This window comes from Oncorhynchus mykiss, chromosome 2 (genome assembly GCF_013265735.2).
Source record: "Oncorhynchus mykiss isolate Arlee chromosome 2, USDA_OmykA_1.1, whole genome shotgun sequence".
NCBI lineage: Eukaryota > Metazoa > Chordata > Actinopteri > Salmoniformes > Salmonidae > Oncorhynchus > Oncorhynchus mykiss.
In genome coordinates, this window is record NC_048566.1 from 54204894 (window position 1) to 54349072 (window position 144179).

At 42.3% G+C, this 144179-nt stretch overlaps 4 protein-coding genes across 5 annotated transcripts; all 4 read right to left on the reverse strand.

Moving 5' to 3' along the window:
* Nucleotides 1-4164: 4164 nt before the first annotated feature.
* Nucleotides 4165-6063, reverse strand: chrm4b (cholinergic receptor, muscarinic 4b). The gene has a single exon (XM_021565432.2). It carries the CDS (start codon nucleotides 5554-5556, stop codon nucleotides 4165-4167), a length of 1392 nt encoding a protein of 463 aa, XP_021421107.2. The 5' UTR covers nucleotides 5557-6063.
* Nucleotides 6064-8708: 2645 nt separating this feature from the next.
* Nucleotides 8709-63501, reverse strand: ambra1b (autophagy/beclin-1 regulator 1b). 2 transcript variants are annotated; one of them, XM_036950722.1, is made up of 18 exons: nucleotides 63212-63501; nucleotides 60439-60691; nucleotides 59983-60041; nucleotides 59678-59861; nucleotides 59158-59330; nucleotides 52975-53041; nucleotides 51150-52822; nucleotides 49257-49343; nucleotides 47689-47874; nucleotides 43856-44037; nucleotides 43413-43523; nucleotides 42970-43158; nucleotides 42406-42560; nucleotides 41762-41901; nucleotides 36333-36440; nucleotides 35909-36102; nucleotides 31623-31754; nucleotides 8709-13302 (listed from the first exon to the last, which is right to left on the reverse strand). In XM_036950722.1, exons 2-18 carry the CDS (start codon nucleotides 60571-60573, stop codon nucleotides 12680-12682), a joined length of 4398 nt encoding a protein of 1465 aa, XP_036806617.1. In that variant the 5' UTR covers nucleotides 60574-60691; nucleotides 63212-63501; the 3' UTR covers nucleotides 8709-12679. The 2 variants fall into 2 exon arrangements, with proteins under 2 accessions (XP_036806617.1, XP_036806612.1); XM_036950717.1 differs by having other exon boundaries at nucleotides 63208-63501.
* Nucleotides 63502-76822: 13321 nt separating this feature from the next.
* nox5 (NADPH oxidase, EF-hand calcium binding domain 5) lies at nucleotides 76823-94053 on the reverse strand. The gene is made up of 16 exons (XM_021565440.2): nucleotides 90888-94053; nucleotides 90421-90571; nucleotides 89876-90086; nucleotides 89278-89518; nucleotides 88824-88977; nucleotides 84910-85082; nucleotides 82872-83054; nucleotides 82389-82521; nucleotides 81006-81148; nucleotides 80670-80861; nucleotides 79811-79855; nucleotides 79469-79593; nucleotides 79085-79169; nucleotides 78785-78884; nucleotides 78360-78526; nucleotides 76823-78072 (listed from the first exon to the last, which is right to left on the reverse strand). The coding sequence occupies exons 1-16, from the start codon at nucleotides 91005-91007 to the stop codon at nucleotides 77941-77943; spliced, it is 2355 nt and encodes a 784-aa protein (XP_021421115.1). The 5' UTR covers nucleotides 91008-94053; the 3' UTR covers nucleotides 76823-77940.
* Nucleotides 94054-98471: 4418 nt separating this feature from the next.
* On the reverse strand, nucleotides 98472-134942 carry coro2bb (coronin, actin binding protein, 2Bb). Its single transcript, XM_021565490.2, has 12 exons — nucleotides 134750-134942; nucleotides 124102-124302; nucleotides 110431-110547; nucleotides 108858-109007; nucleotides 107325-107489; nucleotides 102886-103002; nucleotides 102624-102728; nucleotides 102185-102281; nucleotides 101527-101639; nucleotides 100548-100638; nucleotides 100292-100425; nucleotides 98472-100042 (listed from the first exon to the last, which is right to left on the reverse strand). The coding sequence occupies exons 1-12, from the start codon at nucleotides 134762-134764 to the stop codon at nucleotides 99911-99913; spliced, it is 1437 nt and encodes a 478-aa protein (XP_021421165.2). The 5' UTR covers nucleotides 134765-134942; the 3' UTR covers nucleotides 98472-99910.
* Between the last annotated feature and the right edge of the window lie 9237 nt (nucleotides 134943-144179).

Genomic DNA, 144179 nt, shown 5'->3' on the forward strand with positions numbered 1-144179 from the left:
GTGCAGTGTGATTGCGATTGCATTGTCTGTGGACCTATTGGGGCGGTAAGCAAATTGGAGTGGGTCTTGGGTGTCAGGTAGGGTGGAGGTGATATGGTCCTTGACTAGTCTCTCAAAGCACTTCATGATGACGGAAGTGAGTGCTACTTCATTTAGTCATTTAGCTCCAGGCTGTAATCGCTGCCAAAGGTGTTTCAACAAAGTGCTGAGTAAAGAGTCTGAATATTTATGTAAATGTAATATTTACGCTATTAATTTGTTATACATTTGCTAAAATGTCTACAAACCTATTTTTGCTTTGTCATTATGCGGTATTGTGTGTAGATTGATAAGGAAAAACTGTAACTTAACAAAATGCGGAAAAAGTCAAGGGGTCTGAATACTTTTCGAATGCACTGTAAATCAGTTTTCAGAGTTGATAGGACATCCTTGGTTTTTTTTGTTACCCCCAATTTCGTGGTATCCAATTGTTAGTAATTACTATCTTGTCTCATCGCTACAACTCCCGTACGGGCTCGGGAGAGACGAAGGTCGAAAGCCATGCGTCCTCTGAAACACAACCCAACCAAGCCGCACTGGTTCTTACCACAGTGCGCATCCAACCCGGAAGCCAGCCGCACCAATGTGTCGGAGGAAACACCGTGCACCTGGCGACCTTGGTTAGTGTGCACTGCGCTCGGCCCACCACAGGAGTCGCTGGTGCGCGATGAGACAAAGATATCCCTACCAGTCAAACCCTCCCTAACCCGGATGACGCTAGGCCAATTGTGCGTCGACCCACGGACCTCCCGGTTGCGGCCGGCTGCGACAGAGCCTGGGCACAAACCCAGAGTGTCTGGTGGGACAGCTAGCGCTGCGATGCAGTGCCCTAGACCACTGCGCCACCCGGGATGCCACCATCCTTGGTTTTTAACAGAAAATGTAACTCAGCTTCTAGAGATAGTTGTAATAAAGGTATAGGTATGAAATTAAACGTCAAAACAAACAACAGTATGAACAAAATGCTAATATTTCTTCGATGATCATGAGTGTCATTGAGTATGTTCAAGGAGCTCGAAAATACCTATTTTAGAAGATTATGAGGAATAGGTTTTTAAGTGCGTATGTGTACTGTCTACAGTACATCTAAGAAACAAATATTGGAATTATATGGAATGCTAGAACTCCTCTGCTAAATGTATTTTTTAACTATAGAAATGACTGGCATTGCAACATAAGGTTTGTATAAAATAACAAGAATAAAATACTGTACTGTTGTTTCTATAAAATGTTTTTATGTTTTGTCTGAATACTGTACATAGACATCTTTAACTGTTTTTTGGTGTTTAATTATGGTAGTTTGTTGCATATTTTACGTATTATTATTATTACATATTGAAAAGTTCAGGTCAAAGGGGAATACATTTTAGGATTGTAGTGTGTAACTTTTCAATCCATTGTTTGAATGGTTGGATATGAGCTGCGTGTGACTTTCCAGCCACAAAACCTCTCATCATTCAGATTTGACTTTCAATCGTTTTTTTTTATATATTCCCTTGTACGTCACATTGCTTGAAGACTCATCTTAAAGTCGCCATCGTGTTTGATTTCATAGGTCTTTGAAAAGAGTTTTCGATGCCACAATTAATATTTTCATACCCCCATCCACCTCTGTCACCAGAGTCACCTTCATCTTAGTGGTATTTTTGCGTATTTTATTAGGATCCCCCATTAGCTGTTGCAAAAGCAACTCTTCCTGGGGTCCACACAAAACATAATACAGAATGACATAATACAGAACATCAATGGACAAGAAATCGAAAACCTGTAACAATTACCCTTGTTGCTTTTCCCATCCCTTTCTTTTCTGGACCTGGTGTTGACACCTCATCGTCTGATTCGTCCACACGTTTTCTCTTCTATCCATTTGCTGCAGGTGGCTCATCTTTAAATGGTTCAACTGTGGGGTTCACATGTTGTTATTTTTTTTTACGGCCTTTCAAATGTTTGCTGTTTGCCAGGTTCTGAACAAAGGGATGCAAGGTCCGGAACAGTAGCGTCATTCCTTGGTATCAATCCAATCCCTCTCTCAATCTCAAGGATAGATTTATCCATTCCACAACTGATAATGATTTTAGTCATGTCTACTCTTCTTTAAACTTTATGGAATTTATTTTAAAAGGTTAAGGGTTATCTTATGTATTTTTTTGTATACTGAACAAAAATATCAATGCAAAGTGTTGGTCCCATGTTTTATGAGATAAAATAAAAGATCCCAGAAATGTTCCTTACACACAGAAAGCTTATTTCTCTCAAATGTTTTGCACAAATTTGTTTACATCCCTTTTAGTGAGCTTTTCTGCTAAACCGAGATAATCCATACACCTGACAGGTGTGGCATATCAAGAAGCTGATTAAAACGGCATGTTCATTACACAGGTGCACCTTGTGCTGGGAACAATAAAAGGCCAAAATGTGCAGTTTTATCACACAACACAATGCCACAGATGTCACAATTGTTGAGGGAGCGTACAATTGGCATTCTAACTGCAGGAATGTCCACCAGAGCTGTTGCCAGAGAATTTAATGTTAATTTCTGTACCATAAACCGTCTCCAACGTCATTTTAGAGAATTTGGCATACGTCCAATCGGTCTCACAACCGCAGACCATCAGCCTAGGACCTCCACATCTGGTTTCCTGCAGTATCGTCTGAGACAGCTGATGAAACTGTGGGTTTGCACAACGGAAGATTGTCTGCACAAACTGTCAGAAACCATCACAGAGATACAGTTACGAGATCCTGAGGCCCATTGTCATGCCATTCATCTGCCACCATCACCTCATGTTTCAGAATGATGATGCATGGCCCCATATCGCAAGGATCTGTACACAATTCCTGGAAGCTGAAAATGTCCCATGGCCTGCATACTCACCAGACATGTCACCCATTGAGCATGTTTGGGATGGTGCCAGAGGGGTGTTTCCTCCCATCGTACCAGTCCCTCTCTGTGATGCCACCCACTACAGGTTTGAGACACTCAATGCAGAGTCTGGCTACTGCCTGTTTGTAGACATTGATGAGTGAATATCTGTCATCCGCCATCGATGACCACTAAGGGCGGAAGAGGACCTAGTGGTAAGGACTTGCGCTTCCTCATCCTCTTCTGCTGCCTGGAGGAGGAAGAGGACAGTGACAGGTCTCCCTCCCCTTTCCCTGAAAGAGTGGGCCAAAATTTGGCCCATGAGGTCTGGGTGGTAGTCTCCCCGCATGGCTTGCACATGTTAGAGGCCCAGGCAGATGACACACAGGTAGTGCGTGTCCTTGCCCCACATGGACATACAGGCCTTAAATCAGAGAGGTGCAGGGGAATGCCATAATCAACATCCATGTCTTCAGTGCCTGGGGAACAGTGGGTTAACTGCCAGGATTTGGATCCAAGCTCAGGATTTGATCCAGCAACCTTTCGTTTACTGGGCCAAACCACTAGGCTACCTGACGCCCCAAGTGACATCTCAAGGATGATCAAAGAAAATTGTATGCACCTGAGCTCAATTTGGAGTGTCATAGCAAAGGGGTGTGAACACTTATGTAAATGAGATATTTCTGTATTTAATTTTCTACAAATTTGCTAAAATATCTACAAACATGTTTTCACTTTGTCATTATGGGGTATTGGGTGTAGATCGGTTAGAAACTAAATCAAATGAATCCACTTTGAATTGAGACTGTAAGACAACTAAATGTGGAATAAGTCAAAGGGTATGAATGCTTTCTGATTGCAGCTGAGGTTGCTCGATCTGATGTTGGCCTACAGCACCGTTTGCAGTGATTTGAGTGAACATTCCATAATCTAGTATCAGTAATTCATGATTTTGTATTTTGTAAGAAATGGCAGTATGTCTTCATCACAATATTACATAATCACAAGCAAAAGCAAGAGGCATATAGAATTGTCAGCAGAAAGAGGAATGGCATTATTTGAACAACATTATACAGTTGTTACAAAGGATTGGCTTAGTACAGTTTAGGCTTTGGATGTCATACCTTTTAATGTGCTGCTTCGAAACATTTTGTTTTGATTTTTGATACTATTTTACATAGACAATTATCTTCATAGTCCATCAATCAAATGCATCTTCCTTAAATAATCAAATGTTCCATTACATATTATAATAGAGTAGCTCACATCATCCTCACTTCAACACCTGTGTTTCTGTACTGACACCTCAGTAGGTTCTTGAAGGTCTTTCTGAAGGTGACGTTACACAGTGCATAGCACGCTGGGTTGACTGTGCTGTTGATATAACACAGCCAGTAGCCCATGGTCCACGCTGTGTCTGGGACGCAGAAGTGACAGTAGGTGCCAATGATGGCCATGACGCTATAAGGAGTCCAGGTGAGAATGAAGGCCAGGAGAATAGCAAAAATAGTCTTGGTCACTTTCCTCTCCCTCGCTACAATCCTTCTCCTCTTCACCTGGGTCTTACTGAAGCTGGGAAATGGGGAAACCATTTTTCTGAGCTGACTAGTTGTATTGGAGCCATTAAGGATAGAGCTTGGCTGGGAGACCTTGGTAGCAGAGCTGTTCTTATCCCCTGTGAACGTGACCCTACTGTTGGACCATCTGCAGTCTTGGTTAATCTCACTAGGTAATTGGTCTAGAGAGGGGATAACATCTGAAGTGGGGATGACATTATTGTTGGCCTGCTCTGTAGAGTCTTTCAGGGCCTTGATAATCCCCTGCTTAGCGCAGATACTCGTCTCTGCTTCGATGGAAATGGCCAAGTCGCTCTTTGGCTCAGTGTCTGTCTGGGTTGAGACACAGCTCCTCTTCAGATGGCAGCTTTGTTTCGGTCGTCCACTAGAGGTCCTCGCTCTGCTACTATGCAGCTCTGCAGTGAGGCGACTGCGGCTGGCAAAGGAGATCCGGGTGTACAGGACAATCATGATGACCGCCGGCAGGTAGAATGCAGATAGTGTCATCCCCAGTGTAACCGAGGGTTTGGACAGGAGCTGGATGTAGCACTCCCCATCAGGGACGATCCGTTTGCCGACGAAGGACTGCCAGAAGAGGATGGCCGGGGCCCAAAGGAACAGAGACAGGAGCCAGGCTGCTGCGATCATCAGCCCAGCCAGTCTGGTGGTCCGCTTGGATGGGTAGGTCAATGGTCGGGTCACGCAGAAGTAGCGGTCGAAGCAGATGATCAGGAGGTTCATAACCGAAGCGTTGCTGACCACGTAGTCCAAGGCCAACCACAGGTCACAGATGACCGCACCCAGGGGCCAGTAGCCCTTGACGATATAGAGGGTGTAGAGGTTCATGGAGAGAAGACCGATGATGAGGTCAGCACACGCCAGGCTGAACAGGAAGTAGTTGTTGACTGTCTGGAGGTGGCGGTTGACTTTGATTGACAGCATCACCAGGACGTTGCCCAGGACGGTGATGAAGCTGAGCGAGCCGGTCACTATGACGATGAGGATCAGTTCAGCAGTGGTGTAACGGCAGCCTGGTCTCCCATAAGCTCCATAGGAGTGGTTGCCGTAGGGATGGACCCAGCTGACGTTGTCTTCCATATCAGATGAAGGCACTTGATGAAAACAAACAAATAAACAAAAAATTGAATACCTAAGGTTGCATTTGAAGATTTTTGATCAAATATCTCATCCGAAAAATGGTTACAATGTCCTCTATTCAATTTTAATTGCCCATCCAGAATTTTCACAAAGCAACACCTTTTGTGCTTGTAATTATTAGATGAATAATCAGGAATAGATTAGGGAATTGCATTGTAATAAACACTGCTATGTATTTTTATTCTATGGTCTATGTTGAGATATAAATATATAACCTATGCCTATCAAAAGCTAATGTGGAGAAATGTTTTATGCATTGCTAAAGGGGAATTCTAATGTAACTTTCCAAGTTGGATCAGGTGAAGTATGCTTGCCGAATGAAAAACAAACCTGTGCACTAGAAGTTGTCATACTGTTTGCATTCATGCGGGTTACATATTTTACAGGAATTAACTGATAAACTTACCCCTCAAATTAGAAGAAAGACTCAAAATCTTCAGTGTAATTTAAAGCAAAAGTCCAGTCCAAACAAAAATCACACAGAATAAAATTAAAAATTGGGCTGCCTGTAGTCCTACCGTCCCAGTCTGCAAGCATCTTCATAACAAATCCACAAGTGATTTACCCACAGCAATAGCATCTTCACGAACATCTGTATGGTCTACCAGCCCTATGGCTGATGTTCTCAATTAGGTTCACTCAAGTCTCCTTGCAGTAAAAGACTGGCAACACCTAGTAACGTCACAGATCTCTTGATATGTTTTCATGCAATAAGGATGGGCCTCCCCTCGAAGCCGGATTCATCTCTAGGTGTCTTGCTTTCAGGGAGTGTTTCCTGGTCACTGTTCATCTCTGCTTCTGTTTGCTCTAGGCCAGGTCACTGTACAAGCACTTTTTTGTGACAACTGCTGATTTAAAGGGCTTTACATTTAATTGATTGAATAACAGCACAGTATAGAGACTGTACAAATGTTTTCTGTTTCTTCAAGTGCAGCCTGTTTTATGAATTTCAGCACAACCTTCAATGGATAGTTACACAATATAGTCACTGCAAATGACATCACGGATGTATTTACTAATCAACGCAATGGTCCAAACCAAGTACCAGATCCCTGAATAACCCACGCCTTAGTGAAGTTTCCCATTTTCGTTTGCCTTTTTTCATTGTCAACATTACATAGGATCTTTGGTGTTCCCATATGTGGTATATAGCGCTTATTGGATTTGTACTATAATCTCAATACATCTTAAAAGAACAGAAAATCTTCATCACATCAGAACTCTAAAACATTTGAGACAATTGATAAGATGTTAGGGTAAGAGACAGCAGTCAAGACTATATCCCAAGTTAAGTCATACAGATAGATACTACAGTAGGTACTGCACCTTACCTGGTATCTTTTTCTTCACCGTTACTGACCTGAGGACTGTTAGAGAAACAGTATAGAGAAAACTTAGAGTCCATTCACTGGTCAGTGGTCATGAAAGAAAGAAGATAGATCCTAGAAACGTTCCATAAGCAACAAAAAAGCTTAATTTCTCTAATTTTGTGCACAAATTTGTTTACATCCCTGTGAGAATTTCTCCTTTGCCAAGATAACACACACACCTGACAGGTGTGCTATATCAAGAAGCTGATTAAACAGCATGATCATTACACAGGTGCACCTTGTGCTGGGGACACTAAAATGTGCAGTTTTGTCACACAACGCCACAGATATCAAGTTTTGAGGGAGTGTGCAATTGACATGCTGACCTCAGGAATGGCCACCAGAACTGTTGCCAGATAATTGAATGTTAATTTCTCTACCATAAGTTGCCTCCAATGTCATTTTAGAGAATTTGGCAGTACATCCAACCAGCCTCACAACCGCAGACCACGTGTATGGTGTTGTGTGGGTGAGCGGTTTGCTGATGTTAATGTTGTGAACAGAGTGCCCCATGGTGTCGGTGGGGTTATGGTAAAGGCAGCCATAAGCTACAGACAACAAACACAGCATTTTATTTATGGCAATTTAAAAGCACAGAGACACCGTTACAAGATCCTGAGGCCCATTGTCGTACCATTCATCCTCCACCATCGCCTCATGCTTCAGCATGATAATGCATGGTCCCATGTTGCAACGATCTGTACACAATTCCTGGAAGCTGAAAATGTCAGTTTTTCCTTGCCCTGCATACTCACCAGACATGTCACCCATTGAGCATGTTTTGGATGCTCTGGATCGACATGTACAACAGCGTGTTCCAGTTCCTGCCAATATCCAGCAATTTCACACAGCCATTGAATGGGAGTGGGACAACATTCCACAGGCCAATCAGCAGCCTGATCAACTGTATGCGAAAGAGATGTAGCGCTGCTCGAGGCAAATGGTGGTCACACCAGGTACTGACAGGTTTTCCTGATCCACACCCCTACCTTTCAGGTACAGTATCGGTGACCAACAAATTCATATCTGTATTCCTATTCATGCGAAATGGGCCTAATGAATTTTTCTATTGACTAATTTCCTTATATGAACTGTAACTCAGTAAAATCTTTGAAATTGTTGCATTTATATTTTTGTTCAGTATAAATACAAACAAGTCGAGGGACCATTGCAGACTGCATTCTTCCTTTTAGTTGGGAGGAATGCAATCTGTCACTTTAAAAAGGCATAAACTCCCTCAAGATCCAATGTGGTGTTCCGCAGGGAACGATTCTTTGACCTCCACTTCTAGTTGAAATGAATGCTCTGCCAAACACAAGTGGTACAGAGGGACCATTGCACTTGTTAAGCTTAAGATTAGCAGTATTTCCCCACTTATAAACATGTATCTCTGCAGTCTGGTGTATGAAAACTTGATTTGTTTGAAGAAACACTCGCAGCTAAAGGCAGTGCCATGTATCAAACGAGTTTATACTAATGCTATGTTAGATACACTTTAATTCCACAGAAAATCAAACCTCCTTGCCATATAAGAGATGTAGAATTATCGATTCACTTTAAGAATAGGATTTATTCACTGTGGGTAAAGCACACAATGAACCTATAGATGACACTGGTTACTTTAGGTATTCAATACCGCAGGTCATAGCTATAGAACTTACCTGTCATTTTTTCATTAAAATAAATAATACGATGTCCATCTCTTCACAGAACTGTTACATGTTTTGTCAACAAATCTCTTTAATTACATCACAGAAAAGTCAAAGCCAATGAAGTGAACAAACTTGATAGTTTGATATAGTTGTTTTTGTAATATTAGGCGAGACAGTTTACCTTTGTATACCATTGATTTGCACTGTTAAATGTGTAGTTGTGGACCTACAGCATGTGTATCATTCAGGGTGGGAGAAGTGGGAGAAGTGATGCGGTACAGCGCTCTTTCACACAAAACAGACACATGAACAGCCAACTTTTGTTTCTTCTTTTTAAATCTTCTCTAATCAAGTAAAGCCAGGAGGAGCATTCAAATAGTTCAACAGTTATTTTTCACCTGCCAGGCAATTTGACTTTCTTCTAATCAGTAAGACAGTTTTCATACATGCAACAAACAGCTTGCTTAGAGCCGCACACAGCAACAAAAAAAACAGGGCACTCTTCATTCGCTCCTTTCATTAGGTCCTGTACTCTCAATATGGCATTTTCAGCTAATGTTCATTAACCCCTTCTCCCCTCCCCCCAAGAAATCCAAATCCCACCAACTTAAACTATCAATATAAGAACCCTACAAAGCGATACAAAATGTGAATAGCTAAGCATTATGGGTCATTTTAAAAATAAAAGTTAAATGGGCCATTCTTTCTCTCGCCTTTAAGCACCCGACACGGTCATGGGGCTTTAGTGAAATGATATGCTGAGGACACTGCCTGTCACAATAGGCCAGATGTACCTCTGACGACATTACAGTACAAAACCATTAAAAATGAATGGTGATCAAGAATTCAAGTTCAAAATAAAAAAAATGACTGGTTCAGCAGGGGGACAGGTTGAGATTACAATCGAAAGCTCTCGACCCTGACGTACCAAACCACACCATTAGGGCAGAGTAACTAAGAGAGATTCTACATACATACAGACACACACAGAATAGCTCTTCTTCAATGCTTCTGAAGCGCTGGGTGTGTTGGTGCTGGGGTTTGACTGAAGACGCTCAGTGAAGACACTCCTCATTGACAGACAGCTATGGATAAGCCAATCCAGCTAGCCCCCTGCTCTCTCCCCCTCAGCGTCTTTGTGGGAAGGGGAGGGTCACTGTGCGTAATTCAAGTCAACAGTCAGGTTTGTTTTACTGAATCCTAAATGGTAACTACTCGTCTCTCACGGGGTCCCTGGAGCAACAGTGGCAAGTGCAGGCGACAGGGGGCTCTAGGTCTGGTCTGGTTCCGGGGGAAGGTCTCCATCACACTTTTAGGCCGGAGGGGTGGGGGTTTGTGGAGTGTGTGACCAGGGACCAGATAGTAAACAAGTCCTGACCCGAACCTCACCGCTCACCATACACACCTCGACACCAAACACAGTCACTCTAGTGCAACAGGAGAGGAATGACGGTGCTGAATGACGGTGCTGCTTTTCAGCATGACAAGCCAGGATGGCTGGCTAATGCTTCCCCAAACAGATGTGGGAGTTTGAGTTTGTTAGTCCTTCAATGCTGATTTGTCTGTATTTTGCTAGACTTTTGTACTGATGGCGTTCCCTTTTTTTGTCAGGAAACAATGCAGCATTATTGAAAACATGCAGTAGAATAGTACAGTATCAATAGTCAGAAATGATCGATTAGACATTAACATTACATCCACCATTTTGTATACATCCACCATATCCTGCTTGAACTTGAAGCAATAGGGGACTCTTAACTTTGAATCAGATGCTCTGTACACTTGGGGCCTGATGGGTAATATGGACAACAATTATTTTGAGGGGACCTCTCTGACGTAGTCAATCTACACTGAACAAAAATATAAACGCAACATGTAAAGTGTTGGTCCCATGTTTCATGAGGTGAACTAAATCCCAGAAATGTTCCATATGCACAAATATCATATTGCTCTCAAATGTTGTACACAAATGTGTTTATATCCATGTAAGTGACCATTTCTCCTTTGTCAAGATAATCTATCCACCTGACAGATGTGGCATATCAAGAAGCTGATTAAACAGCATGATCATTACACAGGTGCACCTTGAGCTGGGGACAATGAAAGTCCACTAAAATGTGCACTTGTCACACAACACAATGCCACAGATGTCTCAAGTTGAGGGAGTGTGCAATTGGCACGCTGACTAAAGGAATGTCAACCAAAACTGTTGCCAGAGAATCCAATGTTAATTTCTCTACCATAAGCTGTCGCCAATGTCGTTTTAGAGAATTTCGCAGTACGTCCAACCGGCCTCACAACCACGCCAGCTCAGGATCTTCACATTCAGCTTTTCCCCTGTGGGATCGTCTCAGGGGGTGGGGTACTGAGGAGTCTCTCTTTGTAATAAAGCCCTTTGGTGGGGAAAAACTCATTCTGATTGGCTGGGCCTAGCTGCCAAGTGGGTGGGCCTATGCCCTCCCAGGCCCACTCATGGCTGCGCCCCTGCACAGTCATGTGAAATCCATAGATTTGGGCCTAATTTATTTCAATTGACTGATTTCCTTATATGAACTGTAACTCAGTAAAATATTTGACATTTTTGTATGTTGCATTTATATTTTTGTTCCGTATATAATAAAAAATAAAAAACAGGCAGCTGAAGATTCTCTTGAAAGGCATGGCTTTAGTTATGCCACACGCGTCTCATGATTCATACAACAATAGGATTCTTTCCTCGCTATGCATTATCATCAAATTACAAATACACGTCCTACAACTTGGCAGCAAAAAAAAAGAAAGAAAGAAAAAAAGCTTCCAAATATAGCAAACGCACGCTATTTCACATCAAATCACATGGCACCAGAACGCTGCACACACTGGAGAAACTGTCTGTTTCTTGTTGTTGTTTACAATTACCCTTACATGGCACTTTGAATGGAGTAACCTTGTCTATCGGTCACACCTATGCAAAGAGAAAGGACTGAAAAAAAAATCTCAGCATCGGTACCCCGGTGCTGGCACAATTCAAGTAAAAGCCTTTCTGACATGGAATGATCATACAACTAAGGTCCATTTTAAGTGCAGTGTAAGTGCTCACCAATGCAGGGGGATCACAATGCCACTGATGGGTGCAGCATGGGGAGGGGGGGAGCTTATGTCCCTTATGTTCAGGGCTGGATACCCTGCCGAGTCTGAGCACCCATTCTTTGTGAGATAAGGCTTTGAGGAGAAGCGCACCAGCAAGACAGGGCCATACTGTTCCTTTATGCCGGGCGTACACTACACGACTTTCAACATCCAAACATCGCTGAGCCGCTCACATTGAACAACCGTCTTACCTGTAGTTTGTCTTGCCAACGTAGTGGTGCGCACACTAAACGATGTGGTACAAGACAAGATTCTTCACTTAGTCGTGAGGATTCTCGATACCACGCTGTCTGGCGAAAACAAGGTGATATGATTAGATTGTTAACGCTGCTAGAACGAGCTGTGGCTCAAAGCATCCTCAAAAGTTGATAGTCAGACATCCACGCTTGCCATAGAGTTGAAATATCTAGCCAATACATTTTGCTTGTGAACTTCATAGCGGTAACCATTTGACACTTTGGCTTTTAAGGCAAGTACAAACGCATACTAACTAGCTAGTAGTAGTCGTCGTCGCTCCTTTTCGAGAATCTACACATTATGGTTGATGTGATACATCATCTCACTGGCTTCTACTCTGGCGAGCTCACATTGCCCTTTGCCGATCACCGTTCTCAAAACGTGTCATTACATCTCACACTACAAGAGCATTACACATTGTGCCAATAAAATCAAACATGTTTGAAAATATTGGGACGTCTTGGACGGTTCGAGTTGGCAACAACATGGTGATTTTTGTCTCCGATCTCAAAAACTTGTCTGCGACAGCTAAATCGGGGGCCAAAAATCGTGTAGTGTACAACTCGGCTTTAGGGTTCGTGATACACCGTCTGTCGACCCAAAGCACTCACCCACTATCTCCTCTGAGGGATTCTCTCCCTCTCCTGGGCAATAAGGGCCAAGTCACACAGAACTCTACCTGCTGTAAGGGTCACCTGGATAACTATCTCTGTTGTTACTGCCGTTGTTGTTGTTGTTGTTGTTGTTGTTATTGTTGCCATTTCTGCCGGTGCCAGAGGGGTAAGAGCCGTGAGAGGAAGAAGAGGAGGAGAAGAGCAGGGAGGAAGAGGGGCCTGGCTCAGAATCGTCCATTCGGCCGGCTCCTTCAAACACGTTGTCGATGTCCATGGCCATTGAGAGACTGGCCCCCTCACCCTCTGAGGCTAGGCCAGGGGGTTGTGGTTGAGAGAGGGAGGGCAGACCCCACACCTGGCCTGGGCGAGGCTCTGAGGGAGCAGGGGGGTGCTCCAGGCTGAGACACAGGGAGTTGAGGGGGCAAGTGGAAGGGGAGGCTGTAGAGGGGCCAGGGTTGGCCAGAATAGGGTCACTGCTGCTAGGCCGCTTGGCTGCAGCACCCGCCCCAGTCTGGGAGCCGCGGTGGATGCGGTGGCTGACAATAATGTTGTTGCCAAACCCACCCATGGAAGCCATGGTGGTGCTCTGCTCCCGCTGGACCACCGCCGTCATTCCGCCCTCTGCGATGAGCCGGCGGATCCGCGCCAGGGCGTCCTCTCCCGGGGCGTACTCTGGGGCCTCACCTGGGACAGAGGGAGGGAGAGAACGAGAGAAGATTGAGCGATGATAATTCATGCTTTCAAGCTGCAGATTGTGTGGCACGTCACCAAAAAAACGATGTAATGTAATGAAAACTTAATTAGCCCCGGGGAGGAAGTTAATATGTCAGTCTGCTGTTATTCCTTGAAACCCCAGTGTTCAGTTCAGCTGGTTGGTGGAAGAGGGCGGTTATGAGGAAACCATCGAGGGCCATAGGAAATGACTCCAAGAGGGGAGAAATTAAATTATGCCTGACAAAATTAAATTTTGTCCCAGTTCCTAAACCCCTTTGACTCACTGTTGGACTGTCTGTCAAAGTGCGTACCTCTCTCACTCAGGGAGAGCGAGGTAGAGCTACGATTGTGAGATATGGCATATACATTTTATGTGATAAATTTGGGTCACCGGTTCACAATTTGATCTTTTCTGAGATCTCTGCCAACCAAGGAGGAAAGGAGCCAACCAAATCCCGCATCCCACTTTCAACGCAATTTGACATCATTCTACCTGGTGTGATCAGATCATTATGGAAAAATAGATCTACTAAAATGAGGGAAAGAGTGAGTCCACTTCATAGGATGACGCATATGGGCTAAAAGGCTAATTCATTTAACAAATGTTTCATTAGAATGTAACTTTCTTACAGTAGCTAGCGAACATATCCTACATTTCTGTTGCACATATAATAGAAACCTGTACCAAGGCTATCGATTTATGTGCACTTTCCAATTTTTTATTGGGGTAGATCAAATATGCTATTATTACATTTATTATTTGCCTACATTTGCAAAATCGGTAGACTAATGACAATTTCATAAAATGATGCAGGGAATTTCATTTGAAAGCCAGGGCCAAATTGCCTTCTCTCGAGTGAGCAAGACAATGTCTAATTTTATAAAATGAAAAATGTATTTTATATGTTTGCATCCAATATTCTTGCATCAAATACCCGACTCTGTGAAAGTTGTGTATTGATCGATTGATCACACACACACACACAAAGTTTGGGGTCACTTAGAAATGTCCTTGTTTTTAAAAGAAAAGCTAATTTTTTGTCCATTAAAATGACATCAAATTGATCAGAAATACAGTGTAGACATTATTAAATGACTATTGTAGCTGGAAAAGGCAGATTGTTTATGGAATCTCTACATAGGCGTACAGAGGACCATTATCAGCAACCATCACTCCGGTATTCCAATGGCACATTGTGTTAGATAATCCAAGTTTATCATTTTAAAAGGCTAATTGATCATTAGAAAACCCTTTTGCAATTATGTTAGCACAGCTGAAAACTGTTGTCCTGATTAAAGAAGCAATACATTTGGCCTTTAGACTAGTTGAGTATCTGGAGCATCAGCATTTATGGGTTCGATTAAAGGCTCAAAATGGCCAGAAACAAGCACTTTCTTCTGAAACTCATCAGTCTATTATTGTTCTGAGAAATGAAGGCTATTCCATGCGAGAAATTGCTAAGAAACTGAAGATCTCGTTTAACGCTGTGCACTACTCCCTTCACAGAACAGCTCAAACTGTCTCTAACCAGACTAGAAAGAGGAGTGGGAAGCCCCGGTGCACAATCTAGCAAGAGGACAAGTACATTAGAAGCAGACGCCTCACAAGTCCTCAACTGGCAGCTTCATTAAGTAGTACCCGCAAAACACCAGTCTCAACATCAACAATAAAGAGCCGTCTCCGGAATGCTGCCTTCTAGGCAGAGTTGCAAAGAAAATGCCATATATCAGACTGGCCAATAAAAAAAAAAGATTAAGATGGGCAAAATAATACAGACACTGGACAGAGGAACTCTGCCTAAAAGGCCAGCATCCCAGAGTCACCTCTTCACACACACACAACATATATATATTTTTATATATTTCCTTTATTACCCTCAAACCCACCACCAATTGGAGAAAACTCGTGAACAACAACACGTTAGGCCTGTAATTCCAGTTTATACATACATTTTATGGACACAGTCTATTTTAAAATAGTTATATTTTGTTTGTTTTTACTCCTGTCCTTCCCCTACCCTCAACCTCTCCCATCTATTTCTGATGTCCATCTGGTTTGATTTCTGTTTGCCATATCTTTCAAACTGTGCTCTTTCACAAAACGTTCTTAATCTATATACACTACCGGTCAAAAATGTTAGACCGTCTACTCATTCAAGGGTTTTTCTTAATTTTTTTACTATTTTATACATTTTAGAATAATATTGAAGAACTATGAAACAACATATATGGAATCATGTAGTAACCAAAAAAAGTGTTAAATCAAAATATATATATATATCAAAAAATAATATATTTTTCAAAGTAGCCATCCTTTGACTTGATGAAACCCTTGGCATACTCTCAACCAGCTTCACATGGAACGCTTTCCCAACAGTATTGAAGGAGTTCCCACGTGCTGAGCACTTGTTGGCTGCTTTTCCCTCACTCTGCGGTCCGACTCATCCCAAACCATCTCAATTTGGTTGAGGTCGGGGGATTGTGGAGGCCATGCCATCTGATGCAGCACTCCATCATTCTCTTCATTGGTCAAATAGCCCTTATATAGCCGGTAGGTGTTGGGTCATTGTCCTGTTAAAAAACAAATGATAGTCCCACTAAGCCCAAACCAGATGGGATGGCGTAACGCTGCAGAATGCTGTGGTAACCAGGCTGGTTAAGTGTGCCTTGAATTCTAAATAAATCAGTGTCACCAGCAAAGCACCCTCACACCATAACACCTCCTCCTCCATGCTTTACAGTGAGAAATACACATGCAGAGATCATCTGTTCACCCACACGCATCTCACAAAGACCAAAAAATCTCACATTTGCACTCATCAGACCAACGGACAAATTTCCACCAGTTTAATGTCCTCTTATTGGTGTCCTTTAGTAGGGGTTTCTTTGAAGAAATTTGACCATGAAGGTCTGATTAACACAGTCCACTCTGAATAGTTGATGTTGAGATATGTCTGTTACTTGACCTCAGTGAAGCATTTATTTGGGCAGTAATTTCTGAGGATGGTAACTAATGAACTTATCCTCTGCAGCAGAGGTAACTCTGGTCTTCCATTCCTGTGGTGGTCCTCATGAGAACCAGTTTCATCATAGCACTTGATGGTTTTTGTGACTGCACTTGAAGAAACAAACGTTTTTAAAATGTTCCTTATTGACTGACCTTCATGTCTTAAAGTAATGGACTGTCGTTTCTCTTTGCTTATTTGAGTTGTTCTTGCCATAATATGGACCTGGTCTTTGACCAAATAGGGATATCTTCTGTAAATTGTTTCAGGCTTGTATTCTGAAAAATGAGTGAGTAAGACGACTCTGAATGAGTGGACCCTAATGGGTCCCAGAGATTTTTCATGCGCACGACCGAGAGCGCGCCTTTCTTGTTTACCTTTTATATTGACAAAGCTATTGTCCGGTTGAAATCTGATCAAATATTTAGGCTAAAAACAACCTGAAGATTGATTATAAACATCGTTTGAAATGTTTCTACGAACTTTACGGATACTATTTGGATTTTTCGTCTGCCTGTTGTGACTGCGTTTGAGCCTGTGGATTACTGAACAAAACGTGCAAACAAAGCGGAGGTTTTTGGATATAAACAGGGACTTTATCGAACAAAACAAACATTTATTGAGTACATGGGAGTCTTGTGAGTGCAACCATATGAAAATCATCAAAGGTAAGTGATTCATTTTCTCTCTATTTCTGACTTGTGTAACTCCTCTATTTGGCTGGTAACTGTTTGTAATGATTTGTCTGCTGGGCGCTGTTCTCAGATAATCGCATGGTATGCTTTCACCGTAAAGCCTTTTTGAGATCTAATACCGTGGTTAACAAGAAGTTTATCTTTAAACCGATGTATAACACTTGTATGTTTTATGAATTTTTACAACAAGTATTTCTGTTTTTGAATTTAGCGCTCTGCAATTTCACTGGATGTTGGCCAGGTGGGACGAGTGAGGTTAATTGAAATGCATTCCAGGTGACTATCTCATGAAGCTGGTTGAAAGAATGCCAAGTGTACACAAAGCTGTCATCAAGGCAAAGGGTGGCTATTTGAAGAATCTCAAATATAAAATGTATTTAGATTTGTTTAATACTTTTTTGGTTACTACATGATTCCATGTGTTATTTCGTAGTTTTGAGGTCTTCACTATTATTCTACAATGTAGAAAATAATAAAAAGAAAACCATTGAAAACTTGACTGGTAGTGTATGTTTTACATGAGTTATCTTGTTAATAGTGGTTATTTGTCCCAACCTTTAGCTCCATTCAACCCCTCCCGTCTCTCTCTTATCACCATCCATATTGGATTTTTATTTGCCATATATTTTTTTAACTGTGCTGTTTCACAAAAAAACTATTTTCTCATTGTTTCTACAGATGGAAATTGAAAATATTTTTTTTGCTAATCGTATATTATTGATCGATTGACTATGGACTTCTCAGATCGCCCAGTAGTGCTATCTGCAGGGTTAGCTCCGGGAAAATATTGCAATTCAGCCATTCCTGGACCTGTGACCAAAAACAAGCGACATATGGACAGTACCAAAACAAATTAACTAATGATTCGGCCTCTTCGCAGCAAAATCTGCAGAGCTGTGAAGGTCCACCATATAAATAACATTATATTGGTTGCAAGAATTTTGTATAATAATTTAAAATGTAAAAATTCAAAGTTTTGAATCTGGCGTTGTTTTGCATATCAGTTCATAACTGATGGGGCGGCAGGGTAGCCTAGTGGTTAGAGCGTTGGGCTAGTAACCGGAAGGTTGCAAGTTCAAATCCCCGAGCTGACAAGGTACAAATCTGTCATTCTGCCCCTGAACAGGCAGTTAACCCACTAGGCTGTCATTGAAAATAAGAATTTCTTCTTAACTGACTTGCCTAGTTAAAAAAAAATAACTATGCACCATGGAATCAGTATGTTAAAATCCTCTTACCAACTATTTTGCAATCTATATGGCACGGCTGTCATTTTTTTGGTCCTTAAATGAAACTGGTATACTTTTTATTGTTCATCACAATTTTCATTAACCAATTATAGTCTTTAATGCAGCACCAACAAACATGCTGATGGATGTGATTTTGACGCCATTTCCGGTCACAACTTGCAGACTTGTTTACGTGCTGCTGTGCGTTTTGTTGCCAACCTTACTTTGCTACCTGACAACTTTACGTTTTTTACTTTTTAATTACCGTTTATATTTTTGTTTTTTCCCCTCGTTCAACTTTTTCACTCCGGACGCTTTATCTGGACATGGTTCGTCAGGACCTCCAACAGCCGAAGCTAAGTAGTAACATTAACATGATGCCTTCTAATTGCAGTCACTGTACTCCTAATATAGAGGAGAACGATCGCCTTACGGTGAGGATAGCTGTGCTACAAGCCCAGCTTCAGACGCAATCGTTAGGCAAGGGTAATTTCAGTGTAGGAAAGGATGAAACCGCGTCTGTGCCACCAGAAAGTACAGATAGTAACGTTAGTATAAATCCCCTCGCACGGTCCCCGCAGCCAGACAACTTTCTCACGGTTTCTGGAGGGAAATGCTGTAGGAATGCTCAACCGGTGTCGCTCATTCAGCCGACAGAAACTTTCAACTGGTTTTCCCCATTAAGCAACGAGTCGGAGTCAGAGGCCGAGCCTTCTCTTGTCTACTCCTCACGTTACGGGGTCTGAGACGCCGAAGCTTCCCACCATTAGCTCTGACAAATTGAAAACTCTGGTCATTGGCGACTCCATTACCCACAGTATTAGACTTAAAACGAAACATCCAGCGATCATACAATGTTTACCAGGGGAATCTGAAGATGGTGCAGGCTAAAGCTAAAACTGGCGAGTGTAGAGAGTATAGAGATATTGTTATCCACGTCGGCACCAACGATGTTAGGATGAAACAGTCAGATCACCAAGCGCAACATAGCTTTAGCGTGTACAGTGCCTTGCGAAAGTATTCGGCCCCCTTGAACTTTGCGACCTTTTGCCACATTTCAGGCTTCAAACATAAAGATATAAAACTGTATTTTTTTGTGAAGAATCAACAACAAGTGGGACACAATCATGAAGTGGAACGACATTTATTGGATATTTCAAACTTTTTTAACAAATCAAAAACTGAAAAATTGGGCGTGCAAAATTATTCAGCCCCTTTACTTTCAGTGCAGCAAACTCTCTCCAGAAGTTCAGTGAGGATCTCTGAATGATCCAATGTTGACCTAAATGACTAATGATGATAAATACAATCCACCTGTGTGTAATCAAGTCTCTGTATAAATGCACCTGCACTGTGATAGTCTCAGAGGTCCGTTAAAAGCGCAGAGAGCATCATGAAGAACAAGGAACACACCAGGCAGGTCCGAGATACTGTTGTGAAGAAGTTTAAAGCCGGATTTGGATACAAAAAGATTTCCCAAGCTTTAAACATCCCAAGGAGCACTGTGCAAGCGATAATATTGAAATGGAAGGAGTATCAGACCACTGCAAATCTACCAAGACCTGGCCGTCCCTCTAAACTTTCAGCTCATACAAGGAGAAGACTGATCAGAGATGCAGCCAAGAGGCCCATGATCACTCTGGATGAACTGCAGAGATCTACAGCTGAGGTGGGAGACTCTGTCCATAGGACAACAATCAGTCGTATATTGCACAAATCTGGCCTTTATGGAAGAGTGGCAAGAAGAAAGCCATTTCTTAAAGATATCCATAAAAAGTGTTGTTTAAAGTTTGCCACAAGCCACCTGGGAGACACACCAAACATGTGGAAGAAGGTGCTCTGGTCAGATGAAACCAAAATTGAACTTTTTGGCAACAATGCAAAACGTTATGTTTGGCGTAAAAGCAACACAGCTCATCACACTGAACACACCATCCCCACTGTCAAACATGGTGGTGGCAGCATCATGGTTTGGGCCTGCTTTTCTTCAGCAGGGACAGGGAAGATGGTTAAAATTTATGGGAAGATGGATGGAGCCAAATACAGGACCATTCTGGAAGAACCTGATGGAGTCTGCAAAAGACCTGAGACTGGGACGGAGATTTGTCGTCCAACAAGACAATGATCCAAAACATAAAGCAAAATCTTTATTTTCAAAAATAAATCTTTATGTTCAAAAATAAACATATCCAGGTGTTAGAATGGCCAAGTCAAAGTCCAGGCCTGAATCCAATCGAGAATCTGTGGAAAGAACTGAAAACTGCTGTTCACAAATGCTCTCCATCCAACCTCACTGAGCTCGAGCTGTTTTGCAAGGAGGAATGGGAAAAAATGTCAGTCTCTCGATGTGCAAAACTGATAGAGACATACCCCAAGCGACTTACAGCTGCAATCGCAGCAAAAGGTGGCGCTACAAAGTATTAACTTAAGGGGGCTGAATAATTTTGCACGCCCAATTTTTCAGTTTTTGATTTGTTAAAAAAGTTTGAAATATCCAATAAATGTCGTTCCACTTCATGATTGTGTCCCACTTGTTGTTGATTCTTCACAAAAAAATACAGTTTTATATCTTTATGTTTGAAGCCTGAAATGTGGCAAAAGGTCGCAAAGTTCAAGGGGGCCGAATACTTTCGCAAGGCACTGTAAATCAGCTAGAAAGATGTGTCGGCATCGAGTAATTGTCTCTGGTCCCCTCCCAGTTAGGGGGAGTGATGAGCTCTACAGCAGTCTCACAACTCAATCGCTGGTTGAAAACGGTTTTCTGCCCCTCCCAAAATATAGAATTTGTAGATAATTGGCCCTCTTTCTGGGACTCACCCACAAACAGGACGAAGCCTGACCTGCTGAGGAGTGACGGACTCCATCCTAGCTGGAGGGGTGCTCTCATCTTATCTACCAACATAGACAGGGCTCTAACTCCTCTAGCTCCACAATGAAATAGGGTGCAGGCCAGGCAGCAGGCTGTTAGCCAGCCTGCCAGCATAGTGGAGTCTGCCACTAGCACAGTCAGTGTAGTCAGCTCAGCTATCCCCATTGAGACCGTGTCTAGGTTGGCAATTAAAGTCAATGAACTAATCACTCATCATAATCTTGATGTGATTGGCCTGACTAAAACATGTCTTAAGCCTGATGAATTTACTGTGTTAAATGAGGCCTCACCTGCTGGCTACACTAGTGACCATATCCCCCGTGCATCCCGCAAAGGCGGAGGTGTTGCTAACATTTACAATAGCAAATTTAAATTAAAAAAAACGATGTTTTCGTCTTTTGAGATTCTAGTCATGAAATCTATGCAGCTTACTCAATCACTTTTTATAGCTACTGTTTATAGGCCTCCTGGGCCATATACAGCGTTCCTCATTGAGTTCCCTGAATTCCTATTGGACCTTGTAGTCATAGCAGATAATATTCTAATCTTTGGTGACTTTAATATTCACATGGAAATTTCTCATAAGAAACTAGCTCCCTGGTGTACAGAAAATACCCGAGCTCTGAAGCATGCTTCCAGAAAATTGGAACGGAAATGGCGCCACACCAAACTGGAAGTCTTCCGACTAGCTTGGAAAAACAGTACCGTGCAGTATCGAAGAGCCCTTACTGCTGCTCGATCATCCTATTTTTCCAACTCAATTGAGGAAAATAAGAACAATCCGAAATTCCTTTTTGATACTGTCGCAAAGCTAACTAAAAAGCAGCATTCTCCAAGAGAGGATGGCTTTCACTTCAGCAGTAATACATTCATGAACTTTTTTTGAGGAAAATATCATGATTATTAGAAAGCAAATTACGGACTCCTCTTTAAATCTGCGTATTCCTTCAAAGCTCAGTTGTCCTGAGTCTGCACAACACTGCCAGGACCTAGGATCAAGAGAGACACTCAAGTGTTTTAGTACTATATCTCTTGACACAATGATGAAAACAATAGTGGCCTCTAAACCTTCAAGCTGCATACTGGACCCTATTCCAACTAAACTACTGAAAGAGCTGCTTCCTGTGCTTGGCCCTCCTCTGTTGAACATAATAAACGGCTCTCTATCCACCGGATGTGTACCAAACTCACTAAAAGTGGCAGTAATAAAGCCTCTCGTGAAAAAGCCAAACCTTGACCCAGAAAATATAAAAAACTATCGGCCTATATCGAATCTTCCATTCCTCTCAAAAATGTTAGAAAAGGCTGTTGCGCAGCAACTCACTGCATTCCTGAAGACAAACAATGTATCATTCTGGTTTTAGAGCCCATCATAGCACAGGCTGCACTTGTGAAGGTGGTAAATGACCTTTTAATGGCATCAGACCATGTTAACTTTCACTGCTATGCGGATGATGCAAACGTTCTACTTTTAAACTCGGACAAAACAGAGATGCTTGTTCTAGGTCCCAAGAAACAAAGAGATCTTCTGTTGAATCTGACAATTAATCTTAATGGTTATACAGTCATCTCAAATAAAACTGAAGGACCTCGGCGTTACTCTGGACCCTGATCTCTCTTTTGAAGAACATATCAAGACTGTTTCAAGGACAGCTTTTTCCCATCTACATAACATTGCAAAAATCAGAAACTTTCTGTCCAAAAATGCAGAAAAATGTATCCATGCTTTTGTCACTTCTAGGTTAGACTACTGCAATGCTCTACTTTCCGGCTACCTGGATAAAGCACTAAATAAACTTCAGTTAGTGCTAAATACGGCTGCTAGAATCCAGACTAGAACCTAAAAATTTGATCATATTACTCCAGTGCTAGCCTCCCTACACTGGCTTCCTGTCAAGGCAAGGGCTGATTTCAAGGTTTTACTGCTAACCTTCAAAGCATTACATGGGCTTGCTCCTACCTATCAAACTTGGTCTCAACCTTTAAGTCTTTACTGAAGACTCATCTCTTCAGTGGGTCATATGATTGAGTGTAGTCTGGCCCAGGAGTATGAAGGTGAACGGAAAGGCTCTGGAGCAATGAACCTCCCTTGCTGTCTCTGCCTGGCCGGTTCCCCTCTTTCCACTGGGATTCTCTGCCTCTAACCCTATTACAGGGGCTGAGTCACTGGCTTACTAGGGCTCTTTCATACCGTCCCTAGGAGGGGTGCGTCACTTGAGTGGGTTGAGTCACTGATGTGATCTTCCTGTCTGGGTTGGCGCCCCCCCCCCTTGGGTTGTGCCGTGGCGGAGATCTTTGTGGGCTATACTCGGCCTTGTCTCAGGATGGTAAGTTGGTGGTTGAAGATATCCCTCTAGTGGTGTGGGGGCTGTGCTTTGGCAAAGTGGGTGGGGTTATATCCTTCCTGTTTGGCCCTGTCCGGGGGTGTCATCGGATGGGGCCACAGTGTCTCCTGACCCCTCCTGTCTCAGCCTCCAGTATTTATGCTGCAGTAGTTTGTGTCGGGGGGCTAGGGTCAGTTTGTTATATCTGGAGTACTTCTCCTGTCCTATCTGGTGTCCTGTGTGAATTTAAGTATGCTCTCTCTAATTCTCTCTTTCGTTCTCTCTCTCGGAGGATCTGAGCCCTAGGACCATGCCTCAGGACTACTTGACATGATGACTCCTTGCTGTCCCCAGTCCACCTGGCCGTGCTGCTGCTCCAGTTTCAACTGTTCTGCCTGTGATTATTATTACACCATGCTGGTCATTTATGAACATTTGAACATCTTGGCCATGTTCTGTTATAATCTCCACCCGGCACAGCCAGAAGAGGACTGGCCACCCCACATTGCCTGGTTTCTCTCTAGGTTTCTTCCTAGGTTTTGGCCTTTCTAGGGAGTTTTTCCTAGCCGCCGTGCTTCTACACCCGCATTGCTTGCTGTTTGGGGTTTTAGGCTGGGTTTCTGTACAGCACTTTGAGATATCAGCTGATGTACGAATGGCTATATAAATACATTTGATTTGATGTTCCATACTTTTCCCCCCTTCCACTTTTGTGGTAATGCTGCAGTTAGTTGGTTGTAATTTTGGGTAGAGCAGACATTTCCATATGTTTTTGTTAGCTGCATGAGTGACATAACTCCACCAGTCCTATTTATAAAATAATTTACGAAGATACCCTTTGTTTTTGTATTTTTCAAAAAAATAAACATATTTATTATATTTGAGGTTTACCACACTATTTGTTGTATTGTTTGTTCTGTCTTTTCTGGTGGATTAAATTACAATTGCTACCAAGCCATTTGTTTTAAAAATAGCGCTATTTGGGAGATGATTTCCTTTTGAAATAACTTAAAGTGAGAGGTTGTAATCTGAATAACATAGGGTTAGACATTCTTACTAATTTGCTAGAGAACCAGTTCATATTTAAGTATACATTTTGTATGACTGAAGCCTTTAGTGAGAGGTCTAATGCTATTACAGTTAATAATTTCTGCCCTCCGAATTCATATTCATTATATAAATAGGCCTGTTGATTTTTTCTTGCTTGCCGTTCTAAATAAAACATTTTTTTTTTCTCAATTTAAAAAACGATTTGCTAGGTATTGGCAAGACCATAAGTAAATAGGTAAACTGGGATATGACTAAAGAGTTAATCAAGTATTTACCTTTCCATGATAGTAAGATCTAATGTATTTCTATTGAAATGTATTGGAGTGAGATCATCTCTCTCTTTTGGGATATGTATACCGAGTATGTCCACATCCCAATCAGAAAAAGTTATTGGTAAACTACACAGTAATGTAAAAGTTGTATTTATTAGTGATCCAATACATAATATAGTAAGTACACTTCTCATAATTTGGTTGTAATCCAGAGAGTTTCGAAAAATTATTTTGATCCTCTATGAGGCTGTGGAGGGATCCAAGTTGTGGATTTAAAAGGAAAAATGAATCAGCGTACAATGACACCTTTGTTTTTAAGCCCCGTCTTTCTAATCTCTTGATATTGTTGGATCTGATTTTAATAACTAACATTTCGATGGCCATAATAAATAGATATGCCGATAGTAGACAACCTTGTTTTACTCCAACAGTTTAATACTTTAAGAAGTAGCCATTAATTACACCTAGGGTTACTGTACATGATTTTAACCCATTTTTAGAAGATATTCTAAAATATTTTAGAAGATATTCTCCAAAATTTAAATGTTTACATACACTAAGTTGACTGTGCCTTTAAACAGCTTGGAAAATTCCAGAAAATGGTGTAATGGTTTTAGAAGCTTCTGATAGGCTAATTGACATCATTTGAGGTGTACCTGTGGATGTATTTCAAGGCCTTACCTTCAAACTCAGGGCCTCTTTGCTTGACATCATGGGAAAATCAAAAGAAATCAGCCAAGATCTCATAAAACAAATTGTAGACCACAAGTAGAGGGGCCTTGAAATACATCCACAGGTACACCTCCAATTGACTCAAATGATGTCAATTAGCCTATCAGAAGCTGGAATTGTGATAAAGTGAATTACAAGTGAAATAATCTGTCTGTTAACAATAGTTGGAAAAAGGACTTGTGTCATGCACAAATGAGATGTCCTAACCAACTTGCCAAAACTATAGTTTGTTAACAAGACATTTGTGGAGTGGTTGAAAAACGAGTTTCAATGACTCCAACGTAAGTGTAAGTAAACTTCCGACTTCAACTGTATGAGTCTTTCTATCTGCAGTCGTACTTTATCAAAAGCCTTTGAGTCACCTATGAATAGCAGGTCTGGTTTCCCAGATTTTGCATACTGTTCTATTGTTTCCAGTACTTGCCATATTATCACCCATGTATCGTCCATTTAAAAAAAACCTGTTTGATTAGAATGAGTAATGTCCGACAATACCTTTTTAATTCTATGCGCTATACATTTTGCATCACAACACTGAAGGGTAAGGAGCCTCCAATTTTTTAAAAAATGGAAAGGATCTTTATATATCCCACTTGTATCCTGTTTCAGTAATAATGAAATCAGACCTTGTTGAGTGTCTGATAATCTACCATTTACATAAGAGTGGTTAAAACATGCTAATAACAGTCCTCTGAGTATATGAAAAAAGGTTTGGTATACCTCAACTGGTATGCCAACCAGCCCTGGAGTTTTCCCGGACTTAAAGGCTTTAATTGCATCTAGAAGTTCCTCCTCTGTAATTTGACCTTCACCTTTCTGTATGGCTGTTAACTTTACATTATTAATATGAAAACAAATCTTGGCATTTTTCCTATTTTGTTGCCTTACAACCTGGAATTAGGGGGGGGGGGGGGGGTTGAATCATTTGATTTACACATGTCTACCACTTTGAAGATGCAAAATATTTTTTATTGTGAAACAAACAAGAAATAAGACCAAAAAAACCTGAAAACTTGAGCATGCATAACTATTCACCCTCCCAAAGTCAATACGCTTGGGATATGTCTATAAGCTTGGCACAGCTAGCCACGGGGATTTTTGCCCATTCTTTAAGGAAAAACTGCTCCAGCTCCTTCAAGTTGGATGGGTTCTGCTGGTGTACAGAAATCTTTAAGTCATACCACAGATTCTCAATTGGATTGAGGTCTGGGCTTTGACTAGGCCATTCCAAGACATTTAAATGTTTCTTTCCCCTTAAACCACTTGAGGGTTGCTTTAGCAGTATGCTTAGGGTCATTGTCCTGCTGGAAGGTGAACCTCCATCCCAGTCTCAAATCTCTGGAAGACTGAAACAGGTTTCCCCTCAAGAATTTCACTGTATTTAGAGCCATCCATCATTCCTTCAATTCTGACCAGTTTCCCAGTCCCTGCCGATGGGAAAAACATCCCCATGATGCTGCCACCACACTTCACTGTGTTTTCGGGTTAATGAGAAGAGTTGTGTTTGTGCCATATAGTGTTTTCCTTGATAGCCAAAAAGCTCAATTTTAGTCTCATCTGACCAGAGTACCTTTTTCCATATGTTTGGGAATTCTCCCACATGCCTTTTGGCGAACACCAAACCTGTTTGCTAATTTTTTTCTTTAAGCAATGGCTTTTTTCTGGCCACTCTTCTGTAAAGCCCAGCTCTTTGGAGTGTACAGCTTAAAATGGTCCTACGGACAGATACTCCAATCTCCGCTGTGGAGCTTTGCCGCTCCTTCAGGGTTATCTTTGGTCTCTTTGTTGTCTCTCTGATTAATGCCCTCCTTGCCTGGTCCCTGAGTTTTGGTGGGCGGCCCTCTCTTGGCAGGTTTGTTGTGGTGCCATATTCTATCCACTTTGTCCCTGACCTGTTTGGAGAGCTCCTTGGTCTTCATGGTGCTGCTTGCTTGGTGGTGCCCCGTGCTTAGTGGTGTTGTAGACTCTGGGGCCTTTCAGAACAGGTGTATATATACACTGAGATCATGTAACAGATCATGTGACACTTAAATAAAGTCCACCTGTGTGCAATCTAACTAATTATGTGACTTCCGAAGGTAATTGGTTGCACCAGATCTTATTTAGGGGCTGCGTAGCAAAGGGGGTAAATACATATGCACGCACCACTTTTCCGTTTTTATAATTCTTTGAAGTCATTTTTAACATTTCACTTCACCAATTTGGACTATTTTGTGTATGTCCATTACATGAAATCCAAATAAAAATCCATTTAAATTACAGGTTGTAATGCAACAAAATTGGGGAAAAAACAGCAAAGCGGGATGAATACTTTTGCAAAGCACTACCATAAGGATCGGTTTGGACAATTTGCACATTCGAATCAAAATGACTTAATTAATTGAGTTTCTTTGCCCATGGGAGAAGTATATTTTACCCCCCGGTCCACACAACTTCATCTAAAATTGTTGAATTAGTTTCCTGTAAACAATAGATATTATTTTCCTTCTCTTGAGCCAGGTAAATATTATTAGTATTTTCTTATTATCTGTTAAGCCGTTACAATTATTTATTTATTATTATTTAAAAAACGGTTTTACCCATTTTTCTTCCCAATTTTGTGGTATCCAATTGATCGTTACAGCCTTGTCCCGTCGCTGCAACTCCCGTACGGACTCGGGAGAGGCGAAGATCGATAGCCGCGCGCCTCCGAAACACGACCCAGCCAAGCATGCCGCACTGCTTCTTGACACAATGCCCGCTCAACCCGGAAGCCAGCCGCACCAATGTGTCAGAGGAAACACCGTACACCTGGCGACCGTGTCAGCGTGCATGCACCTGGCCCACCACAGGAGTCGCTAGAGCACGATGGGACAAGGACATCCCGACTGGCCAAGCCCTCCCCTTACAATGCTGGGTCAATTGTGCGCTGCCCCATGGGTTTCCCTGTCGCGGCCGGCTGCGACAGAGCCTGGATTTGAACCAGGATCTCTAACGGCACAGCTAGTGCGTTAGACCACTGTGCCACTCAGGAGGCCCAAACCATTACAACTGGCTATACTTATTTCACCATAATGAGATGCAAGTTCCAAATCTATCATAATATATGTTAGTAAATTTACCATTAAAAAGTACCATAGTGATTGAGTGTCCATATAGCTGTACCATGATATTTGCATTGCTACTAAGTAACCCTCCAATTGTTCTCCAGTATTCCATCTGCTAAAGCCCCTCCCTATCCCAAGTTGGGTTGTCATCCCAATGACCGGCAGACCAACCCATCCACCCAGATCCCTAGGCCCCGTGAGAGGCCAGGACCCATCCTTCGAAAAAAGAGCACAGAACAGAAGCAGATCAACCGCTAAAAGTATTTCAAATTTTCTCACCTCAATTTGCTTTATGAATAGCTATTAAAAATATATAGTCAAATATCTTGCGTGTCTTAATTTCCGTCATTAACAATTAATATGCGTAATAATATCGGCAGTTCGTGCAAAATGATTGTTGTATTACATTTTTGTCAGGCAATTATTATTTTACAGGGATGCAAACTGGCGAGGGCCCAAAAAGTTGACTTTTTTGCACTGAAACATGCAAAAAAAATACAAAATATTCGCTGCTAGGGGGAATGCATGTTAACTCATTAAATATACAAAATAATATGATCTACATGATCAGTCTGTGTGTAAAATGAAAAGTGGTTTATGTGAACAGCTAAAGAATGTAAAGAAAGCAATCCAATGTTATTTGTTGCCTAGACTTTACTGCAAATGACACAAGCCTTGAGAAAAAACAAAACAATTCACTAATATTGCAGGTAGCCATGAGAGCATTTATAATAAGAACGCTTGTGACCACACACACGCATCTAAATATTGCACTTGGGGAAAAAACAGAGTAGAAATAGAATGAAACAAACAGGCATTCTATTTTTGCTTTATTATAGTGGCCACTATAGTAGACATCGATCAAGTCGATCAAGCACAAGGCTACATGTGTGCAAAAATAACATTCACTGTGCAAGAAAATGGAATAATCTCCCCTCACTCGCACAAGTGTTAATGTCAAGTTCAACGCAACAAAAGCAGTATATTTGGGCTACACTGCACATTATTACATTGTACACTTTCTGCCTGTGGACATCTGTTCTACAATGTGCCAGCAGAGCATGATACCCTTTGTTGGCATAATTGGTCTCTTTGAGGTAGAGAGTACACCTGGCATATCCCTTTTTATTCATCGTGGGTTCTTTCTCCATTATCGCCGGTCTTTTGTCACTCATTTCAAGGCTCTCCTTCAACTCCTTTATATCCTTACTGACTAATTCAAGTATGCCCAGTTTGTGATCTATCAACTTTAACAGATCCCTTTACACACTTACCAGACCCAGTGGTGAAAAGCTTAAATGGTTTGTGTTTTTTGGAGATTGAGCCTCCACGAAATTGTTTGAGTGTTGCTTCGTTTCGTAATTTTTGTCGATACATTTCTCTAGCCTTCTGAGTAGTTTTGTGTTATTATCCAGATTAAATGTTATTACCCATGAGTATATGAAGTGCTAATATTTAAGTCTAACTTACTGATATTGAATATTACGTTCTTATCTTAAGGCGACTTGCACCGCTGTGTTCAGTACGCCATCTGATACTATTTGTTGCACGAGCAGTAACTCCATGGTCTGATGATTCCTCCTTGCTTGGCAGAGATCTCAGAAAATATCCATATTGCAAACCCACGACCCAAATGTATCACGTAAAAAAAAGGTATATCTCACAATCGATTGGGCTTCCCGAATTAGTCTATTATTTTCAGAGTTGCACTATTCCACAAAGTTCTGACTAGCGCTCAGTGAGTGGAGTGGGGGGGGGGGGGGGGGGGTTAGGAACTTTGACACACACAAAAATGTGCCGTTATTCCCCATTTACATCAAGTTAACACCCCATCATGCTTAGGGTCATGTATAAAAATCCCAGTTGCACATTATTTTGGCTACCTTGGCTAGAACAGATCTCAGTGAAAGAGGGGTCTCGAAGAAGCATAGGGGGTTTAAAAGGGTGTGTGTCTCAGTCACTAGATCTCAACCCTATTGAACACTAATGGGAGATTCTGGAGCGGCACCTGAGAGTGTTTTCCACCACCATCAACAAAACACCAAATTATTGAATTTGTGGAAGAACAGTGCTGCACTCCCCCCCCCCCCAATAGAGTTCCAGACACTTGCAAACTCTATGCTAAGGTGCACTGAAGCTGTTCTGGGGGCTCGTGGCTGCCCAACGCCCTATAAAGACACTATATTGGCGTGTCATTTATTTTGGCAGTTACCTGTGATGGATTCTGGGTACTAACTCCTAAACTCAAAATAGGGTTAAATATCAGGTATCCTATTGAAATATTGGGTGCTTGGGTTTAGAAGGTCTACACCAGAAGTTAATGGTTATCTGTAGGAGGAAGGTATATAGTGTGTGCAATTAAGCTTGTAATGTACTGAGTGTAGGGAAAATGATCACACGTGGCAGGTATTGATAAGAGATCAGGTCACGTTAAGGGAGAAATAAAACTTATGGCCCGTTTCACCTAGTGTCCTGCCTAGCAGTAAAGACAAAATGTTTGTTCAGATGTGTAGGAGGAGACTCAACCTTGGAGGAAGGGTTAAATATCAGTGCTTGTGTGAAAAGGTTGTATCGATCCTCTGGGAAGAATAAACTTGGTTGAGCTTTCAAAGTGTCCGTTGAGTTTTTACTCTGGGAATTAGAACCTAACGCCTGTGTCTTTCACGGATTCTCTCCTCTGCAAAACAGACAGTTGAAACAGCCCTTCCTGACCATGTGCCGCCATTACAGCCATATAAAAACTAGAGGGCCTGGATGTCGCTTTGGGGGCCTTTGCACCCCGCCTGGAGATCATAGTAGGGGAAAACATGCTGTAAAACCATATAGAAGGTACAATAAGAGGCATTGTGACAGGGTTGGAGTCAATTCCATTTCAATTCAGGATGTACACTGAAATTCAAATTCCCTATGCTTTTCAATGAGTAACATTTCAAATTGGGTTTACTTTCTGAATTGGTTGGAATTGACCCCAACCCTGCTTTATGGCATTATAAAAACTGAGGGTAGTAGGTGGGACTGGGAGGATTACCGGTATTAGCGGTAGAGGTGCCGGCTTCTGTTGAGGCGTCCCCCAGGGTACTGTCCTCGATCTGGCTGGTTTGTGGCTGCTCGAGGCTCCCTTTGGCCTCACGGCTCGTGGACGGGAACTCTTGACGGACTTCTGAGATAGTGAGAGAGAACATTGATACATTTACATTTCCTAAAAAAAACTGCAACACTAAACTGCACAGTAAGTTAGATGAGACATACATTGGTTGAAGGTTAATATCTGTGTTAAATACAAAATAATACTTTACAGCTGACTCTTAATTGAATGTCAATGGGTCTTTGAGAACGATCGGATTGGATCTCAGTGTTTCTTTGTCACACAGGGAGCCAATGAGAAGTCGGCGGCAGGTAGCCTAGCGGTTAGAACATTGGGCCAGTAACCGAAAGGTTGCTAGTTCGAATCCCTAAGCCGACAAGGTGAAAAATCTGCCGATGTGCCCTGGAGCAAGGCAGGTTACCCTTATTGCTCCAGGGTTCCTGTTGGATGTATCTGAGGGAGATGGGATATGCAAAACAAACATTCCATACATGCGTATAATACACACTTGAAACAGACAAATATAGGCACCCACCAAATGATTATTATTAGAGCCTGACCGATATATTTTTGGGTCCGATACAGACTACGGAGAAAGTCAGAGTTCTAATTTAGCTAACTAGCTACTATTCTCATCATGGATGATAGACTGTCTTGCTTTTTGCAGATTGCATATTTCAGAAAATAAACAAAATAACTACACTAGCTAACATAATAGGCCCAGACAGTAACATATATATTTTTGTATCAAGGACGAGTGTTCACTTTGGCACCAGTCCAGTGTTAACACACAAGTAGAGCAGAATGCTAGCTAGCTAAGCTAACTGCCTTGCTGGCTAGATAACTAAGCTCACTACCCTGCTGCTGGCTTGCTCGTCATCTAACGTTAACTACGTGAGAATATGATGAGGACAAGGCTGCTTGCTTGGTGAAGCGTACTTCTGATTATTTACTTATTCAAATGCACTGCCTGTGGCAAGCTACTCACCGTCAAACCACCATGCATACTCTCGCTCATGTTGCGACATAAGGTTGAATGATGTTCAGGCAACGATTTAAACTTTCTTTTTTTTTATTACTGCAAACGGGCGGATTTATTTTATTTAACCCTTATTTTACCAGGTAAGTTGACTGAGAACACATTCTCATTTACAGCAAAGACTTGGGGAATAGTTACAGGGGAGAGGGGGGGTGAATGAGCCAATTGTAAGCTGGTAACTACATGCCTAGAATGATCAGAGATCAAATTACAGTCCATTTGGGAAAGTATTTAATTATTCCCCCCCCCATAACGAGCAAAAACAGCATAAAAAAAATGTTTTATGTCACATTTACATACAGTACCAGTCAAAAGTTGACAAACCTACTTATTCTAGGGTTTCTTAATTTTTTACTATTTTCTACATTGTAGAATAGTGAAGACTCACTAAACTATGAAATAACATTTCGAATCATGTAGTAACCAAAAATGTGTTAAACAAATTAACATTCATTTTACATTTGAGATTCTTCAAATAACCACCCTTTGCCTTGGTGACAGCGTCGCACACTCTTGGCATTCTCTCAACCAGCTTCATGAGGAATGCTTTTCCAACAGTCTTGGAGTTCCCGCACATGCTTGACTCCTACTCCGCGTCTCACAAAGACCCAGCGGTTGGAAGGAAAAATCTCAAATTTAGACTCAGACAAAAAGGATCGATTCCCACCGGTCTAATGTCCATTGCTCGTGTTTCTTGGCCCAAGCAAGTCTCTTGTTATTGGTCTCCTTTAGTAGTGGTTTCTTTGCAGAAATTCAACCATGAAGGCCTCATTCACAAAGTCTCCTCTGAACAGTTGATGTTGAGATGTGTCTGTTACTTGAACTCTGAAGCACTTGTTTGGGCTGCAATTTCTGAGGCTGGTAACTCTAATGAACTTATCCTCTGCAGCAGAGGTAACTATGGGTCTTCCATTCCTGTGGCGGTCCTAATGAGAGACAGTTTCATTATAGCGTTCAATGGTTTTTGTGACTGCGCTTTCAAAGTTCTTGAAATTTTCTGGATTTACAGACTTTCATGTCTTAAAGTAATGATGGATTGTCATTTCCCTTTGCTTATTTGAGCTGTTCTTGCCATAATATGGACTTGGTCTTTTATCAAATAGGGCCATCTTCTGTATACCGCCCCTGCCTTGTTACAACAGATTGGTTCAAATGCATTGAGGAAAGAAATTCCAGAAATTAAAAAGGCACACCTGAACTGCATTCCAGGTGACTACCTCGTGAAGCTGGTTGAGAGAATGCCAACAGTATGCAAAGCTGTCGAAGCAAAGGGTAGCTATTTGAAGAATCTCAAATATAAAATGTATTTTGATTTATTTAACACTTCTTTGGTTACTACAGGATTCCACATGGGTTATTTCATATTATTGATGTCTTCACTATTATTCAACAATGTAGAAAATAGTAAAAATAAAGAAAAACCCTTGAATGAGTAAGTGTATCCAAACTTTTGACTGGTACTGTAAGTATTCAGACCCTTCACTCAGTACTTTGTTGAAGCACCTTTGACAGCAATTACAGCCATGAGTCTTCATGGGTATGACGCGACAAGCTTGGCACACCTGTATTTGGGGATTTTCTCCCATTCTTCTCTGCAGATCCTCAAGTCCTGTCAGGTTGGATGGGGCGTGTTGCGGAACAGCTATTTTCAGGTCTCACCAGAGACAGAGATTTGCTTTGAAGCAACTCCTGCGTTGTCTTGGCTGTGTGCTTAAGGTCTCTGTCCTGTTGGAAGGTGAACCTTCGCCCCCAGTCTGAGGTCCTGAGTGCTCTGGAGCAGGTTTTCATCAAGGATCTCTCTGTACATCTTTCCCTCGAACCTGACTAGTCTCCCAGTCCCTGCCACTGAAAAACATCCTCACAGGATGATGCTGCCACTACCATGCTTCACTGTAGGAATGATGGCAGTTTTGCTCCAGACATGACGCTTGGCATTTGGCCAAAGAGTTCAATCATGGTTTCATCAGACCAGAGACGATAATCTTCAGGTGACTTTTGGCAAACTAAGCGGGCTGTCATGTGCCTTCTACTGAGGAGTTGCTTCTATCTGGCAACTCTACCATAAAGGCCTGATTGGTGGAGTGCTGCAGAGATGGTAGAACCTTCCAGAAGGACAACAATCTCCACAACTCTGGAGCTCTGTCAGAGTGACCATCTGTTTTTTGTCACCACCTTGACCAAGGCCCTTCTCCCCCAATTGCTCAGTTTGGCTGGGCAGCCAGCTCTAGGAAGAGTCTCGGTGGTTCCAAACTTCTTTCATTTAAGAATGATGGAGGCCACTGTGTTCTTGGGGACCTTCAATGCTGCAGACACATTTTGATACCCTTCCCCCAGATCTGTGCCTTGACACAATCCTGCCTTGGAGCTCTACAGACAATTCCTTTGACCTCATGGCTTGGTTTTTGCTCTGACATGCACTGTCAACCGTGGGACCTTATATAGACAGGCGTGTGTGCCTTTCCAAATAATGTCAAATCAATTGAATTTACCACAGGTGGACTCCAATCAAGTTGTAGAAACATCAAGGATGATCAATGGAAACAGGATATGCCTGAGCTCAATTTCAAGTCTCATAGCAAAAGGGACTGAATACTTATGTAAACAAGGCATTTGTATTTTTAATACATTTGCAAAGATATCTAAAAACCTGTTTTTAATGTCATTATGTAGTATTGTGTGTAGATTGATGAGGAACTACATTTTGGATTAAGGCTGTAACGTAACAAAATTAGGAAAAAGGCAATGGGTCTGAATACTTTCCGAATGCACTGTATTTGTTCATTCTAGGTATATAATATTGACGCTTTATCTGTGGAATGAAGACATACATGTACACTGCCGTTCAAAAGTTTGGGGTCACTTAGAAATGTCCTTGTTTTTGAAAGAAAAGCAAAAAAAATTGTCCATTAAAATAACATCAAATTGATCGGGAGTACAGTGTAGAAATTGTTAATGTTGTAAATGACTATTGTAGCTGGAAACGGCTACACTTTCCAGTCTACACTGTATTTCTGATTAATTGATGTCATTTTAATGGACAAAAGAATTAGCTTTTCTTTTACAAACAAGAACATCTCTAAGTGACCCCAAACTTTTGAGCAGGAGTGTATTTCTGGGAAAGGCTAATATCGGCCTATAATATCAGTCAACAGATTTATCGGTGGGGTCTAATTATTATTATGTCTCCTACCATAAGCAGCAGCGTGGGAGGTGCTGGGCCTGGGGAGGTCCCTCTCTGTCTGTGTCTCGGCATTCTGCAGCTGGACAATGGGTGTCTGAGTGCCCTGTGAGGTCACAGAGGGGGCGGGGTGTCGGGGCTGGAGGCCAATGGCGTTCATGAGACCCATGTCTCTGTCAAGTCTCCAGCTGGAACGACTGGGGGCCCTTGGAGAAGACAAACACCACAGAGAAGATGGGTATGACATGATTGGCTGGACACTCATAACAGTTTTGGGTTGTAAATTCTGGAACCTTCCCCAAATTCCCCAGTTTTAAAATTTGATGATTTCTGGAAAACCTGGGGATTTGGGATAAGTTTCCAAATTTTGCCACAGTTCAGGGAGAGGGGTAAGAGAAAGGTGTCAACATCTCCTTCTGGGTCCTAGATTCCTCACCCTGGTCGATCTGTACTGCGGGTTCTGCTGGTTCCACCACTGCTGTTAACTGTGAATATGGGCTCTGCGCTTGCTTCGGCCGGGCTCTCTCCATCACTACGGTAGAACCTAGAGAACAGACAACATTTATCATTGGCGACGATGTCGTCATAATTGGATCTCTCCATAATGCTTTCACCATCGCTTCCTATGACCTAAAAGAGCTTATGGACATGAATAATGAATCGCCTCTACCATCTGTTATGCACAATTGTGAATGTACAATTGCTGGAAAATAAACTGGACGAGCTCCGTTCGAGACTATCCTATCAATGGGACATTAAGAACTGTAATATACTCTGCTTCTCCGAGTCATGACTGAACAGGGACATGGATAACACAAATCTAGCTGTTTTTTGCCCAATGCATCGCCAGGACAGAACGTCAGAGTCCGCTAAGATCAGGGGTGGTGGGGTCTCTTTAACAACAGCTGGTGCGCAATCTCTAATATATAATCTCTAATAATCTCTATAATAGGAAGTCATGAAGTTCTGCTCACCCAAGTTAGAATCCCCAATGATAAACTGTAGACCATACTATTTACTAGGGCTGTCCCGGACCAAAAAAAAGAATCATAGTCAACCGAAAGTAGTCGCTTTGTTTATAAAAGGTGTAGCCTATTTTTCCATTTATAGACACACCCTGTGTTTTAATAACATCAACTATATATGCATTGAGCTAGTCTGAGCCAGAGATCAAGATACACACCCCCCCATCACAGATTGGGAGTGGGTCCAGGGCCTCTTTCAATGAGCAGGACGCTTATACGAAATCCAGCTACGCCCTCCAATTAACCATCAAACAGGCAAAGCTAAGATGAATCCTACAGTACCGGCTCTGACGCTTGTCGGATGTGGCAGGGCTTGCAAACTATCACGGATTGCGAAAGGGAAACCCAGCCGAGAGCTGCCCAGTGACGCGAGCCTACCAGACGAGCTAAATGCCGTCTATGTTCACTTTGAGGCAAGCAATACTGAACCATACGTGAGAGCACAAGCTGTTCTGGATGACTATGACCACGCTCACCGTAACCGATGTGAGTAAGACCTTTAAAACATTCACAAGGCCGCAGGGCCAGACTGATTACCAAGACGCGTACTCAAGAGCATGCGCTGACCAGCAGGCAAGTGTCTTCACTGGAATGTTCAACCTCTCTCTGACCCAGTCTGTAATACCTACATGTTTAAAGCAAACTCCCATAGTTATTGTGCCTAAAACACAAAGGTATCCCGTCTAAATGACTACTGCTCCGTAGCACTCACATTTGCAGCCATGAAATATTTTGAAATGGCTCACAACACCATCATCCCAAAAACCCTGGACCCACTCCCAATTCGCATACCGCCCCAACAGATCCGAACACAACCCCATTCACATCGATGAGTCTATAGTAGAGCGGGTCGAGAGCTTGAAGTTCCTCAGCGTCCTCATCACTAAGGATCTATCATGGTCCAAACACACCAACACAGTCATGTAGAGGGCACGAAAACACCTCTTCCTTCTCGGTAAGCTGAAAAGATTTGGCAAGGGCCCTTAGATCCTCAAAAGATTGACTAGATGCATTACCGCTTGGTATGGCAACTGCTCGGCATGCAACCGCAAGGCACTAGAGGGTAGTGCGTACGGCCCAGTAGATCACTGGGGAAGAACCCCCTGCCATCCAGGACCTCTATACCAGGCGGTGTCAGAGGAAGGCACAAAAAAATTGTCAAAGACTCCAGCCACCCAAGTCATAGTGTGTTCTCTCTTGTACCACATGGCAAGCAGCACCGGAGCGCCAAGTCTGTGACCAAAAAGCACCTGAACAGCTTCTATGCTGAAGCGATAAGACTGCTGAACTGTTAAATGGCTGCCAGGACAATTTACATTGACACAATTTATTATTTGTTTATCCATCCATCTTAATTGTTTTGCACTGATTGCCTTGCACTGGCTCGATGCCAGCGTTTCCCAAACTCGGTCGTTTGGACCCCGAGGGGTGCACGTTTTGTTTTTTGCCCTACACGACACAGCTGATTCAAATAATCAAGCTTTGATTATTTTAATCAGCTGTGTAGTACTACAGCAAAAACAAAAATGTGCACCCCTTGGGGCCCAAATGACGGAGCTTGGGAAACGCTGCTCTACGGCACACTCACTATACTCTAGCCACACACATACACACTTTACATAGTTCTTTCTGAAAGTGTTCAGACCCCTAGCTATGAGGTCGAAGGAATTATCCACAGAGCTCCGAGACAGGATTGTGTCGAGGAACAGATCTGGGGAAGGTTACCAAAAAATATGTCTGCAGCATTGAAGGTCCCAAAGAACACAGTGGCCTCCATCATTCTTCAATAGAAGACATTTGAAACCACCAAGACTCTTCCTAGAACTGGCCGCCCAGCCAAACAGCACAATATGGGGAGAAGGGCCTTGGTCAGGGAGGTGACCAAGAACCCAATGGTCACTGACAGAGCTCTAGAGTACGTCTGTGGAGATGGGAAAAACTTCCAGAAGGACAACCATCTCTACAGCACTCCACCAATCAGGCCTATATGGTATAATGGCCAGACGGAAGCCACTCCTCAGTAAAAGGCACATGACAGTCCACTTGGGAGTTTGCCAAAAGGCACCTGAAGACTCTCAGACCATGAGAAACAAGATTCTCTGGCCTGATGAAACCACTCTGTCCTGAATGCCAAGCGTCATGTCTGGAGAGAGCGTGGCAACATCCCTACGGTGAAGCATGGTGGTGGCAGCTTCATGCTGTGGGGATGTTTATCAGCGGCAGGGACTGGGAGACTAGTCAGGATCGAGGGAAAGATGAACGGAGCAAAGCACAGAGTGATCCTTGATGAAAACCTGCTCCAGAGCGCTCAGGGCCTTGGAAGGTGAATCGTCACCTCAGTCTAACAGGACAACAACGACCCTTAGCACACAGACAAGACAACACAGGAGTGGCTTCGGGACAAGTCTCTGAATGTCCTTGAGCGGCCCAGCCAGAGCCCGGACTTGAACCCGATTGAGCATCTCTGGAGAGACCTGAAAATAGCTGTGCAGCAATGCTCCGCATCCAACCTGACAGAGGTTGAGAGGATCTGCAGAGAAGAATAGGAGAAACTCCCCAAATACAGGTGTTCCAAGCTTGTAGCGTCATACACAAGAAGGCGTGAGGCTGTAAACACTGCCAAAGGTGCTTCAACATAGTACTAAGGATCTGAAAACCTGTAAATTTGATTTATTAAATGTAAAAAATATAAACATTTTTTAAATTAGCAATTATGTCTAAAAAAATTTTTTTGCTTTGTCATTATGGGGTATAGTGTGTAGACTGATGAGGAATAAAAGCAATTTAAATCAACTTCAGAATAAGACTATCGTAACAGTGGAAAAAGTCAAGGGGTAAGAATACTTTCCAAAGGCACTGTACACTGCTGCTACTGTGTTAATTATAAATCCTGATTGCCTAGTCACTTTAAAACCTTACCCACATGTACAGTACCAGTCAAAAGTTTGGACACCTACTCATTCAAGAGTTTTTCCAAATATTTAGTATATTGTAGAATAATAGTGAAGACATCACAACTATGAAATAACACATATGGTAACAGGTAGTAACAAAAAGTGTTCAATCAAAATATGTTATATTTGACATTCTTCAAAGTAGCCACCCATTGCTTTGATGACAGCTTTGCACATTCTTGGCCTTCGCTCAACCAGCTTCACAAATGCTTTTCCAACAGTCTTGGAGTTCCCACATGCTGAGCACTTCTTGGCTGCTAAGCCGTTCACTCTGCGGTCCAACTCATCCAAAAACCATCTAAATTGGTTTAAGGTCGGGGGATTATGAAGGCCAGGTCATCTGATGCAGTACTCCATCACTCTCCTTCGTGGTCAAATAGCCCTTACACAGCCTGAAGGGTGGGATGGGTCATTGTCCTGTTGAAAAACAAATGATCGGTGGGGCTAAGCGCAAACCAGATGGGATGGCATATCGCTGCAGAATGCTGTGGTAGCCATGCTGGTTAAGTGTGCTTTGTATTAAAAAAGAAATCAATAAAATCACGGACCGTATCACCAGCAAAGCACCCCCACACCACACCTCCATTCTTCACGGTGGAAACCACACATGCGGAAATCATCCATTCACCTACTCTGCGTCTCACGAAGACCCGCGGTTGGAACCAAAAATCTCCAATTTGGACTCCAATCAGACCAAAAAGGACAGATTTCCACCGGTCTAATGTCAATTGCTCGTGTTTCTTGGTGTCCTTTAGTAGTGTAGTTTCTAGTAGTTTCTTTGCGGCAATTTGACCATGAAGGCCTGATTCAGGCAGTCTCCTCTGAACAGTTGATGTTGAGATGTGTCGGTTACATGAACTCTTTGGAGCTTTTATTTGGGCTGCAATTTCTGAGGGTAGTAACTCTAATGAACTTGTCCTCTGCAGCAGAGGTAACTCTGGGTCTTCCTTTCCTGTGGCGGTCCTCATGAGTGCCAGTTTCATCATAGCGCTTGATGGTTTTTGCGACTGCACTTGAAGATGCTTTCAAAGTTCTTGAAATGTTCCGGATTGACTGACCTTCAAGTCTTAAAAGTATTTGAGCCGTTCTTGCCATAATATGGACTTGGTATTTTATCAAATAGGGCCATCTTCTGTATACCACCCCTACCTTGTCATAACACAACAACTGACTGGCTAAAACGCATTAAGAAGGAAATACATTCTACAAATTTGCTTTTAAACAAATTGAAATCGATTCCTGGTAACTACCTCATGAAGCTGGTTGAGAGAATGCTAAGAGTGTGCAAAGCTGTCAAGGCAAAGGGTGGCTACTAAGAAAACCCCTGGAATGAGTAGGTGTCCAAACTTTTGAGTGGTAGTGTACATACAGTATAATCTCGTACCCCTACACATTGACTCGGTACTGGAACTCCTTGTGTATAGCCTCGTTTTACTGTTTCCCAGTTTTTAAACAAATATTTTTCTTACTTTTTAACTCTGCACTGTTGGGAATGGGCTCTTAAGTAAGCATTTCACTGTAAAGTCTACACCTGTTGTATTCGACGCATGTGACCAATAACATTTTATTTTGATCTCCACTGAGGGATTCCTTCATGTAATCACAGACAATGACCTCATTACAGACCAATAATTGACCCGCTCCAATCCAGAGGCTTCCTGTTTACACTGGCTATTAGAATAATCGAATCAAGAGACCAATCAAATCCAATTCGCCGCCAGTGTTGGAGGTGGTGGTATGGAATACACTGAACTCATGATACCAGGAACACACCTTTGAACATAAAGTGTATATTGAGGACTACAAAAACAAACAAGTCACCAATGCACCACTCCGATATCAGGTATAAGATTTACAAAATGGTCAGACAGAGGAGCACTACTCACACGGGCCTGCAGATGACCAGGTCTCCTTTGTTGGTCCCGTAGGCAAGGCCCATCCCCGGGTCTGGAAGCCATCTGGCTGAATTGATGCTGACGTGCCGCCGCTGGTCCGGAGCCATGGGGTAGACCACGTTGAACACCATCTAGGGAACAATTGGAGAACCCAGACAAACAATCATAAACGTCCAACATCACTCCAGTGTCCCTGCACATTGTAAATACGGTATTGGAACGGACCTTGTATCCTTGTATCCTTACTTATTGTGTTCATACTTCGTATGTTTTTTTTTTTTAATTATCAGAATTACATTGTTATTGCATTGTTGGGTTTTGAGTTGGCAAGAAAATACATTTCACTGTACTTGTGACATTAAAACTTGAAACTAAACAAATGCACAATAAAGTGAACCCTTTGGGTATGGGTAAAAGCCATGTCAGCTAGTCGTGCTCCATAGACAAACGGGGAGGGATTACCTGGACTCATTTAATAATTTTCCAAAGGTTTCCATAATGACCACCACCCCAGTAGTATCAATCTGTGGTACTACCCTTCTCCCTCACTGTTGACCTTCACAAACATACGTTCACATGTAACCAGCGGGCTGGTCTTTTCCCTGCATTAGGGGGGGTCTCTCTGTCTGTCTCACCCTGATGGAGGTCTCTCCACCGTGGGGCTGTTGCAGCCGGAACACTTGCGCCACCATGTGGTCGGTGGAGGGATGCAGCAGGATCCTGCGGGAGGCCAAGCCCACCATCACGTAACAGCCCATGGGAGACAGGCTCACCGAGATGGCATTGGGACCTGTGGGAGGATGGAAGACAAACGTTAAGACTGACAAGGTTTGGCAAGACTCTCCTAGGATATTATTGTACTGTAGTTAAGGTTCACTATCTATAATATTCTGTTTAGTGCACCAATTTTACTAGATTCAATGTTTTAGATTCTCTAGTTCAGTTGTTTCCCAAACCTCTCCTCGACTACCTCCTACAGTTCGACTCATTTGATGTAGTCCACAACTAGCACAACCTTATTCAACGAATGAGATGATTAGGTTGACCAATTGAATCAAGTCTGCCATCACTGGATTACCTCAAATAAGTGGATTGGTCGGGGGCACTAAGAGGAGAGGTTTGGGAAACACTGCTATAGCTGTATCCTGGAGGTCAAGTCCCCGGTGGCAAGACGTCCTCTACTATGTGACAAGACATACCAAATCTTTTGGTGTAGAGCACCTCCCCCAGGTTGTGAGGTGCCAGGGAGTACACAGCCAGGATGCCCTCGTCAGGGAAGCCCCGCTGGCTGCTGGGTATGAACACGGCCAGGAGCTGCCCGTCCGCCGAGATGTCACAACTGGCGTCGTTGTAGATCTTACAATTTGGCACCAGCACATTCACAGAGGCTGGAGGGGTGGCAACAGACATACACAAACAGGCAAACGCGCACAATGTCAATAATACGGTCAACCTCTAAAGTAAACGCAATCAGAGCGGCAAATATAGCTGTTCAAACAATAGGAGAGCAGGGACCGGTTTAGGAGGATCTAAGGTTACAGAACTTTCAGACAGAAATGTATTGTGTAGAAATGATAAGATCGTCTGTCAGATAGAATAGGGAATTGTGTCGGCTTTGCAATGTTCTGAATGTTTTACATACCGTTGCTGATCTCAGGTAGATCGAACTTGGTGAAGTCCCACCACTGCAGCCGGTAGGTGGTGTTGGCTATGTTGCTGGCCACCGCCGACTGGCCGTCCCCGATTGAGGCACCTGAGAGAAATTTGGTCAGTGGATAGGCTAATGGATGTGAAATAGGAGTAGTGTCTACCACTATTGCAGATAACACAATACAATGGATAACATTGAGATGTATGAGAGCAATCAAGTAGTTAGTTGCCCACTTGAACTGTACTGGCTTGGATATTCTATTTTACACCTTGGTTCCACCAACAAAAAATGGATGGGTAAATCAGGCCAGCGAAATACAGCAGTAGCGTGAAAAGGGCATTGCAGCGCACTCCTTTTACAGTGATCATATCCATACAGGACAATTTAACCACACTAAGCAGAGTGTACTCTAGTGAGACAATCTTGGTTAGTACCTGCTAGGACCCTGTTGACAGAGGAGTGGGTGGCCAGGCCAGGCTGTCCCCTCTCGTGGAAGATTCCAGCGTAGGGCAGGTACTCAGGCAAAAGAAACCGCCGAGGAACGAATCGCCCCAGTGAAGGCGCAGACATCCTGGCGTTGCGTGGTGTTCGGTGCCTCGTCCTGTCTCCGTTGTCACTGTTAAAAAACACACACACACACACACACCAGTTATTGGGAGAAAACGAGGCTGTTGGGTGAAATGTGTGGTGAAGTTGAATGTTCAAAGTAGGATGACTGTACTCCAGGCCTGGGCAATTATTTTCCATGGAGGGCCACAGAATATATTTTTGCCATCACGGGCCAGAATCACATTACAGGATTACACATAATGTATATGACTGACAGATACATCTATCTGTGAATCATTATTAAACAATCAGCACCACAGAAAGAACTCTTGTTAACGGGTATGCACAAAAACACAAGAGAGAGAGGGAGCTCAACATTAAATTTAAACTTCTCAATCGGTGTGAGGAGCTGATGGGCATTGACTAGAGCAGTGAAGTCAGGTATAGTTTCTGACGTCGCTATGCGCAGAATTGCTGAGAGGTGAGAGTCAGTAAGAGATGATCTGTGCCTTGACTTGTTAGATTTCATCACAGAAAATGCCTGTTCACCTACATAGGTTGACCCAAACAGTACAAACATTGAGCATGACTCCTAATCTTTGGAGAGTTTTGTTCATAGAGATGCATAGAACCGTGTCAGTGACATTGGAGAACTATTCAAAACAGTTCCCCAATCACTGCATCAGACTGAAGATCGATAAGCTCAAGTTGCATGTCAGTGGGAGCGTTATCCACGTTGAAGGTGAAAGGAGAGGAAACCAACAGCATGTCATTTTCCGACACTTTGAAATCCTCAAAACGACGAGAAAACTCACCGTTCAAAGCGTGCAGCAGTGATGTATACTTCTCCCGCTGGTCATCTGATAGGGAACAGACTAGTAGTGTCGGAAGGTGGGTGAGATTGTTAGATTCTACTTGGCGGGTCAGGAGGAGTAATTTTCCCTTGAAGGCTTTGACAAGGCTGTACATCTGATTAGCAAAAAGGCCCTTCCCATGAATTCAGTTCATTCATGGGGGTCAATGATGTCCACGGTGAAGGCAAAAATCAGCCAACCATTCTCTGTCTTGCAGTTGAGGGAAATCCACATATTTTCATTTCATTTACAACAACTCTTGACTTCAGGTTCCACACCCTTTTAAGCACCTTCCCCAACCTCAGCCATCTCATGTTTGTGTGGAAGGGGAAACCTGCTTGACAGACTCTCTTCAGACAGTGAGACAAACTGCCTGTGGTTTAAGGATTTTGCTCTTATGAAGTTTACCACTTTAGTGACTGTATCCACAAGGCTCATTTTCAGAACACATTTAGAGTACCTCCTGGTGAATAATCCAATGCAGGAAAATCATTTTCTGATCTGGTTTCAGCTCAGCTACTTGACTGCACTGAAGCAAGCTCCTCTGTAATTTCAAAGTCTGGGATTATGTCTTGTAAAAATATCAACTGTGCCATGTCACACGCATCACTGCTCTCATCCAGGGCCAAGGAGAAATAGGTGAAATCCTTTACCTTGTCTTTCAACTGTTGTTCCATATTCTCTGTGATGTTCTCAACACGCCGCACCACTGTTCGTCTTGACAGGGAAACATTTTCAAAGAGCTCTTTCTTGTCGAGGCAAAGTATTGCTGCAAAGTCAATTAAACATTCTTTAATAAAGCGGTGGGAGTTAAATCACTACACAAAGGCGAGTATTCATTGGGCTTTTAATTTGAATAACAAATACAGAGTTCCTCTGTCCAGTGTGTGTTCTTTTGCCCATCTTAATCTTTTCTTTCTATTGGCCAGTCTGAGACATGGCTTTTTCTTTGCAACTCTGCCTAGAAGGCCAGCATCCCGGAGTCGCCTCTTCACTGTTGACGTTGAGACAGGTGTTTTGCGGGTACTACTTAATGAAGCTGCCAGTTGAGGACTCGTGAGGCGTCTGCTTCTCAAACTAGACACTAATGTACTTGTCCTCTTGCTCAGTTATGCACCAGGGCATCCCACTCTTTCTATTCTGGTTAGGGCCAGTATGCACTGTTCTGTGAAGGGAGTAGCACACAGCGCTGTACAAGATCTTCAATTTCTTGGCAATTTCTCACATGGAATAGTCTTCATTTCTCAGAACAAGAATAGACTGATGAGTTTCAGAAGAAAGGTCTTTGTTTCTGGCCATTTTGAGCCTGTAATCGAACCCACAAATGCTGATGATCCAGATACTCAACTAGTCTAAAGAAGGCCAGTTCTATTGCTTCTTTAAGCAGGGACAACAGTTTTCAGCTGTGATAACATAATTGCAAAAGGGTTTTCTAATGATCAATTAGCCTTTTAAAATGATAAACTTTGATTAGTTAACACAACGTGCCATTGGAACACAGGAGCGATGATTGTTGATAATGGGCTTCTGAAAGCCTATTTAGATATTCCATAAAAAAAAAAGAATCTTGTTATGAATATTTTTTTAAATCAGCCGCTTCCAGCTACAATAGTAATTTACAACATTAACAATGTCTACACTGTATTTCTGATCAATTTTAAAATCAACAAAAATGTTTTGCTTTTCTTTCAAAAACAAGGACATTTCTAAGTGACCCCAAACTTTTGAACGGTAGTGTATATATAGTGTAAGTCCACACACATCACACACCATTGGTTGTGTAGATCCACAAAAAAATGTTTTCTAAAAGGATGGCTTGGGACATCTCCTTATCCAATCCTCCACTTATCTCAACAGAAAAAAAACAAAAATTGGACAACCTCTACGGGATGGGTGTCCCTTAACCGGGACGGTTGTTGCTAACGTGCACTAATGTGACAAGAATGACGTACACAACAGCCAACTTTCCGGGACATAGACCTGGGCAAAAAGCTTAAATTCTTGTTAATTTAACTGCAGTGTCCAATTAACAGTAGCTATTACAGTGAAAAAAATACCATGCTATTGTTTGAGGAGAGCACTAAACATTTTTTTATTTTTATACATTCACCTCTGAAGGTAAATAATGTACTTTGTGCAATCTTGCTCTGATTTGTCATCCTGAGGGTCCCAGAGATAAAATGTAGCATTGTTTTGTTTGATAAAAAATGTATTTTATGTTCAAATGTAGGAACTTGGGTCTACAGTTTGACCGCACTGCTGTTTCTGGCTCCATACCCACCCCGCCCAGCCATCTAGATTTGTGAAAGTTAGTGTATAAGCTAATGATCCATCATGTATGACATTCCCTGGGAGAGTGTAAACTTTCATTTTTTATAACCATAGTATTTTTGTATGTTCTCTGTAGTTATGTACTTGAAAATGTATCTATTGACCAATTCGGCACATTTCGGCAAACTCCTTGCAGACTTGATACAAAATAATGTAACAGTAATGTCATTCTTCACTGGATCAGTCTGAAACGTTGCACACCCTGCTGTCATCTGGTGGTCAACATCTAAATTACACCTAGACTCCTATCCCAAAGTATGGCCTGTCCCTTGCATTTTTTTGTATTATCTTTTACCAGATCTAATATGTTATATTCTCCTACATTCATTTCACATTTCCACAAACTTGAAAGTGTTTCCTTTCAAAATGGTATCAAGAACATGCATATCCTTGCTTCAGGTCCTGAGCTACAGGCAGTTAGATATGGGTTTGTCATTTTAGGCGAAATTTTAAAAAAAGGGTAAGATCCGTAAGATTTTTTTAAGAGTAACTAATATCCCATTAAGGGGCCAGGATGGTTTGCACCAACTCACTCTAGCTCTTCAAAGTCCACATCGCTGTTCTCCATTGCGGCCGAGGGGTTGCCGGCCGGGCTGTCCGAAGAGGAGGAGAGGGTCCTCAGGCGGTTCTGCTGGTAGCGCAGCGAACGCTGGCGGATACTGTCCCGCCTCGACAGGTACTGGATCATTCTCTGCGCGTAGTACGCAGCCGGGGACAACCTGCAGGAGAAACAACGGCAGAGGGAGGAGTTCAATGGGGGGGGGGGGGGGGGTTTACAGCTCTAGGGTTCATACTATACTGAACAAAACGCAACATGAAACAATTTCAAAGATTTTACTGACTTACAATTCATATATGGAAATCAGTCAATTGAAATAAAATAACTAGGTCCTAATCTATGGATTTCACATGACTGGGAATACAGATATCTGTTGGACAGATACCTTAACATTTTTAAAAAAAAGGTAGGGACATGGATATGCAAACCAGTCAGTATCTGGTGTGACCACCATTTGCCTCATGCACCTCAACATCTCCTTCGCATAGAGTTGATCAGGCTGTTGATTGTGGCCTGTGGAATGTTGTCCTGTGTGAAGTTGCTGGATATTGGTGGGAACTGGAACACGCTGGCGTACACGTCGATCCAGAGCATCCCAAATATGCTCAAAGAGTGACATGTCTGAGTATGCAGGCCATAGAAGAACGGACATTTTCAGCTTCCAGGAATTGTGGTGATAGCGGCGAATGAATGGCACGGCAATGGGCCTCAGGAGCTTGTCAAGGTATCTCTGTGCATTAAAATTGCCAGCGATAAAAAGTAATTGTGTTAGTTGTCCATAGCTTATGCCTGCCCATACCATATAACACTATCACGGAGCACTCTGTTTACAACGTTGACATCAGCAAACCGCTCACCCATACGACGCCATACACGTGGGTTGTGAGGCCGGTTGGACATCCTGCTTATTCTCTAAAACAATGTTGGAGGCGGCTTATGGTAGAGAAATTAACATTCAATTCTTTGGCAACAGCTCTGGTAGACATTCCTGCAGTCAGCATGCCAATTACACGCTCCCTCAAAACTTGCAACATTGTGGCATTGTGTGACAAAACTGCACATTTCTGAGTGGCCTTTTATTGTCCCTAGCACAAGGTGCACCTGTGTAATGATCATGCCGTTTAAATCAGATTCTTGATATGCTACACCTGTCAAGTGGATGTATTATCTTAGCAAAGGAGAAATGCTCACTAACAGGGATGTAAACAAGATTTAAGAGAAATAAGGTTTGTGTGTACGGAAGATTTCTGGGATCTTTTATTTCAGCTCATGAAACCAACACTACTTGTTCCGTTTATATATTTTTCAGTGTAGGTTGGCAAAGTTACATGAACTTTCTCAGAAGTTTAAGAAATCCTCTAACTTGTATGTTCTGTTAAACCAGTGAACTTTTGGGAAAATATCTGGGATTTTCTCAACCTTACTTTAAACTGTCAACTTTGTTCGACAGAACCTCTAAGAAAACGGTGCACCTGGAGGGGTTTTATCCTGTCAAACACAGTACAAGTTCATTAGAGGTAAGATTGGTTTGGGGGCTGGTACCTGGCAGGGTCTGGGTAGATGGGGTGGTCTCTGGATCCTCCCATGTCGTAGCGGGAGAGAGAGAGGAGGGAGGACTCCAACAGCCTCCTGTGAACAAACACACCAAACAATGGATCAGCGTTTAAATCTCCTCTACAAAAGGGAGTCCATTTGTTTTAAACAACTATTTGGATAATATACAGTACCAGTCAAAAGTTAGGACATTCAAGGGTTTCTTTATTTTTTACTATTTTCTACATTGTAGAATAGTGAAGACATCCAAATAATAAAATAACACATACGAATAATGAAGTAACCAAAACAAAGTGTTAAAAATATATTTTATGAGATTCTTCAAAGCAGCCACCCTTAGCCTTGACAGATTTGCACACTCTTGGCATTCTCTCAACCAGTTTCATGAGGAATGCTTTCCAACAGTCTTGAAGGAGTTTCCACATATGCTGATCACTTGCTGGCTGCTTTTCCTTCACTTTGCGGTCCAAATCATCCCAAACCACCTCAATTGGGTTGAGGTCGGGTGATTGTGTAGGCCAGATCATCTGATACAGCACTACATCACTATCTTTCTTGGTCAAATAGCTCTTACACAGCCTGGAGGTGTGTTGGGTCATTTTCCTGTTGAAATACAAATGATAGTCCCACTAAACGCAAACCAGATGGGATGGCGTATCGCTGCAGAATGCTGTGGTAGCTTTGCAGGTTAAGTGTGCTTTGAACTCTAAATAAATCAAAGACAGTGTCGCCAGCAAAGCACCCCCACACCATCACACCTCCTCCTCCATGCTTCACAGTGGGAACTACACATGTAGAGATCATTGGTTCACCTACTCTGCGTCTCACAAAGACACGGAGGTTGGAACCCAAAATCTCAAATGTGGACTCGACAGACCAAAGGACAGATTTCCACCGGTCTAATGTCCATTGCTCGTGTTTCTTGGCTCAAGCAAGTCTCTTCTTATTGGTGTCCTTTAGTAGTGGTTTCTTAGCAGCAATTCGACCATGAAGGCCTGATTCACGCAGTCTCCTCAACAGTTGATGTTGAGATAGGTCTGTTTCTTGAACTCTGTTCAAGCATTTATTTGGGCTGCAATTTCTGAGTTAACTCTAATGAACTTATCCTTTGCAGCAGAGGTAACTGAGTTTTCCTTTCCTGTGGCGGTCCTCATGAGAGCCAGTTTCATCATAGCGCTTGATGGTTTTTGCGACTGCACTTGAAGGTGCTTTCAAAGTTCTTGAAATGTTCCGGATTGACTGACCTTCAAGTCTTAAAAGTATTTGAGCCGATCTTGCCATAATATGGACTTAGTATTTTATCAAATAGGGCCATCTTCTGTATACCACCCCTAACTTGTCATAACACAACTAATTGGCTCAAATGCATTAATGAAAGAATTAACAAGGCACACCTGTTAATTGTAATGCATTCCAGGTGACTACCTCATGAAGCAGGCTGAGAGAATACCAAGAGTGTTCAAAGCTGTCAAGGCAAAGGGTGGCTACTTTGAAGAATCTCAAAAATATAAACACTTTTTTGGTTACTACATGATTCCATATGTTATTTAAATAGTTTTCACTTATTATTCAACAATGTAGAAAACAGTAAAAATAAAGAATAACCTTGGAATGAGTAGGAAATACTGAGAAAAGCAGACCAGTAGTTACTTGCTGTAATGTTCTTAAGTCAGAGAAGATCACTAGCTAAAGTAAGCCGAGTTGTGTTCAGTAGATAAAACTGAAGAAAACGGTTTGAAACAGCGAGGAACGATCCAAGCTCGTTCAATAAGAAACGTTCATTTTAAAACATATTGCTACTGTGTGCACTACTGAGCACGACCCTGGACTGAGCAGAAAACACCACTGTAGATACTACCAAGGACTTTCTCATAACTCTACCTCCTCAGAGAGTCCTCGTCTGGGTTATCCACAGGCATTTCCTGGCTTAAGGCCTCTGGCGGTGCGTCGGCAACGGTGGAGCGGCTGGAGGCGGCCTGACGGTAGACGCGCTCCCACTGGCCCGTCTCCTGGTTGTACACCAGGCCCACCGTCTGCTCACCGGGCTGGGCAGTGGACGACGCAATGGTGGGGAAGGGCATGGCCGCACCATGAGGGCCTGGGGAGGGCTGCCGCTCGCTGGGTTCCGGGGGCTGGGTTACCCTCCTCTCCCTCTCTGGTGGCTGGGGTTGGGGCTCCCGCCTCTGTGGTGACACATGGGTCTCTTCATAGGCAGGGCTGGTCGGCTGCTGCCAGGGAGAGCTGGAGCCCTCCTGGGTGGAGACAGCGGAGGTGGATGAGGCTGGGCTGGTGCGCTCCCAGCGTTGGGAGTCGTGGTTGAAGGTGAGCAAGTTGTGGCAGGCCCGGCAGCGGTTCAGTTGGCCCCGAGAGGAGTGAGCCGCATTGGAGGGAGGGGGGTTGTTCTCGGCTGGGGTTGGTGGGAGTGGCTGGGGCTGATAGTGGGAGGAGGAAGGCCTGGGTCTCTCCGGGTCCATGTTGTTGTTGAGCAGCTCCTGCGTCTGCTCCTGGCCGCCCTCCCCTCCCCCAACGCCCCCCAGGGGCGACTCCAGGTCCTGCATGCGGTCAAACTCCATGAAGTAGCGGCTCAGGTTGCACTGGAGCACGTTGCGGAACGAGGTTGGGTTGCTGCGTGTGCCGTCCCAGAAAGGGTGGTGCCCGCTGCTGGTGCCCGCCCCTCCACCACCTCGCTGATTGGCCACGGGGCCAGAGCCCGGTTCAGAGCTTGACTGCGTGGGGAAACCCCGTCCCTCTGTGGCGGAAGTGTAGACAGGGGACTGGGAGGAGCCGTCCTGTTGCCGGAGCACTGACAGCAGGCTGACGGAGGACGAGCTGGTTCGGGGGGGCAGCATCCCACCCCCGACACCACCCATACCACCTACCCCGCTCACCCCACCTTCACTCCCTCCAGTTCTGCTCTCTGAGCCTCTCATGTTCAGCAGGCTGCGTGTCCAATCGGGTCCGGGCAGTGGGCGGGAGAGGGGTGGGTGGCTGGTGGGTGGTGGCTGAGGCTGCTGGCTCAGGGGCGGGCTGGCCACGTGGGCGGTAGGCACGGCACGGTGCAGGGAGCTGCCGGCGCTATAGTAGACCGTTGTGAAGGCAGAGGGCCGCTGTTGGGCCCCACTGGGCTCTGAAGGCTGTCGGGGCTCCGTACGGGCTGAGGAAAAGGTGGAGGCATGGGGGGCCGGCTGAGGGTGCTCAGGGAGGACCACAGGCCTGGAGGAGGGCCCCTCGCCCAGAGAGGGGCTGCGGTTGGCTGTGCAGCGGCTGCATAGGCACACCATGCCCAGGTGCTGGGTGCAGCCTGGGAAGGGCAGTCCACGGTCCTGAGAGGCTGGGTACTGGCCCAAAGGCATGCTGGGGGGCTCGCCGCTGCTCTCCCCGCCAGGGCGGGACGCATCCCCCCCGGCCTGCGCTCCCGAGGAGCGCGAGGAAAGGATGTGCAGGAAGTTGTGGAGGATGGGCGTGCGGCGTACAGGCTGGGAGGGCAGGAAGGAGCGCTGGCGGAAGTGGGGCATCTCTACGCTGTCCATGGGGACCTCTGAGTCATCATCATTCTACAGGACATAATATGTTAGATATGAGGGTAGACATGTTGAATGTTTTAGCGTACAGTCATGTTTAAAAGGCTTTGAGAAGATTTCATTTCTAGACAGAAAACTGTATACGGTATAGTGCAATTTTGTTGTGATAGGAGAAAAGAACTCACCTGCTGGTTGGAGGGGTTCACAGTAGCAGTCAGAAGATTGTGCCCCAAAGGATCAAATCTCACCAACCTAAAAGAGAAAACAGCAGAGCTTTCCATCAACTCAAATATATTATAATCATAGCAATATCATATTATAATGACACAACATTTACGCTACTGTGAAATTGTTCCATGTGAAAAATAAAAATAGTTTCAACAATATTTTTTCCTGAAATCCAAATTATAGGAGGAAGGGAGGACCATCCTACTCAGTGAAAGTATATATATATATATAAATAAATAAATAAATGTTATCGTTTAGGTAAACTAAACTAAATATATTCAAATCACCAAATACCAGATTTTTTTTTTTTTAACTGTTTTTTGGTCTAGCAGGACAGCCATTTTTTCCATTCTACTCTGGCACATTGACTTCAATACAAAACCTAGGAGGCTCGTGCTCCTCACCCCCTTCCATAGACCTACATGGTAATTATGACGACTTCCGGAGGACCTCAAACCAATCAAAGTTTAGCAGTATGACTAACATGTCCATCCAATCAAAGGATCAGTGAATTAAACTAGTACTAGGTGTGTGATTTTGAAGCTTAGTGAGTTGAGACAGTTTATAGTTGAGCGTTTTGGATTATTCCATTCAACTTTTGTGCATCTAGACCCGTCTTTTCAATGCGATCTTCATATTCTGATAGCAGAAGTTGCATTTAAGTCAAGTGTAGACTAGGTTTTCCAATGCCTCTCAAAGAAGGGCACTTATTGGTAAATGGGTAAAAATAAATTGAATATCCCTTTGAGCATGGTGAAGTTATTAACTACACTTTGGATGGTGAATTAATACACCTAGTCACTACAAAGATACAGGCGTCCTTCCTAACTCAGTTGCCGGAGAGGAAGGAAACCTCTCAGGGATTTCACCATGAGGCCAATGGTTACATTAAAACAGTAACAGAGTTTAATGGCTGTGATAGGAGAAATCTGAGGATGATCAACAATATTGTAGTTACTCCACAAGAATAAACTAAATGACAGTGTGAAAAGGAGGAAGCTTGTACATGGTCTACTTATTAGCTGCTCAACAAGACCTAGACTATCTGAATCAGATATGCTAAATTAGGGTTGAACTGAAAACCTACAGGACAGTAGATCTCCAGGAAGAGGGTTGGGCAGCCCTGTTGTACAGAATGCATCCTGTTTGCAATAAGCTACTAAAGTAAAACTGCCAAAAACCAAAAAAATAATGTCTTGAATACAAAGCGTTATGTTCATATTTTCAAGCACAGTCGCGGCTGCATCAGGTTATGGTAATGCTTGTTATGGTAATGCCTGTCATTAGCAAGGACTAAGGATATTTTTTGTATTATTATTTATACAAAAAGAAACAGAATAGTGCTAAGCACAGGCAATATACTAGAGGAAAACCTGGTTCAGTCAGACTACCAACAGCCTAGGACAGTAGGACAATAACCTAAAACACAAGACCAAATATACACAAGTTGCTTACCAAGACGACATTGAAAGTTCCTGAGTGGCCTAGTTACATTTTTTACTTAAATTGGGTTGAAAATCTATAGCAAGACTTGCAATGAGCAACAACTTAACAGACAAATGTGCAAGTATTGTATAATCCAGGTGTGCAAAGCTCTTACACACTTACCAAGAAAAACCTCACAGCTGTAATCTCCGCCAAAGGTGATAATAAAAATGTATTGACTAAGGGGTGAGAATACCTATGTAAAATTTGATCTGTATTTCATTTTTCAAATAAATGCACACATTTCTAAAAACCATGTTTTCACTGTCATTATGGGGTATTGTGTGCATTTGGGTAAAAAAAAAAGAAGAAAATAAATTGAATTCAGGCTGTAACAAAATGTGGAATAAGTCAAGGGGTATGAATACTATCTGAAGGCACTTTATATACATTGCATTCAGAAACTATTCCGACATTACGTTACAGCCTTATTCTAAAACGGCAAAAAAATAAAATCCTGTCAATCTACACACAATAACAAAGGCAAAAAAAGTCATATTTACGTGAGTATTCAGACCTTTCACTCAGTACATTGTTGAAGCACCTTTGACAGCGATTACAGCCTGGAGTTTTTTTTAGGTATAACGCTACAAGCTTGGCACACCAGTATTTGGGGAGTTTCTCTCATTCTTCTCTGCAGATCCTCTCAAGCTCAGTCAGATTGGATGGGAAGCGTTGCTGCACAGCTATTTTCAGGTCTCCAGAGATGTTAGATCGGGTTCAAGTCCAGGCTCTGGCTGGGCCACTCAAGGACATTGAGACTTATCCCGAAGCCACTCCTGCATTGTCTTGGCTGCGTGCTTAGGGTCGTTGTCCTGTTGGAAGGTCACAGTCTGAGATGCTGCCACCACGCTTCACCATAGGGATGGTGCAAGGTTTCATCCAGACGTGACGCTTGGCATTCAGGCCAAATAGTTCAATCTTGGTTTCATCAGACCAGAGAATCTTGTTTCTCATGGTCTGAGAGTTCTTTAGGTGCCTTTTGGCAAACTCCAGGAAGGCTGTCATGTGCCTTTTTACTGAGGACTGGCTTCTGTCTGGCCATCCTACCACAAAGGCCTGATTGGTGGAGTGCTGTAGAGATGGGAGAACCTTCCAGAAGGACAACCATCTCCACAGAAGAACTGGAGCTCTGTTAGAGCGACCATCAGGATCTTGCCCAGTTTGGCCAGGCGGCCAGCTCTAGGAAGAGTCTTGGTGGTTACAAACTTGTTCCATTGAAGAATGATGGAGGGCACTATGTTCTTGGGGACCTTTAATGCTGGGGACCTTCAATGTTCCTCGACACAATCGTGCCTCGGTGCTCTACGGACAATTCCTACAGACAATTCCAACTCATGGCTTGGTTTTTGCGCTGACATGCACTGTCAACCATGGGACCTTATATAAAACAGATGTGTACCGTTCCAAATCATGTCCAATCAATTGAATTTACCATAGGTGTACTCCAATCAAGTTGTAGAAACATCAAGGATGATCAATGGAAACAGGATGCACCAGAATATAATAGCAAAGGGTCTGAATGCTTATGTAATTAAAGGCATGCTGTACATTTGCAAACATGTCTAAAAAACACTTTCACCTTGTCATTATAGGGAATCGTGTGTAGATTGATCCATTTTAGAATAAGGCTGTAACGCAACAAAATATGGGTCTGAATACTTTCCGAATGCTCTGTATGTATATACAGTTGAAGTCGGTAGTTTACTTACACTTAGGTTGGAGTCATTAAAACTTGTTTTTCAACCACTCCACAAAAATGTTGTTAACAAACTATAATTTGGGCAAGTCGGTTAGGACATCTACTTTGTGCATGACACAAGTAATTCATCCAACAATTGTTTACAGACAGATTATTTCACTGTATCACAATTGCAGTGGGTAAGAAGTGTACATACACTAGGTTGACTGTGCCTTTAAACAGCTTGGGAAATTCCCGAAAATGATGTCATGGCTTTAGAAGCTTCTGATAGGCAAACTGACATCATTTGAGTCAATTGGAGGTGTACCTGTGGATGTATTTCAAGGCCTACCTTCAAACTCAGTGCCTCTTCGCTTGACATCATGGGAAAATCCAAATAAATCAGAAAAATACCTCCAGATCATCCTTGGGAGCAATTTCCAAATGCCTGAAGGTACCACGTTCATCTGTACAAACAGTAGTACCCAAGTATAAACACCATGGGACCACGCAGTCGTCATACCGCTAAGGAAGGAGACGCATTCTGTCTCCTAGAGATTAACGTACTTTGGTGCGAAAAGTGCAAATCAATCCCAGAACAACATCAAAGGACTTTGTGAAGACGCTGGAGGAAACAGGTACAAAATCATCTATATCCACAGTAAAGCGAGTCCTATATCGACAAAACCTGAAAGGCCACTCAGCAAGGAAGAAGCCACTGCTCCAAAACCGCCATAAAAAAAACAGACTACGGTTTGCAACTGCACATGGAGACAAAGATCATACTTTTTGGAGAAATGTCCTCTGATCTGATGAAACAAAAATAGAACTGTTTGGCCATAATGACCATCGTTATGCTTGCAAGCCGAAGAACACCATCCCAACCATGAAGCACAGAGGTGGCAGCATCATGTTGTGGGTGTGCTTTGCTGCAGGAGGGACTGGTGCACTTCACAAAATAGATGGCATCATGAGGCAGGAAAATGATGTGGATATATTGAAGCAACATCTCAAGACATCAGTCAGGAAGTTAAAGCTTGTTCGCAAATGGGTCTTCCAAATGGACAATAACCGCAAGCATACTTCCAAAGTTGTGGCAAAATGGCTTAAGGACAACAAAGTCAAAGTCAAGGAGTGGCCATCACAAAGCCCTGGTCTCAATCCTATAGAAGTTGTGTTGGCAGAACTGAAAAAGCATGTGCGAGCAAAGAGGCCTACAAACCTGACTCAGTTTGACTCAAGTTAAACCATTTAAAGGCAATGCTACCAAATACTAATTGAGTCTATGTAAACTTCTGACCCACTGGGAATGTGATGAAAGAAATAAAAGCTAAAATAAATTATTCTGACATTTCACATTCCTAAAACAGGGAATTTTTACTAGGATTAAAATGTCAGGAATTATGAAATATTGAGTTTAAATGTATTTGGCTAAGGTTTATGTAAACTTCCGACTTCAACTGTATCAGTGTTTCCGTTAGGAAAATGTGGCGCCAGACATTTGATCTGCAGCATGTTAATTTACTGGACCCATATGCATTGGGTGAGTAACCCGATTAGGGCGTCCACCCACGGTACTCAGAATGACAGCAAACATATAGATGATGGTAATTCATCTTAACAGCACATGCAACATCTTACCGAATTCTGATGCGCAGTTTTAAGATCTTACAATAACTTTCCGTTGTTTACTTTCTCAGCCAGCAAGAGATTAATAAACAGCAAAACCACTACCCTATGTCAATCTGCTTTCCCCAATAGTAGAAATGTTTACCTATTCTATTAATCAGCTTGTGGAATGATAGAACCCAAATTCATACAACCAGTATACGAAAAAAGTAAATAAAAATCAATGAGGCTGATGCAGCAGATCAGAAGGTTTAGATTAAAAATGTTGATAAACTATCTTCTTCACATTATATGCGCAGCAATGCGCATACGGCAGTAAGCTAAGCACGAATGTTTGTTCCATTATGCAATTTGCTGGAAAACGCTGTTGTCAAAAGCGCACTGCACATGCAAGAGGTTTCATGTGACCTTTAAAATGTCAATATTTTCATCTATGGAAGATCCGAAGATGCAACAATTAGCATGGGTTGCCAATATGACTAGGATTGTGCCTTTGGCTACTTGACAATGAAAGGAAGTTGAAATCCAATAGAACATGGAACAAACATGAGAGAAATAGGCTACTTGTTTCAATGACATTTGGAAGTCTTTATAAAAATAATTGCCTCAAAGTTTATAGAAATTGATTTTGGCTATAGGCTACTTTGAAGCAAGGTAAGACATGCCTCACAAAATAAGGTAAAACATTCCGGTTCCACACAATTAAGTATATATTTTCAAAATGCGTACTGCCTCCAGTTCACATTGCAAAGTGTGACGCGCTGAAGCCTACCGTTGCCTAATGCCTATGCACTTGAATGGCAAGCGCACTTCAATTACCAGTTGAGAAATAAAAATAGTAGCTCTTTAAATTGTGGCCATCAACTGTTTTTAACATGTGATTGCATTTAGAGTGGTGCGCAATGACTGGGCATATAAAAGCATGTTTCACTCCAGCAGCAACAGGAGCAGTAGCTGTCTGACAGATTTTCACTCAAACTAGGCTCTTTATCTGTATGCTGTACGCCTGTGATAAATAAGAATCATAAACGACCAAACGAAAACACACAAGCACCAATTTAATTATGCAAATGAACCTATAGAACAGAAAAGCATGACCGATCAAATGCATTTACATCGACCAACTGATATTTTTATCAATTAATAGGCTAAAAAGCATTATATTGCAATGGGCTTTTGTTATTCACCAGGACAATTGGCCGGCACCAATTTTATTTATTGGCTTTTTATTCTTTTTTTAAAATCACCCAAAAGCCAGCTATTACGGGCTAACTGAAACCCAGAGAGAGAGAGCAAAAGTATGTAGTATATATCCAGCCCTACATCAATCTCTATGGTCTCTCACCTGACTCTTTCAGTCTCGCTGCCGGTTTTGACCACGGCAAAGGGCTCGGGCCGGCTCCAGTCCCAGAAGTGGAGCTCGTTATTGGTGGCGATGAGGAGGAGCTGGGCAGTGGGGTGGAAGGCTAGCGAGGCAATGGCCACGTTGCTTTCCGTGAACCAGCTCTCACTGCCACCCTGCAGAAACAAACACAAGGGGATTTAATACAGAAAGAAACAAGTAGGATACGGAAACAGTGGATACAAACGCTTGCATGATCGTTATGGGATGCGGATTCCTGTCAAAGGGGTTTATCAACTAGACTACCAATAGAAAAGTTTCCTTATGATGCCTGGAGTTGGACAGTGCCCTGGGGGACACCTCGACATTTACTTCTGGCGAAGACTGTGCTGTGTATACAAGTCTTACAATCTAACATAGTAAAAGAATATACCTATGCAACTTGGCAAGCGGAGACCTGAAACTTGGGTCCTATTTTATTTTAATAGGGGTCTGTCTGTGTTTAAGAGAAGGCACCACTTACATGCAGGTCCCAGATGCGGACCTCTCCGTCAAGGCACCCGGAGGCCACCAGACCTGGGATCGTAGGGTGAAAGGTCACGCACCAGGGCGTACGGCGGTGGCCTACCAGCGAATGCAAGCACTTTCCAGTCTTCACCTCTGTGATGTAGATGTTGTGATTGACATGAGTGGAAGCCATGAGGGTCCTATCAAATTGGAGATAAGGGGGGTAGAGTAAATGTTACAGCTGCTATGCCGCTTAAGGAAGCCCAGCCTCAAATGCTCTCATGAATCCATTTGTGCGGCCGGGTCAGTTGAGTTCCTTACCGGTCTGGGCTGAAGGCCAACAGGAACGTCGAGCGAGGGCTGTCTGGCAGCTCCACTTTCTGTGTAAGGGCAACAAACATTGCTTAACGCCTTACATGGAGGTAGCACACGCATTATTAAATGCACTAATCATAGTATAATTACATATATTCAAAAATACATTTGTTTTTACTTAAGACTTGAGTGAAATTGTGATCCATCAACTGCATATTATTAGGTATTTTAAAGAACAACTCCCAAAATAGACTATAGATGATAAAGATAAGCACAGGGCATTGTTTCCATGGTGACGAGTTAAAGGCAATGGTATATTGTCCCAGATCAAAATGCCTACTGCAGCAGGTGGGCAGTGAAAGTAGTGAGAGATTGATAGCCTACTACTACTCCATATCTGTTGAAACCAAAGCAGTTTTGACTAATCCTTTGACTGGGATAGTGTGCTTCTTTGGCTTTTACCTGACTCTGCCATTTCATCCAGCGGACCTTCTCCTCCACCAGCTGCTGCAGCAGGCGCTTGGAGCCAAAGGCCTGTGAGCCACGCTCCCGGCTGGACAGGATCCGCACAGAGTTCCTCTGATGACGAGAGGCCATGGTGGTTCTCCTCCCGTACGGGGCTGGGGCCACACCACCACTCTGCCACAGGCCTCTCTGGCTGGTCTAGGGACAGTCACTTCTGCTGCCGCCACTTGCTCGCCATGCAGAGTCTAGGCTGGGAAGGAGAAAGAGACAATGGGAAGAGAGGGCCAAGGCCAGAAGATAGTAGTTTAGTTTTGGTTGACATAGGTTTTGCACATGGAAGTAGTTGATGATTGAACAATGTAGTCTGTCAAACTCATTTAAGATCATGAGGGTGTGCTGTGTTGGCCTAGACATTATATAATCTGACAGCTAGAAGCAGCACTACCAATGAGTGCTATAGAACTACACTGAACAAAAATATAAAATGTAGGACCTGCACAGCCAGCTTCTTCACCTGCGGGATTGTCTGAAACCTGCCACCTGGACAACTGATGAAACTGAGGAGTATTTTTGTTTGTAATAAAGCCCATTTATGGGGAAAAACTGATTCTGATTGGCTGGGCCTGGCTCCCCCATGGCTGCACCCTTGCCTAATCGTGAAATCCATATATTAGGGCCTAATGAATACATTTAAATTGACCGATTTCCTTATATGAACTAAAACTCAGTAAAGTCTTTGAAGTTGTTGCATGTTGTGTTTATATTTTTGTTAAGTACATTTAGGGGATCGGTACTAAAATATCCTGTGTCCTTAAATAAGAACATCCAAGCTTGCAGCTCTCTGGCTGGCCTACATGTGCAGCCAAAGTCAAGATCTCACATCTGGAAGGCTGCCAAAAATGTTGCACTCTTAAAATGTAGTCATATTTTGGTCACAAATTGGCAAAACACCACAGGCAATGCAAAACAGCACTGCTTTGCACCCTCTTAACAAGCCTTGTTTAACTTGGGCTTGGATAACCAAAGGCATTTTAAACGAGGGGAAAATTTCTCCAACACTGGAGCGGGCAATTTTCCAGTAAACAAAGATGACCAACAAGAGTCATATTAGGAACACACAATACTTGGCAGGCAGGTGCCACATTATTTTAAACCATGACGGGTGGGCCTAATTGCAATTCTAAGTAAGACAGACGTCCAAACCGGATCCAAACACGGATCATCACTGCGGTATGCAATTTTCATCAAGTTGCTTTCCAGAACGCCAATGAGTGGTGTTTCATAAGCTATCCCTGCGGCTTGACTTAGCTCTACATTACAATCTAAGAAGAAACTGAGTGTAAGTCTATGGTGCAGAGTCACAAAGAGACACTGAAAAGCCTGTATGTTGTCAAAAAGTACCCGAATACACAACACCACAAGCACATTATTACACAACTATGTTATTGCAACTCCAATGCTGTTATTCTAAGAATGCCAAGTGATAACAACCATGTCATATGCAGATAACTATTTATTGAATTAGCTGTGTAGTGGGCAAAAACGTGCACCCCTTGGGGTCCCCAAGAACAGGTTTGGGAAACGTTGATTAGGTTAACACTGAGTGCACAAAGCATTAGGAACACCTGCTCTTTCCATGACAGACTGACCAGGTGAACGCCATGATCCCTTATTGATGTCACCTGTTAAATCCACCTCAATCAGTGTAGACAGGTTAAAGGATTGTGTATCATTCAGAGGGTGAATAGACAAGACAAAATATTTAAATGCCTTTGAACGGGGTATAATAGTGTCTGCCAGGCGCACCGATGTGTGTGTCAAGAACTGCTGGATTTTTCAGGCTCAACAGTTTCCCGTGTGTATCAAGAATGGTCCACCACCCAAAGGACATCCAGCCAACTTGACAACTGTGGGAAGCATTGGAGTCAACATTCCTGTGGAACGCTTTCGACACATTGGGGCATGGACTCTACAACGAATTGCGTCTGTTCTGAGGGCAAAGGTGTTCCTCATGTTTTGTACACTCAGTGTATGTCCATATTCATAGACTGCTGAAATTAAGTCATACTAGGTGGCTGACAAACAGCTTGAGTTTACCATGCAATGTTACCTAGCTACGATAACTTCAAATAAGAAATAGGATTTTGGCAAACTGATTAATATAGCTAGTTAAAATCACTGCCTTAAGTAAATAACGTTAGCTTGATAGCTATACTCAAGAAAATGCGTCTGAAACAGCTACGACTAATCAGCTAACTAGTTAACATTAGCGAATTGGCAAGCTAGTTAACCAGCTAACGTTAGCCAAATAAACATGTAGCCAACATTAGCTACTAACGTTACTAGCAAATTTGAGCTATCTAGAAAACTAAGTAGCTAACGTTAACATTCGGTAGGCAAACCACCAAGAACCAACCAGAAACCCAGCTAATGGTACCGGCAAATGTTTTTTCATAGCTATAGTAACGTTGCCTAATTTGTCAGTGTAGCTACCCAACGAACCCCGATAGCTTGCTAGGTTATCCCGCTAAACTTGGTAACTAGCCAATAGAAAAAAACTTGCTATTAAGTTGGTTAATGTTAGTTATTTTGAAAATAGCTAATCCTTGCTGCCAGTCCCGGATACTGTATTAGCATAACTAGCGCGCTAACTAGCTACTGTATAGAACAAAGCCGACGATACAACGTTAGATATGAGACATAACAAAAAAACAAACTGCTTATATTCTGCAGAATCAGCTAACGACTGAGTCAAGAGGCCATTGCCTACCTTTCTTGTATTCTTGTTGAAATGTGTCATCATAGGCGTAGCTAACTGTTAGCGTAGCAAGCAAAAATGTACGACAAGTACGAGCTTGCTACACTTGTCTTAGCCTTGACACATTAATGAATTGACCAATATCAATCTATGATAATTGCGATTGAACACATTCATATCCTCTGATAAATCTATTTCATCATATTATCGTGGCATAGAGCAAATTCATTGTGCTAGCTATCCGTCTACTGCGTAGCTAGCTTCCCAGAGATGTGTGTCGTGAACAACATTTTAGCGTGAGCAACAATAATGGAATCGGTGGTTCGCCTTCAATATAAAAGTCTCCCATTGAAACTGATAAAAAGAATAGAGGAATCATGCCACAGTTGTACTAGATTAATCAGCTTTCCAGCCCTGCTCATGGGGAGCTACCATCCAGTAGGTTTTCACTCCATCCCTAACTAACCTAATTCAGCTCATCAACCAGCTAACTATAACAATCGGGTGCTCTAGATTAGGGTTGGAGCAAAAACCTACATGACAATAGCTCTCCAGCAACAGGGTTTAGAGAGCCCTAGACAAAATAATGATCTGTTGAATATGAACTATAATGGTCAAAAATATAAACGCAACATGAAACAATTTCAATGATTTTACTGAGTTACAGTTCATATAAGGAAATCAGTCAATTGAAATACATTTATTAGGCCTTAATCTATGGATTTCACATGACTGGGCATAGGCCCATCCAATTGGGTGCCAGGCCCACCCACTGGAGAGCCAGGCCCAGCCAATCAGAATGAGTTTTTCCCCATAAAAGGGCTTTATTACAGACAGAAATACTCCTCAGTTTTATCAGTTGTCCAGGTGGCTGGTTTCAGACAATCCCGCAGGTGAAGCTGGATGTGAAGATCCTGGGTTGGTGTGGTTACACATGGTCGGCAGTTGTGAGGCTGGTTGGGCATACTGCCAAATTCAAAAAAAATGACGTTGGAGGTGGCTTATGGTAGAGAAATGAGCATTAAATTCTCTGGCAACAGCTCTGGTGGACATTCCTGCAGTCAGAATGCCAATTGCACACTCCCTCAAACTTGAGACATCTGTGGCATTGTGTTGTATGACAAAACTGCACATTTGAGTGGTGGTTAATTGTCCCCAGCACAAGGTGTACCTGTGTAATGATCACGCTGTTTAATCAGCTTCTTAATATGCCACACTTGTCAGGTGGATGGATGATCTTGGCACATCTGTGGACACCATTTCACAGAAATACGCTTTTTGTGCATATGGGAAATTTCTGGGATCTTTTATTTAATCTCATGAAACATGGGACCAACACTTTACATGTTTCATTTATATATATTTTCAGTATAGATAAGCATCTGTTGAAATCGCACAATGGATGTATTAGACTTCAGAATTGCTTTGGTGGCATGGGCTACTCAGGCCTGGTGCTCTGGTCAGCTGATTGTTCCCCCGCACCTGCCCACAATTGCTAATAACCCACCCGTAACTGCCAGACTAGGCCCATATGTGTTAAAGTGACAATCTGAGGCCCACACCCGAACCTAACACCGCAAATATAGCAATGCGGTGTAGGCCACAGTCAGAGACAGTGGAATACTTTTTTGACAGGGGGTGCAGGATTCTTCTGCTGCTGCCTGATTTAGACATGTTTCTGCTTTATAATTTCCAACATTTTGGTAGGCTATTTGTTAGTCAACTTGTCCTTAATTAGATACATGCAGCTTCTCTTCTGTCATTAGGCTTATATGTTGCCCTAGAACAGTGTTTCCCACACTTTTTATAGTCCAGTTCAACCTCCAGCTGCGTACCCTCTCTAGCACCAGGGTCAGCGCACTCTCAAATGTTGTTTTTTGCCATCATTGTAAGCCTGCCACACACACACTATACAGTACATTTATTAAACATAAGAATGAGTGTGAGTTTTTGTCACTACCTGGCTTGTGGGAAGTGACAAAGAGCTCTTATAGGACCAGGACACAAATAATAATAATCAATAGTTTTGCTCTTTATTTAACCATCGTACATATATAACCTTTTTGTTCATTGAAAATTGTAAATAACTCACCACAGGTTACTGAGAAGGGTGTGCTTGAAAGGATGCACATAACTCTGCAATGTTGAGTTGTATTGGAGAGTCTCAGTCTTAAATCATTTTCTACACACAGTCTGTGCCTGTATTTAGTTTTCTTGCTAGTGAGGGCCGAGAATTCACTCTCACATAGGTACGTGGTTGCAAAGGGCATCAGTGTCTTAGCGTGATTTGCCAAGGCCGGATACTCTGAATGTAGCCCAATCCAGAAATTTGGGAGTGACTTCTGATTAAATAAAAATTTCACAGAACTGCTTGTTGCAATTTCATTGGGGCTCTGTTGTTCAGATATCGGTAAGTGGACTAGAGGCAAGACATGAAAGGGATAACGAATCCAGTTGTTTGTGTCATCCGTTTCAGGAAAGTACCTGCGTAATTGCGCACCCAACTCACTCATGTTCTTCGCTATATCACATTTGACATTGTCCGAAAGCTTGAGTTCATTTGCACACAAAAAATCATACAATGATGGAAAGACCTGTGTGTTGTCCTTGTTAATGCAGACAGAAAAGAGCTTCAACATCTTAACCATAGCCTCAATATAGTTGTGGAGAGTCCCTTGTAATCCTAGATTCAGGCGAGAAAAAACATCACCCAGCTAGGGCAGTCGTGTGAGAAACTCGTCATCATGCAAGCGGTCAGATAAGTGAAAATGATGGTCAGTAAAGAAAACTTTAAGCTCGTCTCTCAATTAAAAAAAAACGTGTCAATACTTTGCCCCTTGTTAACCAGTATGTTGTAAAAGCGTTACATGGTCGCTGCCCATATTATTGCATAGTGCTGAAAATACACAAAAGTTCAGAGGCCTTACTTTATAAAAAGTTTACAATTTTCATTGTAGTGTCCAAAAATTATTTCAAGCTGCCAGGCATTCCCTTGGCAACAAGAGCCTCTCAGTGGATGCTGCAGTGTACGTACCCCAAGCAGCGTCGGGAGAAACTACTTGCATGCATGTTACCACTCCACTATGTCTCGCTGTCATGGCTTTTGCGCCATCAGTACAGATACCAACATGAGCAGCAGCTACATTTGGCTTCATACGGACAGTTAGTGGAATTCCTGCGAGATAGTAACAGTTAATGTGATTGGATGTTAATTATTTGACTAGGCTACCTGTATTTGACTTTGTCTTGTTATTTCGCTGAACACTACATGGTTACATTTTATTTTTGGCAGTGAAACGAGGCTACTCAGGAGAGAAAAAAACCCTCACCCAAATGTATAGACCCGTCAAATTAACTAAGTATTGTCTTCTGTTGAATTTATATAACATTCCAATCTTTTTTGGCATTTTCTAGTCCAATTGTGGCACGATTCTACTATTTTTATCCGTTTGCATCACGGACTTGTATTTTGAAGCTGAACCGCCGATTTCACTATTGTTGCTCACGACACACTGGTGCGTTCCAGAAAAGCAAAAATGTATACGGAACATTATGTAGGAAAAGGCAATTACAGTAAAGCCCAAAACAGTAACTTAACGTAGTAGGTGCCGTAAAAGAAACGCCTGAAACTAGATCCCCTACATACTTGAGAAGAAGGAAAGCAACTGTCGGGGGAGGTTCTCTTCTGCACTGTTCAAACAACCCAGTAAATGTGGAGGAGTTAAATCGCCTTGTTAATTAAAGTCCAAAAGCAGAAGTCGTGTCACAGGCTCTCTTAACATTTCTCCTGAAAACCTTTACACCCGGTTGTTGGGGACTCGAGGCATCTGAGGACTCGGCAGCAAAAAAAGGGGGTCATGGCTAGAAGGGATCCAGTTTTTGTAAAATTAACATCAAATTGGACTTTTCTTAGCAGGTTAGAGTAATTAAGCTAAGGTTAAGAAAATAGTTATGACTAGGGTTAGCTAAAATATTTTTAAAACGAACGTTAGTTTGACAAAAGAAGGATCTCTTTCAGGCATAACACAGCAAGGGTCAGCCGAAGATATTAACATTTTAGACATATCCAATGTCTGCAATGTTTTTGGATAACGTGATGACGTCGTCGCTGCTAGCTCTGCTCCCCTGTGCGCACAATTTACATAATAGTCGGAACTAGGAAACTCAAGACATTTCAGACTTGCTGATTCGTTGAACACGGCACGTGTATAACTACAACCAGTTAGCAAGTCGGAAATTTCAGAGTTTCCTAATTCAGACTAGCATAAAACCAGTAGATGGTGATAGCGCTGACGTCATCCACGAATTCATATGGAAAACTCCATATGGAGCATGAAGCTGCAAGTATTTTAATTTGAAGCGCGCCATGCTGAATGGGGCTGAAAGGCACCAAAGTAATCGCAAAGGATGATAGTGAAAGTGGCTGTAACTAGCAAAGGATCATGGTCGATGAATTCATTTTCATCCTACACGAGAGAGCCCCGTGCTTGGTCTGTGTTAGCATGTGGTCCTGTGTGATGACAAATGTAGGAGTCAGAATAGATCACTATTTAATGAAATATCTTGATTTGTAGCAATCTTAAAATAGTTAATGTGGGGATCAAACTTGATCATAATAAACACATTTTAGAGCCCAAAACGTCTGTCTAAAAAAATGTTTGGCAGTTCTGGGGATCATAATTTACATAGGCTTTTTATGGGAGACCAGGGTTTTTGGCACCAGGAATATAATTTGTATATGGGTGCGCCAGTGCCACTATTCATTTAAGTATTATTATGACTTGACAGCAGTCAATAATCTGACTTTCTAAATGAAAAGAAACCAAATATTTCTTTACTACACTCTTATTTATATAAATTACACTTGTCAAACAGCTTTTGCTGAGAGGTGTGCTCCTTTCTGTCCTATGGGCGCGTTCGATCAGATCACTTTTGTCAAGACATTGACCATCGTTGGTCACCGTTGGTCCTAATCTTTTAAAAGCCTCTCCCATAGACACAAAATGCAATAGCAGCTGGGTCTGGTCTACTTAGGAAATTGACTTCCATTGAAACATACAAAAAATGAGGGAGTGGAGATGTCTCGCTTTCTCTTCTGTCTTTGACTACATGTCGTCTGTATGACATTTACAAAAATCATGTGATCAAAGGTCAATCAGTTTTTGATGAAGGTCGCCTTCAAGTCGCCAAAGTTGCTTTTCAACACAGATTATCCATTATATTGACCACATACTCTAGCGACCGCTCTAACAATGAAAATAAATGTCTTAAAAAATGGAAGGCAGTCGGGAAGAGGCAAGATCAGGTTTGACCATTCAAGTCAATGAGAGGGCAGATACGCGTGTATCACCCAGGACCAGGCACTAGGGATGTCACGTGCTGGGATCTCACGTGTCCTACTCATATCAGTTCACTCGTAACTAACTACCTGATCATGACAAAACATCTATTTGATCAAATAAGCCAAATGCGACTCTCATTGACCTCCATATAAGAGCTTGCTTGGTGAGTGAAAAATATGTAAAACGCCACCTGCTGGAGAAGACAGATTTTGGGCCCAGTTATCCCTCTCGCTTTACTCTGTTTTCACCAACTGCACCATGCAGCCATCCCTGCATTGTGGGAGGAATTATTTGAGTGTTTTTGTTTGACCCATGCTAACATGGCCAAATATGTGTCTGAAACAGCAACCAAACAAATGTGCAATGCACTTTCCGAAGTGTGAAAGGCAGCAAGACGCAACATAGTCTGCTGGAAAACCACTTGAAGAAGAAACAGGAACCAACTTTGCCACGATTCTAAAGCCTTATTCACAATGCAGGCCTTAATGCTCAAATCCGTTTTGGACTACTAACTGTACAAACAGCAAGTTACAAGTGACCAAATTGGATTTGTGTGTGTTCAAACAGCAATCATTTGCTGACAAGGCTATGCTAGTGTCATAGTAATGACGGGTGTGTGCAGTGCTGTAGGCTGATTGGCGGTTGTGATTCCTATGCTCAGATGTTATGTAGCAAGCTAAGGTGACAACAATGTCTGCCATGGAGGTTTCCCAGTTGCTTGGAATGTTTTAAATCATAGGGTAAGAAGACTTTAAAAGCCTCAATTGATAAGATGATCCAACTTCCAAAACGAGTCCTTTTTTTGGCTAGCCACAGCAGTCAACTAGCTAGCTAGATGGCTGTTTAGAGTTCTAACACATTCACTAATTTCTTTGTAAACAATTAACAAGCTAGCTAGCTACCACATGTTCTTGTCAAACTGTCAACAGAGTAGCTAGCAAGCAACAAGATATGCCAAATAACAGTCTAAAAACCACTTGAGGGCATATTTTGAACATTCAGACAAGTCACAGGGCCAGGAATCAGATTTGTATCTGACTTCAAATGTCGCTTGAAATATCTGATTCCATGTGCTTTTTGGCTGTATATATGCAAATAGATAGGATTTCAGTTACTTCAAATTGCCAATGTGAACACGGCTTAAGAGTCATGGGTAACTGCATACATCTGAAAGTGGGCATGTCAAATGAAGTGGGTGTATGGAAAGAGAATCATCTAATTGGCCAGATTTGGAGTCTAAAGCTACAGGGGATAAATTAGAGTGATATCTGAGAACTCTCTCTCTAACCAATTAATTGTACACAAGTTATTTTTTCAGTTTGTCAGTGTGTGATATGGGGGCCTGTCAGAATAGAAATTACATGATGATGTTATAATTCTGTTATTGCATCAAATGGTTCTTTTATGCAACAGAATAAGGGGTTGTTAGAACACTCATCTGTGTGTGTTCTACTGAGGAAGGGCCTCTGGTAGATTAAATACTGACAGAAGATTTACGATGTCTTTTGGGTGATACAACTTAAAGAGACCACATTCCATAGCATGAGTTAATGTTTCTGTTCTATAAGGTACCAGGAAGAGATGACTCCAGGGCCAGACACTGGTCTCTACACAACGAGAACACTTTTTACAGCAGATACTGTCTGCTGTGAATTATAAGTATCTTTCATACTAATCTTATCCTTGTGACCCATTTCATACATCTGTTTGTCATGTAGCCTGAGGGGGGTGTATCTTGGCTATAAAAGACCTTTGTATTTTTGTCTCGGTCTCTCAACAAATCATCTGAGGGTGATTCGTCGACCTGGCATCATTAATGTAGAGCACTCAATCGATTCATGTGTGTGTTGTATTGACCTGCTCCCTTATTAATAAGTGAATAAAGATTCAGTTTAAGTGTATCTCTGACTTGTGTGAGAAGTTTCTCTCCTCATTTGATAGTAAAAAATGAACCACCACAGGTATAGAAACATTTATTTAGACATTAATAAATAAACTTTTAGAAACATGTTAACACTGCCGTGTTGGTAAGGCTGGTCTCATAGACAAACCTTTTCACTCAGTCCCCCCTTCCAGCATTGTGGAATATCCCGTGCATACTGTATTTCTATACATTTTGGTGGAGATTTTTTTTTGTAATTTCAAAGCCAATTTTCTGAAATTCTACACGTTTTGTTGTGGGGTGCAGAGACAATGTTGCAATTTTAAAGCTAATTTCCTACAATTATAGACATTTTCCTATGTCTTATTTGTGTTCATGTGATATTTGAGTGACTCAAACATTACAACAAAATCAATCGGGTAAAGAACCTAGCTAAAAGACTTTAGCTGACTTGGGCTAGTTGATCTGACATTTTTGACAAGTTATAAATAGCTATCTAAGGTATGCAATGACTGACATGACAAGAGGAAAACTGATTATGCACTACCCAATTTCGAAATTCCACCTTGTACATTCTACTATTACAACTTTAATGATGGTTTCAACTTTAAGTTGAAAGCTGGACTGAGTTCCTAAAAAAATATATATATATTTTTTTGTTGGGGGTGGGGGGGTGTTTTTATTTTGGTGGTGTGGGCTGGTTGGCGTGCCCCACAGTTTGGGAACCACTGGACTAGACGCAGCATAGTAAACTAAAATCTGAGACACTCAAAGTAGCATGTTATGTTACGTTTGGTATGAGGCAAAAATTAAAGGAAGGTGGTTGGTCGGGGTGGATGCGCGACCTTATAATGCAAACGTCTAGCAACCCAAAGGTTGCGTGTTTGAATCTCATCATGGACAACTTTAGCATCTTAGCTAACTAGCAACTTTGCAACTACTTATTACTTTTTAGCTAATTTGCAACTAAGTAGCATATTAGCTAACCCTTCCCCTAACCCTTTAACCCTAACCTTAACCCCTACTCCTAGCCTAGCTAACGTTAGCCACCTAGCTAATGTTAGCATAGTCGAATGTCATCACGGACAACTTTAGCATCTTAGCTAATTAGCAACTTTGCAACTACTTAGCATGTTTGCTAACTTTTCCCCAAACTTTAACCCTTTAACCTAACTCCTAACCTTAAATCTAACCCATGACACCTAGCCTAGTTATGGTTAGCCATCTAGCTAACGTTAGCCACAACTAATTGGAATTCATAACATAACATATCTATTGCAAATAACATTTTCTTAACATTTTGTACAAATTACCATAGAAACAAACGGAGCATGGCTTTGTGTCCATGGTTGCACCTTTACGTTGCAGAAAACCGCTTGACTGTAGCCAAAACCATTCAAAACTAAAGACCTATTTTATCAGAGCTACCTACACTGAACAAAAATATAAATGCAACATGCAACAATTTAAAATATTTTACTGAGTTAGAGTTCAATATAAGGAAATCAGTCAATTGAAATAAATAAATTAGGCCCTAATCTATGGATTTCACATGACTGGTAAAACAGATATGCATCTGTTGGTCACAGATGCCTTAAAGTAGATTTGTGGATCAGAAAACCAATCAGTATCTGGTGTGAACACAATTTGCCTTGTGCAGTGCAACATTTCCTTTGCATTTGTTGATTGATCAGAGTTTATCAGGCTGTCGATTGATCATAGTTGATCATGCTGTTGATTGTGGCCTGTGGAATATTTTCCCACTCCTCTTCAATGGCTGTGCAAAGTTGCTGGATATTGGTTTGAACTTGGACATGACGATCAGGAGCATCCCAAACATGCTCGATGGGTGACATGTCTGGTGAGTATACAGGCCATGGAAGAACTGGGACATTTTCAGCTTCCAGGAATTGTGTACAGATCCTTGTGATGGTGGCAGGTGAATGGCACGACAATGGGCCTCAGGATCTCATCACGGTATCTCTGTGCATTCAAATTGCCATCGATAAATTGCAATTGTGTTCGTTGTTCGTAACTTATGCCTGCCCATATCTTTACGCCACCTCCACCATGGGGCACTCTGTTCACATTGTTGATATCAGCAAACCGCTCGCCCACACAACGCCATACTGTCTGCCATCTGCCCGGTACAGTTGAAACCGTGAATCATCTGTGAAGAGCACACTTCTCCAGTGTGCCAGTGGCCATTGAATTTGCCCTCAGAAGTTGGTTACGATGCTGAACTGTAGTCAGGTCAAGACCCTGGTGAGGATGATGATCACGCAGATGAGCTTCCCTGAGACGGTTTCTGACATTGCAGAAACTATTTGGTTGTGCTAACTCAAAGTTTCATCAGCTGTGCGGGTGGCTGATCTCAGACGATCCCGCAGGTGATGAAGCCGGATATGGAGATCGTGGGCTGGCGTGGTTAAACTTGGTCTGCGGTTGTGAGGCCGGTTGGACGTACTGCCAAATTCTCTAAAACGACATTGGAGGTGACTCATACTAGAAAAATTAACATTAAATTCTCTGGCAACAGCTCTGGTGGACATTCCTGCAGTTAGCATGCCAATTGCACACTCCCTCAAAAATTTAGACATCTGTTACATTGTGTTGTGTGACAAAACTACACAATTTAGAGTGGCCTTTTATTGTCCCCAGCTCAATGTGTAATGATCATGCTGTTTAATCAGCTTCTTGATATGCCACACCTGTCAGGTGGATGGATTATCTTTGCAAAGGAGAAAACGCTCACTAACAGGAATGTAAACAAATTTGTGCACAAGATTTCAGAGAAATAAGCTTTCTGTTTGATTGGATTTTTTTCCCTTCAGTTTATGAAACATGGGACCAACACTTTACATGTTGTGTTTATATTTTGGTCAGTATACATCTTCTTCTTTCCAGATTCCGGGACGCTCTTAAAGTGGTACACACAAATTAACCATCACACGCGTGAGAAGCTATCAAAACTATGAACATATTTCAAATAAGCCCTAATCTATAAAAAGCGTTTGTCAAAAAAAATACAGTAGATGGTTTGCTGTATGGATCAGATTAAGTGTATATATCCCATCAACGTTTGCCACAGGTCAAAAGGTTTGCGAAACACTGCTATTTAGCTGGCCAGTTTATTAGGTACACTCATCTAGTACCCTCCCCTCCCTCCAGAACAGCCTGAATTATTTGGGGCATAGATTATACAAATCGGAAACGTTCCACTGGGATGTTGGTCCATGCTGACGCGATGGCATCACGCAGTTGCTGCATATTGGACGACGGTACACCACCGCCACCAGCCTGGATGGGTCCATGGATTCATGCTGCTTACCTCAAATCCTGACTCTGCTATCAGCATGCCACAACAGGAACCGGGATTTGTCGGACCAGGCAATGTTTTTTCCACTCCAGTATATGTGATCCCTTGCCCACTGGTTTTTAGCTGATAAGAGTGGAATCCGGTGTGGTTGTTTGCTGCAATAGCCCATCAATGACAAGGACCGACGAGTTGTGCATTCTGAGATGCCGTTCTGCACACCACTGTTGTACTGTGCCGTTATTTGCCTGTTTATGGCCCGTCTGTTAGTTTGCACGATTCTAGCCATTCCCCGTTGACCACTCTCATCAACGAGCTGTTTTTGCCCCCGGGACTGCCGCTGACTGGATGTTTTTGTTTGTCGCACAATTCTCAGTAAACCCTAGACAGCAATGTGCGTGAAAAGCCAAGGAGGGCGGCTATTTCTGAGATACTGGATCCGGCGCACCTGGCAGTGACAATCATACCACACTCAAAGTAGCTTAGGTCAATCGTTTTGCCCATTCTATCGTTCAATTCAACAGTAACTGAATCCCTTGATGCCTGTCTGCCTGCTTTATATAGCAAGCCATGGCCACGTGACTCACTGTCTGTAGGAGCGAGCCATATTCCTGAATTGGGTGATGTACCTTACAAACTGTCCGGTAAGTTGTATATACAAATTAATGTTATATTTGAGACTGACTAATTGATTGTACAACATACACACATTTTATTTCAGTTTGTGAGTGTGTGAAATGGGGGTTGGAGGCATGTTTATTTCGATATTATAAAGATTATTTTCATACAAACAATGACAACACTGCCATGTTATGAGCCTTGCTGTTGGAAAACATTGCTTCAGTCCTTACCACTCAAACTAGCCCAATCATGTCGGATTTACGACTTCCCAGTTTCCCATGAGCATGTGAAGCCAGCATGAGCCTTGCCATGATGTTAGAAAACCACTACAGTGTCTGACTTTCGGCTGTCGCAGATGCCCCTTCCCTGACTTCACTCACAACTTTATTTGTATAGTCGTCTTAGTAAGGCTTACTGCTCGAACACACATTGGCTGCGTTTTGACAGGCAGAAAACACAGCCTATAAGAACCTCCTTTGGCTAGAGAACACCCCTAGAGGCAAACGTTTCTGTATAGGCACACAAGCCCTTTTTTTAATCAAAGGATATGGAGGCTATGTAAAGACTGCTCAAATAACTCACATATAGACACAATGTCTGAAAAACAATTCATTTTCTGAACTGCATTTCATTTATTGCAGTTAGTTCCCCTAGAACCCCTTACACCATTCAGTGCGTAGGAAATAATTGTATAATTTCAACAAGGCAACAGGGGAAATCACATTGCTCACCAAACTATGCTTTAGACAGGTCTATACAGACAGACTTGTTTTGGATTGGCATTCTGGATAGTTTTATAGACTGTCGGTTACAACAAATAAAACCATTACCACTTACAAAATACAATGTTCTTATATAGATCCATATTCACATACTATAAATGTTTCTCGAACATTTAGTCACTCTGTTCATAATATCATATAAACTGATATGCTATGCATTTATAATAATCATAGTTTAGTTTATTCATGTTGTACAACATTGGCAGCTAAAAGCTGAATTGCAGTGAAACCTAAATAAACAAATACAATGTAACTACCAATAATATAACAGAAATGTAAATCTAAAATTAATATTTATAATTTAGCTATCAATAATACACTATTGAACAGAAATGTAAATCTACACTATTTACATGATGTAAATTACATACAGTGCCTTCAGAAAGTATTCACACCCCTGTAAGTCCACATTTGGTTGTGTTACAAAGTGTGATTAAAATTGATATAATTATTATTTTTGTCAACAATTGTCAACAATTTATTCAAAATACTCAAATGTAAAAGTGGAAGAAAAAATACTAACATTTTTAAAAAATATATAAAAAATAAAAAAAGAATGGAAAAAAATCACAAATATTTTTACTAGATAATTCAACACGCTGACCCTGATGTAAGAATCACCTTTGGCAGAGATTACAGCAGTGAGTTTTTATGGGTAAGCCTCCAAGAACATTGCACACCTGGATTGTAAAATATTTGCACAATATTCTTTTAGAAATTATTCAAGCTCTGTCAAGTTGGTTGCACCGTAACTAGGCCAATCAAGGAACATTCAATGTTGTCATGGTAAGCAACTCCCGTGTATATTTTACCTTGTGTTTTAAGTTATTGTCCTGCTGAAAGGTGAATTTGTCTCCCAGTATCTTTTGGAAAGCAGAATGAACCAGGCTTTCCTCTATATCTTTATCCTGAAAAAGTCCCCAGTCCTTAACGATTGCAAGCATACCCATAACATGATGCAGCCACCACTATGCTTGAAAATATGGAGAGTGATACACAGTAATCTGTTGTATTGGATTTGCCCCAAACATAAGACTTTGTATTCAGGATAAAAGTTAATTCCTTTGCCACATTGTTTACAGTATTACTTTAGTGCCTTGTTGTACAGGCTTCCTTCTTTTTACTCTGTCAATTAGGTTAGTATTGTGGAGTAACTACAATGTTGTTGATCCATCCTCTTCAGTTTTGTTCTATCACAGCCATTAAACTCTGACTGTTTTAAAGTCAACATTAGCCTCATGGGGAAGTCCCTGAGTTAGGAAGGACACTTGTATCTTTGTAGTGACTGGGTGTATTGATACACCATCCAACGTGTAATTAATAACTTCACCATGCTCAAAGGGATACTCAATGTCTGCTTTTTATATTTTTACCCATCTACCAATAGGTGCCCTTCTTTGCGAGGCATTGGAAAACCTCCCTTGTCTTTGTGGTTGAATCTGTGTTTGAAATTCACTGCTCGACTGAGGGACCTTACAGATAATTGTATTTGTGGGGTACAGAGATGAGTTAGTCATTCAAAAATCATGTGAAACACTATTATTGCACACAGTGAGTCCATGCAACTTATTATGTGACTTGTTAAGCACATTTTTACTCCTGAATGTATTTAGGCTTGCCATGACAAAGGGGTTGAAGATATTTCAGTTTTTCATTTTTAATACATTTGTGTAGGGCAGTGACAAAAAAAAAATCTAAATTGTATCTATTTTAAATTCAGGCTGTAATAAAAGAAAACGTGGAAAAGGTCAAGGGGTGTGAATACTTTCTGAAGGCACTTTAGTTACATAACATAGAATAGCTATACGTTTTATAAAATTGTAATGTTAGTTTGACATGTTCTATATTTCCTATAATAATGGACATCTTCTGGTCTTACCCAGGATGCAGAACAATCACTACATTACTTAGGCTTACCCATTTAACCCTTCCACCAAGGTGCATATTATGCTGTATTTTGTATCTTAACAACCTTCCATGAAGATTTAAGCAGAAACTTCAAATATATCTACTACAATACATCCAATACAAGCACTGCTCCCGAGTGGCGTAGTGGTCTAAGGCACTGCATCTCAGTGCTAGAGAACTCACTACAGACCCTGGTTCAATTCCAAGCTGTATCACAACTGGCCATGGTTTGGGCGGCGTGCAATTGGCCCAGTGTTGTTTGGGGTAGGCTGTCAAAATAAGATAAATACATAAGAATTTATTCTTAACTGACTTGTCTAGTTAAAAAAAAAACCATCAGATCCATTGGCAACAACACATAGTTAAGAGGTACATAAACTATTAACTGTGTATGGTGTGAACATAATTTCATTCTCTGTCACAATGTCTGCCATTTAGTATTTGTGCTTTGGAATGTGTTTTGGTTTAAAGCAAGGTAGATCCATTTGAATACTAAATGTGATAGAATATACAGTCTAAAGGCCCACATTATACTTCTTGACCAAGGCAAGCATTAAGGGCAGGCACGCCAATGGTCCTATCGGATCCTTTTTTTATAGCACAACTAGTTGGTATGTTTTCAAGGAGGGCGGTGTGTTTGAATTCAGAGGACCACTGGTTCGAGCCCAGTAAGGGGGCAGGGACAGTGGAAGAAGCAAAGATGTTAGCAGCATACTGATTGTCGGTTTCACATACTTGGGTTGGCAACGGCATAGTGCGGATTCAGCACGAGATAGTGCTTGTGGACAACCAGCCTGTATGGTACAGAAACTGTTGACATAGATCAGCACATAGGTGTGTGGATTTAGTTGAGGGTGCTGATGTCAGTGTGGAAAAATGTTGGACAGTCCTCAAAAGTTCTCCTTGTAGAAGTTGAATCCAAAGTGCTCACACTGGGCCTTGATGAGTTTAGCCAGTGCAGGGGCTCCACAGTAGAACACATGAACCTTCCCTTTCTTCTCCTCTGCCACTTTCTGGAACACCTGCGGTTGATACACGTGAAAGAAGAGGACATTTTCAATGTACGGTGGTTGGACAGGACCCACAAGCTTGCATGTCACCGAATCACGACTCATTGCAGGTTTTTCCTGACCACCTAACCTGACCAGGGAAAAACTCAGGGCCCTTATAGCCAACAACGAAATAAAACAGAGGCACCCCATACCGATTTAGAAATGGTGCATCTCTTCAAGATTAGCTGAAAAATGCTCTATGAGCTTTATAATGGACAGGTACAGATATATACAGAGATACAGTTTGACATCCATACCTTCCCCCACTCTGGCCTCCCTGGCTGTGTGCGGGTGCGAAGGCCAGTGATGGAATCCCTCTTTTCCTTCTTGGCCAGGAGGTCTAGTGCCATCTGCAGGCCGATGGCCTTCATGTCATTCTTGCTGAGGGCAGAGGTCATGTACATGTGCATCTCCAAGAAGCGGCCTGAGGGTTCAAAAATTGAATCAAACTTTATTTAAAGTGCATTTAAAATTGCAACCACTTTACAGTGAAAACAGTAATAAGATAGATAACTTAAACAAAAGACATTTACACATGTGCCTTACACAGAGAAACACAGGAGTGGAACAAACGTTAGATTTGACGCCAAACACACAGTGGTGTTTCTCTTACAGAAGATCTTACTCTTCCTTTCTTTGTCCTCCCTCCATCTCTGTATCTTTCATTCCTCCTCTCACTTACCCTCTGGCTCTTCGTCAGCCTGATCCATCTCCAGTTTGGTCAGGAGGCTCACAAACCACTCAAATGATTTCTGGTCTCTGTTGATCCAGATAAAGTCAACCTGTAGGAGAATCACAAACCGAGTGTTTAACAAATGTTTACTATAACTAATATTTTTTTAGCCTGGTCCCAGATCTGTTCATGATGTCTTGCTGACTTGGCCACAGGAGTATGCAAGACTGCACTAACAGATCTGGGACCAGGCTAATAACTTCAAGCTTTCAGGCCCAATGGGCATCTGTCATCTGCAGTGGGTCTTACCTTCCTCAGTTTCATCTCACTGTCCTTGATGTTCTCACACCACGAGTAGCTGCAGTTGGGACAGTTCTGTTTCCTCATGCGATAGCTGAAATAGAAATCAGAAGTAAAAATGCAAAACTCAAAACTTTATTGCCCACACCAACCAAAGTTGTTAGGAAATTGACTTACAGCAGAATATGCAGGAACATTTTTAGTTATTAATAACCATAGTATTGGGCTAAGCTTTAACAAATGTAGACATTGGCGCCATAATCATCATTGTAGGATTATAGCTTGCACCATAGCTCGGGTTACTTGGGTATTTCATTTGATGTATACTGTAAGACGGTTAGTGCTTCTAAATTCTCGGTGTTTCCATTCCAGGGCAACCTAGCATGTACTTACTGGTACATGATGCTCTGTAAGATGGAGGCGAAAGGCGTGATCCCAATACCGGCACCGATTAACACCGCGTGTTCAGAGGCAAAGATCTGTCTCGTCGGAGTCCCATAGGGCCCATCCACGAAGCACTGACAGACAGAGATACAGACACAGAGTACATTCAAACCTAATGTGAACGTCTAGATAGCTAATAAGAGAATGACATATCACCTTGATGGTATAATGCTTCATAACTTGTTATAAGCCTTTTATAATGTCTTAAAATAGGGTTAGTAATATGTTATGTATGCCTATGTACATTATCAACAATTAAATGTTACAGGAGCAGGTTGAAGTCAAACTCACTTTGACGTTGCAGAACCTGTGGTTTTCACTAAGCTTGGCTGTGGTCTATGTTGGTCGGGAGGAAAAAACGGATGAATCATCAGTTTTAAAATAAGTAATAAGATGTTATCATAATGCATTACAACAGTGACCCAGTGACCCAAACTCCTGTACTGTCAGACCAGGGCCCACATTCCTAAAGCGTCTTAGTGTAAAAGTGCTGATATTGGAACAGTTTTGCCTTTTAGATCAAAATAAATAAAATGATGTGGACATGGGGGACCTGGGCTCGTATTCTTAAAGCCTCTCAGAGTAGGAGTGCTGATCCAGGTTCAGGTCCCCTCCTTTCCATATAATCTAATTCATCATGATCTAAAAGGCAAAACTGATCCTAGATCAGAACTCCTGCCCTGCGACGCTTTATGAATATGGGCGATAGATTGCAAATGACTGTTTTATATCTTTACTCTTTTATATCATTATATCCTCTTAGTATGAATAGATCCTCAGAGACTGAAAGTAGTGTTAGGTTCAAGCTCTTTGTGTATGAGAAGTGTAATTATTTGGTGGATTGCAGTGGACTGTAGGAATGTGTCGTCCCATTAACTCAAGGCTTCTCCTGATTGATAATGTCCTGTGATATGGACATAGGAGCACGGAGAAATCCTGGGTGACGGAAAAGTACTGAAGTACATCTTTGTGGAAAGTGAGGGGTTAAGAGCTAAGGGTATAAGTTGACACTGCACTGTATTGAATATATGCGTTCAGCTGTACATCTTCGCTGAGTAAACATTTGAAACATCACTCAGAGTTTCAGCTCTTTTGTATGATAAATATCTTTATTCTATGTTGCATATCTTATAAGGGCCCCAGATCATACCTCTCTGAGTTGGGGGCCTTCTCCTCTCTCTGCTTGGTTCTGCTGGTCTGGGTTGGGCCCCTGTGGCCCTGGTCCTGGGCATGGTCCTGGCCCTGGTCTACACCCGTTTTGTCGATACAGGGTTAGCTCGATGGCATCGTCCTCGTTGGAGGCCACCGTCCCGTTGCAGTTCGCACATTTAAACAGCTCCTCCTGCAAGAAAATCGAATGATTTAGCCCACTCCCATATTCCAGGGTCCTACTTAATTGTATTGTTTTGGCTTTGTGTATGTAGAATTGTATTGTATTGCTAACAGAGAGAATTATAAGTAGTGGGCGAAAAAGAAGGTAGAGAACCTGGGCCCTCCTCTGGTGCCGTCTGTCCTTCAGGCTGGCGCTCAGTCTCTTGGTGCTGACCACCTGGCTGTCTGGCTGCCTGAAGTACTCATACAGACGATTGGTCCACTGGCCCATGGAGCGGATATGCAACCACAGAGTATCTTTTCAGAAAGGGATGTGCAAGCGCAGACACACTCCATTGAGTTGTATGGAAATGTTCATGGATGTCAAAGCTGCAACTGGACCATGTGTGTACGTTTGTAAGTTTAGTTTAATTTGGAGGCAGAAGTTGCCTAGAGGTTAGAGAGGCAGACCAGCAGCTGGAAGTTTGCTTGTTCAAGCCCCGGGCTGGGACACAGAAAAATGGGAATGGAAAAGAACTGGCAGATGGAAAGCTGCTGGTGTCTGATCCCATGTACAATTGCTCTCCATCCTCTGAGGCTGACTTGTGGGCGTTAGGAACGGCAGAAGATAAATTCCCGTTCTAACTAATGAACAATAAAGTTACATTTTGTATTACATTCTAGTTTAGAAAGAGTGGGGAACTGGATGTAACACAGTTTTTAGACAAACTGAGTGTACCAATGTCTATATGAATGCATCTGCCACTATATTGAAGCTATTGGACGCAGTTTATCATAGTGCACTGTGCTTTATTACGGGCGACAGGTTCAGTACACATCACTGCATTCTTTACCAGAAGGTAGGCTGACCCTCTTTGAATACGTAGATCGATTCAATGCTCTCTTTTTATTTACAAAGCTCTCTTACATAAACTTCCTGTCACACACTGACCATAGTTTGCTTTGTATGTTCTATGTTTTGTTTGGTCAGGGTGTGATCTGAGTGGGCATTCTATGTTGGATGTCTTGTTTGTCTGTTTCTGTGTTTGGGCCTGATATGGTTCTCAATCAGAGGCAGGTGTTAGTCATTGTCTCTGATTGGGAACCATATTTAGGTAGCCTGTTTGGTGTTGGGTTTTGTGGGTGATTGTTCCTGTCTTTGTGTTTGTGACACCAGATAGGGCTGTTTTTTTTTTTTCTTCACATTTCTTGTTTTTGTATATTGTTCTATTTTCATCTTTATTAAAGATGTATGAAAAATAACCACGCTGCGTTTTGGTCCGCCTCTCCTTCAACAGAAGAAAGCCGTGACACTTCCGCCGTACTTAACATAATTTAGACTATGAGTTAACATACTCGGTTTCAGGGGTGGCTAACAATCTACAGAGTTCCCTGCAACTATATGTACTGGGTGCCTCTCGGGCAATTCAAATGGTTGATTAGGAACCTCTTTTTTCGAGGAATGTGATTGTTTCTCTTAAGTATGTTTTGTGATCTTGTATATTTGTATTGGTCTCAAATGGGACTCCCTGCTAAAAGGTGAAATGAAAATAGAAACCTGGCTGCTCTGGGGCACTGCTGATGGTGAAAGGATGCCACTCATACTTTGCGATGTCTGGAATGTTGATGTAAACATAGTCCCCTGGTTTGAAGTGGAAAAACTGGGGCCGCTTGATTACCAGATGGGTCACCTGCAAGTAACAGACATTTTTCAACACTCTCAGGGGGGTGGGGGGGGGGGAACAAAAAATGGTCTCTGAACAAAAATGAAGACATGAACTACTAGGCTAACAGAGCCATCTACACTCTGTCCACACTGCACAATGCTAGTTGACTTTTCTCGCCTTATAGTAGGGTTGGTAGGTTGGAATAAGATGTATCATATTATGATCTAATATTTCAACAGCAGAGGTGTAGTCAAACTTCACTACGTGTTGAGCAGGTGTCAATACACAATAGCTAGATGTTGAAAAACACAAAAGTGAATAGATGTCCTCTTTAAGAAAAGTGATCGCTATTGGTATAACATCCAGATGGGCACCTTAGATGGCAGCAGGTTGACCTCCACAATGTAGAGGCCTCCCATGTGAGAAACAGCAACGCCCACTAGTTTCTCCAGCAGGAAGATCACACCAGGCACCACAAACCACTTCCAGAAGTTGGCACAGTGCACCACCAGCAAAGCCCACACCCACACATAGGACAGGTGGGACCAGTAGAACACCTGGGGAAACAACACACAGAAATAAGAAAAAATTGGAGTATTTGGGTGTAGCGATGGAGGGAGCTCATGTACGTGAATGTACAGTGCCATGAAAAAGTATTTCACCCCTTTCTGATTTTCTCTATTTGTACATATTTGTGATAGTGAATGCTATCAGATCTTCAACCAAAACCTAATATTAGATAAAGAGAACTGACAAATAACAAAAAAATGAAAACAGTTTTTAGACATTTTTGCAAATGTATTACAAATAAAAACAGAAATACCTTATTTACATAAGTATTCAGGCCCTTTGCTATGAAACTCGAAATTTAGCTCAGGTGCATCCTGTTTCCATTGATCATCCTTGAGATGTTTCTACAACTTGAGTCCACCTGTGGTAAACTCATTTGATTTGACACGATTTGGAAAGGCACACACCTGTCTACATAAGGTCCCACAGTTGACAGTGCATGTCATAGAAAAAAACAAGCCATGAAGTTGTAGGAATTGTCCGTAGAGCTCCGAGACAGGTTTGTGTCGAGGTACAGATCTGGGAAAGGGTACCAAAAAATGTCTGCAGCATTGAAGGTCACCCTGAACACAGTGGCCTCCATCATTCTGAAATTGAAGAAGTTTGGAACAACCCAGCTCTTCCTAGAGCTGGACGCCTGGCCAAACTGTGCAATCGGGGAACCAAGAACCCTATGGTCACTCTGACAGAGCTCCAGAGCTTCTCTATGGAGATGGGAGAATCTTCCAGAAGGACAACCGTCTCTGCAGCACTCCACCAATCAGGCCTTTATAGTCGAGTGGCCAGACGGAAGCCACTCCTCAGTAAAAGGCACATGATAGCCCGCTTGGAGTTTGCCAAAAGGCACCTAAAGACTCTCAGACCATGAGAAACAAGAGTCTCTGGTCTGATGAAACAAAGATTTAACTATTTGGCCTTAATGCCAAGCGTCACGTCTGGAAGAAACCTGGCACCGTCCCTATGGTGAAGCATGGTGGTGGCGGCATCATGCAGTGGGGATGTTTTTTAGCCACTGGGAGACTAGTTAGGATTGAGGGAAAGATGAACGGAGCAAAGTACAGAGAGATCCTTGATGAAAACCTGCTCCAGAGCACTCAGAACCTCAGGCTGGGGTGAAGGTTCACCTTCCAACAGGACAATAACCCTAAGCACCCAGCCAAGACCACGCAGGAGTGGCTTTGGGACAAGTTTCTGAATGTCCTTGAGTGGCCCATCCAGATCCCAGACTTGAACACGATCGGACATCTATGGAGAGACCTGAAAATAGCTGTGCAGCTATGCTCCCCATCCAACCCCACAGAACTTGAGAGGATATGCAGAGAAGAATGGGAGAAACTCCCCAAACACAGGTGTGCCAAGCTAGTAGCTTCATACCCAAGAAGACTTGAGGCTGTAATCACTGTCAAAGGTGCTTCAACAAAGTACTGAGTAAAGGGTCTGAATACTTATTTAAATGTGATATTTCCGGGGTTTTGATGTCTAAAAACCTGTTTTTGCTTTGTCATTATTGGGGTATTGTGTGTAGATTCATCCATTTTAGAATAAGGCTGTAAAGTAATAAAATGTGGAAAAAGTCAATGGGCTTGAATACTTTCCGAATGCACTGTATGTATACGATCACGTGTCTCTCATATGTGTGGGAATACTTGGGAACAGATTCACAAAATGTTAATAAATTGGAGCTGATTTGCTGGTGTTTTTAATCTTTTATGTCCAAATAAAATGGTTTGCCAGTTGGAGAACCCTGGTGTATACCATGCGTATCCCGTACATAAGACTAATAAAACTTCAAAGTTTGTATATGAGCGCCTGCTAAATTACTAGCTAGATTGTCAACTGTACCTCAAAATGTCCACTGCGGCGGACAAAGGTGCTGGAACAGACCACCATTAGACAGATCATGATCTGTAGCACCATGCCGGTAAGGGATGCAGAGCCCTGCACCCAGCCAATCCCTGGCCGAGTAGTGAAAAGGTGCTCCCACAGGCTGTAGCTGCTGTTCTGAGATAGGTGTACTGAAGGAGGAAACAAAAGATCAGACCATGTTACTGTAAAAACACTTTGTGAAAACTGCTGATGTAAAAATAGGTTTATAAATAAATGTGATCGATCAGTTGAAAGCCACAATACAGCACCACCTTAGACCAAGGGCAAGATCAGTCTAAACATAAACATGCTGTTATGTGTACCACAGAGGAGGCTGGGGGGAGGAGCTATAGGAGGACGGGCTCATTGTAATGGCTGGAATGGAATAAATGGAACAGTATCAAACACATCAAACAAATTACCATTCCATTAATTCCATTCTGGCATTAAAATGAGCCCATTCCACTATCAGTCCTCCCACCAGCCTCATCTTGTGTACCCTCCAGTCTAGAGACATCATTCAGGGATGCAAATACCAAAACATTAAATTGAAACCAATAAATGGGTTGGTTGTTTACAACAAAACCATCACGTGCGCAACTATGGGGCAAAACAGACGGGGATGGCTTAGATTGTTGACAACATGTAAACTATATTTTGTCTCCAAATGTTTATTGAAAACATAAATACATTTGCACAATGCACAAAGACATAATTACTGTTGTTGGTTACCTAGCTAACGAATTTGAGCCATATTATTTAGTGTTGACATGAAATAAGTCAAAACACCTCAAAACAAGACATGGTATCAAGAACAAGATACAACTAGCGGAAACGAGCCACCTACGATTTCCCACATGGCATCTTCTTGTAATTGTTGCTAGCTATCTGACCGTTCAAAATCATAACAAAGCATGGTTCGTTTTCGTGATTTTGTCAGCCAACCCATCTAAATATGTGTTTAGGTGAGGTAATAAGTATTGATATGGGAAACATTGATGTGTACTCAGTCTTATTAAACACATTTGGCATTCTAATTATAGCCAAAATATAGTAACAGTCAAAAGTTCGGACGCACCTACTCATTCTTTATCTTTACTATTTTCTACATTATAGAATGATAGTGAAGACATCAAAACTATGAAATAACACATATGGAATCATGCAGTAAACAAAAAAGTGTTAAACAAATCAAAATATATTTTAGATTTTAGATTCTTCAAAGTAGCCACCCTTTGCCTTGATGACAGGTTTGCATTCTCTCAATCAGATTCACCTGGAATGCCTTTCCAACAGTTTCGAAGGAGTCCCCATATATGCTGAGCACTTGTTGACTGCTTTTCCTTCACTCTGCAGTCCAACTCATCCCAAACCCTCTCAATTGGGTTGAGGTCGGTTGATTGTGGAGGCCAGGTCACCTGATGCAGCACTCCATCACTCTCCTTGGTCAAATAGCCCTTATACAGCCTAGAGATGTGTGTTGGGTCTTTGTTCTGTTGAAAAACAAATGATAGTTCCACTAAGCGCAAACCAGATGGGATGGCTTTTCGCTGCAGAATGCTGTCGTAGCCATGCTGGTTAAGTATGCCTTGAATTCTAATCACTGACAGTGTCACCAGCAAAGCACCCCCACACCATCACACCTCCTCCATGCTTCACGGTGGGAACCACACATGCGTAGATCATCCATTCACCTACTCTGTGTCTCACAAAGACACGGCGGTTAGAACCAAAAATCGTCAGACCAAAGGACAGATTTCCACCGGTCTAATGTCCATTGCTCGTGTTTCTTGGTCCAAGCAAGTCTCTTCTTATTATTGGTGTCCTTTAGTAGTGGTTTCTTTGCAGCAATTCAACCATGAAGGTCTGATTCACACAGTCTCCTCTTAACAGTTGATGTTGAGATGTGTCTGTTACTTGAACTCTGTGAAGCATTTATTTGGGCTGCAATCCAAGTTAACTCTAATGAACTTATCCTCTGCAGCAGAGGTAACTTCGGGTCTTCCATTCCTGTGGTGGTCCTCATGAGAGCCAGTTTCATCATAGCGCTTGATGGTTTTTGCTACTGCCCTTGAATAACTTTCAAAGTTATTGACATTTTCTGGATTGACTGACCTTCATGTCTTAAAGTAATGATGGACTGTCGTTTCTCTTTGCTTATTTGAGCTGTTTTTGCCATAATATGGACTTGGTCTTTTACCAAATAGGGCTATCTTCTGTATGCCCCCCTACCTTGTTACAGCACAACCGATTGGCTCAAACACATTAAGAAGGAAAGAAATTCCACAAATTAACTTTTAATGCACACCTGTTAATTGAAATGCATTCCAGGTGACTTCCTCATGAAGCTGGATAAGCAAATGCCAAGAGTGTGCAAACCTGTCATCAAGGCAAAGGGTGGCTACTTTGAAGAATGTCAAATATAAAATATATTTTGATTTGTTTAACACTTTTTTTTGTTTTTTTGTGGTTACTACTATATGTGTTATTTCATAGCTGTGATCTCTTCACTATTATTCTACAATGTAGAAAATAGTAAAAAAGAAAGAAAAACCCTTGAATGAATAGGTGTGTGCAAACTTTTGACTGGTACTGAATATACTACACTGAACCCCCCAAATAATGCAACATGAAGCAATTTCAAAGATTTTACTGAGTTACAGTTCATATAAGGAAATCAGTCAAATGAAATAAATACATAGGCCCTAATTTATGGATTACACGACCGGGAATGCAGATATGCATCTGTTGGTCACAGATACCTTAAAAAAAGCTGCCTCATGCAGCGTGACAAATCTCCTTCACATAGAGTTGATCATGCTGTTGATTGTGGCCTGTTGAATGTTATTCCACTCCTCTTCAATGACTGTGTGAAGTTTATGGATATTTGCGGAAACTGGAAGACGCTGTCGTACACGTCGATCCAGAGCATCCCAAACATGCTCAAATGGTGACACGCTTGTTAAGTGGCAGATCTAGAACATTTTCAGGTTCCAGGAATTGTGTACAGATTCTTGCGACATGGGGCTGTGCATTATCATGCTGAAACATGAGGTGATAGCGGCTGATGAATGGCACGACAATGAGCCTCAAGATCTCACCACGGTATCTCTGTGCATCCAAATTGCCATCGATAAAATGCAATTGTGTTCATTGTCCGTAGCTTATGCCTGCCCATACCGCCACCATGGGGCACTCTGTTCACAAGGTTGAGATCAGCAAACCGCTCACCCACACGACGCAATACATGCTGTCTGCCATCTGCCCTTACAGTTGAAATCAGGATTCATCCGTGAAGGGTACACTTCTCCAGCGTGCCAGTAAACATTGAAGGTGTGCATTTAACCACTGAAGTCTGTTACGATGCCAAACTGCAGTCAGGTCAAGAACTTGTTGAGGACGACGAGCACAGACGGTTTTTGACAGTTTGTGCAGAAATTCTGCAGATTTGCAAAGCCATAGTTTCATCAGCTGTCCGGGTGGTTGGTCTTGCACACTCTCTCAAAACTTGAGATATCTGTGGCATTGTGTTGTGTGACAAAACTGCACATTTTAGAGTGACCTTTTATTGTCCCCAGCACAAGGTGCACCTGTGTAATGATCATGCTGTTTAATCAGCTTCTTGATATGCCACAACTGTCAGGTAGATGGATTATCTTGGCAAAGGAGAAAGGCTCAATAACAGGGATGTTAACAAATTTGTGCACAAAATTTGAGAGAATTAAGCTTTTTGTGCATTTGGAACATTTCTGGGGCCTTTTATTTCAGGTCATGAAACAATTTTCTGAAGGCTTAAAAATATTTTTGGGGACTGGTTCACTGCATCTGGGAGAGGGAAGGTGTATAACATGTGAGTGTTTGTGGTTTAGAGCGTGTGTGTTCCTTCGTACCAAAGTTCATGAAGTGGGCAGTGGTGTGCACGGTGGAGAAGGTGACAATGGCGTAGCCCACCATCTGATGCAGCAGGATGTTCTGGTCCAGAGGCAGCACCCTCACCACCCAAGTGGCCCGCAGCCAGGTCAAACAGCGCCGCAGCATTAGCACCTACACGCATTCACATGTAAACACGTATACACACACACACACACATACACGGATACACAGACACAGTCAATGCAGAAAGTCTAGTGTTGCTAAGGGAAATGTCACAGCTGCATGTCGATGTCTACCTCTTAACACCAATACCCTCATGAAGGCTTTCGCCGAAAACGTGCTGGTTTAAAAGATCGATGTATGAAGCAAACATGCATTGTCCTTACCGAGAGTTGCTGAATATCTCTTCATCTCTATCCACCAAACCACATTCACCCCCTCCCTCCCCCACTTCCCCACTATCTCCCTCACCATGACAAAGGTACAGTTAAAGTTGAGGCACTGGCCGCAGCCCTTGGCCACCATGTACCAGAATCCCCCCTCTGCGTTCTTCAGCATGGCGGTGATGAACAGCAGCAGGTTGAGGCAAGTGTAGGCACACAGAAAGAGGAGCTTCCGGCTGTTGTTGTGCCAGTACGCCGGAGTCAGGTAGCGCGGGGTATGCCGCCCCTTCTTCTGCTCCAGGCCGGGAGGCTTCAGCCAGTTGGCAGCGCTAGGTGGTGGAGGAAATGGAGGGCCCATATTTACAAAGAGTTTCAGAATAGGAGTGCTGATCTAGGATCTAGGCACTTCGTCGGCGGTAAAGATCATTCTTTGGGGGCATATTGACTATGTCGCTGAGATACAGAGTTGGAGAACAGACACGGGACTACATAAAATGTCACAGGGCAAAATCTTATGCGTGTACGGACGTGTGAGCCTTCCTTATATTTTGCATGTTTGATACATTCTGGGCCTGTTCCCTGACAAAAATGAAGCATATTCTTAAACTTTTTAGTCCAGGGCTGGGCTTCATTTGTGTCTGGGAAACCAGCCCCCGTGTTTAAACATGTTAGCTGTGCCTTGAGACCTGATGGTGAGGTTCTCCATAACCTCAGGGAAGTTCTCCAGCTCGGCCTTGAGCTCCTCGAAGGTGATGGAGCCGCTGTTGTCCTTGTCAGCCGACTCGAACAGAGCCAGGGTCAGGTCGTCCAGCTTCTCCTCTGGCAGGGAGATGGCGCTCTCGCGCAGGCACGACTTGAGCACCGTGCGCAGCTCGTCTGGGTCAATCGAGCCACTGCCTGCAGGCCAAGAGAAATCCTTGTCAATAGTCTGTTGCAAGGTGATGAAAATATAGGCAGCTAAGTTGGACGCAATAAACTGCACGTCCTAAAGGTGAGACAATGCTGGAGGTTTCACTGACCATTCTCATACATCGGTTTATATAGCATACCAAAAAAGTGTAGATGTTTTATTTCACTGTGTGTTTTAATGGTGGATAATGCACACATTTTGTCTTCACAAGTAACACTTGCAAGCTTGGTCACAGATCTATGTGTGTCGTCATGCCAACTCCTGGTCACTGGCAATTGTCAAGACTGCACAAACAGATCTGGCACTAGGCTAAACACATACCATCGACGTCATAGACCTGGAAGAGGAAGCGGAGCTTGTCCGTCTCGCTGCCATGGATCAGCAGGTCCAGAGCCTCCAGCAGCTCATCCAGACTGATGGTTTTGCTACCGTCAGAGTCAAACAGCGCAAAGAACCGCTCCGCAAAGAAAGACTGCAGAAACACACACAGAATCACACAGCACTGACTTCTATGGACAAAGTAAGTACAACGCACATACCGTACATAATCCGTGAAGCACAATCACTTAGAGTAAGTGGAAGTCAGACATTGAGACGGTTCATTTTTGGCGGCTCTGTATGTGAACCTTCACGTATTTGACTTTATTGCACTGTACCCCCTACCCATCCTACCCCGGCCCTATTTGAGCTTATTTGTCACAAAAGAAATGAGCAACAAAATACATAAAACCTCCCCCAAAAAGTTTGGGGACAGTGACAAATCAGTTGACCCTTGAGCCCTGACTCACCTCCTTGACCTTGAGGGCCGTTTTGAACTCCTCCAGGTCAATTTCTTTGTCTTCTCCCGCGATGCTCTCAAACTGCTTGGTGACCCACTCCAGCCACCGTGCATCCTCATCCAGACTCATGGTGCTGCTGGGATGGTAGCCTTCTTACACTCACCACCACGCCTGCTGTAATGTCAACACACAAAATAACCTACATAAGGCCATGGCAAAAAGGGAGCTTTAAAGAGGGGGAGGCTATATGGACACGCCTGTTGTCCAAATTGATGAAGTATGTCGCACAGCTGAGAGTTGAGTGTGAAGACAAATAAACTCAGTTCAGTCAGTTGTCCTGATCCAGTGGTGCTGATGAGCCCTTCACAGCTAGTTTATGATGGCTAGCTGGCAACAGCAGCATGGCGCTAATGACGACTTGTTAAAGAACGTGATGTTTACTTCGATGGGCGAAATAACTTGTAGTATTGGCCTTCATCTGGATTTAGACACCATCTCCAATTTGTTCCATCCCACTTGATTTTATTTAGAGCAGGACAGCAGCCTACATAATAAATAACTTGTAATACTGAGAGTAACCATCTGGATGTCACTGTGATAGTCTACACTGCTCAACGGGGAGAGTTTGCACTACAGTCAGGCAACACACATCATGGGGCACAGTGTCCTTTAGCTCCTGCTTGCCTCAGTAAGGCGAGGGAAGTAGCTAGATAGTGTAGCCAATATCCGGCCAGGGTGATGGCTAAAGCCCATTTATTGCAGTGATTTTCAACAATTACTCTGATAAAAATGTAATGATTCTGTACACTCCCAAGTCCCAGCTTCGTCTCCACTTGACTCTCCCTGCATGACAAACATCATCAATTTGCGCACAAGGCGTGTCTGTATAGCCTCCCCCCTTTAAAGACAATGGCCGGGTTGAAGAGGATCAAAACCATATTATAAACCGGGTGGTTCGATCCCTGAATGCTGATTGGCTGACAGCCGTGGTATATCCAACCGTATACCACTGGTATGACAAAACATTTATTTGTACTGCTCTAATTACGTTGGCAACCAGTTTATAATAGCAATAAGGCACCTTGGGGATTTGTGGTATATGGCCAATATCCAATGGCTAAGGCCTGTATCCAGGCGTTTCGTCATGCATAAGAGCCGCCCTAAGCCATGGTATATTGGCCACACACCACACCCCCTTGGGCCTTATCGCTTAAATGCATCACGGGTAAATTGTGACTGACTGACCTACAAATAATAGTGAGTAGTTATTTACAATGCAAGGTTTTTTGCAGATCAGTCCGTCGGTAGTTGCCCGCACTGTTGGCTGCAATGTCGAACAAGACCAATGTGAAAGAACGTTTCCAAGTCAGCTCAGTTTGGTTGAGGTCAGCGCAGTAATGTGAAAAGGGTAATCATTCGTGAGACATGGCTCTATAGAAAGAGTACAGCTATAGAAAGAGTACAGCGTGACTGAGGTTGCCAGGGGGATGTCAGAATCTCTAATTAACCACTTGCATCCTGGTCATAAGTAAACCACTTACCTCTGTTGTGGAGTTGAATGAATCCCACTTCTTTACAACACACTGTAGATGGTCATTTGCAGTAGCAAGTTGACTTTGTAAAGGTAAAAAGTAGACTTGACTCCCAGGATCTGGTCGAAGTAAAAGTTTTAATACAGAGCTTTTCGGAGTACAGATAGTTATGTGAAAATGGAAAGGCTAATAGCACCAGAGACTAAGAAAATTTGGATAGCCCCAAAACATGGTGGCTAAAGAGCAAATTATGCTTCTGAGTATCAAGATTGTATAGTCATTCTGAAGGACGTAAACATGCATCATTACAGACGTTGGTGGATATGAAGCTGATACAACTATCAATTGAACAATGAGAAGGGTGAGACATCTGTTACATTGTCATCTTTCCTACTGAGAGTAATGTCACAGATGAATGGGGAAACCTTTGGCGGTTAGTTATAATGATAATAAGCTTTGCTAATGTTCAAGAGTTTTAAGGTTGGATTGTCAAGAGTTGAGGCCTAGAGTGTCCTGACATCTGACATAGAATGGTGAATTATATTTCTATGATTGAAATGCCAACCACCCTGTATTCAAGTATGCTATGGCTCAACCGATGGAGGGCACAACACAAGCACCTCATATTATGTAAAATAGGTACTAAGCTACAACATATGCACACATTTTATAGGAGTTTACCATTAAAGGTTAAAGAATTTCAAAATGTTTATAAAAAAAAATAAAATTCAAGAAATTATAAAATAGTTTGACAACACTCTAAATGTTTGACAATCTCCTAAATGTTTTGGCATTCAGGTCCAAAAAGTAACTTTCTGACAACTTTTGTGGAAATCAAAAGTGTTGTGGTCTAAAAGTTATTGAAATCAAACGGAATGAACCTGATGGAATAGGAGGAGGGACTTTGTATACAGTACTTGTTTGGCCAGAAGATATACAGCAACCGTTATAAGATTGCATAATACATACCATCATATATTTTGATGATCATCTTAAAAATGTTCACTGTAACGCAAACGTTTTTATAGGCAAGGCCTATTATATCTCCAGTTCCTTTTGGCAATAAGGTGTCATTAAAAATAAATACAAAATAAACATTCTGAACTAAATCAGATGTTAATCACTGGTGTTAGACTAAATCAACATAGTTCTAAAAAACACTGCTTAAAATCGTATAAGCCTGTATTGACGGGAAAGCATAGTATTACCTGTCTTATACCTTCACCAGTCATAATCATGCAATCTTTGCATAAGGAGTTGTGCTTACCTACAACACAGATAGTATTGACGCAGAAGCCTATGTCCAATTTTCTGAGCTGGTCAATGCTTTCAAGATGCACCTTTCTCAAGCATTGATATTCTTCTTCACTCATCCAAACCCAAACTCCCTGGTTGGCAGCCTGGCTTATTGTAGTGATGGTGGAGGGGACAAAAACAGGCAGCAGTGAGCCCTGATACCCAACAGCTGTGTCTGACAGCCCACTCCCCGCTGAGCAGCTTTCAGTACAGGCATCAACGCTTAGATACAACGTTGTGTAATAGCAGTGGGTTGCCCTCATATCTTGGTATCAACATGCATGCGGGTTTTTACATACTGTGCTTAGTGTGATTGTGAAGCAACATTCTACCGTTATTGGTCATACTTCAATTACTTATTACTCATGTGGCTTTATTACTAGCCACACTTTAGATATTGTAGGAATTATTTCTGACTTGGTTATTAATGGGACTTGCGAAGAAAACGTCCCATTCGGAATGTTTGTCATACTTATTTTTCTTATTATAATTTGGAATGCAGCTCCTCCTACACCGTTTATTAAGCTAGAAAAGTAATTCAAACTTGAAAACACGAAGATCGGTCTGGAATAGTGTGCTCGGATAAAACTGTCTGATATCTGTTCATTCATTTTCATGACATTTCCTCAAGATTCTGAAAGGCCCCATAGTGACATCGTCACTTCCAACATTCAATTCACTGTAAATGCAACAATACAACTTTGGACACAAATCAGCTACCTTGACCACTTTGCCACATCTGAGAGACAAAGTTGAAGCGTATGAAATCTCTGTCTTCTTCTCGGCTATTCAAATCTGAGGTGGGAAGAATTCCGATAAAAAGTTACAGTCGTCTTAGTAACCGCTTCAACATTTTCTGTAACTTTTTTGTAAACACCTGACACTTTTACCACTTCCCCAACGACTTAGAGGGTATGATATACTTGTCTACTTCTCTACAATTCAAATCTGTTTGTGAAACGTCTACGGATGTAACGATACAGCTGTTTTAGTAATTGCGTTAACACGTTTTTACCCAACTTTTGACAAACAACTGCCGTTTTGACCACTCCCTCAACAAGTCAGACAAAAGGCACTGCATCTCAGTGCAAGAGGCGCCGCTGCAGTCCCTGGTTTGAATCCAGGCTGCATCACATCCGGCCGTGATTGGGAATCCCATAGGGCGGCGCACAATTGGCCCAGCGTCGTCCGGGTTTGGCCAGGGTAGGCCATCATTGTAAATAAGAATTTGTTCTTAACTGACTTGCCTAGTTAAATAAAGGGTAAAAAAACACAGCTCTTGTCTCATCATTGAGCAGCTCTAACAGATCCATTACTATGGATACTCACAGACACAGAGGAGCATATGTGGCAGTGTAGGCAAAAGTTATGAAGAAGGTGAGGCAGCCAAGGCAACTACTGACCACAACTACTGAACCACAACCACACAACTACTGACCACCACTACTGAGCACAACCACAAAACTACTGACCACCACTACTGAACCACAACCACACAATTACTGACCACCACTACTGAGCACAACCACAAAACTAATGCCCACAAAAACGTGCATACAACTGAGACCCAAACTGGCCATTGTTTTGTTTGAAAAGATATGGAGCTTTATAATGTCCACTTATGTACCTAGAATGCTGTATACTGTACAGTGCCTTGCGAAAGTATTTATCACCCTTGGTGTTTTTCCTATTTTGTAGCATTACAACCTGTAATTTAAATATTTTTTTATTTGAATTTCATATAACGGACATACACAAACTAGTCTAAGTGAAATGAAAAAAAAAAAACTTGTTTCAAGAAATTCAAAATTAAAAAACTGAAAAGTGCGTGTGCATATGTTTTCACCCCCTTTGCTATGTAGCTTGTTAATAAGACCTGGTGCAACCAGTTACCTTCAGAAGTCCCATAATTAGATAAATAAAGTCCACCTGTGTGCAATCTAAATGTCACATGATCTGTCACATGATCTCAGTATATATACACCTGTTCTGAAAGGGCCCAGAGTCTGCAACACCTCTAAGCAAGGGGCACCACCAAGCAAGCAGCACCATGAAGACCAAGGAGCTCTCTAAACAGGTCAGGGACAACGTTGTGGAGAAGTACAGATCAGGTTGGGTTATAAAAAAGTATCTGAAACTTTGAACATCCCACGGAGCACCACCAAAACTCATGGACCAGGCAAGGAGGGCATTAATTGGAGAGGCAACAAAGAGACCAAAGATAACCCTGAAGGAGTTGCAAAGCTCCACAGTGGATATGGGAGTATCTGTCCATAGGACCACTTTAAGCCGTACACTCCACAGAGGTGGGCTTCACGGAAGAGTGGCCAGAAAAAATGCCATTGCTGAAAGAAAAAAATAAGCAAACACGTTTGGTATTCGCCAAAAGACACGTGGGAGACTCCCCAAACATATGGAAGAATATACTCTGGTCAGATGAGACTAAAATGTTGCTTTTTGGCCATCAAGGAAAACGCTATGTCTGGCACAAACCCAACTCTTCTAATCACCCCGAGAACACCATCCAAACAGTGAAGCATGGTGGTGGCAGCATCGTGATGTGGGGATGTTTTTCATCAGCAGGGACTGGGAAACTGGTGGATGGTGCTAAATACAGGCAAATTCTTGAGGGAAACCTGTTTCAGTCTTCCAGAGATTTGACACTGGGACGGAGGTTCACCTTCCAGGAGGACAATGGCCCTAAGCATACTGGTAAAGCAACACTCGAGCGGTTTACGGGGAACATTTAAATGTCTTGTCTAATATCCATTGCTCGTGTTTCTTTTCCCAAGAAATTCTCTTATTATTGGTGTCTTTTAGTAGTGGTTTCTTTGCAGCAATTTGACCATGAATGCCTAATTCACCCAGACAGGGCTGCAATCTGATGTGCAATTAATTCTAATTAACTTATTCTCTGCAGCAGAGGTAACTCTGGGGTCTTCCTTTCCTGTGGCGGTCGTCTTGAGAGCCAGTTTCATCATAGTACTTGATGGTTGTTGCAACTTCACTTGAAGAACTTTGAAAGTTTGTAATATTCCAGATTGACTGACCTTTAAGTAATCTTTTAAGTAATGATAAACTGCCATTTTTCTTTGCTTATTTGAGCTGTTCGATTGGCTCAAACATGTTAAGGAAAGAAATTCCACAAATTTAAATTTTAACAAGTCACACCTGATAATTGAAATGCATTCCAGATGACTACCTCATGAAGCTGGTTGAGAGAATGCCAAGAGTGTGCAAAGCTGTCATCAAGGCAAAGGGTGGCTACTTTGAAGAATCTAAAATCTTTGTTTAACACTTTTTTTTGGTTACTACATGATTCCATGTGTGTTATTTAATAGTTTTAATGTATTCACTATGATTCTGTAATGTAGAGAAAAAATAAATACCCTTGAATGAGTAGGTGTGTCCATACTTTTGACTGGTACTGTGTGTATATTTAACAAAACAAGTCGAGCTCTGCCCCACCTGCCCTGAATGACGGGTTACCACTGTCTGTAGCGTTAAGTTTTCCCTTCACTGGAACTAAGGGGCTGAAACCCGAACCATGAAAAACAGTCCCAGACCATTATACCTCCTCCGCCAAACTTTACAGTTGGCACAATGCATTCGGGCAAGTAATGTTCTCCTGGCATCCTCCAACCCAGATTGGTCTGTCAGACTACCAGATGGTGACGCGTGATTCATTACTCCAGAGAACATGTTTTCCACTGCTCCAGAGTCCAATGGCGAGCTTTACATCAGCGCGTGGTGATATTAGACTTCCATGGCTCGGCCATGGAAACACATTTCACGGAGCTTCCAATGAACAGTTCCTGTGCTGATGTTTCCAGAGGCAGTTTTGAACTCGGTTGTGAGTGTTGTAGCCGAGGACAGACGATTATTACACACGATGCGCTTCAGCTCTCGTTATGTGAGCTTGTGTGGCCTCCCACTTCGTGGCTGAGCTGTTGTTGCTCCTAGATGTTTCCACTTCACAATAACAGCACTTACAGATGACCAGGGCAGCTCTAGCAGGGCAGAAATTTGACGAACTTACTTGTTGGAAAGGTGGCATCCTTTGACGGTGCCACATTGAAAGTCACTGAGCTCTTCAGTAAGGCCACACAGCCATGCAATCTGTGGAGATTGCATGGCTGTGTGCTCGATTTTATATACCTGTCAGCAACAGGTGTGACTGAAATAACTGAATCCACTAATTTAAAAGGGGTGTCCACATACCTTTGTATACATAGTGTATATAACTGATTGTTCAATGATATCTATAAAAATGTCCTTGTCAGGAATACATTCAGACGACACTATGTCCATTAATGGAATAGGTTCCATTGATGCTGTCAAAATAACCACTTCAGAAGTAGAGACAAAAACCCTTGAGCCAAGTGGATGAGGTGGAACAGCTGCTATTGGGTATTTATATATCACCACCCCTTTTTTTAAACTACTGGTAATTGAATTAGAGAGATAATACACCCTGTCATGTAGCATGAAGAGTACTGCAGTTGGAGAAAGGGCTCCACCTAGTGGAGACTCCATGTAGAAGCGTGGTTCCTTTGACCTCGTTTTCATGGTGCACCTTTGTGTTGTAACGAAAGAAGACGTGGTGGACACGACAGAATATAGAATTCCAGTGCTTCTCTAGAACAGACTGTTAATATCATTTTTGTTTCTCTGCAGCATGGTTGCTTCGCGCAGTTCCGATAATGCATACCACTAAGCTGTACACAGATTCAACCACAAATGTCAACGTACTGAACACTCATTGTTATGGTGTCAACGCATTTATTTAGGGAGAGGGGCAACTTCAGGAAGACATATTATGATATTATGTTACAGTCATTAAGAAATAACATCCTCTAGCAGTCATACATTTACCTTGGGTATCTTACTAAACCCACTGCTGCCTATGGCTATATCCTTAATACACTTACCCTATCATTTTTCTCTCCGTACATGACATTATTTGTTTTACTTGCAATAAATACTCTCTCCTATCGTTCTATCATCATGTACTACAATATAAATATACCAGTATCATTGCCGGTTACGGGCGTACTGTATTATACAGTCAAATGATAAGTGTTTGCCGTTGCTAGTTACCTCTGATCGGTAGTCACACATGACCACAGAGTGGTCACGCAGTAGCTACGTGTGGCCAACGTGAATTGCGAGCATCTCTACCGACTTCATACAGACGTCTGCGAGGACATGGTCCCTCAGTGGTCGAGGGGCATACACACATCCCTCAGGGGTCCCTTCTACCTTGGGAAAGCCTCAGTCATGTTCATGTTGTGGTCAACCTGCTACCAAGTCAGCAAAGATTTGTCACCCAATATGGCTTTAAAGTCTGTTTTTGCCTTTCGTCTAACATGGCGCTCATGTATTTATTTATTTTTTTAGTCAGAATGTTCATTTAATGGCGAAATGTAACTATAAAGTGAAAATATGATGAGGCTCTATCGCAGATTCGTCATAAGTAATAGGATGAATAATGTATGGGATGAATAGTACTAGACAAGCCATCTGTTTGAATAGGCTTGGTTACCACTCTATTGCCTCATCTCTTTCCCCATCCTCCGATAGGACCACTGCAGAGACTACAGACTACACATGCTCAACCCAGCGATACACCTGCAATACCCCTGCTATGCAACTACAGTCCTCACAAGTCCTCATATTCAAGGGCCTTCAAGTCGCAAGACATGACATTTCATGTCTTGAGGACAGAGCCTGCTTGAAGTTAAAGGGAAACAATGGCTTCACTCCCCACATAACTGATCCTGTCAACTTGAGTAAATTCTAAGCAGAGCTATCTACCACAGTTGGTCTTGGTGCTTTGGCTGAATGGGGACATACTAAGGTTCTGTTGCTGAAGGAGGTGAAGTTCTTTGGAACATGGAGAAGGGATGAAGAGGTGCAGCCAGGTAGGGTGGTTCTGGGTATATTTTTGGCAGTGTTCAGGGCTTGGTGACCCGCTCTCAGGGTGAGGGACACAGTGTGACAGAGGTTGCCTTCCGATTCCTTACCCTTCTCCCAGAAGTGAGCACGGGCTCACTCACTGGACCCGCATGGACTAGACAGAGGGAGTTTCCACCCGGGGTGCACACTTTGGGAAGAAGGGAAGGGAGTCGGCCACCAGTGGTCTCTCTCCCTGAGTGGGCAGGAGGTCAGAGTGGGGAGGTCAGGGGTCAGCCAGGTCAAAGGTCACAGTTTGTTGGAGTTGTTCCGCAGGTTGTTGAGCTCCAGCTCCAGCTGTTGGAGTCTAACGTCTTTCTGCACCAGCTCCTCTCTCAACCTCTTTAGCTCATCTTGCTGCCTGAAGAACGTGCGCATGAGCTGGGAGAGAGGAATGACACACACACATATACACACACACACACACACACACACACACACACACACACACACACACACACACACACAGAAGGTCATGGTAAAGGCATAGTGCAGATGCATTGGCAAGACAGTGCCTGTGGTTGTGCAGTGTGCTATCTATTCTATGTTGTTCAAGACGTGGTAATGATTCTGAGAGTGAGTAGGGACATACCGCCGTCATATACACAACAACACATCAATTGGTTTCACCTCGTTCTCTGTCTTGGGTGGAATACTCTCCAGCAGGCCATTCATCACCATGGTCTTCCTCTCCCTCACAGGGGCCTTGAAGGCCTTCTGGCAGGGGCGCTTGTATCCAGACTTTAGGGACATCAACACTGGCTCTGCGCACACACACACACACTTGGATGATGCTCACCAGGTTTGCATAATTGTATGTTTGTATCAGTCTTCATAAAAACATTAGTTACATGTGTATGCCATTTTGCAGTATTGCACTACTCACCTCTGTCCATCCCACTCAGCCACTCATCTGCAGTGAGGGCTGGTTCTGTGCCTGCTGTCATAGGGTAGATGTCCTCCTGGTATGTCTCGGACTGCAAAACCACAAGACAATATTAATCATTCCTATAGCACCCGAAGCAGAAAATGAATGCTGCTGCATTGCCTTGTGCTAGTCTAGAAAGCACCTAGGTGGTATGATAAGGGAGATAAGCCAAGCATAACCCATATGGTGAGAGGATTACATTTCAGATAGCTTCTGTCCTGGGTAGTATTCCACACTAACGTAGCATTAATGGTCAATATCATACAGTATCTCAGCGACTCAGACAACTCCCTTTGTCCAGGAAGGACAACATTTGATATCACTTGATTTACTCTGCTGACGCATTCAGTGTTGAGTGCCCTAACACAGTTTCTGTAATATTACTATTTGTGGACTCTTAGGATTTGAACCCAGGTCCTTAGGATTTGAACCCAGGTCCTTAGGATTTGAACCCCGGTCCCAAAGGCTAGAGGCCTTCTTGACCAATGAAGCACATTTGTACCATCTCTCTCTCTCTCTCACACACACACACACACACACACACACACACACACACACACACACACACACAACACACAACACACAACACACACTAGTTAATTACATGTAGCGGTGTAGCTAACTGCTAGAACAGAAACGTTTTTTATTTTGTTTCATCAGACCTGCCTAATTATCACTTGAAAATGTTTCCATTTTTAGCAGGCTAAATTACACATGATTCCAGAGGGATCTGTTTTAGCAATTTGTAATCTATGGCATTTCAGATTGAAATATGATAATTTATCACTAAGTAGTTTGGATGTAGTGAACTACTATTTAAAATGAACCTTCAGTTAACTAAACTATATTTTTCCTAAGGCTAGTGTAGCTAAAGTTCTTCCATCGTGAAGTGATTGGTAGCTTCAGAGTAGCTTCCTCAACACTGCACTCCATTCACCCTTCGTGGCACTATCATGGAGATGGGCTCGATGAGGCCCCTCAGAGTCACCAGCTTGTAGAAGCGGAACACCTCGCAGGCCGCCACGTCCAGCCCATGTTTTGGCATCACTCCTGTGAGGGTGGACAAAGAGAGGGAAAAGGGGGTTGAGGTGAGTCTTGAAGTTAAAATGGACACCTTACATACCATGCCAATCTAGGGGCTTCTACTGTCAGGAGCAATGTTCAGACTGAGCATGGATAGAAACGGAATGTCTGGAACAGTCACATTTCTCTAGTTCAGTTGGAGATGAGAGGCGAATCTGGTCTATCTGCAATGTTCTGCGTGCTGCGAATGTCCCTCTTGTTAGGATTCCTGATTGTGCTGTGGGTTCACTGAGGGCTGAATTTGAGATCACATCCTCTAAAATCATGCATTGATGTCAATTGGAATTTTGCGCTAACATCAGAGTTCTGAGTGCAGGACCAATAGAAAAAAAAACTCAACCGTGTACCCTGTCATGTATCCGAAATGTTGTTCCAAGAGTTAGAAAAGTAGGATTTTCACTCATTGATTAACTTCAATTTACAGGCTTCCTCACTGATGAACGAGACCTGGAAGGATGGCATTGCGATTTGTGAGACTACTTAGTATTCATCGATTGATGTGACTGACTTACCCAGGCCTTTCTGTGGAGCCGGGGACCTGAACTCCATTAGGTACTGCAGGTAGGGCTTCTCTGTGCCGACCTCATAGTATCTGATGTTACCGTCTCCCTGTGAACCAGACACAGATACCTAAGATCTCACAGCAGATAGCAGTAATGTTGAGGTTCCCATGGTAACACACTATTTTACACACATGCACACACGTACATACAAATACTTCACACACACACACCACACAAAATGCATTTTCACAATTATAAGCAAATGAGGACATGCACATCCCACATAGGAGTTCCATTTCAAGTCAGTCAATTCAAAAAGTGAAATTAAATCCCATTTAAATTCAAGAGAGAAATTCACATTAAAACGTAAAAAAATGCAATTCATACACATCACCTCATGTGATAGTTGAAAGCTAAGGTCAAGTGGCCTTGGTATGACGTGTCTTACCTTGCCTGCCAGGTAGAGCATGTGTGTGTCAGAATCATAGAAAGGGAAGAGCAGCCCAGAAAGCCCATCAATCTCCTCCTCTATGATGGGCATGGACAGGTCCTCCTGGAGAGAGAACCTTAGTGAGACTTAGTCTCTCTGTCTCTCTGTCTCTCTCTCTCTCTCTCTCTCTCTCTCTCTCTCTCTCTCTCTCTCTCTCTCTCGCTCTCACCCTCACCAAAGCACTTTAACATAGACACTGATATATCACCAATGAGCTCACCTGATCCCACAGTGCCACTTGTCTAGTGTTCCATCGAGAGACTCCGGTGGTCACCAGGCGCTTCATGTTGCCCAGAAACACCACTCTGTTCACCCTGTGGCTCTTACAGTCAGCTTCCTGTTCACATATATGGCAACAGCTCTGGAAAATTATTCAAACTGGCTGTGTTACAACACAGCATTACATAATACAGTATCTACATCTACAGAAGTAATCCTAATGCCAAAGCATTTGTGTGTGTGTGTGTGTGAGGTGTTTAGTGTGTGTGTATGTTTGTGTCCAGGTACCCCACAAATGGTGCTGTATATGGAGACAACCCAGGTGTGTGAACAGGTCGATTGCAAAATGCTTCACAGAGTTCAAGTAGCAGACCCATCTCAACACTGTTCAGAAGAGACTGTGTAAATCAGGCCTTCATGGTCAAATTGCTGCAAAGAAACCCCTACTAAAGGACACCAATAATAAGAAGAGACTTGCTTGGGCCAAGAAACATGAGCAATGGACATTAGACCAGTGGAAATGTGTCCTTTGGTCTGGAGTCCAAATGGGAGATTTTTGGTTCTAACCCGCCGTGTCTTTGTGAGACACGATGCGGGTGAACGGAGGATCTCTGCATGTGTATTTCCCACTGTAAAGCATGGAGGAAGAGCTCAGTGAGGCTGGTTGAGCGAATGCCAAGAGTGTGCAAAGCTGTTATCAAGGCAAAGGGTGGCTATTTGAAGAATCACAAAAGTTTAAATATATTTTTATTTGTTTAACACTGTTTAGTTTACTACATGATTCCATATGTTTTATTTCATAGTTGATGTCTTCTATTATTCTACAATGTAGAAAATAGCCAAAATAAAGAAAAACCCTGGAATGAGTAGATATTCTAAAACTTTTGACCCCTAGTGTGTCATGTAATATGTAGCTAATGTTATGTAATTTAGCTAGAAATGTGGGTATCGCTGATCGCTGCTCGCAGTGGTGTAAACAGATAATCAATGTGGCTCAGCATTCGTGTAAAGCCTGGTCAATATTCTATTTCATGTTTTTGTGGTGCGTGTGTAGCCCAGCAGTATATAAGCTATTAGATCTCCAATTTACAATGTCGTATTGAAAAATAATTGACATATCCAATTGATACATATCCCACTATTGATTATTGTTTTTAATTGGTTTAAAGTGAAACAAAAAACTGTAATCGCTAGAACACATTTCTGAATACTTACTGTAGGTCACTTTTTCAAAACTCTTCACACAGTGAGCACAACAGCAGTCTATGTGGGCTAAACTGCGGATAGTTTCCCATTGCTTTGTCACAAAATGTATTCAATGACTACATCTATCAAATTTCATGAATTATTTTCTCCCTCAGACACAATCACCACCCAAACTCTATGTACCGACAGGCCAATTTACACGTTTACATACTCTTTTCAAAACTGTTCAACTTAAGTTCAAAACCTAACATGACACAAAATTGAATAAGACAGCAATTTGCTACATTTCTGCCTTGTTGAAATATATTCCAAATCAAAACAATGAAATACTATCAAAACAATTAGACCAACCACAGCTGATTCCCATTGTAGCTGAACACCTACCCAGGTCTTTCAATTTCATTACCATCTATATGTAACAGTAAATACTTTACATCCGTCCCCTCACCCCGACCTGGGCGCGAACCAGGGACGCTCTGCACACGTCAACAGTCACCCTCGAAGCATCGTTACCCATCGCTCCACCAAAGCCGTGGCCCTTGCAGAGCAAGGGGAACCACTACTTCAAGGTCTCAGAGCAAGTGATGTCTCCGATTGAAACGCCACTAGCGCGCACAACCGCTAACTAGCTAGCCATTTCACATCGGCTACATATGCAAAAGGGGACATTTTAGGAATAATGCTGTACTGCAATGTAAACGTGGACCCAGCCAGAGATCGAGAAGTGGCTGACAGAGGAAGAAGAGTGGGCTGGGAGAGGGAGAGGAGTACATATGCGTGGTGGAAGAAGACAGAGTAAGATCAAGAGCTGTAGTCTCAGATGAGATTAGGGCTACTGTAATTTATCATGTAATAAATCATGGTCTATCAATGAGAGAGGCTGGTCTGAGAGTGCAGCCAAATCTGCAATGTTCAACAGTGGCATCTATTGTGAGAAATTTTCAGCAAAACAACAGGTAAGATGTGCATTCTGCAAGGACATCTGACTGACCTGCACATTACAGAAGTAAATTGAGCAAAGCCTCCAAACCCACTTGTGTACAATTATTTTTGTGTTCCTGCTTAGGACCCAATGGTTACCTCCCACAGGCGGGAGAGGTAGGATTTTCACTGCTGTGTTGGAAACTGCAATCGTTGATATGGTCATCAGAAATAATGGCATAAAACTCAGAGATTCAGGACAGAGTGTTGGCAGACAACATTACATTTGGAAATATTCACAATGTAAGCATAACTATTTCTAGAGTCCTGAAACAACATCAAATCAGGATGAAGCAGTTGTACACTGTCTCCTTTGAGAGGAACTCTGAACGAGTCAAGCAAACTCAGGAACCAATATGGTATAGCCTAACTCTTATGTTGCCTTGTGGATTTATTTTAGAGAGTCATGGAGATTGAAGCCAGGCCAACAACACACATATTCATCTTTGTGTATGAGGCTGTTTTCAACTTGGCCAAAACACGGTGGCGAGGAAGGAATGTGATTGGGAAAAGAGGCACAGTGGATGTCCCGGGCCAGAGGCGTGCCAACATCACAATGTGTACAGCAATATACTCTGATGGATTGCTGTTACACAAATCGCTAATTGGGCCATACAACACAGAGCGTCTTATTTCAATCCTGGATGACCTCTATGGAAGGGTTGTGCCAGGTGAGGAAAGGGTTGCAGTGTGGCGAAATGGGCCAACGTTTGCAATTGTATGGGACAATGTGGCATTTCACCACTCCAGCGCAGTCAGAGTGGTTTGCAGCCCATCCCAGGATGGTGTCACTTTTCCTCCCACCTTACTCTCCATTCCTCTACCTCATAGAGGAATTATTTTCCTCATTGACCACCATCCTCATGATCAAATATCCCTCCTGGACCCAATGAATGCTGGATGCTTGGACATATCTGCAGAAGATTGCCAGGGAAGGACCATTAATGCCAAAATATTATTTCCAATGTATATTGCCCAAGATGACATAAGATGTGATGTGGATGAGAACCTGTGGCCAAATGCAGAAGACAGGGTTGACTAGACTTGCTACTGTATCTGTATTGGTGTATATCCGGTGCCATCCGTTTTGTTACTAAAGCACCTTATACCACCCACCACTGCGACCTGTATGCTCTAGTCGGCTGGCCCTCGCTACATATTCGTCGCCAGACCCACTGGCTCCAGGTCATCTACAAGTCCATGCTAGGTAAAGCTCCGCCTTATCTCAGTTCACTGGTCACGATGGCAATACCCACCCGTAGCACACGCTCCAACAGGTTTATCTCACTGATCATCCCTAAAGCCAACACCTCATTTGGCTGCCTTTCGTTCCAGTTCTCTGCTGCCTGTGACTGGAACGAATTGCAAAAATCGCTGAAGTTGGAGACTTTTATCTCCCTCACCAACTTCAAACATCTGCTATCTGAGCAGCTAACCGATCGCTGCAGCTTTAAATAGTCTATCGGTAAATAGCCCACCCAATTTTACCTACCTCATCCCCATACTGTTTATATTTATGTACTTTTCTGCTCTTTTTCACACCAATATCTCTACCTGTACATGACCATCTGATCATTTATCACTCCAGTGTTAATCTGCAAAATTGTAACTATTCGCCTACCTCCTCATGCCTTTTGCACACAATGTATATAGAATCTCCTTTTTTTCTACTGTGTTATTGACTTGTTAATTGTTTACTCCATGTGTAACTGTGTTGTCTGTTCAGACTGCTATGCTTTATCTTGGCCAGGTCGCAGTTGCAAATGAGAACTTGTTCTCAACTAGCCTACCTGGTTAAATAAAGGTGAAATAAATAAAATAAATATATGTCATAAAGCATATTGCATCATGTCTGATTAATTCCTGTAACATATACTGCAGTGAATTCTAAACAGCAGGGAGGTCATTCTTGTGTTGTAAAGACATTTCACAAAATAAAACATTGTGTAATGCTACCTGTTGTTAGTGTTTTTTATGTCGTTGTTTTATGAATGACAAAAGTGTGCTTGTTTGGTGACAACCTTTGCTAGTGTTATGGAAGAATGAGTTGATTTGAGACATGTATGAAGTGTTCTGGTAGTTTTATTGCATTTTGGATGTGAAATTAACTGCTGTGCCAAGCTGAAAGTTGGTTAAGAGATCTGGGTGAAGAGTTTTGAAAAAGTTTCCTAAGTATTGAGAAATGGGTCCTCGCAATTGTAAAAAACTGTAATATAGCTGGTGTCTCTCTGTCTACATGGGTGAGTGACCAACCTGCAGGACCTTGCCCGAGCGAGGCTCGATCACACGCAGGTGTTTGTCCTTGCAGCTGGTGGCCAGCAGGCTGCCGTCAGTGTTGAAGGACATGCAGAGCACCACGTCTGAGTGACAGTCGATCATCTTCACTGGACCTCCCACCTCCAGGTTCCAGATCAGGATCTGACAAATGGAGGGACATAAAGAGTGAAAGTTAATGAGGGAGAGACAAAAGTCTGAGGATGTGATGTGATAGAAGAGATAGAAATGGGAGTGAATTTATAGGAATATAAATATATATATATATATATATATATATATATATATATATATATATATATATATATATATATATATACACTATATATACAAAAGTATGTGGACACCCCTTCAAATGAGTGAATTAATCTATTTCAGCCACAATCGTTCCTGACAGGTGGAGAAAATTGAGCACACAGTCATGCAATCAACATAGACAAGCATTGGCAGTGAAATGGCCTTACTGAAGAGCTCAGTGACTTTAGGATGCCACCTTTATGCCCCCGTCAAATGTAAGCTCTGTTATTGTGAAGTGGAAACGTTTAGGAACAACAACGTCTCAACCGCAAAGTGGTAGGCCACATAAGCTCACAGACCACCAGGTGCTGAAGCGCTTAAAAATGTTCTGTCCTCGGTTGCAACATTCACTACCGAGTTCCAAACTGCTTCTGGAAGCAATGTCAGCACAATAACTGTTTGTCGTGAACTTCACGAAGTGGGTTTCCATGGCCGAGCAGCCATACACAAGTCTAAGATCACCATGCGCAATGCCAGGCGTCGGCTGGTGGAGTAAAGCACGCCGCCATTGGACTCTGGACTGATGAATCACGCTTGGTGGATGCCAGGAGAATGCTACCTTCCCGAATGCATAGTGCCAACTGTAAAGTTTGGTGGAGGAGGAATAATTTTCTGGGGCTGTTTTTCATGGTTTGAACTGGGCCCCTTTGTTCTAGTGAAGGGAAATCTTAACGCTATAGCATACAATGACAGTCTGTGCTTTCAACTTTGTTGCAACAGTTTGGGGCAGGCCCTTTCACGCTTCAGCATGGCAATGCCCTCGTGCACAAAGCGAGGTCCATAAAGAAATGGTTTGTCGAGATCGGCCTAAATCCCATCAAACACCTTTGACCTTAATCCCATCGAACACCTATGGGAACGCCGACTGCGAGCCAGGCCTAATCGCCCAACAGTGCCCAACCTCACTAATGCTCTTGTGGCTGAATGAAAGCAAGCCCCACGCAGCAATGTTCCAACATCTAGTGGAAGGCCTTCCCAGAAGAGTGAAGGCTGTTATAGCAGCAAAGGGGGGACGAACGCCATATTAATGTCCATGATTTTGGAAGGATATGTTTGACAAGCAGGTGTCCACATACTTTTGGTCATGTAGTGTTTAGAGAGAGAGAGATTAAAGGGTAAACAAAGTGAGAGAGAAAGATGAGTGAGGGGAGTCAGAGAATTCATTAAAGAGAGGAAAGGATGGTAAAGAACACGACAGCAATGATTTACTGATACCTTAAAGTCGTAGCCAGCGCTGAAGAGGATACCACTACAGGTGGGGTGCCACTCTATGAGACCCACTCGTCGGCTGTGTCCATACAACTCCAGCACCGCCTCGGACATGTTCCGCCTCAGCCCTCCCTCTGGAATCTCCCATATCCGCACCTATAGGCCACATATAGATAACGGTCATAGACATCGGCATGTCATCGTGGAATACTCTGCCATCAGAGGTTACTCAGGCAAAAAGGAAGTTTAGCTTTAAAAAACAGTTAAATAAGACCTCTCCTCTTTCTAAAGATCTAATTTAACTGTACTGTATATCATATATATAGTACAGTGCCATAAGAAAGTATTTCCACCCCTTGCCTTATTCCACATTATTTTGTGTTACAGCCTGAATTTAAAATGGTTTAAATTCAGATTTTGTGTCACTTGCATACACACAATACACCATAATGTCAAAGTGGAATTATGTTTTTAGACATTTTTACTAGTTGTAGTAAAAATAAAAAGCTTAAATGTCTAGAGTAAAGAGTATGGAGTAATGTCTGGAGTAAGTAAGTATTCAACCTCTTTGTTATGGCAAGCCTAATGGGTTAAGGAGTAAAAATGTGCTTAACAAGTCACATAAGTAGCATGGACTGTGTGCAATAATAGTGTTTAACATGATTTTTGAATGACTACCTCGTATCTGTACCCCACACATACAAATATCTGTAAGGTCCCTCTGTCGAGCAGTGAATTTCAAACACAGATTCAACCACAAGGGAGTTTTGCCAATGCCTTGCAAAAAAACAAAAAAACATTACATACCCATTTGAGCATGGTGAAGTTGTTAATTACACTTTGGATGGTGTATCAAAATACCCAGTCATTACAAAGATACAGGCGTAATCCAAACTCAATTGTCAGATAGGAAGGAAACCGCTCAGGGATTTCAACATGAGCCCGATAGTGACTTTAAAACATTTACAGAATTGAATGCCTGTGATAGAAGAAAACTGAGGATGGATCAACAACATTGTAGTCACTCCACAATACTAACCTAAATCACAGAGTGAAAAGAAGGAAGCCTGTCCAGAAAGACATGTATCCTATTAGGCACTAAAGTAAACTGCAAAAAAATTTGCTTGAAGAATTACAAAAATAATAAATGTTAAAATATTGCACAATCCAGGTGTGGAAAGTTCTTAGAGACTTACCCAGAAAGACTCTCAGCTGTAATCACTGCCAAAGCTGATTCTAACATGTATTGACTCAGGCTTGTGAATAGTTATGTTAAAGACAATATTTCTGTATATAATTTTCAATAAATTTGCCAAGTTTTCACTTTGTCATTATGGGGTATTATGTGTAGAAAAAACAAACATATTTCATCTATTTTGAACACAACAAAATGTGGAATAAGTCAAGGTGTATAAATACTTTTCCCTTGCACAGGGATACCCGCATGCACACACAGGGAAGCACACACACTGACATGTGTGCACACACGCACACAGAGCCATGCTGCGTGCTCCCAAAAACACACACACAGACATAGACACACGTGCGCACACACACACCAATGATTGTTGTTACTCACAGAGCAGTCCTCTGAGCAGGAGGCTATGATGTTGTCGATGAAGGGATTCCATTTGATGTCCAGCACGCCTCCCTGGTGGCCGCACACTTTAGGTTGGTGAGGGTCGATTCGCCCAGCCTGGAGGAGCACATGGAGGAGAGAAACAGAGACAACACAAAACAGATACTGTAAATAGCATAAAAGCATTATCATCCCTTTATTTGAATCTAAACATGCTGATCAAAATTCAATCCCATACTCAAAACCTTGCTGAACTCAATGAGTAAGATAACTCAGGATATTTGTATTCAACAGAATATTGTCTACAAAGAAAAATGACACATAACTGTCTACCACCAATACATAACATGAAATGCATCAACAGGGTTGACACCAATATTGACAGCCAGTGTTTACCCCTAACGCCCACTGAGTGGTGCCTCTGTACTGTGCCATACGTTGCCTTTCACATCATCCTGCTTCCCTCAGCATCTCTGAGCTACTGGATCTTAGGGTCAAAAGCTGGGTCAATTATAACAAAATAGATGCATTTTGATTTTGAGTAGATGCTTTTTGATGTGTATAAGGACAGTGAGCAATAAATAGGGCTATTTTGACAGAAACCACACAAGTTAAGTATATGATTTCCAAAATGGGGTTAGAAGGAAATCCAGTTGGATGTACAAAGGAAAGTAGACTAATTTGTAATTCAAACATGCCTCACAGGCCACATTGCTATCATTGCTTAATGGAACCCATTGTATCAGTGACATTGTCAGTCTTTGTCTAAAAGTGTCTGATACAACAGTTAGGATAGAAAGAGAACATTGTAAGACAGGAGGGTCACATGACTGAAAAAATAGGATTCAAGCTAACTCTGTACCAGTCACACCCTATAGCATGGCTGTTTACAAGTGGAAGATGTAGAAGTGACTAATATGGGTTAATCCTATAATAAGTGGGCCTATACAAGCCATATGACCTAGACAGTAGCAGAGAAGCCTGTGGCTTAAGCTGAGGAACCCTTGTTCACTATCACTTCTACTAATTGGCTATTAAGAGCAGTATTTTAAAGCTGTAGGCTATCCTCATCATGGCCAACAATTAATCATTGTTTCCCCAATCAAAACCCCCCCTTCCCCACTCCTTCATGCTTAACATATTGGTTTCTGAGCACATTATTTCCTCTAATAAATATTGCTTTTTACCACTTACACATCTCAGTAAAAAAAATGTTGTATGTAGGCTAGTAATTATTTTTTGAAGCCTTGTTTTCTGTCCTAACAAACTGGCATCACTAACATGAGTATTGAAAAAGTTTATGCACACCTCACACCAGTGACAACAGACATAGCAAAGCCAACTATTGAAACATTCAATGGCAAAGAATTTATATGTAGTGCCAGTGGTAGAAATAACTAAGCACGTTAATTTGGAGCCAAAAAGGACCGCGAGCGCACTGTGAGCAATAGATGAGAGGGAGGAAGCCATCATATTTTGCAGGTCCTTTTCATCGGTCTCAATCTTATCTATAGATTATTATACAATAATTTAGGGGGGTTTTGGCCTATGAAATAACTATCCAAGGGAATATAATTATTGTCAGAAATGAGGATACTGTATTGCGAAGCCACAGGACGCTGAGCCGAGGTAAATTTGCAGGACAGGTAGCTAAGAACAATCAAGTGATCTAGTCAAGTGATCTAATAGACTAGTGATCTAGTCCATTAGCTAGCTAGCTAGCCAAGACATTTGGGTAGCTGAAGGTATTTTCATCCTAGGCTTTAGCAAGGTTGTTGATCATTTCATTGCTGCAGATGTGAAGAATGCTTCATTAACATGTTGCTGCCATGGAAATTCTTACACAGGTACACTCGAAGTCAATCTTAAAATAATGTCCTTCTTGTGGTCTGAACACACATAGGACTATTGATTAATTATAATGTAATTATTAGTGTTTACATAGCCTGTTTAAATCTCACCCAATGTCTCTAGTCTTTCTAGTGAGGGTGATCTGGCCTCAGGTCAGTCAGCCCTATTAAGTGAGGGTTGGTTTCTTGTACCTCAGACATTAAAGATATTTCAAACATTTTGTGGATTAGGTTTACATTGGGGTTTTCAGTACATTTCTTATCAAAATAATTTACATGTGGGCAACCAAAACATTGACAATAGAATCTTCAGAAAATGTCATTTTTTGTACCCTTTAAGTTGCATCCTTTGTAACCCGTGAAAAACCCACTAAAACAAAAATAAAAATACCACACACAATAAATCAAAGAGTATTAACGACTAACAAATATTCATTAACAGGTGGGTTGTGTGTGGGTGGTGGCGTGTGTGTGGTAAATATCGTAGGGTAAACAACATTCTGCTTTCCCCCTATTGCAAGGTTTATTACAAGACAAATATGATAACTTTCTCCATATTAGAAGGCATTGTTTTACATTTTAGTATACTTTCAAAAAGTTACTCTATATTTTTATTACCTATCTCTGTTGGATATTCAATTTCTGCTTAAAAAAAAGTTTATTATTTTAAGATTAATACGTAATGCTTTGGAGGGATCAATATGTATTAACTGGGTTGGCACTGTCTGTCAGTCCCCTGTAGATGGGGCACTCGGTCCGTAATAAGTCTGGCACCTGAGACAGCTTATACAGGGAAACAGATGCATTTTCCATTTTGCCTACTCACGAATAGAACGTCATCATTTGGGATATCAACTATCTTGGAGTACAATACATTGTAGCCTTAAGTTTAATTAACAGAAAATCATAGGTTATATTTAACAGGGTATGGGGTTTACTTCAAAATGTATTATCAGGGTGGAGGAAATCTTATCAGCGTTTATAGCTTTATTGGTTAGGGGTAAGTTAAGTCCCGCACAATGCTTTAACCTTATATTTATCAAATGATCAATAAAGGGACCACTCTGAACATTTCTCAGAATACTTTTAACACCACTTAACACTTTTAACACCATGTGTGGGTGTGCCAGGTGTATATTATTATAATGTTTTCTATTGTTACTTCATCAGATCTCTAGTAACCAATTACACTCAATATTATGTTACTTTATCTCTAGTAACCCATTACACATTTTTGTGTTACATCACCAATTTCTCCCCTACACAAGTGTTCTATTTATACAGGGGTTTGAATATTCACCCTAGTGTTCTATTTAGCAGAATATTCAGGAATATTGCTTTCTCCTTTCATATCTCCACATACACAATGACATTATACCATCAAACTCCACCTATGAGTCATGTTATCCGTATGTCATCTAAAGTCATGTTACCCTCAGAGACATGTTATCCTCGCTACTAATGAGATGTGTAATCATGTTATCCTCTAATGAGACACGTTATCGTGTTATCCTCATTACTAATCGAGACTTGTTATCATATGAGAGATGTTACTCGAGTGAGATTTCTGAGTCATGTTATCCTCTACTTGTAGATCAAATGGGTGGTGGTGGACAGAACCCTAGATAACATTACAGATACAAAATAACTTGAGCTAGTCCTCTGACAGCTCTAATTCACTCAGTCATTTATAGCTAATTCCAATCTCTTATTATCCAATTTTCAATCGGTTTATTATCCATATTTCAATGTTGTTATCCAAATTTCAATTAGTTTAATATCCACAATTCAATCAAAATTTCAATATTAATACTACTAATTTCGATCCATTTATCATCCAAATTTCAATCAGCTTAATATGTTATATCTCACAATCACACAAATTTCACATCCACATTCACTTAGTACTATTCCCAAACACACTTGGTAATCTCCCTTATTACCCATGTTCATCTTCAACGGTTCTCTTGCCGCTACTTGCTATACAGTACCAGTCAAAAGTTTGGACACACCTACTCATTCAATAGTTTTTAATTATTTTTTTTTTTTTTACCATTTTCTACATTGTAGAATAATAGTTAAAACATCAAAACTATGAAATAACACATAACCAAAAAAGTGTTGAACAAACCAAAATATATTTAGATTCTTCAAAGCAGCCTTTCTTTGCCTTGATGACAGCTTTGCACACTCTTGGCATTCCCTCAACTAGCTTCATGGGGTAGTCACCTGGAATGCATTTCAATTAAACAGGTGTGCCTTCTTAAAAGTTAATTTGTGTAATTTATTTCATTCTCAATATATTTGAGCCAATCAGTTGTGTTGTGACAAGACAGGGGTGGTATACAGAAGATAGCCCTATTTGGTAAAAGTCCATATTATGGCAAGAACATCTCAAATAAGCAAAGAGAAATGAAAGTCAATCCGGGGAATTTCAAGAGCTTTGAAAGTTTCTTCAAGTGCAGTCGCTAAAACCATCAAGCGCTATGATGAAACTGGCTCTCATGAGGACCGCCACAGGAATGGAAGACCCAGAGTTACCTCTGCTGCAGAGGATAAGTTCATTAGAGTTACCAGCCTCAGAAATTGCAGCCCAAACAAATGAATGCTTCACAGAGTTCAAGTAACAGACACATCTCAACATCAACTGTTCAGAGGAGACTGTGTGAATCAGGCCTTCATGGTCAAATTGCTTCAAGGAAACCACTACTAAAGTACACCAATAATAAGAAGAGACTTGCTTGGGCCAAGAAACACGAGCAATGAACAATGTCCTTTGGTTTGGATTACAAATTGGAGATTTTTGGTTTTAACCAGCGTGTCTTTGTAAGACTAGCACAGCATTCTGCTGCGACACGCCAGTCCCACTAGGTCCAAACCAGATGGGATATCACTTGTTTTTCAACAGGCCATGACCCAACACACCACCAGGTTTTGTAAGGGCTATTTGACCAATAAGGAGAGTAATGAAGTGCTGCATCAGATGACCTGGCCTCCACAATCCCCCGACCTCAACCAAATTGAGATGGTTTGGGATGAGTCGGACCACAGAGTGAAGGAAAATCAGCCAACAAGTGTTCAGCATATGTGAGAACTCCTTCAAGACGGTTGAAAAAGCATTTCAGGTGAAACTGGTTGAGAGAATGACAAGGGTGCGCAAAGCTCTCATCAAGGCTAAGGGTGGATATTTGAATAATCTCAAATATCAATTATATTTTGATTTGTTTAAACCTTCTTTGGGATAGGAGGCAGTATTTTCACGTCCGGATGAAAAGCATGTCCAAAGTAAACTGCCTACTACTCAGGCCCAGAAGCTATTAGTAGATTTGGACAGAAAACACTCTGAAGTTTCTAAAACTGTTTGAATGATGTCTGTGAGTATGATAGAACTTATTTGGCAGGCAAAAGACAAACAATTCAGACAAACAATTCAGTTTTTTTTGAGGTCACTCTCTTTTCAATGGGTTTTCATTGGGAATCCAGATTTTAAGGGACTTGCTTGCAGTTCCTATCGCTTCCACTGGATGTCAACAGTCTTTAGAAATTGGTTGAGGTTTTTCCTTTGAGAAATGAAGAAGTAGCACTGTTCAGAACGAGGGTAGAGCGAAATGTACTCTTTGTTAGAGGCGCGTGACCTGAAAGCTCGCTACACTTTGTTTTCCTCTGGTATTGAATGCAGTTTATCCCGTCTTAAATTGTATTGATTATTTACATAAAAAAATACCTAAAGTTGTATTAGGAAAGTTGTTTGAAATCTTTGGACAAAGATTACAGGTGACTTATGAGATATTTTGTAGTCATGTTGCGCGAGTTGGAACCGGTGTTTTTCTGGATTAAACGCGCCAAATAAATGGACATTTTGGATATATATCGACAGAATTAATCGAACAAAAGGACCATTTGTGATGTTTATGCGACATATTGGAGTGCCAACAGAAGAAGCTCGTCAAAGGTAAGGCATGAATTATATCTTTATTTCTGCGTTTTGTGTCGCGCCTGGTGGGTTGAAATATGATTGTCTGTGTTTGTTTGCTGGGGTGCTGTCCTCAGATAATAGCATCGTTTGCTTTCGCCGTAAAGCCTTTTGAAATCTGACACGTTGGCTGGATAAACAACAAGTGAAGCTTTAATTTGATGTATTGCATGTGTGATTTCATGAAAGTTAAATTTTTATAGTAATTTATTTGAATTTGGCACTCTGCATTTTCACTGGATGTTGGGACGCTGCCGTCCCACCTATCACAGACAAGTTAAAAAGCTTCTTGACGCACCCATCCTGTTAGCGGGATCATTTTCGCCAACATCCGCTGAATTACAGCACGCCAAATTCAAATTAAATTAAAAATATTTCATTTTCATGAAATCACAAGTGCAATATAGCAAAACACAGCTTAGCTTGTTGTTAATCCACCTGGCGTGTCAGATGTCAATAAAGCTTTTCGGTGAAAGCATACCAAGCGTTTATGTAAGAACATCTCTCTCAGTAGACAAAATATTACAAACAGCTAGCAGCCAAGTAGATTGGTCACGAAAGTCAGAAAAGCAATACATTAAATCGCTTACCTTTGATGATCTTCGGATGTTTGCACTCACGAGACTCCCTGTTACACAATAAATGTTCCTTTTGTTCCATAAAGATTATTTTATATCCAAAATACCTCCATATGTTTGGCGCGTTATGTTCAGAAATCCACAGCTCGAGAGGTCACGACATCACAGACGAAAATTCCAAATAGTATCCGTAATGGTCATAGAAACATGCCAAACGTTTTTTATAATCAAACCTCAAGGTTGTTTTTACAATATATAATCGATAATATGTCAACCGGAATGTAGCTTCTTCCATAGGAGAGAGAGAGAGAAAATGGCTGTTGTGCATGAAAAACTCTGCTGGCACCCAGCCATCCATGGGTTCTTTCTCGCTCATTTTTTAAAATAAAAGCCTGAAACTATGTCTAAAGACTGTTCACACCTTGAGGAAGCCATAGGAAAAGGAATCTGGTTGATATACCTTTAAATGGAGGCAAGGCATCCAATGGAACAGAGAGCTTTCAGGAAAAACAGCACTTCCTTGTTGGATTCTCCTCAGGTTTTTGCCTGGAAACTTTAGAGTGTTTTCTATCCTAATCTGACAATTATATGCATATTATAGTTTCTGGGCCTGAGAAATAGGCAGTTTGAAATGGGTACGTTTTTTTTAGCCAAAAACGAAAATACTGCCCCCTACACTCAACATTAAAAAATGTTGATTCCATATGTGTTATTTCATTGTTTTGATGTCTTCACTATTATTATACAATGTAGAAAATAGTAACAATTAAGAAAAACCCTTGAATGAGTAGGTGTTCTAAAACTTTTGACTATTAGTGTACACAAAGCAAACGTTTTAGTTCATAATTATCAGCTAGACATGTGAATGGTAATAATCTAGCTGGGTGATTTTGCAAATAAAAAAAAATAAAAAATTGTGTCTCAGGGTTACATTTTTGAGATTAAATGTTTTTGGGGATTTTGTTTCTGCACATCCGTTAAGTAGAGACTAAAATAACCTTAAACTTTTTTTTCAGCTCTCAATTCGTTTTTTTATTCAATTTTCTTAAACATTTCATGTCTGGATTTCACTGTTTAAAGTATTTTTGTCCTGTCTCACACCCAGACTATTGACCTCACTTACAAAAGTCATGATACTTTGCAAATAGTCCGGGTTGCCATTTGATTAGCCGTTCAGGAGTCTTATGGCTTGGGGGTAGAAGCTGTTTAGAAGCCTCTTGGACATAGACTTGGTGCTCCGGTACTGCTTCCCGTGCGGTAGCAGTGAGAACAGTCTATGACTAGGGTGGCTGGAGTCTTTGACAATTTTTAGAGCCTTCCTAAAAATTATGGAAAAATAAAGGTAAATATGACTTGAGAAGGTAATATTTTTATTGTATGTCATTCCCAAATGACAGAATTTCATAAAACTATAATTGTGTATTTAGGATACACTCTATGCTAGCAGTTCAACTAGAATTAGCATGCTAGAGTTAGCATGCCACCACACGTCATTACCACCACATAATTAACTGTGATGTAAGAACAGAATGTGGTGGTAATGACAACATTTACTAGTTCATATATGTTTACTTATCTTAAGACCAGAAAAAACACACAAATTACAAGTTGGTTAAGTTGAAATTGAACACTTATTTGCTAAATAAGACCATTACATTTTGTATTTTGTTAGGATGATTGAGTGATTTTGATGTCTATTTATGTGACTTACTTTTGTTACTGACTTCAATTATAAATGTTTTATTTTTCTATAAGATGCCCCCTAAATCAACCAAGGACAGTACAAGGACATACACTATATATGCAAAAGTATGTGGACATCCTTCAAATTTGTGTATAAAATCGAGCACACAGCCATGCAATCTCTATAGACAAACATTGGCAGTAGAATGGCCTGTACTGAAGAGCTCATTGACTTTCAACTGGCACCGTCATAGGATGCCACCTTTACAACAAGTCAGTTTGTCAAATGTCTGCCCTGCTAGAGCTGCCCTGGCCAACTGTAAGTGCTGTTATTATGAAGTGGAAATGTCTAGGAGCAACAACTGCTCAGCCACATAAGCTCACAGAACTGGACCACCGAGTGCTGAAGCGAGTAAAAATTGTCTGTCTTCGTTTGCAACATTCCCTACCGAGGTCCAAACTGCCTCTGGAAGCAATGTCAGCACAATAACTATTCGTTGTGAGCTTCATGAAATGGGTTTCTATGGCCTAGCAGCCGCACACAAGCATAAGATCACCATGGGCAACGGCAAGCGTCTGCTGGAGTAGCGTAAAGCTAGCCGCGATTGGACTCTGTAGAAATGGAAACGCATTCTCTGGAGTGATGAATTACGCTTCACCATCTGGCAGTCCGACAGACGAATCTGGGTAGTGCCAACTGTAAAGTTTGATGGAGGAGGAATAATAGTCTGGAGCTGTTTTTCATGGTTCGGGCTAGGCCCCTTAGTTACGGTGAATGGAAACCTCAACGCTACAGCATACAATGATATTCTAGATGATTCTGTGCATCCAACTTTATGGCAACAGTTTGGGGAAGGCCCTTTCCTGTTCCAACATGACAATGCCCCCGTGCACAAAGTGATGTCCATACAGAAATGGTTTGTCGAGATTGGTGTGGAAGAACTTGACAGAGCCTTGATGTCAACCCATCGTGTACCTTTTAGGATGAATTGCAATGCCGACTGCGAGCCAGGGCTAATTGCCCAACATCAGCGCCCGACCTCACTAATGCTCGTGGCTGAATGGAGGCAAGTCCCAACAACAACGTTTCAACATCTAGTGGAAAGCCTTCCCAGAAGAGTGGAGGCTTTTAAAACAGCAAAGGGGGGACCAACTCCATATTAATGCCCATGATTTTGGAATGAGATGTTCGACGAGCAGGAGTCCATATACTTTTGGTCATGCAGTGTATATAAACAGAATCCAACAAGATCCTATAAGATACCAGTAGTATCTTAAGAAACAAAAATAAAGAGAACTCTAGAGAAAATAAAGTGGTGAACTGAAATCCATCTCACAACTTTCCCAGTGAGAGAAAAAAAAGGAGGCTAAAGAAAATCAGCCAAAGAAACAGAAGATCAACTATCCAGAATATTGTGGTTATGGATTCATACCTGTCAAGGAACACACCACCATACTCACCTGAATTCTTACAGCTACAGAATGATGACCTAACTTCCCTTCAAATGACTCCACATCTATGTGATTGTTTCAGCCCATGCACCAACCTTCCACTTCCACCTGCACAGCACCACAGCCACCTCCTAGAGCAATACAGCCCATTGCAGACATACATGAGGGACTGATTGGAAAGTGGTGTGTTGTGACAGATGATGAAGACCCTTACACTGGTATTACACAAGATGTTGATGCAGAGAGCTGCACTCTAGTGAAGATGATGAGTTGCGTGGGAGCCAACCGATTATTTTGGCCGATGAGAGAGGACATTGTATGGTACCAACAAGCGAATGTGCTTGCGATTGTCCCTGAGCCTCATCCGCTGACAAAACAACATATGATGCTTGATGGTACAGTCTGCAAAGAAATTTGCTCTCTCGTTAACCTCTATGGGTCCCCCCCCCCCCCCCCCCCCCCTGCGGGACGGTTGAGCAAATGTAGGCTACATGTGATTAGCATGAGGTTGTAAGTAACAACAACATTTCCCAGGATATCTGATATGGGCAGAAAGCTTAAATTCTTGTTTGTCTAACTGCACTGTCCAATTTACAGTAGCTATTACAGTGAAAGAATGCCATGCTATTGTTTGAGGACAGTGCACAATTATGAACTTGAAAATGTATTAATAAACCAATTAGGCACATTTGGGCCACATTTGGTTAATTGGATCAGTCTAAAAATGTGCACATACACTGCTGCCATCTAGTGTCCAAAATCTTAATTGCGCCTGGGCTGGAATAATCCATTATGGCCTTTCTCTGTCATTTTAAAAAACTTTTTTTTTTCATTGTATTATCTTTTACTAGATCTAATGTGTTATATTCTCCTACATTAATTTCACATTTCCACAAACTTCCTTGCTTCAGGTCCTGAGCTACAGACAGTTACAGTTGAAGTTGAAAGTTTACATACACCTTAGCCAAATACATTTAAACTCAGTTTTTCACAATTCCTGACAATTAATCCTAGTAAAAATTCCCTGTCTTAGGTCAGTTAGGATCACCACTTAATTTTAAGAATGTGAAATGTCAGAATAATAGTAGAGACAATTATTTCTTTCAGCTTTTATTTATTTCATCACATTTCCAGTGGGTCAGAAGTTTGCATACACTCAATTAGTATTTGGTAGCATTGCCTTCAAATTGTTTAACTTGAGTCAAACGTTTCGGGTATTTTGTGATGCTGCCACCCCGTGCTTCACGGTTGAGATGGTGTTCTTTGGCTTGCAAGCCTCCCCCTTTTTCCTCCAAACATATCGATGGTCTTTATGGCCAAACAGTTCTATTTTTGTTTCATCAGACCAGAGGACATTTCTCGAAAAAGTACAATATTTGTCTCTATGTGCAGTTGCAAACCGTAGTCTGGCATTTTTATGGTGGCTTTGGAGCAGTGGCTTCTTCCTTGCTGAGCGGCCTTTCGGGTTATGTCGAAAAAGGACTTGTTTTTACTGTGGATATAGATACTTTTGTGCCTGTTTCTCCAGCATCTGTTTTAAGGCACGGTCAATTTAGTGTATGTAAACTTCTGACCCACTGGAATTGTGATACGGTGAATTATAAGTGAAATAATCTGTCTGTAAAAAATTGTTGGAACATTACTTGTGTCATGCACAAAGTAGATGTCCTAACCGACTTGCCAAAACTATAGTTTGTTAACAAGAAATTTGTGGAGATGTTGAAAAAACGAGTTTTAATGACTTAACCAACCTAAGTGAATGTAAACTTCCCGACTTCAACTGTAGATTTGGGTATGTCATTTTATGTGAAGGTTGAGAAAAAGGGTCCAATCCTTCTAAGCAATAGAGTGCATTAAGGGCAACCCCTAATCTTGAGTGAGCACACACCTGTCTCATGAGTCTGAATCAATAGACTGCAGCCAGTGAACAATGATTTGTTTAATGTTTTTTTTAATCCTTTATTTATCTAGGCAAGTCAGTTAAGAACAAATTCTTATTTATAATGACAGCCCACCCCAGTCAAACCCAGACATCTCCAAATCACAGCCAGATGTTATTCAGCCTGGATTCAAACCAGGAACTGTAGTGTCGCCTCTTGTGCTGAGATGCAGTGCCTTAGACCGCTGCGCCACTTGGGAGCCCTAATGTCAGCCAGTGTTTCCAACCCTGTACATGTATATCTGAATAATGCATTGAATCCCAAAATTGTTCTAAAAGATGCTTAAGTTATTGAGGTATGTATCTTTGGTTTTTGAGGTTTTGAATAGTGTGTTCTATATCTTCAACTGTGACATTAAAATGTTTAGTCGTACTTTTCATCAGTTGTTTTATATGAAATGTTGTTTACACCACACTCTGTCAATACCACAATGCTGAGTCATTACCATCACGGTACATGTATTAAATTACAATTGATATTGATAATTTTTCCCACATTTCCCATACCTTATATGCTTGTTATTAAGATTATTCCTAAAATAATGTAAAATATTGTCACGCCCAGACAAATCTAAGTTTGAGGTGTTCGGATCACATAGAAGAACATTCGTGAGATGCAGAAAAAATTAAAAGATGATGGAGGAGTGCTTGATGCCATCTGTCAAGCATGGTCGAGGCAATGTGATGGCCTGGGGGTGCTTTGGTGGTGGTGGTAAAGTGGGAGATTTGTACAGGGTAAAGGGGATCTTGAAGAAGGAAGGCTATCATTTTGTAATGCCATGCCATACCCTCTAGACGGGGCTTAATTGGAGACCATTTCCTCCTACAACAGGACAATGACCCAAAGCACAGCTCCAAACTATGCAATAACTATTTAGGGAAGAAGCGGTCAGCTGGTATTCTGTCTATAATGGACTGGCCAGCACAGTCCCCGGATCCCAACCCTATTGAGCTGTTGTGGGAGCAGCTTGACCGTATGGTACGTATGAAGTGCTCATCAAGCCAATCCAATTTGTGGGAGGGGTAAAATCTCTCCAGATTACCTCACCAAATTGACAACTAGAATGCCAAAGGTCTGCAAGGCTGTAATTGTTGCAAATGGAGGATTCTTTGACGAAAGCAAAGTTTGAAGGACACAATTATTATTTCTATTTAAAATCATTATTTATAACCTTGCCAACGTCTTGACTATATTTCCTATCCGTTTTGCAACTAATTTCATGTATGTTTTCATGGAAAACAAGAACATTTCTAAGTGACCCCAAACTTTTGAACGGTATTGTACGCAGTGACCACACCCACAAATGTGATATTTTTTGTCATACAGAAATAACAAAACATGTCAAAAAGCTTCTGTGTTGCTCAATGTACATTTAACCAGGTCAAAAATCCCAACCTATGGTTCGCAATTCTCCCACGTAGGAGCTGCGAGAAAAGCCCTGTGGCTTCAGGCTATTCAGTGTGGGAGAGTGGGAAATGTTGGGAACCAGTGTGCAAGTAGGCTACACATAGCTATGTGTGTGGAAAACATTTAATCACAGACAAGACTTATACTTTTTTTGTATAATCTGTTTGTAACTCCACTCTCTACTTGTAGCTGTCTAGTCCATTTGTTTGTGTTGTTGGTCTTGGCTAGCTTAACGTTCCAGTAGGTAGCTAGCTAGCACTCACTCAAGTGGCTGCTAGCCCCATCATGAAAAGGGGCATGAGGGAAGCCATACAATATTACATTTTTCTAAGTAGTGAGAACGCTAGGGCAATGATGAAAAGTAATCTTTAGATAAGTTGTACTTTTCTTAAATGTAGTTTTGTAATTGATTAAAATAAGTTTCTTGACAACAACATAACTGCGTTTGAAAAATGTGAAGTTTTTGCTGTGGGCCAATGGGGTAACTTAACCTTATTTTCCCTACAAGCGGGCAAGGCCGTGATGATCTATCTAATACCGACTTGGGCTATAGCTTTGGTAATCAGTGTCAACCATGGAGCACGTTCTGATTGGCAAGTGAGGGGTCAAGCCCCGACACACCTTCAACTTGTTTATTCATCAAAACCCAGCCCTTTCGCCCCACCGCCAGCTACTGCGCCTATCATTCTGGTTGTGAAAATAGCACAAATATTTCTGACACTTAGATTTACCATTTCGTTAGGTTCATTAAAATAGAGCCCTCAATGTCATTATGGTGTGCAGCCTACCTTGTTGACAGGGATGACGAGAAAGGACCCTCCACCTGCAGTCTCAGTGACAATGGCCAGGAACTTGGCATTGACAGCACAGAAGTGGTTATCATGAACGTTTCTGGTGATGGGGATGCCATCGAAGCACTGCTCTCGGTTGCCTGCCTTGCCATACACATTCCGAAACTTTGAGCTTCTGTATGTTGGACGCCATGATATCTGGGGACAGAGCACAGTAAATATATCAGTGAAACAGTAAACAGCCTGTCCGCAAAGAGGAGACACATTTTCTTTCTTTCTTTTCATATTCTATGTCCTTTTCAGGACACTTCCTAGAGGTGTTTTACACTTCACAATGTTATACAGGACCAATTGTCTTGGTTGTCTTTTGTTGGAGATTCCAAGTGTGCAAATGACCCCTGCAAGCCTTAGTGATGATGTTTTCATTGTGAATGGAGGCAGGCAGTAGTCCTTGGCTGTCCTCCCAGGCTGTCAGTGTAGTTGTGATTTAATATGAGGTGACCTGAGAGTGCTGTGGGTCTTTGTGGCATGGCATGGTGGGTTACTTAAGGGAATGATAGTCAAGGTGTAATGAGCAGACAGATGAGATTGGTGAAAAGCCTTCAGAGCGACAGGATCGTCTGGTAAAATAATGGGGGTTGCAGCTTATTCAGGACTAGCAGCAACACACTGGGAGGCAACGCTTGCCCTATCAAGATCAGCTAGCCCTCAATACAGTTGAGCGTATTTCCAATGTCTGTCTGATATTCAACCCTGAGTGTGTGATCCATTAACAGCAAGGTGCGTGAATTAGGGGCTGGTAATATCTGGTGGTCTTGGTAGGTTGATAAGCTGTTCTTCTCTGTAGCTTGGAGTTTATGCTGATATAAGCCCATATGTTGTTTGACTGTGTTCCTCCTTACTTACTGACAATGCCGGAGGAGTTTGAGTTCTTAAAGCCAACATTTCTCATTTGCCATCATGTCCTTAGCTGAGAAATGGGACAGGCGTTCAACAGCTGTCAGTGTATGGCCTCAGTGTATGGCCTTGCTGCCCACATGATGTTGTAACACGTTTCAAATAGTCATGGCATGAGGACTTTGACCTATTTTCATATTATGTAGCAGTTTTTTTTTCCACTGAGTGGATTCCAAGGATAAGCCGTAGCTAGTGAGGGCGTCATTATTTTTCCCACTTTTAGGAAGGTGATTTTTGTTGTACAACTCCATTACAACTGAAAAAGAATGTGAAAAAAATGCAACAGAAAAAAGAGCAGAATGTGATGGCAGATGGACCAGTAATCATTTCAATAGCTTTCTTGTGAAACACACTGTTGGCTATACAACCACCATGCATGATCATGGACTACCGGTTAGGAGCAGATCCTACCAATTTTAAATCCTAAGAAAACACAATTTTCCCTTCCTGATGATAAATATTTTTCTTTCTACTTGTCTACTACAGAAATAGCTTCCAGTGTAGACTATGCACCTCCGTGCTGAGCCAACTCTTCCTCTTCTCACCTGACTCCCACCTTATTTTTTATACAGTTTCTGCTCTCCGCTGAGACCTCTATCATGGGCTTGTCAATAGAACCTGTTAATTAAAATAATTGTATTGTCCTGTAGTTGCCATAAGACTGGAAATAATGCTCTGACACAAAGTCAAGGTTCCTCTTTACAGGAAACACCTGCCACTTGTAAGAACGTTGATATTTCATAAACCTGAACTTTTATTTTATCCTCTGTATCACATTGATGACACACTACACCGTGAAGGACTGAAATCCTGCAGCGCCCGCAAGGTCCCCCTGCTCAAGAAAACACATACATGCCCTTCTGAAGTTTGCCAATGAACATCTGAATGATTCAGAGGACAACTGGGTGAAAGTGTTGTGGTCAGATGAGACCAAAATGGAGCTCTTTGGCATCAACTCAACTCGCTGTGTTTGGAGGAGGAGGAATGCTGCCTATGATCCCAAGAACACCATCCCCGCCGTCAAGGTGGAAACATTATGCTTTGGGGGTGTTTTTCTGCTGAGGGGACAAGACAACTTCACCGCATCAAAGGGACAATGGACGGGGCCATGTACCGTCAAATCTTGGGTGAGAACCTCCTTCCCTCAGCCAGGGCATTGAAAATGGGTCGTGGATGTGTATTCCAGCATGACAATGACCCAAAACACACGGCCAAGGCAACAAATGAGTGGCTCAAGAAGAAGCACATTAAGGTCCTGGAGTGGCCTAGCCAGTCTCCAGACCTTAATCCCATAGACAATCTGTGGAGGGAGCTGAAGGTTCGAGTTGCCAAACGTCAGCCTCGGAACCTTAATGACTTGGAGAAGATCTGCAAAGAGGAGTGGGACAAAATCCCTCCTGAGATGTGTGCAAACCTGGTGGCCAACTACAAGAAACGTCTGACCTCTGTGATTGCCACAAGGGTTTTGCCACCAAGTACTAAGTCATGTTTTGCAGAGGGGTCAAATACTTATTTCCCTCATTAAAATGCAAATAAATTTAGAACAAGTTTGACATGCGTTTTTCTGGATTTTTGTCACTCACTGTTCAAATAAACATATCATTAAAATTATAGACGGAACATTTCTTTGTCAGTGGACAAACGTACAAATTCAGCAGGGGATCAAAAACTTTTTTTCCCTCACTGTACATGACGAAATTGCTAACTAACATGGGTTTGATACTTGGGTCTCCTTAGCACCAGCCTAAAATAGAGCCCTAAGTCTGTTGTGTTCACCCTATAGCTTACTTTAAGTTTCAGCTCATGTTGGTAGAGAGTAAATAGACAGTCAAAGCTTCACATAGTATTGTTCTAAGTGAAATCTTGTTCTCAATGGGGTAGATGTTTACACAGACATTTCTAATGGCCATTGATACTTCATTGAGGATTTCCTAAGAGGAAATCACGTTCAAACTGTAGTTCAGTTCACGTAATGTTTGGCTGAATGAAATCTGCCTTTAGTGTAGTAAACTAAGTAGGTCTCTGTGGTAGTAAGTAGCACATTAGAGTAGCCTACCTCACCTAATTAGAAATTGGAGCCAAGCAGTGGCGACCCGTCATTCAGGGATTTTGAGCCCCAGATTTTTTGCAAAATATAAATAAAAATGTTGGGCTTGCCTGTTTTGCATGTTATTTTGGCAGTAAGACGTGTCACATATCAGCATTTAAGACGTCACATATCAGTTTGCAAACAATGTCAAATATATATATCATTGAGTTAATAAAGCCGCATACAAATATGGTCTCTTTTTTGTTTTCTTGAGTAAGGGAGCTCCGAAATGTAGGTGTTTCAGCCTAGCTCTGTGTTTTCTGTGGTGTTGGGGCAAGCCAGGAGAAAATACGGAGCGTTGCACCGTGATTGGCTCAGTGTTCTGTCACTCTTGGGGATGCTACGTCACAGCCAAGTCTAAGGGTATACTTAGAAAATTCTAGCCCCTTGGGTGCTGCCATAGCCTTTTCACACATACCAACACACTGGTGTGATCATTCTACAGTGGTCCCTGTAGCGTACGATCAAACCGGTGTGATTAGAACACTTTTTTTTAGAACATCCAGTTTGGAAAGACGCAACTATCAGCATTTGAGCTGGACACACTGTTTTTTCAGAAACATTTTGCACAAACACAATCCTTACAAAGTTATATACAGAATGTGAGCAATTTATTCTTGGATGCAATGTTCAGACATTCTTAGAAGTAGCTACAGCACAACACAATCATCCAAACCGGAAAAATGTAGGCTACATTTGTCCTAGTGCTAACGGAGGAAATATTGACTTTACACAAGGGGTAATGTTTTTATAACTCTCTACCACTTTCTAGAAATCGAAAATCTACCGATGGAGCCATGTTTGTTGACATACAATGCATTCTGGGTTTCACGTAATCGTCTGTCGGACCAAAGATGTTATAACAAAATTAGGTGAGTAAGGGTTCACAAATTTTTTGAGAACTTCCGGAAGTGAATGGAATAAGGAATATACACAAATATATTGAGTTACAGTAGAAACGACATAACGTAATAAGACACTTACTTTGATAGAAACGCACACATTTCCAAAGTTATTGTTAGTAATGAAAACAACAATGACTGCGATGCTGGCACGAGATGGAAAATGTGAACACGTGTGTGCAGATGCTGTTCTGATGGGAGATGCGCAAATGTCTGCAGACTTGAACTGCACAAACAATTTGGAAGTGCTTGGGGAATTTTGTCAGGGTCAGAAATTCCAAAACTATAAATTGTCCACAAAAGTGAATTAATGAGGAAGCGTAACACACCTCAATTCAAACTGTTCTTAGAAAATAAAAACTTGTTAGAAAATCATTTGAAATTGACAAGTTGAAAACAGCCTATAAATAAAAACAGGCAGCATGCCTTGGTTTGACGGCAGCGCGGATTAAATGTCCTGTTGCGCAACAATCACATTTTGGAATGGTGAGAGCATTCTGACATCATGTGCATAAAAAGAATCACGCTGGGGCGACCGTTAGATATATTTGAAACTCACGTATGAAAAGGATAGAGTTACATCAGAAATGACATCATATCACATTATATCTATAGTAGCTTTGATTGGACTGATCATGCCAACATCATACTTTCAAATTCTTAGCTAGCAAGCTAGACAAGCAGTCATCATCATGAATCAAGTTGACAATCTACTGGCAAATCCTTTTTAATCCTTGTCATCTGAAGATAAATAATGAAGAGAAATTATAGATAAAACGTATCGGTGCTCATCAGCCATAAACATTACACAACAAGTTGGAAATCGCAAAATCAACAATAAATGCTCTGGAAGGAATCCGTGGCTACCTGTAAGTTCAATACAACTGGGAACTCGTGAAAAAACTATTTACGACTGAGAAAACAGGTTTTGAACTTTCATCCAACTCGGAATTGTAAATCGGGAACTCGGGCCTCTTTCTAGAGCTACGACCTGAAGATCACTGACGTCATTATGATTTAACCAGTTGTTCCCAATTGTCTTGAAAGAGCCATAAATCCGTGGCTTTGATGACAAAGTTTGATGACAAAATTTACCCATGAAGGACAGCCGCGCTATCTTCCTGTTCAAGTGAGCACAGCACAACAAGGTGAGTCTAAAAATGTATTGTATGCTGCTGCATAAATTATGTAACATACTAGGGAGATATGTATACTGTAGCTAAGAAAGTAATACTCAGGGTATGCTGTGTAATAAGCTGTTAGTAGCCCATGTGCCTCACCCTAATAATTTGGTCTATTCTCAATTCTTAATTTCACCTACTCTCGCATTCATAACACAAATGTTATATTTTTTAAACTAGGTGTACATATAGAGTAGTTGGATGGCTAATGGTGTCAAACTGTAATGCTGAAGCACCATGACGTTTCTGCCGAGCGAAGCTGTCAAAAATCCAATTTGCAGGGCAATACTGTCTCCTGCAACACTGCTCTCCAGCTGAAGTGCTGAAAGGCGCAGAAAGTGAATTCACGTCAGCAGCTGTAAATGATCATGCTGGGACCTGCTACTGTACAGTGCAGAGGCAGCACCGATAAGGAGCTTATATATTTATAGCCAAGAGATTATCTGATCATTATGAGATTGTCCATTCTTATTTATGCACAGGAACACATCATGTTTCACTCACAGACTTAGGCTGTAAAAAAGGTGTTGGGAACAAATGGTTGTAAGTTCGTGGCGAGGGAGCAGAGAAAGAGATGCATTGTGTTTGTAGAGCCATGGGGTTATATTCTGCCTGTTTGGCCCTGTCCTGGGGTATCGTCGGACAGGGCCATAGTGTCTGCTGACCCCTCCTGTCTCAGCCTCCAGTATTTATGCTGCAATGGTTTGTGTGTCAGGGGGCTAGGGTCAGTCTGTTATCTGGAGTATTTCTCCTGTCTCATCCGGTGTCCTGTGTGAATTTAATTATTTGTATTTTTTTTTCTCTCTCTCTCTCTCTCTCTCTCTGAGGACCTGAGCCCTAGAACCATGCCTCAGGACTACCTGGCCTGATGACTCCTTGCTGTCCCCAGGCCACCTGGTCATGCTGCTGCTCCAGTTTCAACTGTTCTGCCTGCGGCTATGGAAACCTGACCTGTTCACTGGACATGCTACCTTGTCCCGGACCTGGTGTTTTGAACTCTCTCTCTACCGCACCTGCTGTCTCTAACTCTGAGTGATCGGCTATGAAAAGCCAACTGACATTTATTCCTGAGGTGCTGTCCTGTTGCACCCTCTATAACCACTATGATTATTATTATCTGATCCTGCTGGTCATGTATGAACGTTTGAGCATCTTGGCCATGTTCTGTTATAATCTCCACCCATCACCTCTCAGAGCCTGGTTCCTCTCTAGGTTTCTTCTTAGGTTCTGGCCTTTCTAAGGAATTTTTCCTAGCCACCGTGCTTCTACATGTTTGGGAATTTAGGCTGTGTTTCTGTACAGCACTTTGTGACATCGGCTGATGTAAATAGGGCTTTATAAATACATTTGATTGATTGATTGATTGACATACATAGACTTGAAATCACTGGCCACTTTAATAATATTTACATATTTTGCATTACTCATCTCAAATGTATATACTGTATTGCATTATATTCTATTCTACTGTATCTTAGTCTATGGCACTCTGACATTGCTCGTCCATATATTTACATATTCTTTCATTCCATTCCTTTACTTAGATTTGTGTGTATTGTACGTATTGTTGTGAAATTGTTAGATATTATTTGTTAAATATCACTGCACTGTTGGAGCTAGAAACACAAGCCTTTCTCTACACCCGCAATAACATCTGCGAAACACGTGTATGTGACCAAAAACAGTTTGTTTGATTTATATTCACCCCCTTTGAACTCCTCCCCCATGAGAGACGTCATTGTCACATACGGGTTCTGAACCCTGTTTTCCCATGGGAGAAACCAACTTCTTAGCATTGAACAAAGAGGGAAATCGGTGTCGCCATTACACCTTTAACCAGATTAGTACGGTATGTCAATACAGTACAAACAGGTCTATTGTGGTAGTTGACGCATGGACTCATCAACCTTATGAGCCCTTTATCATCAAAAACAGGTATTTCCTTTGAGTCATGTAGGAGGAAGAAAGTCTCTTTCCTTCCATAACCCCAGAACAACGACAGACCTCTCACTGCCCACGCTCCATTTCCATCCGAGCTTATCTCCCTCTTGGTTCCTTTATTAATGGATGACTTCCTGCTCTTCCTCTACCTGTGGAACCCTTTGACATTTCAATCGGCATGCATCTGAGGTAAAGTGAGATGGCACATGTTCCCAGTGATCCGGACCTTCACCCCTTTGTAAAGGTCTTGCTGTTTTTTTGGTCATTGGTTTGACTGGATTTGTTTTGACAGCTCTGAGATAGTTTGAGCAGATCTGAACCGCAGACCAGGATTTTATTTATTAGGCACCAAATGGAAGGAAATGGCCTGAAACAGGAAGGGACTACCTGGACCTGTCCAATAAGAAACACACATCTTAAAACGTTTTCCATTGCGTACAAACCAGGGTATTCTCCAGCGCAGATATAGGGGTAAGAAACTATCCTTATAGGGACCATCTGACCTCCTCAGACTCAAATCCCTGTATCGCTTGTCTAGCTCCAGAAATCTTTTAGTTTCACATAGAATACAAGACCTACAGTATCGTAGGTGAGTCATGCTTGTGTATGGGCCTCATCATAAACGTATTATCATGATTGTATGTGTTTGGGAGGAGGTGACAGTAATCATTAAGCATCATTAGAACTAATTAATAGCTGTACTAGATGGCAGGGAATGTATCATGTCTTCGTCTATGCACTCGCGGTTTGAAATGGTCACATTCACACTGTGAACCACACACACACACACACACACACACACACACACACACACACACACACACACACACACACACACACACACACACACACACACACAGTAGTTAATTACATTTTGCCATGTAGCGGTGTAGCTAACTGCTAGAACAGAAAAGTTTTTTGTTTCGTTTCATCAGACCTGCCTAATTATCCCTTGAAAATGTTTCCATTTTTAGTAGGCTAAATTACACATGATTCCAGAGTGATCTGTTTTTGCAATTTGTAATCTATGGCATTTCAGATTGAAATCAGACCTGCAGTTCAAATATAACAGACCATTTAGTCAGTCAGTCAGTGCAGCAACGACTTGAGGTTAACTCTACTGTTTAGCTCCTGAATGTCATGGCTGAGTTTTTTTACATTGAGATAGGTTACATAAATTTCCTGGTTGATGTCATGCCATTGTTGTGGATATTTTCAGGGGGACAATAGGCTTCTTTTCCAGCCGCGTTTCCTCCTCTTCCTCCACCAGCTGCCCTATACAATACTTCACCCTCCTTCTCACTGCTAAAGGCCTTTGCAGACTCTACGTCGGATTCAGTCCTTTGCGATTATCACGTCGCACTGTGCGATGTTACCAAATTAAAAACTGTAATATCAACCTAGCCTGATTATACGATTTGCCTCAGTTCTGTCATCACATACTGCGATTAGCTTGCGAGGCCACGTTATCCAATACAGGCTACGTCAGCTGCAGCGGTGTTTGATCTGTGCATGTGCCAGCACCAGCAGCGCAAGCCTCTCTCAATGCTTATGCGCGAGTGAAAGTATCCATCTTAGAAATAGTTTTCACATACAAACTTTTTGTGTCTAAACTTCCTAAAATAACATGGTCACTGTTGTAGAACGTTTGTTTTGTCTGGCGATTGTGAAGTTGTGTAAACAAGATTATTAGGGAGATCGTTCAAATCAGACTATTATATTAATCTGACTATTCACCATAACCGTATTATTGTGTGCATACTCAGTGCTGGCCATGTTCCTATTGGTCAGTCGCCGGGATCGGTTTGCAACACCAGCCACACTTCACGATAAAGGAAAAAAATAACGGAACTTTGTCGGAGCCTACGACCGCACCTAGTGGTACTTAATCGGCCGACCTAGACCCTGTCACACTGAACGAGCCAAGTCGTCCAACAATCGTTCACAACCTAAGAATTTGCCCATGACATGGCCATTTATTTGGGAAGTCAAAATTGTGGCATAAAATCGTACAATCTGCAAAGGCCTTAAGAGGCTCAGACACAATCACCACACAAACTCCACAGCCTAATGGATATGACTGGGCAAAGGTAAGGATACAATCTGAGTTTGGTCTTTCTACTGCATTTGTATTACACTATCAGCATTTTAGGCCTATGGTTAGCTCATATACAGTATTCCAATTTCCTCAAGAGATTCGGGTTAATAATGTATCATTAGGTTAACATAGTTGGCTGTGATTTGATTCAACATGAGTGCTTTACTCATATGTATTATTTTTGTCATGGTCTTTTTTAGATTGTTGAGATTTTGACTGTGAGCTCTCTTTGTATCATTACCAGCCTGTGTCCCTTTCCTGTGATACCATATCCCTGACATCCATCCAGCCCCAAGGTCTGCTAGAACGCTACAGCAAGGTCACAGTGTGCTGAGTGAGGATGGTCTGTTCTCCACTGTGTTTATCACAGCAACCCAGTCAGCATCTCTCTCTCTCTCTCCAGAGGCCAGGCCTCCCATTTCACGGAGACAGATATCTCTGTGTGATGTGGGTGAGGCCAGGGCACTGGTTAGCATTACAGACGGCTGTACGGCTAACACCTGTTCTCAGCCTCCTACTCCACACCACGCCACACTGTTTCCCCATCTCTAATTTCCTTTCTCCCCCCCCCCCTCTCTCTCTTCACTCTTTCTCACCCCGTCTATCTCCTCTCTCTGTGTCTATTTCTGTCTCTCATCATGTATGCATGCACCCCTCCCTATTCTACTCTTTTTTCGTGTGGGATGCTGCTGCTCGTAGGGGCTTAGTGTAACTCTAGCAGTAGTGGATTATTTTCTACATATGGGCTCAACAGCTCTAGTGCTGCCTATGGTATGCTTGTGTGTAATGGAAGATGATTGTCATATTTATTTGTCATAGAACACAGCAGATGGGCATAATGCTAATTTCCCAGTGGAAAGCATCTGTCCTGTTGTTATTTCATTAAGGGGATTGAGCCTGCTGCTGGCTGCAAGCTCAAACTGGCAGTGTGCTGTTCATGATTTGAACACAAACAAAACACATGCGCTCCCCTCAGCTCGGCAACTCTACTGCTGAACTAAACAATGCCAAATCGACTGCAAAAGGCTGGGCTAATATGACAATCATGATATGAAAAAAAGCAATTCGCAAATTCATTGCATACTCCAAAATGAATGCACCTGTCTGAAACATACAAAAAGTGATACTTCACCTAAAAGCCCCCCTTGCCTCTTGTAGCCACAATGGCAACAGGTCAGCCTGGCATCAATGACAGCCCTGCAACTTTATCTTGTTTCCCTCCACCTGTCAAAGCTGAACCACAGAGACGGACACAGCCAACCATGTTTCCCCAACCAGCAACTTCCAAAGCTGCATCTGGCTTCACAATCTAGGAGCGGTTCCCTCTATAACTCATACCAAAACAGCATCTTGGCTGAAGCAGTGACGGAAGAGCATCACTTCCCTAACCACCCATTTTTAACTTTATCACCACCACCTCCCCAAAGCAGCATCCTCCTGACCCAGCCAGCATCTCTCTCCTCAGTCTGCTGCTTACCTTTGTGAGAGCCATGCAGTGGAGGCGTGTGGGTGTTCCACCAACGTGCTCTTATCGCACAGGAACTCCTTTTAATCTGAGAGACACAACGAGAGAGAGAAAAAGAGAGAGAGGGGAGAGGAAGAGGGAGTGAAGCTGCACTCTCACTCACTATGTGGAAGGAGCCAATAGCTGCTGCTGTTGTGATGATGCTGCTGTCGGTCTGAGAGTGCTGCAGTGAGGCAGGAGGCGCACGTGGTCACTACAACAGGAAGAGCTCCTCCTCCTCTCCTCCCTTCCCTCATCCCTCCATTGTAATCTCCTCTCTCTCACAGCCTCACTGAAGCTCAGTGATTTACTGGCTTAGGGAAAGAAGCAATACCAGAGAGATGGAGGAGAGGACAGGGGAGAGGAGAGGATTGGAGAAGAGAGGAAAGGAGAGAAAGAGGATGGATGTCAACTTGGGAGAGGATGAGAGACAGGGAACTGGAGAGTAGGAGAGGATTGGAGAGTAGAGAAGAGAATGTTGTTCAGTGAAATGGTAACTATTTGTGAGCAACTTGCAAGTGAAGTTCAGGTTCGGTGGTGGTGGGCTCCCGTTCAGGTTTCCACTGGCATGAAGCACATGAATTCCCCTAGTGCTCGTGTTCCTGAAACAAGAGGTGGTTGGCTACTGGCAACAGACAAACAACCCACTCTCTCTCACACAAACTACAAATGTTTTCACTCACCTGGAGCATCACTTTTCAACTCCTTAAATAACCTTTGTTCATCTTGAAATAGTCTGTTCAGAGATGAATAATGACAATAGTATTCAGATTGAACGCTGTGCAGATAATGTTGTAAGATGTCAATGTGTTCTACCTGGCATGCATTACTTCTTTTTAAAATCCATTTGTCAGAAAGTACAATATCTCAGTATGTTGTAGTAGGAGTTGCTTGTAAAATATTTGCGTGAACTTGAATTTGTTGGGAGAACTTGTGTTCTTCAAGCATTAGCTGATGTCATGCTGCCACTGTGTGGTTGTTTTTAGGAACAACAGCAATGACCTTTCTTATTTGCAAACCACAACCCAAGTCCTGTTACATACAATGCATCCACCCATGAACAACCTCAGCCTGTCATCCCATACCAGGGATGTATTCATAGCCTACTGAGTGTACAAAATATTCAAGGGAAACTTCAAAATGTTTCAACATATTCCTCATCTCCAGCACCACCCCAACATCAACATATGTTAAAATGGTGCATTTCTATGTTTTGTAGTAAAAAAAAGATAGAGGAAGATAAGTGTTTCCAATGACAACATTGGTATGCATTGTGTGATTTTGACCAATTGTGAGTAGGAAATGCCTACAAATTCCCGACGAATTGGTTGAAGATGTCATTGGAAAAACTGAGAGCTCTTTCTCTGTCTTTTTTACAACAAAACATCAAAATGCGCAAATTCACATAAAACTGTTCCTTTAAGCACACCTGCTCTTTCCATAACATAGACTGCCAGGTGAATCCAGGTGAAAGCCATGATCCCTTATTGATGCCACTTGTTATGTAAATCCACTTCAATCAGTGTAGCTGAAGGGGAGGAGAGAGGTTAAAGAAGGAGTTTTAAGCCTTGAGACAATTGAGACAATGATTAAATGGGCAAGACAAAATATTTAAGTGCCTTTGAAATGGGGTATGGTAGAAAAGTAGGTGCCAGGAGCACCAGTTTGTCAAGAACTGCAACTCTGCTGGGTTTTTCAAGCTCTACAGTTTCCTATGTGTATCAACAATGGTCCACCTACCAAAGGACATCTAATGAACTTAACACAACTGTGAGAAGCATTGGAGTCAACATGAGCCAGTATATCCCTGTGGAAGTCTTTCGACACCTTGTAGAGTCCAGTGTGGGAAGGGGGGGGGTTAATATTTTGTGCACGGTGTACATAGTATGTATTCATCTGATCAGCCTCCCTTCTGTTGATTAAACACTAGAATAACAAATTCTAGATGAACGAATGATAACAAACCAAAATCGACATCTCTCAGTGAGCTGTCACAATATTGCGCAGACTTTCATGTACTTACTTTGTAAAGCATATCATCAACCACAGTCGGTAGCTCTTCTTAAACGCTTAACGAAGCTGCTGAGGTTAAGGGCAATGGCGTAAGAAAATTCAATAATGCAAGTCCTTTTCTGTATGATTCCTTACTTGCTGAAGGAGTGTGACAATGAAGAGTTTGCACTGCAACCCTATGCTAGTCCACATGGGGGCTCTGGTATCAACAGGCTCTCACAGTCTCACTGCAGGATTAGACATTTATCCACATTTAAAAAATATTCAAAGTTGCTCCAAACACCAAATTTCGAAGTGTTTTTGACACCCTGGGTTGACTCCTCCTGCTCAGCATCGTAACGTTTCTCCAATAGTCAAATTTCGAAGTTAAAGCAGAAATGTTTTCACTTTGAACGAAAAGAAGGCGGTTGAGCACTGTGCCAACTTTGGCTGTTCGCAACAATCCCACCTAATCAAATGACCATGCGGCTCCGGAGCTGGAGAAAAAGTGAATGCCACTTGCAACCTAACGTTACAGCTGCCAAAAAACAAACAGAGCAGACGAAGCCAACAAGCATCATTCTCGGTTCTTGGATCTGAATCAGCTCGACTGCAAAAGAGCAAAAGAGGCGAGGAAAAAGACTGCTCATGACCAATCAAGAAACAAGATTCATATTGGAATACATTTTGAAAGGTGAAAGAGTGACTGCGAAATTGCCACTGTTCTCATGGACTGGTAGGTAACATTAGGGAAGTGCTGGGTTGCGTTTTTAGCCTGCTAGCTACGTCAGCTTCTGATCTTAGTGTGTTCAATGTTCAAGCTAGTTAATAAGCCTACTTAGCTAGCTATCTAGCTAACATATTCTGAATACTTACTGTTTTGTACTCAAATTAATCTAACAATAGAATCATGTCGCTACACTGCATAAACCCCACAAGATGCCCAGTGCCTTAATTTCAACAAATTTATGTTAGCTATCTAAAGCAAGATATGCAGATTGTTGACATGGCTGTCATGGCTGTCTTTAGTTTGTAGATGATAATACTAGCTATCTAGGCAGTCGACAGCATTTTCGGCCCAGGACCACCCCAAAAAATGCAAAGATTTGGCAAAAGGATCTACAGCTGCACCATCGAGAGCATCCTGATGGGTTGCATCACTGCCTGGTATGCGGTTGCCATTTTTCTGAAAAACTCGTTGTTGGTTAAGGGCTTGTAAGTAAGCATTTCACGGTTTCACTGATGTATTTGGCGCACGTGACTAATAAAATTTGATTTAATTTGAGATACTGGTGGATTTCGAGGGAACCTGAACCTGTACAAGTTGTGGTTGTGTAAACCCCAACACTGGAAGAGAGGTAAGAAATGCTGTATGCAATTTCTGTAATGGTTTGTGATTCAATAATTATTTTGTTGGCAATCGACAAAATAGGGAGCGTCGCTGCTCAGCTATTTTCAGGTCTCTCCAGAAATATCTGATCTGGTTCATGTCCGGGCTCTGGCTGGGCCACAAAAGGACATTCAGAGACTTGTTCCAGAGCCACTCCTGCGTTTCCTTGGCTGTGTGCTTAGGGTCGTTGTCCTGTTGGAAGGTGAATCTTCACCCCAGTCTTAGGTCCTGAGCGCTCTGAAGCAGGTTTTTATCAAGAATCTCTCTGTACTTCGCTCTGTTCATCTTTCCCTCAATCCTGACAAATCTCCCAGTTCTTGCAGCTGAAAAACATCCCCACAGCATGATGCTGCCACCACCATGCTTCACCGTAGGGATCGTGCCAGGTTTCCTCCAGACGTGACGCTTGGCATTCAGGCCAAAGAGTTCAACCTTGGTTTCATCAGACCAGAGAATCTTGTTTCTCATGGTCTGAGAGTCCTTTAGGTGCCTTTTGGCCAACTCCAAACAGGCTGTCATATGCCTTTTACTGAGGAGTAGCTTTTGTCTGGCCACTACCATAAAGGCCTGATTGGTGGAGTGCTGCAAAGATGGTTGTCCTTCTGGATGGTTCTCCCATCTCCACACAGGAACTCTGGAGCTCTGTCAGAGTGCCCATCAGGTTCATGGTCACCTCCCTGCCCAAGGCCCTTCTCCCCCGATTGCTCAGTTTGGCCAGGTGGCCAGCCCTAGGAAGAGTCTTGGTGGTTCCAAACTTCTTCCATTTAATAATGATGGAGGCCACTGTGTTCTTGGGGACCTTCAATGCTGCAGACATTTTTTGGTATCTTTCCCCAGATCTGTGCCTCGACACAATCCTGTGTCAGACCCCTTCGGACAGTGTCTTGGACCTCATGGCTTGTTTTTTGCTCTGACATGCACTGTCAAATGTGGGACCTTACATAATCAGGTGAGATCTTTTCCAAATCATATCCAATCAATTGAATTTACCACAGGTGGACTCCAATCAAGTTTAGAAACATCTCAAGAAGGATCAATGGAAACAGGATGCACCTGAGCTCAATTTCGAGTCTCATAGCGAAGGGTCTGAATACTTATGCAAATAAGGTATTTATTTTTCTGTATTTTTTATACATTTGCAAACATTTATAAAAACCTGTTTTCCCTTTGTCATTATGGGGTTGTAAGGGAGTGCGTAACTGGCGGCAGGGAAGTCAGGCGCAGGAGAGCAAAACTGGGTAATCAACGGAGCAGTTTTATTCATAAAACCACCGGAAACCAGAACAACAAACAAATGGGTACAAAACCCGTCGCCCTCCAGAGAAACCGTACATATCCACTTACAATAAACAATTCCGCACAAAGACATGGGGGGAACAGAGGGTTAAATACACCACATGTAGTGAGGGAACTGAGTCCAGGTGTGTGGGAAGACAAGACAAAACAAAAGGAAAATTGAAAGTGGATCGATGATGGCTAGAAGACTGGCGACGCCGGTCGCCGAGCGCCGCCCGAACAAGGAGAGGAACCGACTTCAGCGGAAGTTGTGGCAGGGGTATTGGGTGTAGATTGATGAGAATTCATTTTTTAAAATCCATTTTAGAATAAGGCTGTAACGTAACAAAATGTGGAGAAAGTGAAGGGGTCTGAATATTTTCAGAATGTATTGGTTGAGTATGGACCATCAATTAATTGGATGGTTACCTTAGCGTGTTACACTGGTTAAAGCAACACAATACAAATTCCATCCATATTATGCTATCAAAATTAACGTTTATTTGTCATATGCACAGGACACAGTGGGGTATATACGGGAATATGACATTGCATTGTACTGGATACTATTGAAGTAACAATTCGTTTGATGTTTTCCCACACAGTGCCAACAATCCCCAACGCCTCAGAGTCGTCCCTCCTGTCCCACTAGCAACCAAGCAAGAGTTTTCCCAGGAACATCGGTGCAAAGGGCTTGGTAGGAAACTTATGTTCATACAGATTGTCAGACATTACGCTTGTTACAAGTATTTTACCTTTTCCTGATGAAACTTGAGAAATGAATATACAATTACATTGAGTTAGAATCAATACTATACAAATTTGGTTCGTGAAGGCCATTGACACTTGTGCTAATAAGGGATTTCAATACGTTTCAGTGAGATCAGCATCAACACTGCTGGAGTAACAGAACAATGGATGACTTGGACTTCTTGCTGTATGAAAAGACTGACCACAAATCTCTGTTGTGAAAAATCCACTTAATTCACTAATAAAAACTTTACAAGGTATAAGTGACTGTTTTCAACAACAGAAAAGAGTCAATTACAATGACAACTGAACACTTGTAGCTGAAATAAAACACACAAACAAGGCAGGACATATATAGCTAACTACCAGCTCCCAGGACAGAAAAGCCTTAATGGTGCCGCAGCGGATCACGGGAGGCCAGTACTCGCCACACACAGCGGCCTGGAATGACAACCATGTTGCCAGGTCCCACACCTACAGGTCACAAACTGTTATGTGCTGCTCCTGATTCCCACCTTTCACTCCCTACTAGGAGGTCACCAGAGCCGGTATGACCGCAGTGCATCTTTTACAGCCCTGCTACAGAGGTTAAATGATCGATGGCTGATGCGCGAGTTCTTGTGAATTGAATTAACGAGAAATAGAGTTGATGTGGTTGGTTTCTGGTGTAGGCAGGTACAACGTCACATGGACACCGCTGACGGTGACGCATATAGTGCAGCTGAAGGGTTAGGATGTTCCTCATCATCTACGGCTGACTGTTTCCGCCATCCAACAGGTCCGAGCTATCCTGGACATTTTAAGGTTGACGTTGGGAAAACATGAAACAAATTGTTACTTCAATTGCACATGATACAATGCAATGTCATATTCCAGGATACATCAGCCTGCATCCTATGCGTATGCCAAATAAATGTTGATTTTCATTTGATAACATAATATCGATGGAAAATGAATACATTATTGTGAGAACGTACACACGGTACGGTGTGTATCCGAATTCAACCACCTCACATTCTTTAATGCAACCAGTGGAACATGTGCCATACTAATGTACCATCCTGTGACGTGATCGCCCATAGTCCACCAATATGTCATGCAGATGACCCATTGTTTACTTTACTGACCATGCTGGGTATTCATTCAGTCGTTCTGGTGGGTAGTTCACACTAGATAGGAATCAATGCAGTATATGGGCAGGCAATGTGCTGAACAGGCAAACATAGCTAAGCTAACTATTTTGGTCGATTACCAACAAAATAATTATTGAATCACAAAGCATAACAGAAAATGCATACAGCATTTCTTACCTCTTTTTCAGTGTTTGGGTTTGCACAACCACTACTTGTACAGCGTCAGGTTCTCCATCAGTGTCTCCCAGAGAAATGCATGTCTGTGTGATGTTGCTGTACTGAATTGTATAGCTAGATGCAACATCTATACGTCCAATTTCAAAGTCACTTGAGCGATCTGCCTCTCTCTCTCTGTTTGCCCCACATGACAAAATACTACAGTAGTATTACTATATTTATTTAGTATTTACTGTAGTGTTTTGCTGACATTACTGTAGTACACTGTAGTATTTACTGTATTGTTTTTTCATTGTTTTTTTTTTTTTATAACATACACCCAGCAGGGTTCCCCAGGACAGAGATTGTGAAATCATGGTCTACATAGATACTTGGCAGGTAGGTTTCTCAGTCAACTCAATGGGTGAGACAAATTGGGATATGGGGAGGGAAATGGGCATATGCAAATTAAATATGTATTCTACAGTACACTACACCATTCTATAGAAAGCAGTACACAATTGACGGATACAACAGTGTGGAGTATAGGATTCTACAGTATAGAGTACTACTGTCATGTACTGTCATGTTGTGTCTTGTCTCTGTCCTTTCCCTTCACCCTGTCTCCCTCTGCTGGTCGTTGTTAGGTTACCTTTTCTCCCCCTCTTTCCCCCAGCTGTGCCTTGTCTCCTCCTAACCACCTCGTCACCCCGTTTCCCACCTGTTCCCTTTTTCCCTCTGATTAGGTCCCTATATCTCTCTCTGTTTTTGTTCCTGTCCTTGTCGGATTCTTGTTTGTTGTGTTTCATGCCTGAACCAGACTGTCGTCATGTTTGCTGTAACCTTGTCTTGTCCTGTCGGAATCTGCCGGTCCGTCTGAGCCTACCTATGTTTGGTAATTAAAGAAGCTCTGTTTAAGTTAATTCGCTTTTGGGTCCTCATTCACTCACCGTAACAGAAGAATCCGACCAAGAATGGACCCAGCGACTTCGGATCCTCTCCACTCAGCCGTCGGGATCCAGGGAGCGATGCTAGGCAGACACGAGCAGGAAGTGTCTGCTGCTCGACATGCCGTTGAGACCCTGGCCACCCAAGTCTCCAACCTCACAGAACAAGTTCACCATCTCCGCCTCGATCCACCGGCCACTTCCAGGGCTTTCGAATCTCCGGAGCCCAGAATCAATAACCCGCCGTGTTACTCTGGGGAGCCCACTGAATGCCGCTCGTTCCTCACCCAGTGTGATATTGTGTTTTCTCTCCAGCCCAACACTTACTCCAGGAGCACTGCTCGTGTCGCCTACGTCATATCTCTCCTTATTGGACGGGCTCGTGAGTGGGGCACGGCAATCTGGGAGGCAAGGGCTGAGTGTACTAACCAGTATCAGGACTTTAAGGAGGAGATGATACGGGTTTTTGATCGATCTGTTTTTGGGGAGGAGGCTTCCAGGGCCCTGTCTTCCCTATGTCAAGGCAATCGATCCATAACAGACTACTCTATTGAGTTTCGCACTCTTGCTGTCTCCAGTGGCTGGAACGAGCCGGCCTTGCTCGCTCGTCTTCTGGAGGGTCTCCGCGCAGAGGTAAAGGATGAGATTCTCTCCCGGGAGGTTCCTTCCAGCGTGGATTCCTTGATTGAACTCGCTATTCGCATTGAGCGACGGGTTGATCTTCGTCACCGAGCTCGTGGAAAGGAGCTCGCGCTCTCCGTCGCCCCCCTCTCCGCATCACTACCATCTTCCTCTGCCGGCTCGGGTGCTGAGCCCATGCAGCTGGGAGGTATCCGCATCTCGACTAAGGAGAGGGAACGGAGAATCACCAACCGCCTCTGTCTCTATTGCGGTTCCGCTGGTCATTTTGTCACTTCATGTCCAGTAAAAGGCCAGAGCTCGTCAGTAAGCGGAGGGCTACTGGTGAGCGCTACTACTCCTGTCTCTCCTTCAAGATCCTGCACTACCTTGTCGGTCCATCTACGCTGGACCGGTTCGTCAGCTGCCTGCAGTGCCTTAATAGACTCTGGGGCGGAGGGCTGTTTTATGGACGAGACCTGGGCTCGGGAACATGACATTCCTCTCAGACAGTTAAAGGAGCCCACGGCCTTGTTCGCCCTGGATGGTAGTCCTCTCCCCAGGATTCAGCGTGAGACGCTACCTTTAACCCTCACTGTTTCTGGTAATCATAGTGAAACCATTTCTTTTTTAATTTTTCGTTCACCTTTTACACCTGTTGTTTTGGGCCATCCCTGGCTAGTTTGTCATAATCCTTCCATTAATTGGTCTAGTAATTCTATCCTCTCCTGGAACGTCTCTTGTCATGTGAAATGTTTAATGTCTGCTATCCCTCCTGTTTCCTCTGTCTCTTCTTCACAGGAGGAGCCTGGTGATTTGACAGGGGTGCCGGAGGAATATCACGATCTGCGCACGGTGTTCAGTCGGTCCAGGGCCACCTCTCTTCCTCCACACCGGTCGTATGATTGTAGTATTGATCTCCTTCCGGGAACCACCCCCCCCCGGGGTAGACTATACTCTCTGTCGGCTCCCGAACGTAAGGCTCTCGAAGATTATTTGTCTGTAGCTCTTGACGCCGGTACCATAGTCCCCTCCTCCTCTCCCGCCGGAGCGGGGTTTTTTTTTGTCAAGAAGAAGGACGGGTCTCTGCGCCCCTGCATAGATTATCGAGGGCTGAATGACATAACAGTGAAGAATCGTTA

Excerpts from the sequence above, each read along its gene's own strand:
- ambra1b (XM_036950722.1), bottom strand. The coding sequence starts at position 60,573 with ATGGCCTCTCGTCATCAGAGGAACTCTGTGCGGATCCTGTCCAGCCGG. Across the intron at positions 59,331-59,677 it reads TCCGCATCTGGGACCTGCAT|GGTGGCAGTGAGAGCTGGTT; the intron begins GTAAGTGGTGCC and ends TTGTTTCTGCAG. Across the intron at positions 47,875-49,256 it reads ATCTACCCAGACCCTGCCAG|GTTGTCCCCGGCTGCGTACT; the intron begins GTACCAGCCCCC and ends TTTCTCCTGCAG.
- nox5 (XM_021565440.2), bottom strand. The coding sequence starts at position 91,007 with ATGAGTCTGGATGAGGATGCACGGTGGCTGGAGTGGGTCACCAAGCAG. Across the intron at positions 90,572-90,887 it reads CGGCCCTCAAGGTCAAGGAG|TCTTTCTTTGCGGAGCGGTT; the intron begins GTGAGTCAGGGC and ends GTGTTTCTGCAG. Across the intron at positions 79,856-80,669 it reads AAGGCCCCCAACTCAGAGAG|ACCACAGCCAAGCTTAGTGA; the intron begins GTATGATCTGGG and ends CGACCAACATAG.
- chrm4b (XM_021565432.2), bottom strand. The coding sequence starts at position 5,556 with ATGGAAGACAACGTCAGCTGGGTCCATCCCTACGGCAACCACTCCTAT.
- coro2bb (XM_021565490.2), bottom strand. Across the intron at positions 109,008-110,430 it reads CCTGCTCAGAGGACTGCTCT|GTGCGGATATGGGAGATTCC; the intron begins GTGAGTAACAAC and ends TGTGGCCTATAG. Across the intron at positions 102,282-102,623 it reads TGCTCTACCTGGCAGGCAAG|GGAGACGGTAACATCAGATA; the intron begins GTAAGACACGTC and ends TCTGGTTCACAG.